Raw genomic sequence first — 144,179 nt, forward strand, 5'->3', positions numbered from 1 at the left:
AAAGGGAAATAATAATACTTCCCTACCTCACTGGGGTGTTGTGAGGATAAATACAGTAAAGATTGTGAGACTCTCAGATATGACAGCAATAGGGTCCATACAAGTGCCTTAGATAGAGATTAACAAATAATAAAACAATGTAAAGAGTAGACTCAGGTAGCTTTCTGTCATCCATATATTTGCATGTAAAAGCTTATCAACAAGGAGCAACTCCATTTAAAACTAAATGACCTAAAATTAAAGATCGCAATCAAAGAACAGTTTTAAAGGTCCAAATCATTGCGTTGATGAAAAGATTAAAATCCTTTGCAACCATGCATAGCTTATTTTAGCCATATGGTGCCCTTACAATGTAGGAGATTGCCTTGTTTTTACAAAAGCCATTTCCTCAAATTAGGACTTCTGTGGTGCCATAATCCAGGCAACGCTGGTATTTCTAATACACACATGCCAGCAGCAGGAATGCACAGGGCTGTTTCTAATTCATCAGGATTTGGCAGCACGAACCTGAAAGAGACTACAGATCTTCTCCTTCTTTGGAAAATTGCTTCACTTGTTACTTATTAATGTGGCATAGAATTAGGCCTTTACTAGTACTAACTAGTTCCAGGAAGAAAGACTTTTCTGCCTCAAATTTACACTCAAAAATACACTCGGGTACAAAAGCAAAGTTTCTCTCTTTCCTTTCCCCGAGGCAGACAAAAGATAAAAATTGCTGGTTCCCTTGATACATGACAGTTCTCACTTTTAGTCAGTAATTAATGTTCTGTTTAGTCCCTGCATATTCATTTCATTAAACTGTGTGATTGTGGTCTAAAAAGTACCACTGTAGAAATGCCAGTTTGTTAATTGTGGTACCATTAAGCCTCCACCTGTTCAGGCCTCAGCTGATTTACAGACTGGGAAGAGCTGGTGTTGTAAATTTGGGTGGAAAAGGGAGGGATATGGATATATTTTTGGAAACCAAAAATAAAAAAAAGAGTTCAGGCATTGTTACTATACTAGCAATAAGTCATCTTTAGAGACCTGAATTTAAATCTGGCCAATCAAATACACTGTTTCTGACTGTATAGAGGTCAATGAATAGAGCCCAAGATGTGGGGGGGACCTGGATTCTAATTCTGTCTCTGACAGCTATTCAAACCAGAATCCACAAGGGGGAGGTCAAGATGAGGGGGTGCTCCTATACTCTTTAGCCCACTGTATTGGGGCATTCACCTAGGATGTGGGAAACCCCAGTTCAATTCCCCTCTCTGCCTGATGAGAAAAGGGGATTTGAAGAGTAGTTTCCTACTTCTCAGGTGAGTACTAAAACCACTGGACTATACAGTCATTATCACTCTTGCCCACTTAATATTTAATTAGCAATACACAGTGGAACATCTTCAACAGGAGAGATTGATGGAGCCATAGTCCAGTGGCTCGGGCACTTATCGGAGAGGTAGGAGACCCCTGTTCAAATCCCTCTGCCTTATGAGACAGAGAAGGAAATTGAACTATGGTCTCCCACATGCAAGGTGAGTACCATAACCACTAGGCTAAAATTTACAAAGGAGGCAATCTCCATCATTTGTATTTGGTAATTTAACTGGTGTTTTAGAGGATTTGGTGTTTGTATTCTCCATCAGTGATTTCTTTAGCAGATATGCTCAGCTTGCATGTTACAATGAGGTGAATGTGTCCTGAATCAGGAATCAATTGAGCTAAATGAGGAAGCACATCAGACAGCCTGTGCATTTACTGCAATATGTCCCACACTGATGATAGATGGAACACAACCAAAGCTGGCAGGTGAAACGGTTAGTATCTAGTGGAATGGCTACTTCCCCATTTTCTGCCAGGGAGAGAAGGTTTAGGATATGCTAGATGAGTAAACTAAAAGTTTCAGAAATTTGTAAATGAGCCATGTAAATGAGTTATGAAAAGATAACTGGTGATAAGTGACACCTAATTATCTTCAGTTGGCAACTTGCCACCAGGTGTTCTGAACCATATATGAGTAGGGAACAGGAAAGCAGTTTAAGGGCATTTTCTTTTAGGAGAGGAAATGTGAGCTAGAAAGAAATCATAAGCTGGCTATTGAAACTCTATGTTATAACTTCCTGTTATGTTTTCATTTGGCTGAGGCAGAGTACAGGTAGGAAACAGCTGGTACCAGTAAAGTAAAAGAAAGATGTATCTGGTAGTTAACAGTGGAGCAGAAATCTGAATTTCTGGGTTCTCTTCCCAACTGTGTCATTGATTTGCTGTGACAATGAGCAAATTACTGAGGTTCTTTATAACTACACTTTAGGCACCTAAGTATCTTTGAAAATCTGTCCTTTAACCTTTCTGTAGCTGTTTCCCCACTGTGATTAGGAACCCCCTTCCCCATTTTAGATTACACTTAAATCCTCAGATAAGGAATAATTGTATGTAACATTGATGGTTGTTGGTGTGCAGTATTACAAAATTAGTTGATGCATTCATCCTATTAGATGGATTTTAGTAAAACAGTTGATTACATATCTCTCAAACTCTCAAGTGGAAAAGTAATCCTAATTGACCTAGTTTAAAATACTATCGTGTGTAGTAAAAATGGCTCAATGACCCTAAATGAAGGGAAATGATAAATGGCAAGGGGCCAATGGGGCACAGGAGCGATCATTGCAGGGACTGCTCTTGTTTAACATTTTAATCAATTATTTGGAAGTGAGAATAAGCACAGTGGTGAAGTTCACAGGTGACATTATATAAGAAGGAGGTGTGACATACCGGAGAGGACAGAAGTATAATAGAAAGGGGGCTCCAGAGAGGAAACAGCTGTAAGAAATAACAAGTTAAGAAAATGTCTGCTAATGCCCTTGAGAAAAACTAATCTAAAACATAGATACTGAATAAGAGGAAGAGACCTGGGCAACAGTGAAACCCAATATTAGAAGTGATCATGAACAACCAATATGACATGAGCTTTCAATGTGATTTGGGGCTGCATGCACAGAGGCATTTAATCACAGAGCAGGAAGGTAATAGTCCTACTCAGCTTTGGTGGGACTCCACCTGGAATGCTGCATTCATTTGTAGGCATCTCATTATGAGAAATGTGTTGACAAACTGGCAGAAGTTCAAAGAAAAGCAACAAAAAATGATCAGGGCACTGGAAGGAGTTGATTGAGGAAAGGTGATTAAATGGCAGAAATACAGATAGTTTGGCTAGAGATATAATAAGTCTACAAGTGTTTGAAGGGTTGAAACAATGAGAACTTAGTGTGAATCATGGGGTTTAACTAGAACTAAAAGAATGAACTGGAAAAGGGAATGTTTTAGCTTAACATAAGGAAAAAGCTTTCTGACAGTCAGCTGTATTAGACAGTGGTATAGTCTTCCTTAGGAAAAAGACAGAAGCTCACTTCCTTGGGACTTTTAGAATGAGACTGGACAAAAACGCCAAGAAATGCATTGTAGGAAACAATCTCTTGCATTGGTAGAGAGATGGACTAGGGCATCTGATAGAAACTCTATTTATAATATCTTTGATTAAAGCAACAGAGGGTCCTGTGGCACCTTTAAGACTAACAGAAATATTGGGAGCATAAGCTTTCGTGGGTAAGAACCTCACTTCTTGCATCTGAAGAAGTGAGGTTCTTACCCACAAAAGCTTATGCTCCCAATACTTCTGTTAGTCTTAAAGGTGCCACAGGACCCTCTGTTGCTTTTTACAGATTCAGACTAACATGGCTACCCCTCTGATACTTGATTAAAGCAGTGGCAGTTAGTATATTTAGAAAAAAAACAATAAAAATACCACCACCACACACCCTGTTTTGGATCTTCTCGAATGAACAGATTCTGATACACTTATGCAGGCTGGGTAGCAAAGTAGTCCCATCTACTTCAATGGGATTATTGAAATAGTTTATAATGATATAGCCCAAAGTGAATACATTTAGTTACACAGCAACTGTTGATATCACTTTTGTTCTCTGTGGCTCACTAACCTAACCATCTTCAGATAAGGTTACATTTAAAGTTGAATTTTTTGTTTGTTTTGTTTGGTCCATTGGTAGTGCTGTGCACAACCTTGTGGAAGATCCAATTTGGAATCAAGCTGTCAAACTCTTATCCATGTGCCAACAGCACTGCTGACACAACATACCCAGGGCAACATTTTAAAACTGAGTTGCCTGAAAGTTATTACTGAAATAAGAACTTATGTGCATAATTTCACCCACCCAAATTTTTAAAATGTTGGTCTCTTCCTCTTTGGAGGAGTAACTTGCATCACACAACAGCAACCCCTTTCAGGGATTTAAGGAGCAAAGCTAATGGCTACTACAGAGAATCCCGTCTAGTCCTCCATAGCAGGATCATGATAGCTTTGAGGTAGGGCTTCAAAGATTGAAATTTAGGGTGAGAGTTTGTTAGGTATCTGCCTCTCCCTGACCCCCAATTGAAAAATAGAACAAAACTATACGTGTCATCTCTTCAAGATCATCATGGTTCCTGACAAGCTGTGTTATTCCTGCTTCACTCGTAATCAGCAATAACTGTTGTGCAGTCTGAGTATAGCTGGCAATACTGTTGATCATGGATAAATAAATCTTGCTTTTTTGGGGTGCTGCCAATACTAAAAACTATTTGATTTTTAGCAAACAAATAAAATATGGCTTGAAAGGAGCAGCTGGGTTCAGAACTTAAGTGCCAGATAGAAACTTTTCTTACTATAAATACTATTGAAAAAATCATCAATCAAAACTAGAAAAGGACTGATCACTCCAATGCAAAGTGAATTCCCATGAACTCATGGGTGGTAAAGGGATCTTAGGAAATGGGGGAGGGGTTATATACCTAGCCTGTATCTCTACTCTGAAATTTTCTTCTGATATTGAATCTTTCACGAATACTTATGTTGTATAGTAGCCCTAAATAAGAAGCTACCATTAAACAAAGACAAATCAACTGACACCTGCAGTATAAAATATCTGCTTTTACATAAATTATGTTAAATGTATGACAAAGACAAGGAAATGTAAAGTTTAACATGAACCACCATCCATCTGTGCCTTCACCTGTTTTGCCTATAGTAGACAGAGTGTGAGTCTTAGATCAGTAAGGCTCAAATCCTCCCAATGAGAGCACAGCTTGAATATGGGGCTGTTTAATGGGGCCATTGGAAGGGAATGGAAACCTCTTCCCCACCAGGCCTCCTGGCATCTTCATAGTCCTCTGTCTCTGCAGGAACAGAATGGGGATGTTCTGCAGATCTTCCGGCTTGCCCCAGTTCCTCTCTCTGCTCTTAGTATTTACCATTATGGTTAGCAAAGTTGTACTTAGCACATACTACACCACCTAGTAGTAGATCTTCTAGCCTCACCCCCATACCTTTACAAACATTGTTTTGCTTCACAACAGTCATGGTAATTATTATGTATTGTCACACTTTTATTGTTTCAGATGCCTTCTCCACCAATAACTGGCACTTCCATTTTTGCTCAGCTTGAGGTTTATGCATCTTGTACCAGGAACTGAATAACCTAGATGAAGAAGTGCAACATTCATAGCATCCGTGCGGCGATATCCCACATAAGCCACCACAAAACTCTGCTTCACTTTATGCAAGGGATGTATGCCCCCTGTGTAGCCCATCTTCACAAAACCTGACTTTGACAAGGAACTAAATTGGTTCTGCTACCAGGCACCCCACACCAGCAAAAGAGGGGTTATGATTTACACTGATTTTCATGCCATCTGTACTGCAATACCCATGCACAACGGAGATGAATGCAGAATGGAGTGTCAGGTTTAACTTGTAATTGCCTTGGCTTTTGTCAGTTTGTCTCACATCTTTAACTTTACTTAATCATCCTGTAGATTATTTTTTCTGCTGTTAATTAGGACTGGAGTTGCAGTGAGCAGCTGGTCTGGTCCCGCTCTGAAGCGATCACAAGTATCTGAGATTTTTTTTTTTAAATATATTTGTATTCTTCTGAATGACTAAGATAAATGATTTAGCATCACTTATTCCACTCCTTTGACATCCATCTAAGTTGAACTAGATAACTGCCAACTGTACAGCACAAGTGAAATAAACAAGTTGAAGAGAAATGTTTAACATTTTAATGAGAAAAAATAAACTCCTTCACAGAACAGGTGATCTATTTGTTAGTTTGGGTAATGATAACATTTTAGTTAATTAGCAGGAAAAGCAGAAAGTAATTAAAAGGTTTTATTTTGCCCAGAGGAAGCAGTTACCCTTTTGGAGAGACTGTGTTATACTTATCAGCAGACGCTATCAGGTGCATAATACCCAAGTGAATGCAATATTTCCACAGTCCTGGGAATTTATTTGCCCCTTAGAAATGTGGCTGTTGAATTTTAACAAGTGTTTATTTCACAAGCAACAAAAAAAGATAGGAGTTAAACATCGCTGTAGACATGGATGTACTCAAAATTATCTTGAGAATAAACCCATTTGTTGTTTTTAGCATCACTGCAGTAAGAGAAGTGACGATAGTTTAAAATTGCCCTTATTTTCTCTTAGCCAATAGTATGAGACCCTCTTGTATTTACTTGCTTGTTGTATCTGAAAGTTTTTGGATTTGGAAGTGGCACTTAATGGTAGTACATTAAAAAGATTGCAGGAAATGTTCTGACTCACAAAAGGGCCTTAAGTGTAAGTGAAACTCAGGTCTTCAAACTTTTGCTTCTGCAAAATCAATCAAACCTCTTAACCTTTTGTGGTGCACCCAACACTGCTATAGATGGAAGAGAAGTTTTACAAAAAGTCAGGAAGGCTTGTAAGCTAAAATATTCAAAAATATTGGATAGCGGTTTGGAGTATCTTTGAGAAATGTATATTTTTTTGTTGAAAATATAGAGAATTATATTAATCATACCACTAAAATTGTGTATACACAATTTACAATATCTTTGCTGTCTAGTGTTTTCAAAATTGTAAGTTCTTTGGGGGAGGGGGATGCTATTTTCTATATGTTTGTACAGTGCCTCTTAAATTGGAACCCTGACTTGGTTGACCTCTAGACTCTACTGCAATTTAAAAGTTAAATAAAATTATTATTATTTTGCTGCTTTTAAGACACACAGTCTTTGACAAGAATACAGATATTCTGAGCAAGTTTTCATTAGAGATTTCACAAATCAAAAAAGAGTCTTACAAAAAGTAGAAACTAGGTTAAATTACAAAGGATGAATATGAACAAATAACACAAGTACGTAGGGACAAAATTAGAAAGGTCGAGGCACAAAACGAGATCAAAGTAGCTAGAGAGACAAAGAGTAACAAGAAAACATTCTACAAATACGTTAGAAGCAAATGAAAGACCAAGGACTGAGTAGGCCCGTTACTCAATGAGGTGGGGGAAAATAATAACAGAATGTGGAAATGGCAGAGGTGCTTAATGACTTATTTGTTTTGGTTTTCACCAAGAAGATTGGTGGTGATTGGATGTCTAACATAGCGAATGCCAGTGAAAATGAGGTAGGATCAGAAGAGGCTAAAATAGGAAAGAACAAGTTAAAAATTACTTCGACAAATTAGATGTCTTCAACTAACCAGGGCCTAATTAAATGCATCCTAGCATACTCAAGAAGCTGACTGAGGAGATATCTGAGCCATTAGCGATTATCTTTGAAAAGTCATGGAAGACAGGAGAGATTCCAGAAGACTGGGAAAGGGCAAATATAGTGCCAATCTATAAAAAGGGAAATAAGGACAACCCAGGGAATTACAGACCAGTCAGCTTAACTTCTGTACGCGGAAAAATAATGGAACAAATAGTTAAGCAATCAATTTGCAAACATCTAGAAGAAAATAAGGTGATAAGTAACAGTCAGCATGGATTTTTCAAAAACAAATCTTGTCAAACCAACCCAATAGCTTTCTTTGACAGGGTAACAGCCTTGTGGATAGGGGGGAAGCAGTAGACGTGGTATATCATGACTTTAATAAAGCTTTTGATACTGTCTCGCATGACCTTCTCATAAACAAACTAGGGAAATGCAACCTAGATGGAGCTACTATAAGGTGGGTGCAAAACTGGTTGGAAAACTGTTCCCAGAGAGTAGTTATCACTGGTTCACAGTCATGCTGGAAGGGCTTAACGAGTGGGGTCCCGCAGGGATCGGTTCTGGGTCCGGCTCTGATCAATATCTTCATCAATGATTTAGATAGTGGCATAGAGAGTACACTTATAAAGTTTGTGAATTATACCAAGCTGGGAGGGGTTGCAAGTGCTTTGGAGGATAGGATTAAAATTCAAAATGATCAGGACAAACTGAAGAAATGGTCTGAAGTAAATAGGATGAAATTAAATAAGGACAAATGCAAAATACTCCATTTAAGAAGGAACAATCAGTTGCACACATACAAAATGGGAAATGACTGCCTAGAAAGGAGTACTACAGAAAGGGATCTGGGGGTCATAGTGGACTACAAGCTAAATATGAGTCAACAATGTAACGCTGTTGCAAAAAAAGCGAACACCATTCTGGGATGTATTAGCAGTAGTGTTGTAAGCAAGACACGAGAAGTAATTCTTTTGCTCTACTCCACACTGATTAGGCTTCAGCTGGAGTACTATGTCCAGTTCTGGGCACCACATTTCAGGAAGGATGTGGACAAATTGGAGAGAGTCCAGAGAAGAGAGACAAAAATGATTAAAGGTCTAGAAAAAATGACTTATGAGGGAAAATTGAAAAAATTGGTTTTGTTTAGTCTGGAAAAGAGAAGACTGAGAGGGGACATAACAGTTTCCAAGTACACCTCTACCCTGATATAATGCGACCCGATATAACATGAATTCGGATATAACGCGGTAAAGCAGCGCTCCGGGGGGGGCGGGGCTGTGCACTCCGGTGGATCAAAGCAAGTTCGATATAACACGGTTTCACCTATAACGTGGTAAGATTTTTTGGCTCCCGAGGACAGCGTTATATCGAGATAGAGGTGTATGTAAAAGGTTGTTACAAGGAGGAGGAAGACAATTTGTTTTTCTTAACCTCTGATGATAGGACAAGAAGCAATGGGCTTAAATTGCAGCAAGAGAAGTTTAGGTTGGACATTAGGAAAAACTTCCTAACTGTCAGAGTGGAATAAATTGCCTAGGGAGGTTGTGGAGTCTCCATCATTGGAGATTTTTAAGAGCAAGTTAGACAAACACCTGTCAGAAATGGTCAAGATAATACTTAGTCCTGCCACAAGTGCAGGGGACTGGACTAGATGACCTCTCGAGGTCCCTTCCAGTTCTATGATTCTATGAAATGGCAACTTTTTAAGGAGGTTCAGGATACATATGTGTCATGAAGATAACATATGGATCATCTATGATCTATTTAGAAAAGGTAGACTGAATGGCTTGATAATTTTAATGTTCACTATTTGCGCTCTTTTCAAGGACTGATCTGAGAAAGGAGCGGGGATAGGATTTTTACACATTGTGTAATATTTAATACATAAATTCACTCAATTTGTCTTATTTACATACAATAGTTTTGAGGTCCCAATCCAACTCCCATTAAAGTCAGTGGGAATCTTGGCTCCTTGACACCTCCATATTTTGACATGATCATATTAATGAACTATAGAAACTTTTCCTCTGCATCTCTTTTGACCTAAAATCCATGTCAATGTTAAATACAGAATCAAATACAGTTCATTAGGGATGGAACATGCCTTTCAAGTTTTAGGCTCTGTTTAGTATGATCCAGAAGGGCATGAATGTCACATGTAGTGCTGAAGTTGCAATTCAATATTATCCGGCAAGCACTGTCCTTCAGTCAAAATGTTAAAGGGAGCAGAAGGAGGTTGTCCATTTCTAGTGGCTGTCCAAGTCAGAACCAAGGATTCATTGCAATGCATGTTTACCTACACAGTCATCTAACAGGTTGTTTTCATAGCAATTTGGCTTACCTAGAGAATTCCAAATTAGAGTATAGAATTCTGAATGAGAATACATGAGGATCCTCCCATTGAATTATAGTATAACCTTCTTAGAGTGAAGACTTTTTTTATAAAACATCTCTATGAACAAATATTTATATATCTGCATAGTGGTATGAACTGAAACAATTTGAGACTTCCATTCCACTCTACCATGAATGGAATTTTTGCTATTTCTCAGTTCATTATAAGGCGTTCCCATTGAATTCCACTAGTTTGGAACGTCACACATTTTAAGCAAACAAAGATAAAGTTCAAAGAGCTGCTTTTCATATGATCAGTGACGGTTGGGAGGGGGCCAGGCTATATTACAACAGTACAAGTGAAGCCTCAACAAGGAGAGACGAAGAAGGATATTCTGCCTCTGACATAGATTTTTAAAATATTCACTGTCATTACATAAACTGAAGATGTTCCCATTTTCCTTAAAAGTTTAGCACTGTGATCCAGCACTGGAAAGTAAAGCCAGCCCTGTTTCTGTATATCCCTGTTTCCTGTCTTCAGAGTTCCTCTCTTCATTCCAGTGTCACTAATGCCACTAGTGCCTTAGCATTGAACCAGTCAGCTCTTAGCTGACTATGTTACCATCTGATCTAGTGCAATCAATACCTCACCATCTTGGATTTTTTTATTCATATGAGGATACATACTGCGACTCATACCATACATTCTTGTGCCATTTTAGTCACTTTGTAATAATGGTTGGTCAGTAGCAAGTATTTTGGAGTCCCATACCCCATTATCAAGCAATCCCATGCATACATAGTAAAATAATGATAAAAAGCATGAGACAATTTTGAAACATTAAAACAGAAGAAGAAGCAAACAAAGAAAATACTCAATAGCCTGGTTTTTAAAAACCAAATATCACCCCTTTCAATTCCAGAATATGTATATTTAGAAAGAAAATGTGTGACACCCAAAATCTTTCTTATGCTAGAGATTTGTGATCCGAAGTTGCCTGGTCTAATTAAGCACTGCTGACTCACAGACCCAGTTACCCAGAAGTACATTGTCTAACAGAGCCAGGGCACTATGTATTTACATTCATTAGATTCAATTTTCACATGGGAAAACTAAAACCATGTTTCAGCAAGTTTACCTCACATGCAATATTTTGCCAAGAGATTCTTGTGAAGAAACTAGGTATCTCAGCAATGCACTGTGTTATAATTCATATTCACATCACTAATTCACATCCAGATCAACTAAAAGGACTATTCCAAGTCCAAAGTCAAGTAAGTTCATGAAAAACAGTAGTCAATTCAAAAGAAAACAGTTAAAGAAAATAGTATTAATGAGAGTGACAGAAGCAGCAAAAAGTATAAAGCTTCCAGTGTTAGAAGGAGTTGACTCACTCACTATCCATTGGTTGGCATGTTTTTATATTGGTAGTGGTTGTGCTGTTGGTATATAGTAAGCAACCATGTATATATTGCATAAGTTAGAAAGTTTTTTTTTAAAAGGGTAGGAAAAAACTGAAAATGGTGACCACTGAGTGGACATACAAAACTGATATACATTACTACCAGTGATAACATTTTACACCCACTTTGCACAAATATAAATGACAACAAAAAGTGCAGGTCACTGGAGACTCATGCCCTGTGTAAATGCTTATTAATCATTATAATGGTTACTAATAATGTTTAATACTGGTATTTTACATACTCCTAAGGTGAAATCCTGGCTCTGTTGACTTCAACATGGAGCCCGTCCTTAGTGTGGACTACTTCAACTTTAAATATTTTAATATGCAGAACAGATACTTTTCACACAACACAAATCATGAATCACTAGCAGTCTATTCACAATTACTAGCAGAGGTGGAGCAGAAGCAAAATCCTGGCTCTGCGTATTCCCGGACGTTGTGGAAATGTGGATCAGAATCTGAACTTTATGGCTTGGACCATCTCTTTCTCCAAAACTGTGCAGAGTTCGCAGATCCAGGGTGATAAGATTGTCCTCTCGTATTATGAAGAAATAATTTCCATTATCATATTGTTTCCAAGGAGTTAAAGACGTGATACTGTGGAAGCCTCTCCTTCACTTATAGTCAATGGTATAAACATTTGTCATTAGTTTTATTCATTTGTTTCATTTTCATACTATTCTTTAGTAAGAGGGTTAAGGTGACAAAAGATTCATCTAGGATCTTGATTTAAGTCCCAGGCAATTCAACATGGGATTGGAAGTGGTCTCTGATTTCTCACTTCTTGGACCTTTGAATCTCCGGAGCATTAGAGAAGTGCATGTCTGGGCTTTGGAAAGGCTTCTCTTTGTTTCCTGCATAGACTTTTCTCAGCACAGCTTTGGCAGCCATCTAGGAGCAAAGGATAAAATTCATGTGTGGGTGGGCACAAATGGTAATCCTAAGAGAAATGAAAGGGAATCTGAGATCCTTTCAATAAAGCCTTCAATTAGGTATAAACATACCAGTGAAGTTATTGTGGTTGGATAGCTGGAAGCTAGGGGCAAAGTGTGCCACTATGCACAAAAATGATGTACAATCAATTGCTTTCCTATTAGAGGATAAAACTCTTCCACTACATACAAGGAGGTTTGTGCCTACACTAGGTTATAATTAAGGCAAAGGCAGACTTGTGCACACACAGAGAGAACAACTTTTCCCACTTTTAAATTGGTACGTTGCTTTCATTTATGACTAATAATAATTTAGGCCCTGCTCGTGCAAATTGTTCTTTGAGGGATGACTCCCACTGAAGTCAACAAGGCCCTATGACAGCATTGAGATCTGCCTGCGTGCTATAACTTGGGATAATTCTGCACAAATTTGAAGACGCAAGATTGAAAACCATGATGGAGTTTGAGCATAGTCTTCTCGTTGGACCATTTAAACCACCATCTACACAGTACATATTGAAACTCAACTTTAAGTATTTTATTTTTATGTACAGTTCATTTTTTTGTCTGGAAATAAAATATCTAAATACAGACAGACCGTAATGTTGTATATGTATAGCTCTCAACAATACTTTAGCTGAATAAATGCTTTGTACATAATTCTGTCTTTTTAATGGAGTTTACAGCTACATTGATAAAATGGATTCCTCATTTCCTTGATTGTTTTTAACCAATAACAAGCAGAGAGACAATTACAAGTTAATATTAATAAGCAGCTCAAATAACACTGGTTAAACTATGTACAATACAAACCATTCATACAAATGAAGACTAGGATATTGAATTTGTTACAATATTTGTAATAAAGATAAGGCAGCCACTTATAACTTACATGTTGTCTATCAGGCATTTTCCTTCTTGCAGAACAGTTGGAGAGTTTTTAAGTAGCTCAGCTGGTCTCAACTCTGCCAATTTAAATGTTCAGTGAAGAAATATGAAACCATAATGTCTGCCCACATGTAAATTCCAAATGTCTGCTCATCTTTACTAGTAATAGGCTCCCTCCACAGAAAAAGAGCCACCTAACGCCACCTTGAATGTGCCTACTGTATGCTGGAAAAAAAGTCACTATGCTTTGCTGTGTTCATATAATAAGGAATACTGAACTCTAGACACACATTTTTTCCCCATTTTAACAAACATTTACTCCTATAGTATTATTTACCAGTACAGCTAGTCTAAGCAGTAGAATGCATGAGTGGGGATTATTGATTGGCATGTATTCAAGACTTTCAAGGAGATTTCCATAACAGTTTGTGTTAGAAACCATTCTCTGTCTAGTTAATCCTTTTGGCTTGATGATAGGTTATCCTGAAACAATATGTATCAGACAAAGACAGCCCTCTTAACAGGAATCTTAATAGGTGTGAGCTGAAAAGAGTGCGTGTCTGTGTGGTTTTATTTCGAATCCATAGTGATTTACAACTAGACTGATACATGGAGCTGACTGGGCGGAAATTACATTAGATTGTTTTCCACTAACATATTTGCAGCCATTTGACAGCAACAGCAGCAGAGTGTAGACACATTCCAGGCAATAGGGGTGGCCTTCTTCTTTGAGGTAACAGCCCTGTCATATGACCTCTTTTATTCCTCAGGCTTCAGTCTCAGACACATGTTGTTCATTCTCAACCTGAAGGGAAGTATGGCGTGTCACTGTGGTAGTTGTAATCAGGACACACCTTCTGTACTAGTTTATAATCTGTACTATAAAAGGAAATGTAAATACAGATTACTTTAAAGGGCTTGGAGCAGAGCCATGACACATGACTTTGGGTCTGCTCCTGATAACATGTTTTTGAAGGGTCATAGTTGCAGAGTGTGTTCTTGGTGGCCTTGTCAACCTTTTCATATTCGATGCGACAGTTAAAGGACTTGGAATCTTTGGCATCAATCACTGTTTGTTGTGCCAAGTCAAATTCCACTATTTTGGTTGGGGGCACCAGGCTCACAGATACATTCCCTTGGCCAGTGGAATTGTGCCTGAAATAAACGCTAAACGTCCCATTGCCATGATCAACAATTTTCCCAGTTATTAAAAGGTTTAACTTCACAGTTTTGATGTTGGAATGAAAGTCGCCCCAGCCAAACATTTTCTTAAATTTCCCAGTCTTGACAATGGGCCGTCTCTTTGCTCTGGGTCGAGGCTCTTGAAGATCTGTGGAGTTCCTCAGCCAATCCCAGAGATCTTGCTCAGAATACGTTTCTGGGGCATCATATCGCAGGTCCAAATCTGTATCATTTTCTTTGCCATGAAAAGTCTGTGATAGCAGTCGGCTGATGGACAAGTCTTTGCTGCTTTCTGTCCATATGTGCTTTAGTGTGGATTTGGAGCTGCCTGATTTTAGAAGTTCTGATTTGTCGCCATTTGTTAAATTTGCACATGTGACCTGGGGGGGAAAAAAAAGATCAGATTGAGATAGGTACCTACAAAACCCATTGTTCCCACCTGAGGCCAAAGAGCTTGGAGTTCAGAATTAAACAGAGTTAAAATTAATTTTAAAAATAAACTGAAGTATATACTCTATACTCAAAGTAAAACAGAACAGAAAGATAATTTGTGTTCTCTTTCCAAGGAGTCATAATCTATTTCTCTTTAACACATACAATGCCCTTCTGAATTAATCCATAAAGCCCCTTCAAATCCCAGCTCAAAACCTACTTCTAATGTGAAGTCAGCAAGCAGTCCAACAACCAATGGTTGTTTTTGTGTGCCAGTTGGGGATAGCTGATTTTTCTGATTAAAAAAAAAAATTAAGATGCTGTTGAACCATCACAACCAAGTTGTGCAATAGCGAGCATGTGCAGTAGCAAGTGTGTGTAAGCGTGTGATCTTATTTTCAATACCCACATGCTCCCTCCCTCCCCCACTTTTCCCTTTGGTTTGTCACATTCACTGGTTGTGCCTTGGCTTGAGCTGAATTTATATACTCTTTAAGGAGGAGACTGTCTCTTACCATGCCATGGCTCTCACTTTACTGGGGTGGTTTTCGCACTGAAGGAGTAATAACAATGTATCTATGCTGCTGCAACCTCCCCCCGTGTCAATGTGCATTAGAAGTCTGCACCTGAATAAATGCAGTTCTTCCACTGCAAATTCCCCTTGTCTGAATAATCCTTACATGTTTATACAGTATCTAGCACATTCGGGGTCTCTGATCCTGATGCTGGTGATGGGCTGGGACCCTGGGGCTCACTTCTGATTTATATCTTATGTTCCTAAAGCTCACACTTCAGGTTTTCAGCCATGTACCTTCAGGGGTTAAGAAAGGATTCCCCCCACACATTTGTTCTGAGCCTTTTTTATCACCTTCCTCTGAAGCATCAGGGATGGCCACGGCTGGAGATGGGACATTGGACAGTGAGGGCCAGTGCTCTGAGGTGGCACTGAGCATTCTCTCTCTCAGGGGCTTGGCTGGCTAGTTCTTGTTCGCATGCACAGGGTCTAACTGATCGCCTATATGGGGTCAGGAAGGAATGTCATATTGGCAATGACTTGGGGGCGGGGGAGTTGCCTTTTCTCCAGTGTGTGGGTGCGGGTCACTTGCCAGGATTATCTGGGTATACCTCACTTAATCATTTCCCTGCCATTGCAGGACCTCAAGCACTGGGGTGCCTTGGTCCCTTCTATTCTCTGCATGTTGCACATAACTGTCTAGTCTCTTATGGGCTGTAACACTTTGGTCTAATTTCGGTTGTTGGGTTTAGTGTGTGGGTGCTGGGTGGTGGTGGTGGCCTGTGATAGACAGAAGGTCAGACTAGATTATCTGGTGGTCCCTTCTGGCCTTAAAACTCTATGACTAATTGGGGCTTCTAGGCTATACTACAATTTAAATAATAGAGAATAATAAAGGGCTTGATCACGGCTTTTCCACGAGCCCTGCATTAATGTCAGGCAGCACATTGCTGTGTTATCCCTGGACTGACTTGAGCAGTCACATTTCCCTCCTGGTCCCCCTGCTTCTACAGAGAAGGAGTATGCTGTGCTGGTTCTATACCCAGCATAAGATATGCTCCCAAAGGCAGTGGTATAGCTGTGCCACCCAACACGCTGAGAAGGAGCGAAGCCAAGGCTCTGCCCAAGACCCCCGCACCTATATGCAAAGTGGATGCAATGGCTCTGCAGAGGGGGTGCCTGATATCCCTGTACCACTGTGCAGCCCAAGCCATAATTCACAAGTGAATTATACAACACAGAAATCCAAGTGAGTGTTTGACTCCTAAAGTGAAGATTACAAAAGTGAGACTATCTAAGTGAACTGAACAGTCCAAAAATACAGAACCAAGTTTTATAAAATCATGAAATCCTTGCCCTGAAATCCTGAGGAATCTAAAAATGTCAGGGCCAATTTTTCACATCTGTCAGCACCAGAGCAAAAAGACCTAAGCTAGCCATGTTCATTTTCCATTGTAGCTTTAAAAATAAAGTACACATTGTCATACTTTCTGAAGGGTAATCTGACCAATCTTGGTTTGTAAGTGGACTGTGACTGCTCTTAACTCCTTTGCCTGGCTACAATGAGCATCACAGCAGCCCTGGCTGGTAATTTCATCATATGGGTGTTTTAGGAGCCATCCCATTATCCTGTTTGCTTTTATAAATGCCTCCTCCCTTTATCAAAATGAATTGGACATATCCCCACTCCCTGAAACTCAGTGGAAACAAGATAACACGTATAGCATGAAGCCTTCTTGCTGGTGCAATCTAGGGATATTTGTAAAGAAAGGCAGCGAATATAACAAAGATATTTCCATATCCTTATGAGCATGGAATTGAACTGTGTTGCTGACCAGATTTCTCTTTCCAGGGTAGTTGCGCCCCCTCCCAGACATGCCACATGGAATACTGAACATCTTGAAGGGATGACAGGTATGATGACAGCCTTTTTTTTTTTTAAATTAAGTCAGTCAGAGTATTAGCAGAATAGCACCAATGCCTTTCAAGCTGGGGTGGGGACAGAGCCCAAGAGAAGAAATAAATAGAATGTGATCTTTATTTAGGATTTATCCCTTGGATGATTTTTCCGTCTTTTGAATGGCAGGAAGGATAAATACCACCTAGCATTTGATAGGTGGTTTGTATCTGTGTCTTAGCATCAACGCAGTGAGCAAGGAGAGAGGCTGTAATGAAATGGTCTGATGGAGCACTGGTTAATGAAGCAGCAATGAAGATATCATGGGAAGAGAGACTTAGAACATAATTTTGCAGAGGCTTATGAGGAGTGAGAGCAAAGTAGGAGAAATGTGGTTAAAAGAAGAAATGTGCCCGTCTGAATCTAAGCAGTTAACTAGCAGATTTAGTGTGCCTGCAATCTGAAGGTAGAAAATAAATTGCTTATTGTCATATTTTCCTCTCCTCACAGCTTGCTTTTTCTTCTCCTTCCTTTTTTTAAAAAACATTTGTGTTCCAGTGAGTTACATTTCAAAGGATTATACAGCAAATTCCCACATAACAGGATGTAACACCATAAAGCTCATTTTGAAGAAAAGCTATTTTTTTAGGTTACATAAAACCAAGCACCCTGGAGAAGAAGTGGATATTTCTGAAATACTTGCTGTCGGCTACAAATCATGAGTGTTTTAAAAGCTAGTATATCTCAAGTTTAAATGGAAGTTTCAGATTCCAAGCAAGACACATTGTTTCATATCTGACCTAACAAACGCAATTGATTGTTACTCTCATTGATTTTGTAATAGTTTAAGAGCTTCTAGTCACGCAGTTGGCCCTGAGACCTCTGTTTGTGATTTTCTATTTGGGTAACTGGCCGCATTCATGATTAAAGACCTGTTCCTGCCCTCCCTTGTCAGGCATCTGAGCAAAGAGTCTGACTAAACAGTACAAGAGCACCCAAAAGGGCTAACAATACAATTCATTGCTCATCAAAGTAGTAGTATTTGCAAAATGATAGTATCTCGTTTGCAACCCTATAGCTTTTTCCCATACTACTACTGTGTTGTGTTGTAACTATACATATATTCCCCCCAGATGCGCACGCCATGTAGTACGTAGTTTGGCTAATACAGCCATGTGGAAAAGCAGGATTTATTTTATGATTTTGTTATATCTGTGTTCACATCTACCCAACCATCTCAAAACCGTCACAAAAACTGTAATATAATTGTAAGAAAACATCCAAACCCATGACATTTTGCATGCTTCCTGAGTGAAAACTATTGCACTTGAAAATGGTCCCATTTTAGCATAAAAATATCATGAAAACAGGACCAATTTCCAATACTCAATGAAATGCAAAAAATATTAAGTATTTCAATTTGTTGTGAATATGTCTTCATCCCTAGAGCATGTACACACAGTTCAAAAATACATGTACTATAACATCCATTTCGCTTTCTCTTCCCCCCATCTCACTGAATATATATCAGGTGCCATTTAATTCTTGATATGTTCTGCACTGTATTGTTTACCATAGTAGAGTTCAATGGGACTCCTCGCACATGGAAAGTTATTTGGGTAAGTTTTTGCTGTATGGGGGATTTGTCGTATTCCCTATAATTAGCATTGGGCCTACATAAACATCACAGTAAATTTAACTACCACGGACAATAAGTGTCAAGATTTATTTGGGTTGTACTATACACGACATTTCCAAAATCTGTACTATGAGTTTCTATCAACAGAAACTCTTTGGACTGTCTCTTACTATAGATTTATGTAGTGCCTAGCACAAAGGAGCTCTGATTTTCATTGGGAGCTTTAGGCACAACCATAATAGAAATAGTAATAGATAAAGTATGAAATGCTGACAGGTATACCTACTACAATGCATGTCATTAATGAAGTAAAGATCTGATTTTTTCTTCAACAAAGAAATGCTTCCTGAAATTTTTAAATGATTACAATGGTGGGAGGTTTCAGGTGTTCAGAAGGGAACTACAACAAAGAGTAGAAGACATTTGGGGGCCTGATCCAAAGCCCACTGAGGTCACTGAAAGACTCACAATGAGTATAATGGGCCTTGGTTCAGGCCTTTTAGGTGGAGAATGCATATTTCCTCTAGATAGAGTCACTAGACCCTCGTGGTATCAGAAATCACACTATCATCTGGTCACCCTTTTCCCATGAATAATGACAAATTGCTGTTCAATATATTTTTTGTAATTTTGGACAGTGCTCTCAGTGAAAATAATATACAAAGTTTATATTATGGAGACAAAGTATATTTTCATGACTATGGAATTGATTTGTATGTCCAGTTTCACTGAGTTTCAACAAAACACTCCAGCTTTGTCTGATCCTTTTAGAGACTGAAGACATTTTCACAGTGACATTAGATGTCACTGATTAGACATTAACTTCATTAGATGTGTTTTCATGAGCATTATTGTCTCACTTAAGACTCCTTAAGAGAGGGTAACTCATTTATCTCAAAGCCTTTGGGGTTCAATTTAAAGACATCCCTCATGCACATGAACCTATTACCTATGGTAGGCCAAACCTGGATGCTTGAGATCAGATAAGTTTTTTAAAAAATCCAAGTGGTACAAAATGACTCTTGATTTCTTAGTCTTTCATTATACTGTAGATCTATTACAGTTCATTATGTATAATTACAATATTGGTTTAGAAATTATGTATTTATTCCTCTAAGTGTATGAATACTTGAGGGCAAATGGAAATGTAAACAAACAATCTAATACTCAAGGTAGGAAATTTCTCTCTTCAGGTAAATAACTAATCAAAAAAAACCAAGTTAATTTTGGCTGGCATACCGTAGTAGGAATTTGTCAGCTCAGTGTTTGCATATTCACTGTGCAGCGCAACACAGAATTCCAACTCCTTGGCCAGATGCCTCAGGTACTTTGCTAGTACAGGAATGTGAACACAACATAGGTCTAAATGGCACTCTAATGACGAGACACAAGCACTCAGAATTTTCACCTAGATCCAATGTCCACCCATAAACATTATTATTTGGTTTATTGGTTGATGGGAAGATCTGAAGATTTAGGACCCTGTTGTACTTTGATCAGCTTTGTAGTAGTGGCTCAGCCTAGAGCCATATGAGTAGTATAGGGCAATACTACTGGGTAAGAGAAAGTGCTAGATACTATTGTTACTATGAATATATATTACACAGTGAGTAGTTGGCACACAAACTAATGCCAATGGCATTCCAAATTATAATTTAAACAAAGAAATTGACATTAGAATTTGATGGAGAGATGATTATAATAGATGGAGTGAAATGCAGAAGAGGCCTTGTGATGCATTACACATTAATATTTTGAAAGCAGAGGAAAAACACATTTAAACAAAAGGCCCTGCTGATTAATATTTCACATACAAAGTCCTATCTTTTTATTTATAAGCCTTTCTTGCTACATGACCAGATGGGTGGAGGTGCATGTGTTGACTGTACATTATCAAAATATGCAGCCTCAGAGTGTATTCTCAGCTGAATTTTTCTAATGCCATAAGTGAGCAGGGACATCCATTAAGTATCCCATTCCCCATCTTCTGATGATATTCAGTCAAGTAGCTGCATGAGACTATGCACATTACTTATCCATAAACAAGGAAGATGATTCCGCCAAAAACAGTTTCAATTTAATGGCACACTGCAGGAGAAACTACCTCAGTTAGTTACACCATGCTGAGGTTCCAGTTCTCAATGCACATGATCAACTGAATCCACTAGAACATCCTCTGCTGTTGATGTCACTGCACATTCCCGGGAAACAAAACAAAGGGCACATTTCTTGTTCTTCTCATATCAACACTGATCAATATGATCCCTAAGAAACAATGATGCAGAAGGTGTCTAAACTCTAAGACCCAGATCCTCATTTGGATTAATTAATGGCATAGCTCCATTTATACCATCTGAGGATCTGGCTTTAGAAATTGTTTCATAGTTCTTAAGTAAATAATCAAGAGGTTAGAAAAGAAAAGGGTCTGGAAGAGAACCTGGGCTTTTTTCTCTGCCTTGATGTACCATGAGAAGAAAACACAGGAATGAGGGGAAATGGATATTACAGCATAAAAAATTATACTTAGGTAATAAAAGATAATAAGAAAATGAAAATACTCTGAGACCTAAGGCTGGGGAATGCCCTCCGCCAACTACTGCACACTGGAAATGTGCAGTCATCCATACTAGAGAAAATATTGTCTGAGCATTGCTGACAGGGTCAGAGATATCTTGGGCAGGACCGGTCAAAATTGTTTCCATTAAAATTGTTTTCCTATGGAAAATTGGATTTTTGATGGAACAAATTTTTTTGCAGACCATGTCTGCTTTGTGCAGAAAATTTTTGGTTTTCATCAAAAAATTTGACATACAGTATTAATGCAGATGGTCATGTAAAGAAGTTATTTCTATCCTTAATATCCAGATGCCTAAAGATCTTTTAAAATATGTCCCCAAGTGACTATTACAGGTATTATGTCATATAATATAATAAAAAATTCACTGATTAAGTAAAAATACGTTTACAATTGTTTTTATGGAACAATTTTACAGAGAGCATTAATAACTTTTCAATTTAAGGGACAAATCGTCCCCACTAAATTCAATGGCAAAATTCCCACAGCAGCAGAAGAGCTAGAAAAGTGTCTGATGTTGTGTAGTTTGTTTTCATTTTCTTGCATGATAAAATAATTATGTCAGAATGTATGCTGTTTGGCTTGTAAACCATGTCATTTCTCTTTCAGTTTAGAAGACATTATGCCATCATGTGCAATATAATAGTCTGTAAACTGAAAGAAAACTGAGTTACAATACACAGAGTACTTCCTCACATTATGATTTTATAGCTCTTCATTTTTGCCTTAGAAGTGTGAGAAATTCAGCCAGAATGGTTCTAATGGTTGAGGTGCAAGTGAATTTATACAGATTTGGAGGAGGATTGAAATGTAACTGTATGAAATATCCTATTAACTCTTGCCCTCTGTTTTACATTTTTAGAAAGAATTTAAACTAAACCCTTGAAGCCTGGTGCCTATGTCATCATTAAAGATTTTTCACTTCAGTGGATTATGACTTTTGAAAATTCACACCAGCTCCATTCAGCAGGGGATTAAATTTTCATGGAATAAATTAAAGTGGGTTAAAATGTCTAACAGAGTTTTAAGACCACTGCTTTATACAAGCATCACAGAGTTCTGTTAACTTTCAAATGAAACTCTAGCTAGGTAAATAACTTTTGTCAAGGATCTATTGCTCTCATTCCACACTCCTGTAAGCCCTCTTTTATTAATATTGGCTTGCCATTTTCTGCATACATGTAGAAAGAAATATTAAATAAAATTAGAATATAGCTGAAAGGCCTCAGAGCAATATTTTAATAAAAATCTGCACTGTAGTAAAAGATCATCATATATATATACCGTGTTCAAGAAGATGCCCTTTTTCAAATAAGTGAATAACCACATAGGTAGGCTGAACAAGGTGAAAAAGACTCTAAGGCTGTCAAGAAAATAGTAGTTCTGTGCTGTTTAAGCTGAGCAGGTGACAGTATTCTAATGTGCAAAACATTGTCCTCTAGTAACATATTACTAATTACCCACATCCAGCTGAAAATTCTTCATTGTTAAGCTCTTCCATAAATCAATAAAATTAAAAAGCTCCCATATTCATATCAATGTGAGTAGTCCATTACTGCTGTTTGTGAGTCAATGTGAGTAGTCTATTACTGCACCATATTTTTTGTAGAGACGTATTAGAATATTCATATAACTAATCTGCTTGATAAGTGGATTATTCATAGTTGCATGAAGTAGCACAAAGCTGCTATTTGATAAGGTTACAGTAGCCACTAATGCTGATAGAATGTGTCATTTTCATGTCAAGGATATTGAGAGCCAAATTTTAAAAAATAGTCACCTAAATTGTGCAACCATCATAGGCACGCATAAATGAAAACAGGCACATACACAAGAGGTAGCTCTATGGCCAGCGCATGTATTCCTGTTATAAACAATCATCTGTTTTCATCTGCAGTTACCTATTGTATACAAATAGATGTATTTGTATACAATAGATGTATAGATGTCTACAATTTCAAAGGCACAAAGGGCAGTTGTATGCCCAACTTCCAATGAAGTTCAATTCTATGTGCTTTCCAAAATGTATCCCTTTGGGCATGGGCGGTGAGTTCTATGGGCCCGTGGTGCTCGGGCACTGGGAATATTCCTGGCCTGGGGGCCCAGCTCCAGCAAAGTTTCCCGCCTTCCTCCCCCCCCCATCCCTGCCTGCCACCCCCAGGCGATTTAAAACAGCCTGGGGGCTCCCGCCACCACCCAGCAGCTCAGGTGGGCTGAGCGGCTTCCAGCACGCTCATTCCAAGTGGCTGCCAGCACATCCTTGCAGCCTGTGGGAGGCTGTGCCGCTGAACACTGCTCCCGCCCCGAATGCCCCTGCAGCCAATGGGAAGCTGCGGGGGCGGTGCCTGGAGACAGCAGCACGTGCAGACCCCCAGCCTGCCCCGCCTAGGAGCCGCTGCTGGAAGAGGTACCCCAGGTAAGCACCGAACCCCTCATCCACTTCCAGAGTCTCCACCCATACCCCCTCCCCACACACACCCTCTGGCCCACAAATTTCCTCCTGCACCTCCACACCCCACACCCCTTCTCACCCCCAAACTCCCTCCCAGAGCTTGCACCCCTCACCTCCACCCCCTGCCCCAGCCCAGAGCCTGCACACAGCACCCAAACTCCCTCCCAGAGCCTGCACTCCACACCTCCTCCCCCACCCAAACTCCCTCCCAGAACCTGCACCCTGCACCCCTCCTATATCCTATTCCCCTGCCCCAGCCCAGGACCTGCACCCCAGACCTCCTCCCCCCACCCAAACTCCCTCACAGAGCCTTAGGCAGGTGGAGGCAGAGTTTGGGGGTCAGAGTTTGGGGGGGCAGGCTCTGGGCGTTCTGGGCATCACCAAAATTTCTACAAACCTGCCACCCCTGCCTTTGGGTGAACACAATACTCCTGCGACATTGTCTTGTGAACACTATCAGCACAGTCTTCCAATCCTTGAGGATGTAATGAAGAGGGTCAATTTTTTTCTTTGCTAAGTATGTTTGCTTTCTACTTGCTCGGTTGCTGTGTAGATGTCAAAATCTAGCAAAACCCCACCGAAAGAACGTGAGTGCTGTTTCTTTAATGCCATAACAAGAAGCCAAGTAGCAGAGGGGCAAAGAAGAGTTCTCAACAGAACCTCTACTGTGAAGCAGAGACATGAGTAGCTTCAGGGATAATACCACCTCTTGTGTTAGAATGTTGGTCTTTCTGTGATTCTTCACTATTGTCACATGACACTCATCCAGTAAATGTATCAAAGAGATAAAGGACAGTACCCAATGTCATTAAACATGTACATGCATCATGTAATCTAATAACATTTGTCTGGCAAAGTACTTATTCACATTAGATTATCCTTAAACTTTAACAGGTAAATGTTTAGGCTAGTGGTATTCTTCTCATTATCAGTCTAAGTGGATGTTGTGGAAGAATGTTCAATAGCAGCCCAACTAAATAAAACAGGTCAGGGGTCATACAGTAGAATGCTGCTGTAGATGCATGCTATTTGTTTTATGCACTGCAGTATTTTCTTCCTACAATAGTGTCATACCTAATTAAAAGTGAAAATTAGTAGCCAGCAGTATTAATCAAATTCAATATGCGGTTCTTGGCTCTTGAGAGCGATGGTTCAATTGCTGGTGCCATCAGTGAGGTCATTAATTTAAATCTAGATGAGTAAAAAGGCCTTAGGGCATTGACACATAAGTTGAAGGAGGTTGTTCTATGAAAAATTGTTCCCAATGAAAGGAAAAACTGAAGGAGAAATATATGAACATTGTCTCAGCACATCCAGCTACTAGACAGTAAGCATAATAGTCAGGGTTGGCGTGTGGAGGTCAGTGGTTATGTCACTGCAACATAACAGATTTGATACAGGGCTTTTCATTCTCAAGTTATCCCAAAGTGGTTGACAATGGGTTAAATACTGTTTATTTAATGTCTGTGTTGGCAAATACCACAGTCATTTTATACTTGTAAACTTGTGCCAAGCACAGCTCATGTGTCCAGAGAATCTGGGAATGTGATTCTATCAAAGCCTGAGCACAAGTTTCATAAGTATTTTCTCTTTTAAATTCTACAGAAAAGGTTTCCAAATGTCTGATCTGCAGTTACTTCAGTTGTACTCAGCTGCTGTGCAGAACAACAGGGGGAGACTTCTTGAGCCCTCCTCTTACACATGAAGCAGCTGGACACAATGTGGCCCAAGGAAACTTGGTCCAGAGGAGTAAATTAAAGAGGAGTGCCCCAGTCCTAAGTGCTTCCTCCAAATGACTGGTGGCTGAAAGATTATATTTTTTTCAACAAATGCTGTTTCTGTCCTAATAAAGTTGTGGTGTCTTCACTCTTCACTTTTTCTATTAGAAAGAAGGGAAAATAGAGTGGGAAAGGGGATGGTAATCTGGTATTCAAACCTGACTTCACAGGGGCTACTCACATGGGTAAAACAAATTAGGACTTGTTTGGCCTTTTCATGCAGGCCAATATTTGGTTTATTGGGAAACCCACAAAATGTGTGGGATTTAGAGGCTTATCTGAACCTTAGAAAACCACAGGCATCCATAAAATTAAGCTGGAATTCTCACAAGACAAGGCTTTGAGATTAGAGCATGTTGGGAAGAACTGAAAATACTTTCCTGTGGAATAGCAGTTCTACCTGGAACCAGGAAGTGCAGAGGTCCTCAAATGAAAAAGGAGAAAATAGAATTTTTGGAACAATAAAAACAAAAAAATAACAACTTCATGTTTGAGTTCCGAGCAATGGTTTAAGTTGATTTTTATTTGACCACAAATCATTTTGACCATCTCCAGTTTGGTCGCATTGAAGTCATTTGGGCAAATTCTGTCTAAGCTTACAGCTGTGCAGCCACTTGTACCCAGGGGATTCCACAGCAGTGAATCACACCAGATTTTGGCTGATTGCCTTTAAGAGAATAAACATTCAAGTTACCTTGTCAAAAATGGATGAAGACCATAATCTAGCAATATATTCCTATATCTGTCCAAAAGCAAGAAGTATCTTTTCATGGTCTCATCTGTTATCGTTCTGTGGCTGAGCAGCAATGGAAAACAAAATAACTTTAGCAAGAAAATTTCATTTGCTACGTGCCAACCACTGATACAAAACATAGCTTTGAAAAAATACTAAAAACCTCACTCTAAGGCTTATAGTTTCATTACAATATATTTTCTAAACAACATTCAATGAGCTGATAAAAGCATTTCATTTAAATATCCATGCTTAGCAGTTCCATTTTGCCTGGTGTGAAGAAGAGCTGCTATTGTTTCTTTCATTATCCATAGTTAATGGTATATATTATTATTTATATTATGTGAGAGCTTAGAGGCACCAACTGAGATCAGGATCCACTTAAGTCAAGGGAAAGACTCCAGTTGAATTCACTGGGCATTGAAGGGAACTCTATTTCTAAAGAGAATATTTGTCTCAAACTTCTAGAATCAAGCATTTCAAAAAACTTTTCCGATCATGTGTCTTTCCCTTGTGAAATTTAAAATGTGGGCTGCAACCTCCCATTGTCAACAGACACAAGAGATTCAGAATCCTGGAATAATACTGTTTAACAAAGCTATTTGGTTTCTTGTAAATTAATCTTTTTCACAGTATTCAACTTCCTAAGCAAAGTGGCTCAAAACTGAAACCAAATTCATTATCTTAGATAAACTTGGTCAGTGGCAATATGGATAGAAACTGGATCTTAAAAAATAGTATCTGATATCTGCAAACCATCTATTATAAGAAATAAAGCAAAGCTGTGGCTTTTTGATACAGTAAATGAACAAGTTAAGTATACATGTATCTAAGCATCATTAACTAGTTAACAGTTTCTTATGGATATAACAGTTGAGTGGATAGGTTCATATCCCCAAGGGGTGTGTATGTGAATGTATATACACACACATACACCTTGGGGATATGAACCTACCCACTCAACTGTCATATCCATAAGAAACTGTTTTCTCCAGGTTAATACCAATTTAACTATGATTACACACAACAATACGCTACCTGGTGGCTGGTAATGTTAAATACAGTCCGAGAAAACACATATTTACCAAGTGTGAGTTTTGTAAGAATGTTGTTGCATAGTTTTAGTAGTAAAATCCTGATTGTTTGCCTGTTGAGCTCAAGGTAGACTGATATTTGCAATTATAAGACACCCATCACAATGGTATATATGATTAAATGAAAGCCTGAAAGCTGCCAGTATTTATCTAAGAACAATATGAGTCAGGGAGGGAAACTGTGAGCCCAGAATAATACAATCATATTCAGGAATGACTAAAAGAAAATTGCTTCTCTGTGCTTCACACGGAAACCTGAAACTTCACACGGAGGCAAAAGCATTTTGTTGTTAATGATATGTACAACTTTTGTAATAAAACCCAACACAAGGCAAATCTTGAGTTGTTTGGGATTTTCCTGGCACTTAGGAGGTGGGAACTTTATACAAACTGAAACCAACAAATGTTCACTGAGCCTCCTAAGAACTGTAACTGCCAAGATTCACAAGCTCTGTTTCTGATGAGAGAACTGTCAGTAAAACAGCCTAATCCCATAATCCCTTGATGACTGGAACTGCCATTGGCTTCAAGTCAGAATTCTCATCTGGAGGTCTTGGAAGACTAGGCCCAGTTTTTCAGACTTGGACACCTGTAGTAAGACAGCTGTATCCACATCTAGTCTGAAAATATCAACCAAAGATTTTAATTAACACTGGCATTTCTGAGCCTATTCCTGTTGACAGTGTATGGTTAAAAACAACACTGCATAGCAGGGGATCTGGCATGGATGTTTGATAATGATTTAGAGACCCTTAGCTCTAGGTTACCAGTTCAAATCCAGCAAAGGTCAATAGTGATCAACAGTCTATTGGTTGATGGGTAGTACTATATGTGAACTCAATTAGTGATCATAGTCCATTTCCTAATAGACACTTTCTGTATCACAAACACCAAATTGCCAGTGGATGCTCTTCCTGGTAATCTGTTTAGAGAGGCAAAGAACAGAACTGGCACTGAGATTGCCACCCATTCAAGAGTAGATTAAGAATTATCATTTCATGGTTGAAGCACATGTCGGAAATTTGCCCTGCTACTGCCTGAGCTTTTCCTGTTTGTGAACTGACCTGAAGATGAGGGATGTCAAATCATCACCTTAGACCTGTAATAATTTCATTTAAAGATTATTTTAAGTGACCTGCAATTCAGGTGAGCCCAACCTAAATCTGTAAATGGGCATTTTTTATAATTAAATAGGTGAGACCAAATCCTCAGCTAGTGTAAACTGTAATATTTGTGGGTTCTTATGAAGGAAACTTAGACAAAGCTGAGGGAGATGCTTATTATTAGATGCAAGACCTAGACCATCCGCAAAGTCTGACTGCTCTCTGTGAGACTCTCTGTATCACGGCATTGCCTTGTGCTCTGTCAGACTAGGTGGAGCCCACTCCCAAGAATAGCTCTCTTTAAAAGATTTCCTCATATCTCTCCTTTCCAAAAAAACATGAAGAAACATAATACACAACAGTATATATACAGGTAAAGAAACCTAATAATGCACTAACAATTTTCTATTAGTCTTTGAGGTGCCTGATCAGTCTCATGGATCTTCGTGTCATTGCTTCAGTCTCTACATTGTGATTCTAAGTACCTCGCGTGCTCTTCCATCTTTGAAGACTTGAACTCCTCCTCTCTTCCTATCTCATGTCTTGTCTCCTTGTCTTCCCTTCAGCCTGGGATTTGTTGAAGGTGTCTCCTATTCCATCTGTACATCAGTCCCTCAGCAGTGACAATCTCATAGGACCTAGAAGCCAATTCATGAGAGACCTCTGCCTTTTTTGACCAAGTTTTTCCATCATAGATACGGGCATGATCATGTTGCTGCAAACACTCAAGTTCTCATGACCCCCTGTCATATTAAACCTTTTGTTTAACAGTTTTGTTTGTCAGGTTTTTTTATACATAGTCAAGTCATTTTTATCGGTTACATCAATTTCTACAAAATTAGGCATTTTTGTTTTTAGTTTTCTATTGAACAGAACCTCGTGGGTTCTGTTGGTGGCAACCCATCAGCTGATCATGGGATGCATAACCAGGGGCGTCTTGAGTAATGGTAAAGAGGTTATTTTACCTGGCACTGATGCAACTGTTGCTGGACTACTGTATCAAGTTCTCATGCCCACAATTCAAGAAGGATATTGATAAACTTGAGATGGTTCAGAGAAGAGCCACAAAAATGATTAAAGGATAAGAAAGATGCTTTACATTGATAGGTGCAAGGAGCCCAATATATTTAGCATAATAAAGAGAATGTTAAGATGTTACTTGATTACAGTCTATAAAGTACCTACACAGGGAACAAATATTTAATAGTGGGCTCCTCAGTCTAGCAGAGAAAGGTATATCACGATCCAATGGCTGGAAGTTGAAGCTAGACTAATTCAGAATGCAAATAAGTCATAAATTTTTAATGGTGCAAGTAATTAACCACTGGAACACTTTACTAAGGATCAGGGAGGATTCTCCATCACTGACAATTTTAAAATCACGATTGGATGTTTTTCTAAAAGAGAGTCTCTAGGAATTTTTCCAGGGAAGTTGTATGGCCTATGTTATATAGGAGGTCAGACCAGATGATTACAATGGTTCCTTCTGGCCTTGGAATCTATGATGCTTGTTTCTTCTAGCCTATGTATATCCTGAGATCCAGTGGAAAAATTCTGTAGATATTCCACTGCAGATAATCTACTAGTGGTCAAAAGTCCACTTTGCCTGTAGTTGCCAATATTCCTTGATCTAAAAATAGACTTTAAAGGGCAAATAAATGGAATCAAGATTATTTTGATTCTCTTTGATTTATCTTGGACATTACTAGATTGTACCAATTTAAAATGCTTTATCTTTCCCATTCTAGCAGAAGATAGAAGGTTAAAGGAATAAAATACATGCACCAGGTTAAAGTCCTCGCATTCAAATGAATATCCTTATTTTATAACACAGTGATTGCGACAAGACCTTCATAATTATTCTTCCCCTGCCTCCTTGACTGCATCATTTCTAGAAAGAAATCCAGGCATGTTAGTAAAAGCAACTAATTTTAAGTCTATAATACGCCTTACTTCAGTTTTTCTGAACAATGGTTTCCCCTGATCTGATCCAATTACTCCTTCATGTTGCAAAGATATTGTAAAACAGCCACTGTTTCTCAAAGACGTCTCTGGCTCTAATTACATGACCTCAGAAGTTAATTCAGATTCCCTCTGCTTTGACTGCTTAGCCTTACAGAGCAAATAGTCTACCCTTATCTCAAATGTAAATAATAATAAGAGATCAGCCAGAATTTAGGAACTAGGAAATTGATGTCATCTCACAAATGGCCAGCAGAAGCTGGTATATAGTTCAGGTTTTAGTATTTTCATATATGTTAGTAGTTAGTAAATAATGTTCCATTACTTACATGTATGTTTGAGATATCTAACCCCAGCATAGGCATCAGAAGGTTAAAGGGAGCCTGAGAATGCCAGTAACCTCACTGATTGCACCTAGGGAGGGTATGCTCAGGTGAAGGGGAGGGGATGGACTTAAAAAGGAGAGAGAAGGTCAGTTGGGAGAGGAGATCCAGGGGAGCGGATGTAGTGAGCTCCTTCTCTCTGAGGAGGGGCCTGTTAGAAGGCCAATAAGTCTGGAAGGGCAGGAAGCAGACAGTTTGTTCCTGAAGCCTGACGGAAATCAGGAGCTGCTGAGGGATGAAGGCCTGCCTGAAACCATGGGAAAGTGGAGAACTGGGCCAGCCTTAGACTATGGGGTGGGGTGAGGCACAGGAACCTGAGGACAGACAGGAGGTTCTTGCCTTATAATTGAGGCTCACCTATGAGGAAGAGGAGCGGCCAGCTGAGATTCAGTTGTCTTTATATTTCTATCGGGCGTGTTAAAGAACTCTGTGGCCCTGTGGAGAAAGGGTCAGACTCTTTAAGATGTCTTGGCCAGAGGATCAGGCCACCCCATACCCAGAATAGGCCAAAGAACCCAAGAGGGAAACTGAGACACAACTGCTGCAATGCCACATCCAGTCATGAGAGGGCATGTTGCAGCAACACCCTCTGTATGCAGTGTGTATACATAATATACATATATATATATACATAAACCAACAAAAATTTCTAAAGGATCCTGTGACAGATTACTTACTATTGTCCCACAATTTACAGCATGATACTATGCTTCTAAAAGTCTATGGATTCCTCATGGGATAGATGTTAGTTGCCCACATAGAAGGGTAAAATGGGAGTTACTTCTCTGCTTGGTCATGTAAAGACTGCTTAGATTGCAGCTCCAGCCACAAGGAAGATAGCATTGCTTTTCTACTGTTTAATTAAAAATAATTTACTGGTGTGGCCGAGACCTAAATCTGCCTGATGGTTTTTGAATCTCCCAGTCAATATCAATTTATGTTGAAATGTACATTATTACCTTCTCCATTCTCATCAGTATTGGGATCTTTCCTCCCCTGCTTCCTTGTTATACTGGGACTTTTCTCCATTAGTAACAAAAATTACTTAAGAAGAAGGTGTTTTTTACCAGTTGTTGCTGGGGGACAGAGGAAAGCCCTGACATTATTTGAGAGAATGCAGTGAAACTATTGTGGTTGCACTCTTGCAGGTTGATGAGTTGGTGAAGTTCATCGGGGAAACCCCAGTACCACTGTTTCCCATCTCAGAATGGAGACACACTTATCCCAGAAATAAGGTGGATGAAATTGGGGATTTTTTTTCGATCAGAGTTTGCACAGAATTTTTCATCAGTTAATTTTGTGGGATTTTACACCTTGAAAATTTCAGAAGACTGAAATGTCTCACAGCACAGCCTAAAACACCTCCACAGCTACTCTTAGGAGAACAGTCTTTCCAACATCTACCCCCAGACTATTTGCATTATTAGGCCTTAGTTATTTGCAGGAACTTGAGATAAACCCACCTGCAACCCCTCCTCTTTATAGAATAAATACCAATATATTCAAGAGGCAATGGTCTAAATAACAAGCTACAAGCCAATGAGACCACAGAACAACCCAAATAAAAATGTCCTCATTTCCTTTACTGTGCAAAACAAAAAGAAAAGGATGGATGTTCTCATTATATTGAAGAAATACAAATATTTTAAATTGTATTAAATTGCATGTTAAATTTAAAAATAGCATGAAAAATTATTAGAGAAGATGGAATTTCTCATACTGAGGGATGAGAAAACTTTACTACTTTGCTCATGTAGAGCAAATTTTCCTGAGATTCTCAAAGCATTTTATAAACATAAACCAAACTCACAACATCACTATTAGATGGGTAACAATTCTTATTCCCATTTCATAGATGGGCAAACCGTAGCACTGAAGGTTTGTATGACTTGACCCAGGTCAACTAGTCAGTCACAGATGGAATCCAAAAGCAAACCTCATTGCTCTAACTGCTACTCTGTCTGCCCGATAGGCAAAACTGTAGCATCATCAAGAAATCAGTCCAAAAGACGTGACTAAGGCAGTTATATTAGAAGCAATTAATAAAAGTTCTAATGTAAAAGTGGTCCTACCAACACAGATGGATAGTATAAAACAAAAGTCTGTTTATCTGGGATCAGTTTTAGGCATTGACTCCATACATAGACTCCACAATACAAAGGATATTTAAAATACTAAGAAAAAGTCTGCTTTGATTAGTAATGCAGGGAACAAATCTAGCATTAAAAATAGAAAGTACAAATATCTAAAATTGGGTCTTGAAAATGAATGTGTATGTTGAAATTCAAAAGATGCAAAGTCATTTTTCCAATAAACTCCCCGAATTACTTATAATGAAAAATGAGACAAGACAGACAAGGGTATAAAGCTTCTCAATACTGGTCTAACATTGGCAAAGTCAGCTTGAGAAAGAAAGGTTTACCATTTTTGTGGACCTATGTGACACTTTCTGGAGAAGGAAGCCTTTTATTCAGGAAAGGAACAGATGTTTTGGCAGATAGCATAGAAAGAATCCTGTCAGAGACTATAAACTAGGCTTGAAGGGAAGAAAAAAGAATGTGGAAAAAATGTGAAGTATAAAACAAAAGAACCAAAATGACATGGATAAAATAGAAATGCACAAAACGACAAGAGCTTTGTTTAAAATAAATAAATAAATGCACTCAACTCTTTGTAACTTTGTGAAAAAGTTTTTTATGCCAAAAGAGAAACTGAACTCTCACTGATACAGCTCATTGCAGCCGGGGGTTGGGAGATTAATTTTATAACTGCAGATGGAAATCAAATAAAGGGAAGAGCAAATGCCCTTTTTAAAGATCAGTTGAGAATGATCAAGTTTGCAGCCAATATGAAAATTCAGCCAGGCTTTATTGCCAACACATTGGTGTATTTGTGCTGTAAGAACAAGAAAATAGCCAACTGTATAAATGGAAAATAGTGTACAATCATCAGCTGTTCCTTGCACTGATCGTTTCCCATTTAAGTGATTCCTCCATCATGAAAGCATCTTCTGCATCCCAACAGGTTTCCAGCTTTTAATGGGAAACCAATCAAGTCAGACAACCAGTGAGATCAATCTTTAAAAGAATTCCTTCTGTTAACTGAAATTTAAGAAGCTGAGCACAACAGAGGCAATAGTGATTAATGTGTTTAAACTGGGCTGCTTCAGAGGCTTGATCCAAAGCCCATTGAAGACAATGAAAGCTTTTCCATGACCTTCAGTGGACTCTGGATCTGGCCCTTACAGCAGCATGCTATACAGGCACTTTGCTGCCACATACTGATTCCCTTTTCCCATTCTCCCTTGAGCTGCTGCTTTATGAAGGAAGAATAGCTTCCTGCTAAAGGCTTCTCCAAGCCTTACTTGCCCTGATCCCAGAGGTCTCTGATCTCACAACCCTTCAGTCATGCTAAGGCAACCAGCTACCTCTCTGAACTCCTTCCCCTGCCTCATCTCACTTAGCCCCACAGGGGGCCAGTTTGCAAGCTGGTTGGATGTTCCAGCAACATCCTGGGACCCTGCTGGAGTGCCCATCTATAGCTTTGAAGAATTAAAGGAGAAGAAGAAGATGGCTGAAAAGAAAAAGCTCCCTCAACCTCCCTCTCAGATCACTCAACTCAAAATCATTCCCTTCTTCCCAATCACCTTAGTTCATAGTTTTCCACTCCCACTCTGAGCTGGAGGAAGTGCTGGGAAGGAGGGAAGAAGGGGATAGTGCTGGGGGTGGTGAGAAGGAGGATGGGGTCGGGGATTGCTTTACTGTTTTACAACTCAGAGATGCACACAAAGATGTTCATGGTTGGTACAGAAGTAAGGGCCAATTTGGGAGCCAAATGTGAGCCCTTCTCTGGTCTTTTGGCTGGCTCCTTGCCTTCCTAGACATGCCCATTCACCCAGAAATCTAGAGACAGGAGGCTAGATTCAGAAGTGACACTTTTGGTGCTGTAATTTCAACCCCAGCCCACTCTGTTAGACTCCTTTATATACTTCCAGCTCCTTGGCGTGTAAGTGACACCAAAGAGACTACCTTGCATACACCAAGGTGGGGAGGGATAGCTCAGTGGTTTGAGCATTGGCCTGCTAAACCCAGGGTTGTGAGTTCAATCCTTGAGGGGGCCACCTAGGGATCTGGGGCAAAATTCTGTCTGGGGATTGGCCCTGCTTTGAGCAGGGGGTTGGACTAGATGACCTCCTGAGGTCCCTTCCAACCCTGATATTCTATGATTCTACGAACCAGTAGATGTAAGCAGTGTCCAAGGGAGTCTGAGTGTCAGAGGTCCTAATCTTACACATGCCTCCCAGATGCCTCTAAATCAGGCTGCGGTGCTTCCTTTGGTCAACAGAAACTAGTGGGAGGTCAGAATGATCAGAGGTGCCTCTCAGCAAAAACAAGTTAGAGCTGCTCACATTCTGGGGAGCCTGCACATGCCTCAAGCACCTATCATCCTTACTCACACATGGAGAGTCTTTCTTGGTGTGACGTTTCAAGAACTAATATCACAATAGCAAACATATATTTATTCAGGACCCTGTCTTGCAAGTCCTCCTTGCCCAGAACACCCAATGAACACAATATGAGTTCCACCTGCAAAGGGCTTCCAGGATTGGGCCCTTATTTATTTATCTATATTACCATGCACAGTGGCTTCATTAAAGGAAAACTCCCAGCTGCAAACAAACTCTGAGATACTTACCCCACTAGGCCACCAACGATACAAGGGTTCCCCTCCCTAAGGTATCATAAAATCACACCATTTTATACTAGCTTGGACCTGTAAGAGCTAAAAGGCTCAGGCCTGTTAGTTGATCTAATGGAGAGAAAATTCAGCAAGTCACTTTGTGCTTGACTAGGGATCCATAGAATTTCCTAGGCAAAAAAAACCCCTAATAATGACAGAGTGTATTGCTCTTTCACAGAGTTTCTGCTGTAAACAGCTATACATAGTGAAATGCAATATTATTACAGCTTCATTTTTAACTCTATTTGCCAGTCTAAAGTTAAAGAAATAACCAGGACAAACCTGCTCTTTGAAATTTGTTCCCTTGCTTTGAAATTCTCTCTCTCTTTGTTTTTACAGCACCTTTCTCTATGGTATATAAGCACCTGACAACCGAATACTCAAAATGAGCAAAAATGTTAGGGCTATTTTTATTCTTTTGCCTTTTCAAAAAATGTGGGGCAAAAAAGTCTATCTTTCAGGTTTTCATACACACAGCAAAACAACACCATTTTTGATTCCTTGACTGTTCATCATTTAGGCCCCAATTCAGACAACTTTTATGTACTAAACAGAGGTAAGGCACATTTTTAAGTGCTGTCCTGAATAGTGATGCTTTACTGAATTGAGACCTTAAAAATTAACGTTGGCTCACAGTTAACACTCTGTGACATTCTATATGGGAGTCAGAAATAGAAATGTGATGCTTCAAATACCACTGCGTGGTGCCCGTTGGGAAATGTTGACTTTTTAATGGTGACCATTGTGTGAAATCATTGAAATGTGACATTTTTCACACAGCTGTATTAAATAACAAGAAATAAAATACATCTGTATGAAAGGAGACAGTGAAAAATTACAACTACAGGAATGTGCGGGGGAAACAAGCAGTACTGAAATAAGTACAGAAACATGGTAAGGCTAACAAGGAGAAAACAGGAATGTTGTTCTTGATAGAAAATTGATGGTATCAATGGTATTTTGGCATTCCATATTTATTTTTCATTAGTGTGTTTCATGTAAAATATTCACAGTTTATAAGTCTAAACAAGCTTTTCCTGTCTGCTATCCTTGCTAGCTCAAATTCAGATCTGCAAATTAAGATGTGTTCTTTCTGCTTCATACATCAACTATCACCTATACTGTTATTCCTGAATCATACTTTCACTAGCAATTTGATGATGACAGAATAGAATGCAGTTTGCTCTACAATAGATATATATGTATTGGCTCAGCAATGTTGAGTTGGGAAAACTTTTTTTTTTTTTTGGTCAGCAAACTAAGCAGATCTGACTCGAAAGATTTATAAGGTGCAGGTCTAGTATCTGGAGTATCAAACTACTCATGATATTTGGGCTGACACGTGGAATGGAAAAAAGGAATATGTTTAAAGGAGTAGGGAACTGTAACAGCCGTTTACCAGCAACAACACTAATAGTGGTGGCACTAAAAATGATGCAATTTGTGGATTTTATCAACTTGAGTGTTAGTGGCAGAGTCCTTCTTTTGAAGAGGAAGTCACTTCTTCCCATTCTAGACTGTCCTAACCAGCACCCCTATCCACACCAGGGCCATTCCAACTTCCAGGGGATAAGCAGGCAGTCTGCTACCCATCTTAATGAAGCAGTATCAAATAATCACTCTAGTGGGCACTGATGGTCACTTTCAGATACTGTAATATATGCTCAGTCCTTCCTGGAAAATACTGAGGCTTTTCTTTTGGCTCTTTTAAAATGCCAAAGCAATGAAACAGAAAATTACATGACATTTTTTCAGCTCTCTCTCACATTCCCTCTTGAATGTCATGAGCACTTTCTTTCCAGATTCCTCAAAATCTTTGACTCAGCAAACAGGATCCATATCTTGTGAGAAAATAATTTCACCCTGATGAAATCCGATTAAGTGTAATCTGCCTTGCCCTCTGCAGAGGAAACAATTGAAATCATTTCCAGTGAATGTGGAAAAAGCTGGAGGTCCAAAATGCCCGAGAACATATGGGCTGATCAAAAGCCCACTGAAATTTTTTTATTAACTTTGATGGACTTTGGCTCACTGACTTCAATGGACTTTGATCTCAAGTCATTAATCTATGCTGTTAAAAACTGTGGAACTTGAAAGAAGGGTCCACATTAGAGAACTAGAAATGGGGCAAACACTACATTTGTGGCATTACAGGTAGGTCTAAAAAGGTTTTAATCTATTGGAATGTACCTGCAGACACACCACAGATGCTAGACTTCAACCACAAAGAAGACCCCATTTTTATGAAACACACAAATGACAAATTGTTATGTCTGGGGCAGGATGGTTATTGTACCTGTACCATGATTCTGTGTTCTTTTTATTATCAATGGAGGGGAAGGGAGAAGGGAGAAATAAAACTTGGTAACTCCCAGGAGAAAACAGGACATTGTCTATAAAGGCACAGATTTATTTTTAACAGATGTCAGCACTGTACTACAGAGCAAAAGACAGAAGCTTGTAACTCCAAAGTAATAATTTAATGTGGTTTGTGTTGAGGCTTGCAGTTCTCTGGGCCCCTTTAAAGTTGCCTTGTCTTGAGTTGTTTTCTTAATTCTTTAAATTATAAAAAAATATTCATATGCATACAGAATGTTAATACTGGGTCCTTTCCCCTTATTCATTAATGATTCTTATACATTTCATAGATTCCAAGGCCAGAAAGGACCATTGTGATCATCTAGTCTGACCTCCTGTATAACACAGGCCATAGAACTTCCTCAAAATAGAGCATATCTTTTAGAAAAACATCCAATCTTGATTTAAAAATTTCCACTATGAATGTTGGTAAATTGTTCCAACGGTTAATTACCCTCACTGTTAAAAATGCATGCCTTATTTCCAGTCTGAATTTGTCTGGCTTCAACTTCCAGTCACAGGGTCATGTTATACTGTCTCTGCTACACTGAGCAAATCTTTAAATATTTGTTCTCCATCTAGGTATGTATAGACTGTACTCAAGTCACCCCTTCACCTTCTCTTTGTTAAACTAAATAGATGGATATCTTTGAGTCTATCGCTATATGGCATGTTTTCTAATCCTTTAATCATTCTCATGGCTCTTCTCTGAACTGTCTCCAGTTTCTCAACATCCTCCCTGAATTGTGGACACAATATTCCAGCAGTGGCCACACCAGTGCCAAATACAGAAGTAAAAGAACCTCTCTACTCCTACTCAAGAGTGCCCTGATTACGCATCCAAGGATCACATTAGCTGTTTTGGCTACAGAGTTGCACTGGGCGCTCATGTTCAGCTGAGTGTATACCACCACCCCCAGAATCTTTTTCAGAGTCACTGTTTCCCAGGATGGACTTCCCCATCTTACATTCTTTAGTCCTAGATGTGTATATTTAATTCAATTGTGTTTAAACACATATTATTTGCTTGCACCTAGCTTACCTAGTGATCCACATCACTCTTTAACAGTGACCTGCCCTCTTCATTATCTACTAATGTTAAATAGTGTAGGGCCCAAGAACCAGTCCCTGCAGGACCCCTCTGCAAACACACCCATTCGATGACGATTCCCCATGTACCCAATGCTTCCCCATTTTGAGACCTATCAGCCAACTTTTAATCCATTTAATGTGTGCCATGTTAATTTTATATCAGTCTAGTCTTTTTAATCAAAATGTCATGCAGTACTAGGAAAGTGGTTAGTTACAAAACATTTAGCAAAACTGTCTTACTGGTTGATGACAGACCAGGATCTTCCTTTTTGTTCTAGGAATCAATTTTGTTCCCATAATACATGCAGACCCATATGCTTTGTTTTGTAGAATTATTGGGCTATATATTTGTATAAAGATGTTCTCTTCGGTATTGAAATACCAATAAAATATGAGTTTAAAAGTGACAAAGACAATGCACAGTTTCCCAGAGTGGATTTACTGGTTCTTTATAGGATGCTAGAGTAATTTCCTCTGACTTATATTCAATACTGCTGTTTATACATCCTGATTTTGTTTGCGGTGTTCATTATTGTTAAACATTATGTTGAGAAGTGAGTTATATACCCAGGTCTACTTCTTCTAGATTCTTCTCCTGATTAGTGTTTTGTTGCATGTGGCTTTTGAAGGATTAGCCATTTTCTCAGGACTGTGAGGTGTTTGGGTTTTTGTTTTGTTTTTTCCCCTTCTGGTATCATTTTCTTACATTTCTCTAAATTAATTGTAAAAGCAATTTGCCAGTCGATGTTCCTGAGCTCTCCAAAGCAACTGTGAATTGTATTGCCCACCTCTTTTATATTGACTACTTCCTCACCACTTTGAATCATTATCACTTTGCACCACCTCATTGCCTGTGTTCCTGCTTCCAAACATTGCTAAAATAAACAAAAATGGTCATTATACTGATACTGGCAGAATAACCTTAATCATTTTCCTTCATGTAGGACTCCCGGTACCCAGTAGCTCCAGTATCCAAGCCTTTTCAGTGTTTAATAGAATCAAAGGACTGGAAGAGACCTCAAGAGGTCTTCTAGTCAGTCTCCTGCACTCAGGATAGGACTAAGTATTATCTTTATTGACATTCATCATCTCCTCCCCACATCCAACTAAACCAGCATCATTGAATTGGTCATTTATTGCCACAGTGATCAGAATATATTATTAATTTCAGGATTGGGACCCCATTGTGCCAGAGGCCTGATTTTGAAAAGTGCACAGCTCCCATAGCCCTGCTGAAGCTCAGTGGGTGTTGCAGAGAGTCAGAAATTCTGAAAATCAGGTCCTTATATAAAGAAATACAAAAACATTATCCCTGTCCCAAGAAGTTTAACAAACTAAGATCTGCTTTTTATGTAGCCAAAGTTTTCTTAGAGTCCATGGCAATTATGTCTACAGCTTCCCCACAATCAACTTTTAATTTGGTTGTCTCAACCAATTATAATATTAAAAGTCTTCCCTTTCTGAATCCATGCTGACCTTAATTAAATCATAACATTTTAGAGAGTGCCTGATTAGCTGTCACTGTCCCTTATTGCAGAAATTAGGCTTATAAATCAGTAATTTCCCATCTTCTACCTAGTTTCCTTAAATACTGTATAAGGTTTGTTTCATGTCCATCATCACCTCCCCTCTTTCCAGGATGGTTTTGAATACACCTATGAAGGTTCTCCTATTTCTTTTGCCACTTCAGAATTCTGGGATGGATTCCATCTGGCCCTGGAGCTTTGTTAGTCTTCAGACATTCTAATATCCTGATCATCTGTCCTGGCATGGTCCTAATTTCCCTCAGTATTTCTTCTCCCTCTCCTGGGAAATTTATATCTGTTTCCAGCATCTGTCCCCCATCCTCCTTTGTGAACATTGAGGCAAATCATTAATTTAATGTCTACTGCTTCCATCAATAAATTACACTAATCTCTTTCTATTGCTTTTTTTATGGACCTCTTGTTTCTCATGTGAAGTGCTTAAAAATGCCTTCCCAACACTGTTATATCTGTCCTCTACATTACTATTGGGGTGACCCTTCTGGTAAGGCACAGGCTTCCCAAATGAAGCATATATTTGCCCCCTCTTCTGTAATAGCCCTGACACCAAAGAAATATAAATCCTATCATGTGCACTAGCTTATCAGCCATTTCCAATCTTCCATTATCGACTGAGTCCCAATTGTGACAGGTAGCACTTATGAAAACTGCCCTCAAGGGCTAATAATTTGTCTTATTTCTTAGAGTCTTACACCTAGTTTGCAAGACCTCTGAAGTATACATTATACTTCTATACTATCATATTCTAATATGGACCTAAACTATTGGCTTCCTCTTAGTTCCTAACACATATATGTCAAGAGGCTGTATAAAAGTTTGTCTTCACTCAGTACTATATTGAAACAATAGAAATGGAGTTAGCATTCACTAGAGAACACACAAATTAAGGGCCAACTCACCCTTTCCTCAGAGAAACCTATGGGAAGGGAACATGGAGGAGAAAAACAATGGGAGAAGAGCATTTGATTTTTCATCAGATTTTTCCATAAAGGGTGCAGTGTTTGATCTCACTTCCCCTCCAAGTGTCTCCTTCCCAATCTCCTGGGAAAGAACGATCAGGAATTTCAACCCCCAGAATCCGTATCTTTCAGGGAATCTCCTCATAGTCAGAGTGAGGCATCCCCCTGAAGGCATTATTATATGTCCATATTGGATCTGGATGTCCTCTGCTCCCCTCTCTGACTACCAGGTGGTGCAAACCAATGGTTCCATGCTATCAGAGAGTACACATACCACTGCTCCTGGGACTTCCCTCAAGCTATAATAAGTTCTGAGCATTTTCCTTGTGGAGAAGAAAGTATTTTTTCTTGCCATGGCGGGGCGGGGGGGAGGGTGAGGTTGGTGGGAGAATAAAGTTCATAGCATACTTGTTCTCATACACTACTCACCCTGCCTCTGGCTCACCTTCGTCTCTGTGCACAGATCCCCAAGCAAGCCCAAAGAGTGTTCTTCACTCAACATTAAACAGGGACGGGGGGATGATGTTGTGGAGATAGTACTTCATTGATTTGAGTAGAAAGCGGAACATTCCTTCTGTGTGCAGATCTCAAAGTATGCGTGGTGGAGGGGGAGAGAATACTCCATCCTTCAGTTATTAAATTCCTTCCACAGACAATACTTCCTAAACTTTTAATTTTTCTCCTTGTTTTTCGTATTCTGACCAGGTGAACTATCTTTTGATAGTTTAAAACTCATGCATTACTCAAGACATTACCTCACCAGTTCTGCACAGGAGGGGAATAGTTATTTTATGGTCTGGCATTTAAATTTTCTGTTTTAATTAAAATCTCTGTTTTAATGTACACCAATATAGCAATTACTTTAGATCAGTATTGCAATGCGTAGTCATATTCAGTTGATTTCACCCTTTGTCATCTAGAGAAGAATTTTAGCACCTTTCTAATAAAGGCTACATATTTTTTAAAGGAGGATACCTTTTCCAGCTGCAAAGTAATGCATGTGTATGTACCTTAGATCTACCCAAATTCACACATATGAAATCCACAGTAGAAAATCAAGTAATTCCACAGGAAGTTTCTCATTTTCTGCACATGTGTACCCAATTTGTATTTGCAGTAGTGGGTTTTTCTACTGCAAATGCAGGCACAAACATTCACATGCTTTTTTAGAGTTAGACTTTTTGAAGAGTGGCCTTGAACTGTAGCTTCTGCACTCAGCAAACCTCATGGGCTATTACTGTGTTTCTCCATCCACTGGAACAACTCATGAGAAAAAAGGGACAGAGACAAGCCAGACATAGGCAAAGCTATATGCAGTTATTCTGTGGAGGAATAAACTGCACCTCTGAAAGAAGAGTAGCACTCCCCCAACACAGAGAGGCAGAATGCCTCCTCAGTATTGACAACAGCAATAGACCAAAAATCCTGAGATTGTCCCTCAAAATCATGAGATTTTTTAAAAAAAATCAAGTAATATTTTTAGTCTCCGTTTACTTTTTTGACTCCCCTACTCCTCTGCCAGCATTTTGTATGAGAATTTCAGATTGAAAAGTCAACCTTATTACAAAAAAGTATGCCTATCCCTGGCTGCTCAGATCGAGCCTTGACTTAACCTCTCCATTCCCTATTTCTGTCTTGACTCTTTCCCTTCCTAGGTTATTTTCTTTGATAAAAAGAAGGAAGCAACACTTCCCAGACTCTTCCCTCCCCAACCTCTGTGTGCCTCCACTTTTCTGCCTAAGACTGGGCAGCACGCCTTCTGCCCTGCCTCCCACTGCTCCAGGTCATCCTCACCCCACTTCCCTCCCCTCTACTGCCCTGTCCTACAAGCCCTCCTCCTGATTGTCTTTCCACTTCTCATCCCTCCCTCCTGCCCCCCATCTCACTGCACCTCATTCCCATGCTCCTGCTCCCCTCACTCTTCTCATCCACCTTTCACAGTGTCTCTTCTGCTTCTCACAGTCCCTGTGTCCCTGACTAGCTCCCTGGCCCTGAACCACAGAGTGACAGCCATATTACCTCTGGGTCTGGCTTCATTCTCATTGAAAATAGTGGGAAGATAGCCTGTAGGGAAATGGTGGCCACCTAGCAGGCTTCAGCCCCATTGGACCTCTCGAGGTCCCTTCCAGTCCTAGAATCTATGAATCTATGAATCTATGATAGCCGATGATGGCCATTTTGAATATGGGAAAATTCATGAATTGGCACCCTTTCATCATGTTTGCATGAGACAGGTAAAAATACACCCTCAAATTATTAGAGTCACGAGACAATCGCAAGAGTTGGCAAGCCTACCTCCCTGTGCTCCCACTGGACTCTGTGCTGTTAGCATGGTTTAGCTCGGCAGTGAAGCCACATGCACATTGACTGTCCCTCTTTGACTTCTTCCAGGCAGTATCACATCTTGGTCTAATCACAAGATTCCCTTTAAGATTATTCTTCTGACATAAGCTCAATCCTTTATTATTTTTACACTAGAGTATTTAGAAAAATAATCAAAAGGGAAGAACAATGTGAATGCAGCCTATGAGAAACTCCACTTCTCCTCACTGTTAGCATCTAATTTTGCCCCATTAAACTCAATATCGTATGCTAAACAGGTCACGGAAATCCACAGGAGAATTTGCACATACACACCATTCTATCAAAAATATTCCCTTCATTAAAAATGTATGAATCTTCTTTTTCTTTTCCATTTTTTTGGAGGGGGGGGCCAGGGGAAGTGAGGGGGAAGAGTGCTCTTCTATTTCCATCTGTCACTTGCAAACATTCCCTCTGAGTTCATTCAGTTTATAAACAATCCTATCAAAAGCGAACAGATCCATCTTAAAAAGGTTAAGCCACGTTCAGAAGAAACCCGCATACTTTTCAAGAGAATCTTAATCTCTCAGAACATCCTCTTTAACTTTTCCTGACTTTCCGCAATAGGCTTTGATCCCATCTAAAATCAGTTTCAATGTGTCTCATATCAATATCAATTTCAATCTCTATCCTAACACAATCACACTCCTTCACCTGCAGCAGCATTCTGAATCAGCAAGAAATGACCTCTCAAGTCAGCATGAAGGATTATTTAAATGAGAGGAGGAAATCTGAGATAACAGTTTAAGATATTAGGCACTACTTTCTAATATTTGCTCATTACTGCAAATATAAAAAGTTAATAAAAAAGACAAAGCAATATTGTTATTAAGTGATAAATGAAGTTAAAGAGGAGAATCAAATATCTGATGTTCAGTCCATGGACCCAATTTAAAGTTACGCACCATTTACACAGGACTTTTGAATAATTCACTCAGGGGAAAAAAGTCCAAAATGTGCTGTCCAATAAAGCACAAAGTTTTACAGTTCATTTAACCTATGCTTCTTTATGCACAAGTGGCCATATCTCCATTATGCATCCAAAGGAGCACAATCACAAAACAAGGTGGACTGTGACAGAAAGGGACATGACCTGTTCCAGTACACAAAATATATGCATTACCAGAACTCATTTTAGCAGAGGGAGAAGTAAAATAGAAGGTGTAAAATGTCAAGCTGCCTGAATATAGCCTTAATTTACAATAAATGCTCATAACCTGCATACATTTTATTCTGAGCTTTATTATGACATTGAAAAAGTAAGTAAGAAAAGAATGTAATCTGGTATAGTAATTGCCACAGGACAGGATGCTTATGCTAACTCTGAGAGAAGATGTACACTATTACTCTGTTTCATTCAAAAACTTACACTCCTGACAATTGGTTACCTGGCATCATACTTGTCTCAGCTGTACCAGTGTTATGTATTTCCAAAGTGGATTAAGCTAACTCAGAAAAGGTACTCTTATTCTGGAATAAGAGTGTCCACAAGGGAATAGCTACTGCAGAATAGCTTGTTCTAAAAAAGCTATTCTCGTCAATTTCCCCATATGGAGAAACCTTTACTCTGGTATAACTCCATTGACTTGAATGACTCACATTTCTAATGTGAATCAGAGAAGAATCGAGCCCTGCGTGTGGTACCGATGTTCAGATTCAACTCTGCACAATGCCAAAGTCATATTTCAGGGTTTAGATTTTTATTGAAAACCACAGGCAAGGTAGACTCTATAAGCCAAAACAAAATGGTAGAAATCTAAAGATAATAGTAATTAACAATTTCACTTTGGGTCACTGAATTGATATTTTGGGCACTACTGAAACTTGGCTGAGCTAATCATGCTTTTATGTCCCTCGCTGCAGCCTGAGCATTAGATTTATCGCTACCCACAGCTAAATGTGATGGCACTCCTGTTTTATTGATAAACATGTACAAGAGTTATTTAAATTTTGGGAGTTCTTTGAATAATTTGAGCCTGATTCACCAGCGTGTTATTCCAGTTTTATACTGGTGAACCAGCACTGAAATCAGTGGAGTTACATAAGCATAAATTCAGTGGTCAGTCAGGCCCATGCTATTTATTTGTTGCGTTAGTCCTTCTTTTGTTACTATTATTTATGCCCTGTCCCCAAGGCCATACCTTGTTTGAAGTACTTTTCTGAATTTCTGTCAGATTTGACTTGGTATTGTACTTCATTACATCAGAATTTTGCTGATGGGTGATTTTAATATTCATGTGGATGCAACTATACTTTGTCTTTATTCAGTTTTGATTTAATTAAAGTTACCTATTTGGATCATTTTTGCTTTCAATGACTATTTCATGTCCCTCCTCTTCATCTAATAATTATCGCCCTAGGCAGTTGCTATATTCAGTTAGATTGAGTTCTTCTGTTACCAGTTTTGATTTGATGAGTCATGTTGTTATTTCAAAATCCAGTAGATGAGGCAGATGATATTCTCAGTAGATATTTGAAAACCTTGGTGTAGACAGTTTCCTCTTATTCCACCTTTTGAATATCCAAATTTTAAGGGATGCGAAAGCTGCAAATTGTCTTCTTCAATCCAAATGGAGGATGAGTAGGTCACAGACCTTGGAGAAGCTTGGGGTTTAGAGATTCTTGTTTAGTATGTCAGCATTTCATTATTCTGAGATTTTTCCAGGAGGGAAAATTTGCCCTGCTGTCCTTTTGTATACCTTAGGTAGGTTTCTTAATCAAGAGATTTGCCGAAGATAGGGCATTCTATCTAAGACTGTGTAATGATCTTTAAAATTTTTCCTTGAATAAGATTTCACCATTAAGAGATCTGTGTGTTGGTTATTTTATTTATTTTGCAATTTGTTAAAAACATGCCCATCACAGCATCTGTGCCCAATGTGAATCAGTTCAAACAAATTATAAATTAAATAACTAAACTGTCAAGTCAGTGAGTGCTCTCTCAAAATACCGAAATTAAACTCAACCACTTCAGGCCACCTCCCTCAAACAAAGGTAAATACAAGCAAATAAAGCTTGCCGAATGCCTTGAAAACAAAAAAAATTGGGCTTTGTTGGACCAACAGGAAAAGTAAATTCCAGGATTCAAGTGCCCTCCCCAATGACAACTCCTTAATTCTAATCCCTTAACTTTCAAATTGGGGGACCACTGACTAGAGCATCACATTAGATCTCATCTGTCAGGCTGGTACAAAAGGAAAGGTGGTTTCTAAGCTATTCAGAATATAAACTGTAATGGGGCTTTAATGATGAAAATTAACACCTTGAACTGCATCCAGAAACAGACGGAATGCCGTTTATAGTACACAGTTATAATATACTTCATAAGAGAAGCACCTCTATGGAAACTGGCAGCTGTAATCTGCACTAGCTGAAGTTCCTGAATAGCAGTCAAGAGCGTACATATATAGGACACTATTCATTCCCAGGCAAACAACCACATTAACCAAGTTTTAAGGTGGAATCTATTACTTAAACCAAAGAAAACCTTGAATGGACATTGTAATTTTGTAAAAATTACCAATGTTAGAAAGAGAGCCTAGAAATTCAAAGTTAAGGTTTACAGACAAACCGAGTGTAAAATAAAGTAACTCAAACAACCGTAACTCTGCTCCAAACCATCATTAACATCCTGTTCCTGTCTAATCTTACATTTGAAAAAGACCCTCCTTTTACAGTCTCTGGGTGTAACATTAAAAATTGTAACCACAATTTATAGGTTACATATAGGTTCTATATCTGCTTCCTTCCCTACATTAGAGAGAGAAGGTGGGTGAGGTAATATCTTTTATTGGACCAACTTCTATTGGTGAGAGAGACAAGCTTTTGAGCTTCCACAGAGCTCTTCTTCAGGTCTGAGAAACTTACTCAGTGTGTCACAGCTAAATACAAGGTGGAACTGATAGTTTAGCATAAATAGTTAACACATATTTCAAGGCACCCTTCAAGATGAAGTGGCCCATTAACATCCTTCCAGTCATAGGGAGGAAAGGAAGGGGAGGGGAAAGCAGCTGAGGAGAGGGGTTTGTTAGTGGGTTATAGATTGTTGTAATAAGCCATAAATCCAGTGTCCAGTGAATTTAAGATCCCCGGCTCATCTTTTGAAAATATTGTGCAGATTTCCTTTGAGGATGAGAACGGAGAGGTCAGATAGAGAGTGATTGTGTTGGAAAAGTGTTCACTCACAGGTGATGTGATGTTTTTGTCTTTTATCATTTTCCTGTGTGAGTTTATTCAAGAGCACAGTGATTGTCTAGTTTCATCCACATAGTTGCTATTGGGGCATTTAATGCACTGGATGAGGTACAGCACATGTTGTGATAGGCATGTGTAGGACCCATACATCTTGAAAGGTGTGTTGTGGGCAGTGTTGATCATTGTAGCAGTGTGGATATGTCTGCAGGTTTTGCATCTGTTGTTCTGGCAGGGTCTGGTGCCACATGGAGTTGGTGTGTCCTGGTCTGTGGGGAACTTGCTTCTGATGATGAGCTTGGAGAGGTTGGGGTGGGGTTGTTTGAAGGCCAGAAGCAGGGGTTCAGGAAAGTTTTCTTTCAGGATGGGGTCCCCATTGAGTATGGGTTGTAGTGTGACACTACCCTGTATGCATTCCAGTCTGGGGTGATGGGTGACAACTAGGCATGTGCATTTGAAGGGAGGTTTATTTCTGTATTTAAGCAGGTTTTCTTGGGGTAGTTGGATGGCCTGTTCCATAACATGATCTACTTCTATGGTGGCGTGTCCTTGTTTGGTGAAGGCAGTTTTGAGTGTGTTATATTGTATATGCCCGACTTTCTTTTCGAAGCACATTCTATGGTAACTGATTGGCTGGCTGTAGATAACCGATTCCTTGGTGTGTTTGGTGTGGTTACTGGATCTCTGAAGGTAGGAGTGGTGATGCGAGGGTTTCTTGTATATAATTGTCTGTAGGGTTCCATTGTTGCAGCTGATCGTGGTGTCCAGGAAGCTGATGCTAGTGTGGGAGTGTTTCAGAGAGAGCTTATTGAATGCAGGGTAATGGTTGAAGTTGTGGTAGAAATCTATGAAGGATTTTAAGTCATCTATCCAGAGGATGGAAATATCATCGATGTATCTTAGTATATCATTAGTTTCGTAGTGCAATTATCCAGAAATTCTTCTTCAAGGAGGCCCATGAAGAGGCTGGCATATTGAGGAGCCATCCTAGTACCTGTGGCTGTTCCCATCGTTTGGAGAAAGTGTTTGTTGTTGAATGTAAAATTGTTATGAGTAAGAGTGAAATGGAGAAGTTTAGGATGGATATATGAGGGTTGTCCATTGTCTTGTAAGTATTTGAGGCAGGCAGCAATGTTGCATTGTGAGTCATGTTGGTGTATAGGGTGGTGACATCCATCATGGCAAGGATGGTGTTCTGAGGGAGAATGTTAATGTTTCAGAGGGTACGTCCAGACTACGCGCCGTATCGGCGGGTAGTGATCCATTTATTGGGGATCGATATATCCCGTCTCGTTAAGACACGATATATCAATCCCCAAACACGCTCCCCGTCGACTCCGGAACTCCACCAAAGTGAGCGGCGGTAGCGGAGTTGATGGGGGAGCTGCGGCCGTCGATCCCGCACCGTGAGGGCCCAAGATAAATCGATCTAAGATACTTCGACTTCAGCTACGCTATTCACGTAGCTGAAGTTGCGTATCTTAGATCAATCCCTTCCCCTCCCCCCCCCCCAGTGTAGACAGGCCCAGAGTTTGTAGAGGAAGTCAGTTGTGTCCTGGAGGAAGCTGGCCTTTTGTGTGGTGAGGGTTTGAGGATGGTTTCTATGAGTCTTGTTATTCCTTCAGTAATAGTACCATGAGCCAGATATGATGAGTCTGTCTGGGTTCCCTTGTTTGTGTATCTTGGGAAGCATCTAGAACAGGGGTCAGCAACGTTTGGCACGCGGCTCGCCAGGGTAAGCACCCTGGCGGGCCGGGCCAGTTTTATTTACCTGCTGATGTGGCAGGTTCGGCCGATCGCGGCCCCCACTGGCCGCGGTTCACCATCCCAGGCCAATGGGGGCAGCGGGAAGCCGCGGCCAGCACATCGCTTGCCCGCGCCGCTTCCCGCCGCCCCCATTGGCCCGGGACGGCGAACTGCGGAGAGTGGGGGCCGCAATCGGCCGAACCTGGGCGTCAGCAGGTAAATAAAACTGGCCCGGCCCGCCAGGGTGCTTACCCTGGTGAGCCGCGTGCCAAACGTTGCCGACCCCTGATCTAGAAGGTCTCTGGGGTGGGTTCATGGGGGATGAGTTTGTAGCGTTTCTCTTGGAGTTATTTGAGGAAGGATTTGATGATATCCTTACATTCCTGGGTAAACTGTGATGTGGGTCTTCTATGATTTCTTTATTGTAGGTGGTGTCAGAGTTGTCAGCTGGTCTTGTTAATGGTCTCATCACAGTTAAGGACTACGATGGTGCCCTATTTGTGTGCTGGTTTTATCACTATCTGGTGGTTAGATTTCAGGGACTGTATAGCTTCTCTCAGTGGTGGGGATATTCTGGTGGATATGATGTTAAGGATTTTATGGTCAATTTTTTTACTAAATCAATCAATGTAATGATCAAGAATGAGATTTCATCCTCACTTGGTGTCCAGTCAGATGATTCTTTTTCCTTATGATTGTCAGTGGAGATGTGGTAATTGTGAGTGGTGTTGTCATTGTTGTGAAAGAATTCTTCCGACGACTCCACCTCAAATAATTCTAACATCCGCACTTAGTTGCTCTTCCCCTCCCCCTGGCTTTTCCTCTTTGTGACGGGTGTTAACAGGCCACTTTACCTTGAATGGTCCCTTGAAATATGTGTTAATTACTTATGCTAAACAATCTGTTCCACCTTGTATTTAGCAGTGACACTCTGAGGCTTGATCTACATGACATACTTACTTCGGTATAAAGGCGGTGCTCAGGGATGTGAAAAATCCACACCGTTGAGCAACGTAGATATACCGAGTGTAACAGGGTATCGCTGTGCCCTCCTCGCTTCTGCCCCTGCGGTGCCCACAAACCAGCCAGAGATGTCTGCATTGGTGCAATCACCCATGCTCTTTATTTACAGTATACTCTCCCAGCACCGTCTAGCTACAAACAGCTTCAGTATTGCAGCCTCGGGGACTGCTAGCTCCTGCAGCCAGCAGAGAAAAGTTCCCACTCACTCTAATTCTCTGGCTCCTCCCTTTCCTTCTCCCTCCTGGCTTCTTTCCTGCCAGCCTTTATGTAGTCCCTGGCTAATGAGGCCGGCAACAGTTCCCCGATTGCCAATCAGGCCTGGGCTTAGTCAGCCAGCTACAATTCTTCTTTCTTGATTGGAGCTGGTGTGACAGAGGACTGGCTCAGATTTCCTTAGCCAGCACCCTGTCACACCAACCTTATCCCCGTATGTAGAAAGCACTAGACAGTGAGCTTCTCCCGCTGACATAGCTATCACCTCTCACTGACAGACACACTACAATTGCGCAGCTGTGCTGATGCAAATTTGTATGTTTCCCAGACATGAAGAGTTCTTTGTAAGTTCAAAAGCTTCTCTCTCTTCCCACCTTGTTGTTCTAATATCCTGCTACAACTCAGCAAACACACATCCCTACATATTTCCCATGCCCACTATGATGCTTTGTCATCACGCTGCCTTCTATAGTTTCTTTGTCAGTGCTATATCATTTCATTAAACTGTCTTGTGTGTGTTGACACACTAGATGTGTGTCTAATGACAATTAGATACCTAGCAGTATGTGGAATCTTTGTAAACAGTGAGAAATGACTGCCTACTATAGGCTGCTTGTCAGTGCAGAATTGTTAAATTAAGACTTTTTAAATAGAATGTAAATGGGTGTGGTCTGTGCAACCACTGTACAATATAATTAAGAGCAAGGTTTCTAAATATCCATTTGTAGTATATGCATATAATATATTGTGTATTCATATTGTTTTTCTAGATTGTGGGTATATCTATATGCACACACAAAATAATTATAAGATTGATTTATCAGGAACAGTATTGAACCTTTGGTTGAACTAGGAGGAAACAGCACCCTGAGGCTGCTACTTAAATATATCCCACTGCCAGTCCCTTTTTTCCAGCCAACATGAAAATTTTCTACTCTAAACCTCAAATATATTGTGGTCAATATATAATCATATGTGGATAACAGAGAAATCTCTGCCTATAATTTGTACGAGTAAATTGTTGCAATTTCAAATTAAGTTCAGTTGAATGATTCACGTCTCTAAGCCCCTTGGAAGTAATGGATGGAAATAATATTTAAAAGGAAAAAGCCAGCACATGTTTTATAGCAAGATGTTGATTGAAATTGTTATGTACATTTCCTTTTGTTCTCTATAATTAAAACTTTAAATCACCAAAAAAAAAACAATCTGTGGAACACAATTTTGAAGAGATATATGCTGAGGAAAGTGTGCTCTGCTGCTTAGACAAAAGGATGGGAGTCAGGATTCATGGGTTCTCTTCCAGCTTTTCAAATGAGTCACTGTGTAATCTTGAGCAACTTCATTAAGTGCCTCAGTTTATCAATCTGTAAACTGAACATCCAGTGATAGTACAATGGGGGCCAGGCACAATGTAGTCCCTATTCTTAGGGGAACGCAGGACCTGCTCCTTCCTTAATATCAAACATTGGGGTGTAAATCACCCCAAATGGAATGGGAAGAGAAGGGGATGAGTTAGAGCCATAGCTCATTTCTCCCTCGTCACTAGCCAGCTAAGTTGGCCAGGTGCAAAGGGAAGATTGTGTTGACCAGGCATGCGAGGAAGTGGTGCAGTGGGCAGAGAGCACTGGGAGATACAGTGCCCTTTGAGGATTCTTCCTTGGGTGATGAAACGATACAATCTGACATGAAATCAGCCCACTCAAAAGTGGGCCTCGGTTCACTTGAAACTGGGCCCAGCTTGGCACCCAAGGTTCACGATCTTAAAGTGAACCTTGCAACACACTCTGAGTTGTGACTGAACCATGTACATTTCTCAGTTCTTATTAGGATGGTACAACAGGCTCCCCACCATCTGCTCAGCCAGCTTCATGGACCAGTACAGAAGGTGGTGAGGCCTTGGCCCCCACCTCCTCCTTGCCCTACCCAACCTTTTTGGGGTGATTTATCCTCAGGCCACCTGAGGAAATAGGCCCTGCACAATTCTGAGTACAGAGACTGCTGTTTGGCTGGTCCTGACATAGCAGGTTCAAGCTGGAAAAGAAGTCTCCATCCACACTCTCTGACAAGCATCATCTACAGTATGGCCCTAAAGGTTTACATTAAAATAATGGAAAATTCACAGATTGGTATGATTTCTGTTCTAACCCAGCGAAAATGTGCCAGTTTCAACAGAGTTGTGGTTTGAGATTTGGAGCAGAAACGCAAAAGGTCACTTGTGGTTAACTCATTTGGAATGAACAGAAATGTCTGCATGAAATCCTGGGACATGAAACTACCATGTTGTGTGTTGCTTTAATGACTCTAAAGCACTTTTAGATTCTGAACTGAAAGGCACTCTATACAGCAGTAGATGACTATCTATAAGAAACATTTGCCAATAGTTACCACACAATATTATCTCAGGACACAGCTATTTCCTATTCCTATAGTCCCTAGGCAGAGGAGGAAATCTGGGGTATCTCAGACACCATTGTGTGATAAATAAATTTAAAATCGGTGCCTAGTGGAATTTTCAAATCAATAGGATTTAGGCACTACGCACTTTCGAAAATCCCCCTAGGCATCTATCTGCATCTTTAGGTACCTAAATACCTGGCCCTAAGTGACATGACCAAGGCTACACACAGGAAGTATGTGGCAGAATAGAGAATTGATCATAGGCCTCTTGTGTCCCAGGCTAGTGCTGTAACCACTGATCCAGCCTTTCTCTTGTCATAGCCATAGTTCTGTTTGATTATTATCTCTTCATCTTAACCCTAGACCCTGATCCTGCAATTAACTTAGCATAGATATACCTTTGTGCCTATGGAGAACTTGTCTGACTTCAAGGGACTCCGCATTAGTACAGAGATGCAGCCACAAAGCATCAACTGCAGGACTAGTGCTTTACATAGTAAGCTTTTTGGAGCAGGGACATCGTCTTCATCTGGTTTTAAAAAATGATGTTTGTGACACTTTAGATTTAATATACAATCAGCACATTTTCTTTTGAGTTTTTGTTTTTCTTACCAAAAAAAAGATGCAATGTTGTTTTTTGGGGATCCAATCTCTGAAGAGAGAAGTTCATCTTTGATATTAATTCAATGCCAGATTGTGTCTTTATTTTAACTGAAGAAATTCATTTCACGATCTTATAGATGGTGCCTCAACTGTAAATAGGTTTCTATCACTTTCTGGCAGATGACAACAGTGTATAGTTTGACTTGTCAGTGTGCAGTTTATATGGCAGAAACAGTGTCACACACTTAATGCAAAAAAGGCATGAGCTGCTTACAAAATGGCAAGAGTCTATACAAATATCTGCAAAAGCATCTACTACTCTATGAGCTCTAATAAGCTGTCTCTCCAGATGACTTCAAGATCAAACTCTAGAATAGCACATACTACGGTTAAAGGTGAACTGCAATGCTAAAATGAAACTGGAATTAAGCCTAGAAATATATGTTGAATACCTCCGCTAGTCAGACTGTAGGGAACATTCAGCACAGAATCTACTTTGAATTATGTCATCCATCTGTAAAATCCTCTAGCATTTATGGTTTCCCATAGAGAGAGTGCTTCACTCTCTGACATCAGCAAAACCCTTAGGCACTGGGTTTAATTCCATTGTCATTTTAATTTTACAGCTCAGCCTGAAGAAGACACACCCGAAGACTAGTCTGAAAATTCCAGCTAATTAATCAGTGCATCACTTCTCACTATACGGTAAATCCCAAAAGATCCCAGCACGCATTACAATTATATAAATGAAGTATCTGTAAAATGGGGATGAAGAGCAGTAACTAACCCACACATTGAGCAATGCACAACCGTAAGAGGAGGGGAACGTTTTGGCCAAAGACACCTCGCAAGCGGCTACTCTCATGAAAAGGGCAACAAGATCTTTTCATGTCCATGCAAAGTACAGCAGTCATCAGTCAATAATGTCTCATCTGGAAGAATCCCACATGGTACTGCACTAAAACTATCTACCTTGGATGGCTGAAGATCTCTGTCAAACCAAGCCAGAACCTGAACTGGGGAATTTAGAGATGTTTCAGAACTACTGAAGTAGAAAACAGGCAGCACAACTGCACAGTAATATTACTATGTTGTAATAACTGAGGTCAGGTTAAACTTCAGGTTATATATAGCCTAGAAAAAGAGATGGATGGAATCCATCCCATGCATCTGTAGATCCACTGACCCTGTCCCCACACCTCTGCATCCTGCCTTTGCTGCCCCCAGTGTAGCACAGTTCAGTGTTGTGTAAGTGATATTGGACTCTGTAGTGGGGTGGTTACCCCACTCCGGCCCTGAAGGGCTTAAAACAGCCCTGGGAGAGGGCTGTGGCAGGGGAAAAGCTGGGCTGACTGGGGGAAGCAGCCACAGGTGGGACCACGCCCCAATCAGACCATACCTGGCCCTATAAGAGGGCTGAGGGCCAGAGACTGAGAGACACACTCTCTCTAGCTTTCTAGAGAGAGAAGGACCAGGCTGCCTGGGAAGCTGAGGAGGGTACCTAGGGTGGAGCAGTGCTGGGGAAAGGCAGAGGGAGCTGGGGAGCTCCAGCCTAGCTAAGCCCCAGGCTGCAGGCTGAGTTAAGGGCCCACAAAAGGGTACTAGGGCTGCAGAGGGGCAGCCCAGGAATAGGCAGAGGCAGCTGGTCCAACCCCCCTTGCTGATGATGAGTGGCTTACAGACTGCAGTCTGCCCCAGTGAGGGGTGACCAGATGGAAACTGGTAGTAGCCAGTGAGGCAAGGTGGGCATAGGGGGGAGGGAGTTCCCCTGGGAGGCGCCACCCAGAGTGAGGGGATACTGCGGTGGGCAGAACCCCTGGGCAAAGGGCACCGGAGTCTGGGAAGGACACGGGGCCAGCGGCAGGTGAGACACCGGCCTGCAGAGGGCGCTCTGGGCTGGAAAGAGCTAATTCCCTGGACAAACAGCAGGACACGCCACGCCGGTGAGTCGTCACCCCACCACAGACTGCCTTTCCAGGCTTTCAGCATCCATCCCCTTCTCCTCACTCTGCACAGAAGGACTTCGCCAGTTCAGCTGCATTCACCAGGGATATATGCTCTTTTTTACTTGTTAAACTCCTTTTAAATAAAGGGCAGATATCAGAAGCTGAATGCTTAGTGCATTCTGTGTTATCATTGCTTTGCTGGTTTTGCCTCATTGCTGTATGTGTTCATTCGCTGTCCATTCCATCACTTTTTCAATGAGGCTGTGAGCAAGAAGGAAGGAGGCGAGGATGATCAGCTATCTGAAAATACAATATAAAAAGGACAACGCAGTGCTGGCTACTTCTCTAATATGCAGACTGCAGTGCTAAAGACTTCAGTTCCTGACTGGAAAATTGCAGCAAAGCATAGACTCCCATCTGACTCAGAGACTGGTACCCAACTGTAAAGGACTGATTGAGGATGCCAGGGAGGAAAGAGAGTAGTAATGGGGGCAGGAGGGCTTACAGGACACTTAACAGAGAGGGGAAAGGAGATGAAGAGACTGAATGAAAGCGCTTGGCAGCCGAGAGATACCGTGGAATGTAAGAAGACCTACTGGTTGAAATGCTTAGGCACGGTGCCCAGACAGAATATGGCTGAATGAACCAGTTCAAAGGAAATTAAGAATATGTCCCCTAATCTGCAGAGAAGATGCAGGAAAAGACAACGTTGAAGATGTATATAGGGGAGGAGTTGTGTAAGGCTGTGAAGACAAGGAAGAGAAATTTAAGCTTGATGTAATGGGGAACTAGTAATAGATGCTCAAATTAGAGGTGCTAATTCAGGCTTGAAGTGTTTTCTATCATATACAGGGTTTCCAGTTTGGTAAATGTCTCTCAGTATCCCGACTATACAAATTGTTCCAGCACCCCTGGAGCTAGTGGAGGAGTTCAAAGAGTCTGCAAGAAACAATGAAAGATATTTCTAACATCTGTTTTGAATTTTTTTTTAAAACATATAGATAGGTTATACTGAGAAGGAACATGGTCCAGCAGAGAGGGCACTAGCCAGATACTCAAGAAACCTGGGTTCTATTCCTGGTTCTGCCACTAACTTGTTCTGTGACCTTGGGCAAGTCACTTTGGTTCTGTGCTTTCCTTTCTTTGTGTTGCCTATATTAGACTGTAAGGTCTTTGAGGCAGGGACTGTCTTATCTTAGATATTTATTATTTATTCATTGTATTATCAATATGCCTGGGAGCCCTAGTTATGTACCAAGATTCCATTGTTCCCAGTGCCTAATACGGCGAGGCCCTGATCTCAGCTGGGGCCTCTAGGCACTACTGTAATACAAATAATAAATAATCCTGAAACAGTAAATAGTTATTGAGTTCTATCAGGTATTATAACTAATTACTGCTATTTTCTTTTAAAGAGCTAATCCACCACTCCACGGATGATAAAAGAGGCTTTCAAATAATGGACTTAAAATCTATCTTTTCAGAACAATAATTCATTGTGTGCTCTTTTCTATGCTTTATGCAAATTGTTTGTATCCTTTTGGGATCAACTCTACATGCTTTAAAACAGTGTGTGTTAAATAAGCATAGGAAAGGTTCAGTGGCTGTACAATATAAAGAAGCATGGGGGTATTTTCTATTTCTGAAGGTCTTGTTATGTGTATGCAAACTCCCTCCACAAGTCAGTAATTAGAATATTGAACTAGGTGGGACACCATCATCCAAAACGCCTCCTAGTTTGAAATTGACACATTGATCATTACACTCACTGATTTCTGAGCTATGTAACTACCTTCCAGTAACTCCATAGCATACATTTATCTCTAATTTTCCTATAAGAATGCACCAAATAATTTACTAAACTTGTGAGAAAGAGTGGGTGAGGTAATATCTTTTATTGGACCAGCTTCTGTTGCGTGAGAGAGAAGCTTTCGAGCCACACGAAAGAAAGAAAGAAGAGCTCTGTGTGGCTCGAAAGCTTGTCTCTCTCCCACCAACAGAAGTTGGTCCAAAAAAGATATTACCTCATCCACCTTGTCTCTCTAATATCCTAGGACCAACAGGGCTACAACTACGCTGCATTACTAAACTTGTGATATAGTGGGACACATTTTTAGGAATGGCTTCTTGTTTCAGGGTTTCAGTTTTCTGGTCCCCAGCTTTAGACACATTTAGGGGTGTATAGTTCAGAGGTTAATGAGCACTCACTACTCCCTCTGAAAATCAGGTCCTAGGTGCCTAGTGTTTCACACCCAAAATTAGAAAGCACTCTTTAAAATTTGGGCCACTGTATTCCCTGTGTTTCTTCTAGCCACAAAGAGTTTCAAGTTTTTCCACTGGGGCAGACCTAAAATACTTATCCTACTGAAAAATAAATGAAGTTAGTTTGGAATTATTTGTTTTTGATTAATCCATGTTGCCTACTAATCATACTATTGTCTTCCAGGCAGAGGTGAAAGTAAGCCGGTATGCCCCGGTACGGCGTACCAACAAGAGCCGGTGTGCCATACTGGGACAGCCCGGCTTCCGCAGGCAGCAATTTAAAGGGCCTGGGGCTCCCAGCAGCTGCTGGAGCCCCAGGCCCTTTAAATTGCCGCCAGAGCCCTGCTGCCGGAACCCTGAGGTAGCGGCGGCAGGGCTCCAGGAGTTATTTAAAGGGCCGGGGCTCCCGCTGCCTCTACTGCCCTGGGCCCTTTAAATAGCCCCTGGAGCCCCGCCGCTGCTACCCCAGGGCTCCAGGGGCTATTTAAAGGGCCAGGGCAGTAGAAGCAGGGGGGCCCTGGGACCTTTAAATAGCCCCCAGAGCCACAGAGTAGCGGCGGGGCTCCGGGGGCTATTTAAAGGGCCCAGGGTTCCCGCTGCCTCTACAGCCCCGGCCCTTTAAATAACCCCCAGAGCCCTGGGGTAGCAGCCGGGGGCTCTGGCAGCAGTTTAAAGGGCCCGGGGTGGTAGCAGCGGCCGAGCCCTGGCCCTTTAAACTGCTGCCGGAGCCCCCGGCTGCCGCTGCTACCCCAGCCAGGGAGTGGGAGGGCACTTACGGGTACAGGGCGGCCGGGGCTGGCTCTGACCCCCCCCATCCCTGCCTCTTCCGCCCGAGGCCCTGCCCCTTCCAGGGGCCAGAGCCAGCCCCAATCCAGCCCCATACTGGTAAGTCCCTATTTCTACTTTCACCCCTGCTTTCAGGTGCTCACAAAGAGCCTGATCCAATGCCCATTGAAGTCAACGGAAACACTCCCATTGACTTCAACAGAATTTCGATCAAGCCCAAATTGGTTGGGAGTGGAAATTCCCCCTTAGAGTAGAAAGAACAAACTTGGTTAATAGGGACAAAAGCTTTATCTTACAGCTAAATAGCTTTAGCCTAGGTCAACCGTAGAAAGTGTCAATAGAATGCTATTGAAATTAATCTTGATTATCGGTTCTGCAATATAAGTAATGCCATACAGTGTGTGACTCAAAAGGAAATGCTATAAATAAACTGTTTTGCTGCTGATTTATTTCAATGAGTTTTGAACTCCAGTTCCCTCTATATGCAGCACTTTGGAATTGATGAGAATTTTGACATTAAACTGTTTGTACACCTGCTGTAGCTGGAATGAAAACATTAATTGATTTTCATAATTAAAAATTGCTTTCAGGGTTGTTGCCCAAACACTGATGTAAGCAGAGTCAGGATGAGCTCTACCCTGACATCTGGTGGTGAATTATGGCGAGTGTGGAAAAGAACTCCAGGGGCTGATCTTGTTTGCATAGGCACACCCACTCGCCTGGCAGGAAACACAGCAACTGAAAGTGGTTACTTTGGCTGGTGTGGGATCCCCAGTTTCTCTATTATTGGGGCAGGAAGAATAAAGTTTTGTTACCCTGATTCTGTGAATCAAGGCCAGTGGAACTGTTGTATGACAGAAGGACTGACTGAGTCCTTCACCATTACCTAAGTAGCACTTGCTTGACAAGGGGCATGGGTTACAAAACCCAGTGAATGGAGAGAGGATGGGGACAGGCATTTGTACCTGATGGTATGGGCCCCCTCTGAGGGTCCAAAACACCAATTGCACCACCTCCTCTCTCCACTGTGGAATGTCAGAGCTAACTTTGATTCCCTTAGGAGTCTAGTTACAGGCTGCTGAGCTGAATTCACTTTGGGCCAATGGTGCACCAGCACTGGGGCTCCCCTACTATACTATGAGCTGAAATCGCTAAGAGCTGAAATCACAAAAGACCTGATGTTATTAAGAGCTGAGATCACTGAGGCTATGTTAACTAGTGGGGGAGCCTGAAGCTATATTGCTCAGCAGCTGGCGGAGCAATTTGTGGGGACGACTGGAGGAGCAGCGAGCGGCGTGGAGCCTTGCGGGGCCGGTTGGAGTGGCCCAAGGAACGGCGAGCGGAGCTGTTTGCGGGGACGGCTGGAACGGCTCACAGGTCGGTGAGTGGAGCAGAGCGGAGCGGAGCGGAGCAGCTTGTAGAGCGGAGCAGTTCGTGGGATGGCAGGAAAGTGGACTGGCTCGTGGTAAAGGCTGCGGCGGAACCCCCACGGAGAAACAGACGGCTGGCCAGCCTCGGATCACGTAAGGTGCCCCTTAACACCCTGCATGCCCCCCCCTTTACTCTGGGGCTGCACTGACCAGGGGCAGAGACTTTGGGGGTTGTTGGACTTTTGGGACTTTGGGTGGTTGCTGGACCCCAGAGACTTTGAGGATGTTGGACTTTGGGGACTCTGGGTGATTTTTGGGTTGCTGGATTCAAGAACCAAAGGGAAAGGACACAGCCCAATTTGCTGGGGTGGGTTTTGCTCATGGTTTGTGTTATGAATCCTGTTTGTGGTGTTTTTCCAATTTTATGCTGATGTCGTTTACCTCATGTTATTAAACATTTTCTGCTACACTCAGACTCCGTGCTTGCGAGAGGGGAAGTATTGCCTCTTAGAGGTACCCAGGGGGGTGGTATGTAATTGTCCCAGGTCACTGGGTGGGGGCTCGAGCCGGTTTTGCATTGTGTTATTGAAACGGAACCCCTAGATACAGAACCCGGCCCTTGTTGCTGCCAACTTAGATGGGCAGAAGGGTTACACTGACTTGAAGCAAAGACAGATATTTAAGAAAAAAAAGGCACTTGGTGTCATCATTTCTGTTGACACTTCTACTTAAAGTTAAAAATGTTATCTGTTCTTTAAAGATAGCTTTGTGGTAGTCTCTGATGGGGCACCAGATCATCTTAGAGGAGAGGAGAAGTGGGGTTAGAGAAATCTGCTTCAACCTGTGCCTACTCCATCCCCATTTTAAAAGTATGTATACAGCTACAGGTAGGAAGACAGTGTTTTCCAGTGCATCAGGCAGTGGACTGGAACTCAGGAAACCTTGATTCTAATCCTAACTCTGCTACTGACCAGCTGTGGACCTTGATCATGCCACCTCCCCTCTCTGTTATGGGGTAGGGCACTTATCCACCATTCCACTGCAAGAAGAATCATCTACAACAACAACAGCAAAAAGCTTAAGAACCATAGTACTATCTGCTGTAACACTTGGTTTGTCTTCAGACTTGTTGAAGGACTGTGGGGTTTAAAATATAGTACTATGATCCCTGGAAAGATTCCTGTCTTGTTCCTGAGTGAGACCTGAGCACTAGGTTACTCAATATTGATTAACTTTTAGAAAAAAGCCACAACACATCATTGTAATATCTAAGCACCTCTGGACAGCTGAACAAAACTAGCACTACATTGCCTCAATTTCTACCTCACTCAGACTTCTGTTTTATTCAGTATTTTGTATATTAAAAATTAAAAGTATCGAGACAGAGATCTGCATTTTCAAAAATGACCTCCACCATGGGGGTCACAATTCATTTTCCCTGTACGTTCACACCCACATTTAACCAGCAGTGCAAAATTGTACCTGCAATATTGGAAGTTCCAATAAAACTCAGGACCAAAAGGTCAGCATTCTTTCCATAATAGTCATTATTATTAATAATAAATATTTATATAGTGCCATGACTTAGCATGGCCCCTTACAGAGACCAGAAGAGATTTCAATTAACAAAAAGATCAGCTCATAAAGCTAAGTATCGGTGCCTTAATGGCTACTTTTACTTGACAATGTTCCTGAATGGTTTAAATTTGTATTGATGGAGACATGCTACATTGGTCAAGTAGGAACTCTAACCAGAACATTTCTGAGATTCAAATAAGTTCAAATAACATTTTCACTGTTATTTTTTCAAAATTTTTGCTGCTGTACTACTTTGTTTCAGCTTGTCTATCTAGGTATCTAGCTACTTAATATGCCCCTCAGTATCATAGTATTCAAGCCCTTCATAATCATTCATTTATCTTCACTACACCTCTTTAAAATAAGAGTACATGATCATCCCCAGTTTTCAGATGAAACATGGAGTCACAGAGGGCTTGACTTGGCCATCCTTAATTGTGTTGAATAGTGACTTATTACTCAGTTCGTGCCATTGAGTTCAGTGGGTCTATATGCAGAGTAAGATGCTACTCAGTTTGAGTAAAGATGGCAAAACCAAGCCCAGAGATATTAAATCTAGATTATAAATTGGACTATGCACCTACAAAATGGATTAAGGGGAGTAGACCCCTTATAGTGCTGCATGGATTACCAGGACCTTGAGGGTCTGTGTACATAGGGGTAAGGAGGCAAAGTGTGTCTACTTATTTCTTCTGCAGAGCAAGTGGGCAGAGAGTGGCCAGAGAGGGGTGAGAATTGGGTGGAGCTTTGGCTTCATCCCCCTACTTGCTGCCCTGTAGAAGGGTGTTGTAATTTGGAAAATAATACCTCTCCCAGCTCCAGATCAAGGAGGAAGCAGGGGATGGACAGTAAAAACTGTCTGTCTCTGAGGCACTATGTCTCGACTACTCCTGGGATAGTGCAGCTGCAGCTGGTTAGGGCTCTGCCTAAAATCACAATCTAGAGCTAAATGACCTTCCCAAGTTCACACAGGACATTTGGGACAGAGGTAGGAACTGAACAAAAATTCATAAGTCCCAGTCTAGCCCACGTTTCATGCTTGGTCCCAAATCAGCCTGAAAGGCTATTGTCACAAAGACAGGTTTCAGAGTAGCAGCCATGTTAGTCTGTATCCACAAAAAGAACAGGAGTACTTGTGGCACCTTAGAGACTAACAAATTAATTGTTAGTCTCTAAGGTGCCACAAGTACTCCTGTTCTTATTGTCACAAAGTGTCCAGCTTAATCGTGCATGAGGCTTGAATAAATTAAATATGCTTTATGGGCCTGATCCAAAACCCACTGAAATCATTGGAAAGACTCCCATAGACCCCAATGGGCTTTGAATGCAATGCAAATGGCACACTTTGAAATTGCAGCACAAATATACACAGAGTACATTTGCAAAATAAGAAAATCCTTTCAAGAAGCTTGTGCTCTTTTTAGCTGTCACTGCTGCAGCATAAGCAAATATCTGTCTCATCTTATTAGCAGATTTGTAAGTGTCTTGTTATAATTTCAATTTCTCATTCATGTCGAATTATGATTTCCCCTTGTTTATGGGGGGTTTTAGTGCTCTGTTTTATACAGGTCATGAAATGTATCAGGATTTGCACCAAAGACCCCAGATAAGTAGCTCGACATCAGCTCACAAAAGAGCGAGCCAGTTTAACTAGCCTTTTTCTGCGGGTTTTCTCAATCTGCTTTGCACCGGTTACAAAAAAGTAGGGTCAGAACGATGACTTAACCTAGAATTTCTTGCAGGGATTTTAGCAGTGCCATGTTCGGAACTGTTTTCTTGATCCCTATTATGTTGTTAGCCCAGCAGAGGGAAGAGACCGTTTAAAATATGTCACAGCAGGAGCAGTCTTAATATTAAGAGTATTAAATCACCAACGGCAGATGTGAAATGTCCCAGCTTTGTTGTACAGCTTGTGATCCTGGTATAGAATTGTTAAATTAAGCAACATGATTTTTTTTATTTTAAAAAAATATTATAAACATGAAAGGATCACCCTAGTGCCTTGTAACACAAGCTGAGCTAAAACCTGAGAACATATAATAATGGTAGATTCTATAATGAACAGCTCAGAAAAAGAGAGTGCTTTGTTGTACATTTTTTTTAATTGGGTCATGGTAGGTCATTCCTAAATCCCCAGGCAATCAACAAGAACTATTTTTACAGAGTTAGATGCAAAGCAGCAATATGAATATTCAAATATGATCTAATTAATTTTATAGAAAGCCAATGTCTCTGTCAGAGCAGAGATTATCATAATTTTATCCTTCAGATTTGAGAAAAATCAGAAAAACTAAAAATATCAAACAGTTCATAGTCTTCATGAACTGTAAGGGGAGAAAAAATCTCTCTAACTTTGTGAAACTCTGAGATACAGTCTTCTGATGACTTTTCTCCCTATTTTAATCAGTACTATTCAGAGAGGCTTAGGGTCTATTCTGAGAAGTGTTTAGGTTTCCGCAACAAATCCTTTTTGTCAAAAATGGGTATTTTGATCACTCATGCTGAACATCTGCAAACTAAATTTATATATGTGATGATACACAGACTCAAACTCCGTAGAATAATGTGTATATATTACAACAGATGCCAATTTTTCCCTTTGTTATTACAGAAAGGGGAAATGCCAGTGCTGTCTATGACAACAAGCAATGTGGCTTCTAATCCTTAGCAATAAATGTACCTAGCATATGAGCAGAAGTGGCACTCAGCCTGAACATCCATCACCATTTTGATAGTTTGAAGTGCATCTGGTCCCTTTGAGTATATTTACTGTGATTACCCAGTTCAAGTCTTTTCCCACTATTGTATGTGTCATCAAATGACAGTAATGAAAATAACTGCAGCCATTATTATGGGTTTTAGGACTTTGCCATCTGTTGAGTATTAGCCTTTGCCATCCCCCAACTGGCATTCTGTTGTGCCAAAACAGACACATAAGCACCACCATACTACACTTTTATCAATTTGTATGGCCCTTTTGTTCCCATGTATCTTAAGGAATTCCAACAATTAGTATGACTAAAGCTCAGGCACTGTAGTTAATAATGAACCAGATTAGACAAAATAGATGTACATTTACATTTGAAAGCAGAAATCATTCCAAGCACTGAGAACGAACACAAAGTGGTCTGAAGGGATTGGGGATGGGGGAGGGATAATATGATATTCACAATCATATTCCATGCGCTTATGGGTCACAGGTTCAAATGTAGCCCAAAAGGGAGCAAATGTGTTAGAACTGAAAGGAAATTTGATGGCATGTGAAAGGATTTAGTATCCTCAATCCCAATTCCTAGTAGACAGGTGTTTATATCACAAGAAACGTCACGTGACACTAATTTGCACCCTTGTTAGGAGTCTCAAGGACAAGGTCATGGATTGTATTGGCACGGTGTCCTCTGGGAGAAAGAAACAACCTTAATGTGTTCATACAGTGATCTCTATTTAAAAAAATCAACATTTGCCCACATGTACAGCCAGATAGTTTCTTGTTCTAGCACAGGTGCTCCGGAGAAGGATGCAGGGGCTAGCTATAATAGATGTCCCTGCACTTACAGTAACACAGGGACTGGTCCCTCCAAGCACTTTTTTGGGCATAAATCATCTCAAAAAGGGGTGGGAAGATGATGGTCCCAGACCTTATGCCTACCCTGCACTACCCTACAGAGTGCACTGGGAATGCCAGGATGGGACAGCAGGCTACATCATCCAAAGTGGTGGTACAGCATGTACCACTGCATATTCCCTCCAGGAGTCCAGCCTAGGGGAGGGCAGCTCTTCACCAACCCCAACGCAGTTAGACCTGTGCCAAATTAATACCATCTAACCCTTACCCATATCATGGCATCTGATACACCACAGATATTGACTTTTCCAAGTAGAAGAAAAACTGTAGTAACTGTTGGTAAATGTTGACTTCTAATGGTGACCACTAAGTATGATATGCTACACAAATAAAAGTTAGAAAAATGTAAAGGAAAAGCACTGAACTGGATAATTCCATAAGGAAATCCAGTCAATGAAAGAAGTGTCAAATACAATTAATAAATGAAACACTAAAGCCCAGGTAACAAAAAGGCTCCCAAATCCATTGCGAACAAGAAGATCTTTGTAGACCTTCAAAAGAGTCATTTCAGTGCCACAGCCAGGTCCCGTTTCTGACTGAAATGTATCATATAGATCGTGTTTACTTTCAAAGGTTATTATTTGGAAAATGATATGACAGTGCAGTTTCAGTCTCATGTCTATAAAGGCAAATTGGAAAGGTGACAATAATTCAATATATTGTCCTCAGCCAAGGAAGCTATCTTAAGCAAAGGGGTTATGGCAGTGAATTTGTTTGAAGAATGAACACAGCCAGGTGTGAAGGAGATTCTTATGATATTTATAATGGCAAAAGATATCCTTTCTTATGTACTCCTGAACAGTCATGTGGGTCACGAATATAAGCAACAAGAAAGTAACCACTCTGAATACAGACAATATTAACAACAGAAAATAAACACAATTCCTGAATCTCCACACAAGTGGAGGCTTGATACACACTACCTTTCCTGGCAAACTGGCCCCAGTAGCTTTGGTTCTTTGAATAAATTAATTAGGGCCGTTAGCACTAAATTAGAATAAAAACCTGATCGTTTAGAATTCATAATCCTATCAAAAGCCTGAAAAAGACTCAGCTTATTATCACTAGAATAAAAAAGTGAATAATGTGGTGGTAGCACATTGGTGGTAAGCTCAATAAGTATTTATTCAATAAGTAATTGTAATAATATCCAACACTACCAAATAAATCAAACCAGAGATCTACACCAAAGGCTATCTTTTGAGTATGTGAAAGTTGACATACCAAGTAACATTGAGAAATTAATCAGGTAAGAGTTTAAAAATTAAGAAACAGAATGAACTAAAGGAAAACATCCAAGTAGGGGTGGCTGGCCATTCAGGCTATTCAGCAGTTCTCAACCAGAGGTCCGAGGCCCCCTGGGGGGGCCGTGAGCAGGTTTCGGGGGGCTGCCACACAGGGCCGACATTGGACTCATTGGGCCCCAGGGCAGAAAGCCGAAGCCACGCTTCCCTGAGCCCCGCCACTCGGGGCTGAAGCTGAAGCCTGAGCAGCTCAGCTTCGCAGGAGGCCCTGTGGCATGGGACCCCATGCAATTGCCCTGCTTGCTACCCCCTAATGCAAGCTCTGGCTTTTATATGTAAAAAAAACCAGTTGTGGCACAGGTGGGCCGTGGAATTTTTATAGCATGTTGGGGGAGAGGCTAAGAAATAAAAAGGTTGAGAAGCGCTGAGCTATATTACATATGCCATGTGGTATGACTGACATCCTGCAGGGTGCAGTACTATCTGCTGCCCCCGGACAATCCCCATGGACTAGAGGGCTAGAGCTGCTTCATCTCTTGGAGGCTGCAGTACTCCTTGCCCTGCAGCATGGAGACTGCTGGGAGCAGAGGGAGGAGGCATAGAACAAGGGAATTCAAGGCTCTGTGAATCTAATTCAGGTTAGCCCACAGAGTCAGACTATAAAGCTCTATCCACATGCTCTCTGCAGCCTCTAGCCTCTGGAGTCCCTAAAGTATGTAAGTTGCAGGCAGCAGAAGGAGGATTCATTGAACAGGGAATACAGGCTTCTGTGAGGCCAATTCAGGATTTTCTTTTTCATTTTTCTTTACAATTCCCCAGCCTGGCATCCCTGCTAAAACACTTCCCTGGGACACTCTTCACTTCTGTGGTCCCAGCTTGTCACTTTGAAAATATGAGTAACCTTTAGGAAGGGTAGGAGATGCGAGTTTACTACCTCCAGCCCAGCACTTATATTGACAACCAGAGTCTTGTCTGTTTACATTTTACTACTAGCACAATGGGGCTCCATTCTTGGTTGGTCCTTAGGCACTACTATAATAAACATAATTAATTTTTTAAAAAAATTAAAAAGAGGGAAGAACCTAATGAAATCACCAAATCCAATGTACTGTATGATCTTCAGTAACAGTCAGATGAAAAGCATGCAGAGAGAAACTCAGAAACACTGTTATGGAGATAGAGACGCACACAACACACACTTCACCAAAGCTCTGTGGGAAAGAGATTAAAACTGCAATCAGGCGAAGTGCTATATAATGTAGCTGCAATTATTTTCACATGAAAAATTGTTCCTACAGTTATTTCTAGATTCTAAATTGTGGACACAGAATTGGAGGGCACTTTTCAAATTAAGAACATTTAAATGTTTTGCATTTAAAAAAAAAAAGACAGGGAAAAAGCCAAGCCATAAGATTCTGCACAAAACTTCTTTATATCCAAAAGCAAAGATGTAGACCGGCGGTTCTCAACCTGCGGCCCATGGGCCACTTGCGGCCCAATAAGCACAAAGCTGCCGCCCGTGTGACATCCTCAGGGCCATACAGGTAGAATTGGATGAGGCCCACAATGGTAAATAGGTTAAGAATCACTGATGTAGACAATAGGTAATGCTTCCAAAGCAAAAGCATGCTCCAGGCCATCCTCACTTACAGCAGCACCGCTGGAATGAGAACCTTATTAGAGCTCCCTAGTGGAGGATATGAACACAAAGATTGAAGAACTGGCCACAAAAATAGACAATGTGCAATCTGCTATGCTACCTAAGGATAGAAAATTACATCAAACAAAAGTTAGGATACTGAATTGGGACAAAGAAAAAGCATTAGCAATATAAGCTGTTCAGCGATCCACAAACTGGAAAAGTAAAATACAGGTTTTGGATAGAGCAGAAAAAATAATTACTTGTCATTCAATTAAAGACTTTGGCCCTGATTCTGGGTTCTAATACACTAGGCTCTGAACCACTCCTATTACTACTCCTGTACATTAGGCCCTGGAACACTTAGAAACAGCCACCTGAGAATAACTTTGGCATAAGAGCTTTCCCAGCCTCTGGAAGAGCCCTACACCACCCTGCTCACAGCCCCTAGCATAGGAATGTGTTGAGGGGGAAATGTGGTGGAAGCTTGCAAGGGATAACTGGGGTTAAGCCAAAAGCAAGTCTGCCTCGGGGGGTGCAAAATGAGAATGAAGAGCTACATAAGCCAATAGGCAGAAGCAGCCTCTGCTAAGTGACTCCATAGCCACACACACATACAAAAAAATCTGCTTAGTGTTTGATCCAGCTACTCCAGCTGGTCACTGGCATCAAGATTGGCCCTTAGGCACTGATCCAAAACCCCTTGAAGTCCATGGAGAGATTCCTATTGATTTCAATGGCCTTTGGATCAGGTCCTTAATGTTTAATTGACATTGTAATATATGTTACCTTAATAAATGTTAAAATCTTGTTTTAAAAACAAATTAAGAAAGAGAAACACTGAAGCAGGTATAAATTCTTGGCTAAAGAATCAGATTCAATTTTTATATCAATGGAATTATTGTATTCTCCATCTCTTAGAAAGGTTACAAAAAATCCAGAACAAGCTGCACCACTATGGCACCCTATTGATATCTGTGATAGATACATTTACTTTCAATAAAGAAAATTAAATGACAGGTAAAATCTGAAGACCAAATAATTATTAAAGCCAACTGGTCTTGGATCCTGACTAGAGCTTTGCAAATAATTGATTTTTCAGTTTGTTTGCAATTCCAAAAAAAAAAAAATTAATGTGCGGTCAACTCAAAAAAAATATTTTTTTAATTTGGTGAAAAAATTATTTTGGGTTGAGCTACACCTTTTGTTTGACCCAAAATGAAACATTTGTTTTCAGGTTTGAGCTCTTTATTTTATTTTACTATTTTTATTATTAAATTGAAGGAAATTTCAAAATGAAAAGTTATCCTGAACTGAAAAATTGAACATTTTGTTTTGAAAATCTCTAAATGAAACCATTCAATTTTTTTAAATTTTTGTTTGCTTGTTCTGTTTTGGCATAGAACAATTAGGGGAAATCAACAGTGAATGTTTCAGTTGACCCAAATCTGCATTTTTTCACCAAAAAAATGTTTTGATCAAAAAATTTCACCCAGCATCAAGCCTAACATAAAACCAGAAAGTGCTCCTCTCACAATGCACAAAAAGGATCCTGAATGCACATTGCAAAATAAATATATAGCTGCATATCCACATCCTCCCCAACAAAATGGCTGATTAGGTAAAGAAAAGCCAGGTAGGCATACTGCTTCTGAACTCTGAATGATCTGGATGTCCGAACCAGCTCTCTAAAATAATCAATGAATCTATGCAATCATCAAGAGGCATGGTATTTATTATTTATTTCATACATGATGTAGCATTCTGTAAAGCCAAATTAAGAGAATAAAGGTAAGATACTGAGAAAGGGCACACATGTCATCATACTATATTAGATCGACACCTTCTAAATCTAATCTCCTTTGAGGATAAATACTTAGGTGCTCAGAGGAACAAATTGGTAAATTAAACAGAACACATTTTGGAACAAATTGATAAATTAACCAGTAATAAGTCGCCACAACCAGATGGTAGTCATTCAGGAGTTCTGAAGGAACTCAAATATAAAATTGCAGAACTACTAACTGTAGTATGTAACCTATAATTTAAATCAAGCTCTGTACCAGATGGCTGGTGGATAGCTAATGTAGCACCGATTTTTTTTAAAAGGCTCCCAAGACGATCCTGGCAATTACAGGCGAGTAAGCCTAACCTCAGAATCAGGCAAATTGGTTGGAAAATATAGTAAAGAACAGAATTATCAGACACATAGAATAACACAATATGTTGGGGAAGAGTCGATAGGGCTTTTGTAAAGAGAAATTATGTTTCATCATGCTATGATGTGATTGAAATAACAGAGACTTGGTGGAGTAACTCACATTACTGGAGCACTGTCATGGATGGGTATAAACTGTTCAGGAAGGACAGGCGGGGGGGAAAAGGTGGAGGAGTTGCACTGTATGTAAGAGAGCAGTATGATTGCTCAGAGATCCAGTATGAAACTAGAGAAAAGCCTGTTGAGAGTCTTTGGGTTAAGTTTAGAGGTGAGATCAACAAGGATGATGTCGTGGTGGGCATCTGCTATAGACCAGGAGGATGAGGTAGATGAGGCTTTCTTCAGACAACTAATAGAAGTTTCCAAATCACAGGCCCTGGTTCTCATGGGGGACTTCAATCACCCTGACATCTGCTGGGAGAGCAATACAGCAGTTTTTGGAGAGTGTTGGGGACAACTTCTTGGTGCAAGTGCTGGAGGAACCAACTAGGGGCCATGCTCCTCTTGACCTGCTGCTCACAAACAGGGAAGAATTGGTAGGGGAAGTAGAAGTGGGTGGAAACCTGGGCAGCAGTGCTTTTTTTCAATGCTTTTTTTGCCTCGGTCTTCAAGGTCAGCTCCCAGACTGCTGTACTGGGCACCACAGTATGGGGAGGAGGTGAGCAGCCCTCAGTGGTGAAAGACCAGGTTAAAGACTATTTAGAAAAGCTGGACATGCACAAGTCCATGGGGCTGGATCTAATCTATCTGAGGTTGCTGAGGGAGTTGGTTGATGCGATTGCAGAGCCATTGGACATTATCTTTGAAAACTTGTGGCGATCAGGGGAGGTCTGGATGATTGGAAAAAGGCAAATATAGTACCCATCTTTAAAAGAGGGAAGAAGGAGAATCTGGGGAACTACAGACTAGTCAGCCTCACCTCAGTCCCTGGAAAAATCATGGAGCAGGTCCTCAAGAAATCCATTTTGAAGCACTTGGAAGAGAGGAAAGTGATCAGGAACAGTCAACATGGATTCACCCAGGACAAGACATGCCTGACCAACCTGATTGCCTTCTATGATGAGATAACTGGCTTTGTGGCTACGGGGAAAGCGGTTGATTTGATATACCTTGATTTTAGCAAAGCTTTTGATATGGTCTCCCATAGTATTCTTGCCAGCAAGTTAAAAAAATATGGATTGGATGAATGCACTATAAGGTGGATAGAAAGCTGGCTAAATCGTTGGGCTCAATGGGTAGCAATCAATGGCTCGATGTCTACTTAGCAGCCGGTATCAAGCGGAGCGCCCCCAGGGTCTGTCCTGGGGCTGGTTTTGTTCAACATCTTCATTAATGATCTGGATGATGGGATGGTTTGCACCCTCAGGAAGTTCACGAATTACACTAAGCTGGTGGGGGAGAGGTAGTTATGCTGGAGGGTAGGGATAGGGTTCAGAGTGACCTAGACAAATTTGAGGATTGGGCTAAAAGAAATCTGATGAGGTTCGACAAGTGCAGAGTCCTGTACTTAGGACAGAAGAATCTCATGCACTGCTACAGGCTGGGGACGACTGGCTAAGCAGCAGTTCTGCAGAAAAGGACCTTGGGATTACAGTGGACAAGAAGCTGGATATGACTCAACAGCGTGCCCTTGTTGCCAAGAAGGATAACGGCATATTGGGCTGCATTAGTAGGAACATTGCCAGAAGATCGAGGGAAGTGATTATTCCCCTCTATTCGGCACTGGTGAGGCCACATCTGGAGTATTGTGGCCAATTTTGGGCCCCCCACTACAGAAAGTATGTGGACAAATTGGAGAGAGTCCAGCAGAGGGCAATGAAAATGATTAGGGGTCTGGGGCACATGACTTATGAGGAGAGGCTGAGGGAAGTGGGCTTATATAGTCTACAGAAGAGACAAGTGAGGGGAGATTTGATAGCAGCCTTCAACTACCTGAAGGGGGGTTCCAAAGAGGATGGAGCTAGGCTGTTCTCAGTGGTGGCAGATAACAGAACAAGGAGCAATGGTCTCAAGTTGCAGTGGGGGAGGTCTAGGTTGGATAATAGGAAACACTATTTCACTAGGAGGGTGGTGGAGCACTGGAATGGATTACCTAGGGAGGTGGTGGAATCTCCATCCTTAGAGATTCTTAAGGCACAGCTTGAAAAAGCCCTGGCTGGGATGATTTAGTTGGGGTTGGTCCTGCTTTGAGCAGGGGGTTGGACTAGATGACCTCCTGATGTCTCTTCCAACCCTAATATTCTATGATTCTATGATTCACCAATCTATTTGAATTCTTTGAGGGCATCAAGAAACATGTGGACAAGGGTGATCCAGTGGATATAGTGTATTTGGACTTTCAGAAAGCCTTTGACAAGGGCCCTCACCAGAGGCTCATAAGTAAAGTAAGCAGTCATGGGATAAGAGGAAAGGTCTTCTCATGGATCAGTAACTGGTTAAAAGATAGGAAATAAAGGGTAGGAATAAATGGTCAGTTTTCATGGTGGAGAGAGGTAAATAGTGGGGTCCCCCAAGGATCTGTACTGGGATCTGTGCTGTTCAACATATTCAGAAATGATCTGGAAAGGGGACGGGGTAAGCAGTGAGGTGGCAAAGTTTGCAGACAATACAAAATTACTCAAGACAGGTAGGTCCAGAGTAGATTCTGAAGAGTTACAAAGGGATCTCACAAAACTGGGTGACTGGGCAACAAAATGTCCTATGTAATTCCACGTTGATAAAAGCAAAGTAATGCACATTGGAAAACATAATCCCAACTATACATGCAAAATGATGGGGTCTATGTTAGCTGTTATCACTCAAAGAAAGAGATCTTGGAGTCATTGTGAATAGTTCTCTGAAAACATCTGCTCAATGTGCAGCAGCAAGCAAAAAACCTAACAGAATGGTAGAAACCATTAGCAAAGGGATATATAGTAAGACAGAAAATATATAAATCCATGGTACACACATACCTTGAATACTGTATGCAGTTCTGGTTGCCCCATCCCAAAAACGATATATTAACATTGGAAAAAATACAGAGAAAGGCAACAAAATTGAGTAAGGGTATGGAAATAAACAGTAGGGTAATATGGGTGGCTACACTGCTCTTTTTAGCACTTTAGCTTGAGGAGAATTGGTATGGGTATGTCTATGCAAGTTGGGAATCTAGGGTGACCAGATAGCAAGTGTGAAATATCAGGATTGGGGGTGAGGGATAATAGTCGCCTACATAAGACAAAGCCCCAAATATCGGGACTGTTCCTATAAAAATGGGACATCTGGTCACCCTCTGGGAATCACATGCCCAGCTCCCAATGTAGACATAACCAAAATTTACCTGGCAAAAACACTACTGGAGCCAAGTCATTGGATAAACTAAAAAACTGATCAAAAATCAACCAAAAGTCAAACCAAATAAATAGGCATTGTGCTGCATCCTTAAGGCTGCCAAACTTGGGGTGAAATCACCGCTCCATTGAAGCCAATGGCAAAGCTCCCATTGACTTTGATGGAATGCCAGGATTTCACCCATCAACTCTAAACAAGTATCAAAGGGGTAGCCGTGTTAGTCTGAATCTGTAAAAGCAGCAAAGAGTCCTGTGGCACCTTATAGACTAACAGACGTATTGGAGCATGAGCTTTCGTGGGTGAATACCCACTTCTTCGGATGCAACAAACTCTTACCTATATTTGAAATAGGCAAAATTTCATAATCTTCATAAACAGCCTTTTCATGTTTCTTCTTGCAATAAACATCAACATATTTCTTTTAACCTCAACTATCCTGGAAAGTGAAAGAACTAATACCAACATTAGCTAGAGAACACTCTCTCTCTTCCCCCCCCCTCTCAAAGATCTCCTTCCTTGTCACTCAGATACATATTGGCCTTATTTTCCATTAAAAACACACGCTAACTCCTTCAATGGTGCTATATCAGCAAGAACCCTTTAAAGTGCCAGTGTATTTCACAGTCTAGTTTTCCAGGAACTGTACAGACGTGCCTTACAATATCTGAGACGATAACTTCAAATGAGAGTTTGGGCGGTACATGTGTGCCTGATTATATTTAAATGTGGGACAATACATGTAAGTTGTTGGTTTTAACTTCTAAAGGTCTCACTAAATAACCTTGGACTACGCTTCTTAAAAGTTACCTCTCTTTACTCATGCCAGACACCAGAGATACTCAAGCTGGAACCCTCAGTTTTAAAGAGAGGAGATTGGTGGTACAGCTTTCTCTACTGCGGCCCTTAGCTCCGGAACAAGTTCCTTTCTCACGAGTTTGTGAACTTCAGGTCACAATGCAATTCACACCTCTTTGTGCCGGCTGCTGAGGAAGGTTTTCATGGGAGTTATGTAATCTGCTAAGCAGTATTGGGTCATGTTTCAGCAGATTTGGTGAAGAGGAACCAAGGGCTCAGGAATGCAAGCTGAGGCAGCATGAAACATTGGCCTCTCAGAATATTTTTAAGAAATGCTGTTTCCTACAATTCTGCCACATCACTAATTGCTGATGAAACATAATGACAGCAGTACGGGGTAGATCTGGGAATGGGAAGGGAGTTTTGTGTTCTGCTGGCTCTTTGATTTGATTTAGTAATTTATGGCAGGGGCACCTATAGCCTTTAATAGGTGACAATTTTACTTTTGTACAGGGTGAATAAATAATATCGCATAAAGAGTTATTAGTGAAATGACCAAAATGGGTAGGAAGTGTAATAACTAGTGCAAAACCAGCATTATCGGAAAGATTGGAGGTGACCACCAAAAAAAATTGCACACAAATTTTCAATGAAAATGCAGCAAAGAGTCCTGTGGCAATGAAAATGGTCATTTTTCATTTTGTCCACTTTTCTCTGAAAATTTTTAGATTTTTGTCAATAAACCAAAAAACACAAAACACAAAAACTCTGATGAAAATCAAAATGTTCTACAAAAATTACCAATTACACTTCTACCTCGATATAACGCTGTCCTCGGGAGCCAAAAAATCTTACCGCGTTACAGATGAAACCGCGTTATATCGAACTTGCTTTGATCCACCGGAGTGCGCAGCCCCGCCCCCCCCACCCCCGGAGCACTGCTTTACCGCGTCATATCAGAATTCATGTTATATTGGGCCGCGTTATATCGGGGTAGAGGTGTAATTGAAAAGCCATTTTTGCCAGAAATATTTTTGGGGGGAGCGAACCCCTCTAGGAAAGATATTTTCAGGGTAGACTGTGACCATCCTGCCCAAAATATTCAACAACCCAATCCCTGTGTGATCACTTAAAACAGGAGAGTGTATTCTGAGAAACTTCTCAGTTACCACACTACGTCCTCCACTAAAGCACAGAACCTTTTTACTTACTGCAAGACTTTCCTAAAGAAACTGCTCGTATCATCCTAATTTTGCAAATGTGATACAAAAGGCACACAACGCATATTAATCAACCCTTAATTCTGTCTTTAGGGCCACACAGTATATTTGTGAAGCTGATATTACTAATAAATTATACAATTCCAGTAGCAACTTCTGCATCTTAAGAGCAGTTTTCAAAAATGGCAAATAATACCACTTCCGAAAGCAATGCTGCAAGCACCGATAGGAAACATTTTTGCAAACTACAAACATTTCCTTTTTTAAATAGAAATAATTTACCCGTGTTTTAATTTCCAGGGGGAAAAACACAATAATTATGTCAATTTCTGACTAGATTGTCACCAGTGGTGCTCTAAAATTAGGTCATCTAGCAATCAATGACATCTGAGAGAGTGCAAAATATTACAGGCATAAAAGAGGTCTTTGCTCTTCACTCCAGCATAGAGTGTGACAACTGCAGCCTGACTGCTATGTGTGTGTCACTTCATTGTATTAATAGAATTTTATTACAATTCATCAATGTTTCATTGTTTCTCTTGTTTTAGTTTTGCCATGGGAATAAGGCTGCATATTTTTCTCCTGGTTTTGTGGTATAGTAGGTGTACTGTACTTTTTATTTTGCATCATTTGTATAGCATTGTTAGACATCCCTTGACTACCTGTGGGGAAAAGAAGAGCCAGCTCATTAAAGTGCAATATCTGGGTGATCCTATTGCCTTGTGCCAGTGCAAATCCCTAACATACAGGAGTGAGTATCTTATTCTGATTGATACCTGGACAGCAAGAGCTGGGAGCAACACTGCTTAATCCATTAAGGGAATGATGCATTGCTATCTCTCTAACTCTGGCTGGCAGACTCATGGTGCCATGTTGCCTTGCACCAGACAAAATCATGTCACGTCCAAAACAGTCTTCTGTAAAGGGAAGGTTGCCATGATCCAAGGAGCCAGAACAGAAAAGCCTTCTTCCAGTGTGAAAAATTGTTATAGATTTCTGTTACTGCAACTGAGAAGCTACAGTACAGATGGAGAGGCACTTTTGCTCTAAAGTCTATTTACAGGTGCTTATAATATTCTGAAAGATTTTCTCATTTGGACTGAAATTTTTCATGTATGTTTTTAGCCCAAAGTTTACTATTTTTTGGTGAAGAGTTTACAATAAATTTTAACTTGATCAGCTTTTCCTTTCAAAAAGGTGTCTTTTGAATTTTAAAGAAAACGTTCTGTATTTTTGTGCATTGCTGACTCCAAAAAGATTTCATATGCAAACTTCAAATTTTACATGTGTATAGTCATCAGAAAGGAATGAATAGCTTGCCAAATTTAGGTCTTGCCTACCTGGGGACAGTCAGAAAAGTTAATCCAAATTAACTAAAGGTGTGAATTCAAAGTAGATTAATTAAACTGTTAAAATGCTGTGTGGATGTTCTTATTCAGAATTAAAGTAGCCTTATTCAGTTTAGCTTAATTCATTAATTTTGTATTCACAAAGTAAATTAAGTTAAATGGAATTAAGGCCACTTTAATTCTAAATAAGAGCATCCACACAGGTTTAATGCAGTTTAACTAATCCACTTTGAAAGTTCATTTGGATTAACTTTCCTCATTGTCCCCAGGTAGACAAGTCCTTAGAAGCACTGGATGAGAAACATAGGCATTACTGTGTGAAAACAACATATAGAGCCTAATTCCACAAGATATTACATTCAGTGGTAACTGAGGGTGCTTGGCACACTGCAGGATCTGGTCCACAATGCATTTTATTTAATTATTTATTTATTATTGGTGTTACCATAATGCCTGGGTCCCCTAGTCATGGTCCAGGACCCCATTGTGCTAGGTGCTGTACAAACACAGAACAAAAAGATGGTCTGTCCCACAAAGAGTTTCATTTTTCTGGCTGATTTAAGGCCCCAAGCCAGCAAAACACTTAAGCATATACATAACTTTGAAGTCAGTGGGTCTACTCATGTTTAAATACTTTCCTGGGTCAAGCTTAAGGTTCTGATCCAGCTCTTTGAAGTTAATTGAAAGATTCACTGGGCATTGGATTGGACCCTAAATGCATAACAAGGCCTGATCTTGAGAGGTACAGAGTTCCTTATAACATCAGGAGGTAGTGGAGCTATCTCTTTCTACTAGTGGTTGTAATTGCATGTGGATGTTATTGGTCTCATTCTCATGAGGATTGTTAAGGAGTGTGAGCTCAGTCTGACTAATACATGCTCAGACTTTAAGTGGGCCACATGCTAAATGTCCCTGTAGCCACTGGAAGACAGGTTATAGGAATTATTGTCACCCAGTTGCCTCACTTGCGGACTCATGGGCTGTAAATTGTCTATTTGCCCCTCAGTGACTAGGTAGCTGGAAGAATATGTTAAAGAGGATAAACAGGTACTGAGCATCTACAGCTCACACTGAAGAAAATGGGATTTGTGGGCCTTCAGCCCCTCTCAGGATTGGGCCCTGCCCATATATACACACAATATAATAAACACAGATGTATTTAAAATCCTGATTAGATAGTGAATTTGCAAATCTGCACGAACACATGCAACTAATTAGTGTTTTTCATTTTAAATAGCTTTTAAATAGCATCAGGGACTATTTTCACTTTTTTTTCCTTTTTATTTATGTTTTTAAACCAATGAAATTATACTGAAAAGAATATAAATGTTAATACAGCATTATGGTTGACAATTTACATGTCCCAAAGTCAGGACATTCAAAGTTATGGTTCCCACAGTACTCAAAACATCCTCATTGCATATTGGCTTAAAGTAATCACCAAACACTGTACTAAAAATTTCTCTGTACGTGAAAGAGGCCAAGTTAACATTGCTGTGGGAATCATAACTTTTAATTTCCTGACTCTCCCGAGCATGTAAATTCTCTCTTATGACATTGCATTGACAGTTTTGCATGTAATACTATACTATATGTAATACTTCCACTACATTTTGTAATACTATGGAATATGTCATTGAGTATGATAAGCACTAGGATTCTAATACCATATCATTATGGAAAGACTATAACCAAAGCAGAAACTGAGCTCTTATTAATCTATTGTCATGATAAAAAGGGTAGTGAGAATTAGAAGTGACAGTAACCCTCTCTATTCTCTTTGTAACGTTTCACTAGAAAACGTATGGTCTCTTTGGATGTCATATCCATAAGAGCCATCAACAATATTTGGAGCAATTTACTAAGGCTGAGAAAACAATTCTGATAACAATGTGAGGCTGCCAGAACTTGGCATATTAGAGTATCTCAAAAGAGTCCCAAGGCTGGCATTTTGCCTGCACTGCCCAAGGCTCTGGAAGACTGACACAAACTAAAAATAGTTGCAAAAGCTTAAATGTGTTTGTTTTTGAGACACACTTCTCTATTTCATTAAAATACCACTTGCCTCTCCCACAACAAGGGACTGATGCCACAAAGTGATAATCATCACCTCTGAAGAGGTGCTGAGCAGTGCATGAACTTCATGGGGTCGAATGGTCCCCAGCATCTTCCAGATTAAGACCTTACACACATTCCATTGCCATGTAGGAGATCACATTTAAGATGTATATGGTAGAATTTTCAAAAGAATTGTCTAAGTGAGTTAGGAACACAAATCCCATGGAAAATCCCTTCCTGTGATCTAACAGCTGAGAGAGGCTAGGTAAACAGAGTGGATCAAGTTTTCAAAAAAGTGGAGTCCTTCTTGCACCTACAAAAATGCACTCATATGCTTGCACTTCCATTTGCTTAAGCAAAACAACTGGAACACATCCGTGCTGGGTAATTCTGCATGCTGCACAATCTGCCATCTTGAATGGGCAACTATCCAATCTACATGTGCAAATGTATTATAATTGCAGAGTTTGTGGGTCTTCAGGTTTATGAAAATTTGAAAATTTAAAATTTGCCCTGTTTATAGCAGAATCAATTGTGCCCATGATAGAGGTCACTGGATACTACACAAAATGCTAGAATATTCTTTTAAATTTTAAAAAAAAAATTCTGCCCTATTTGTGCCCCTTTTGTGTTTGCTTTCTGTAAACTTCGTGAAATTGGCAAGAATGTCTGCTGAAAGTGAATTTCAAAGTTAAATGTGCATTTGGGGAAACAAAATTGTTCACACATGCTCATACTCACATCCTCATCCTAACATGTAATAGAAACGATACCATGTGACGTATCTGGCCAATCACAACTAACCAGCACAAATCCAGACTCTAATTCCTTCAGAGAACTGTTCACAGTTCAAAGACCTTTTTTTTTTTTTTTTTCAAAAAGGTGACCAAAATATAATTTAATACTTTGGAATATCAAAGAGATTTAAGGATTTTTCAACATGCTAGTGGACATTCTGCAAGCAGAAAGAGAGGTTAAATCTAAATTAGTTGGCTAAATTATTCACTGTAAATTATCCACAATGGTCTACAGCTGAATACAAAGACTTGGAGAATGAGGGCATTGGCTTCAGTGCCCATGAAGGAAACCATTGGCTGATCCTCCAATGTAAATATTCATTAGATCGGAAAGGTGCCACTCCCTCCCTTTGCTTTTTAAATAAAGAACAAAATATATGTGCCCTGCAATGAGGGAGAAAAAAGAAGGAAGGGAGAATGATGTGCTACTTTGCTCCCTTTGGGTTCTCTTAGAAACTTCAAATTCCCACACGCACGTGGATTTTTAGAAAATTCCTTTTGGGTGAGACTGAATCATATTTCTACAATCCTATCAGTGTTAGAAAGTATGTAACTGCCTTGGGCCAAAATCTGTAGTCCTCTAACACACAATGGGTCTGGTTTTGCTTCCTGAAGTTAATAGTAAAACTCCTATTGACTTCAGAGGTGCAAGATGAAGCCCAAAGCTCCCGTAAACTCCAGTGGAAGTTCATATGGAATTATTTCAGTGCAGAAGCCATTTTGGGGATGGGGGGTTGTATGTCTGAGACACAGGCAAACTATATTGCGGTGTCAGTTTCTACAGTCCCAACTGTAACAGGATAAGTACTGTATTTGATAAATATTAGTATTTCAATGGCCTATAACTCCCAGCATCAGAAAAAAAGGTTTTAAATATTTTCTTTTGCGCTAAGCCACAAACAAAGCACAGATTTCTCCCCTCCACCCAGCAACCGCAGAAGAAAAATAGCAAAGTAAACTATTTTTGAAAAGCAGATGCAACTTCATTCTTCACAAACTTTTCTCAAATGCTGATCTGCACATTTCTAGTTGCTCTTTGTTGGGCAGCTGCCGAGTCATCACAGTGACTGACATCTTTTTTCCCCAAATACTTTTAGCTTTAAAAAAATGCTTATTTGGTGCATCACTAGCAGCTTTTCAATTTCCTGGAGACCATGCCCTGCAGACCTCTGAAGTGGAATTAGAACTTCTCCTTGCCAACACAAGCAGGGCCTCCATTTATTATTTCTACTGTGTCTGTTTTCCCTGTCTCTTCCAGAACAACATAGGAGTATATGTCAGTTACAAAGCCAGCCACAGCTGAACCTTCTCTCTTTCTGTTTCTTTTCCCTGCTATCTGCAGCCATAGCATTGTATATAGCAGCAATAGCAGCAGTTAATGCTGTATTAGTAGAAACATGTAAATATATCTCCCCTGCACTCCTCATTCAGCTAGTAGAATCTTTTACTCTTTCTTTTCCCTCTAGGATTCTGTCTGATATGACCATGGAGCTGTTGCGCCTTATAATACCAGGAAGTAGCGGAGCTGTTCCTCTCTACTAGTGGTTGTAATTGCATGTGGATGTTATTGGTCGCATTCTCATGAGGATTGTTAAGGAATGTGATCTCAGTCTGACTTATAGACGCTCATACTGTAAGTGGGCCACATGCTAAATGTCCCTGTCCACAGCTACTGGAAGACTGGTTATAGGAATTAATGTCACCCAGTTGCCTCACTTGCAGACTCATGGGCTGTAAATTGTCTATTTTCTCCTCAGTGACTAGGTAGCTAGAAATATATGTTAAACAGGATAAATGTTATGGCTGTTACCAGCCCTATGCAGCAAAAGATATTCTGATCAATTGGATTTTTCACAGAATGGATGCATGCCTTACAGTATAATTCTGTCTGAATTCAATGAACATAAGAACATAACTATGGCCCTCCTGGGTCAGACCAAAGGTCCATCTAGTCAAGTATCCTGTCTTCCGACAGTGGCCAATGCCAGGTGCCCCAGAGGGTATGAACAGAACAGGTAATCATCAAGTGATCCATCCCGTCGCTCATTCCCAGCTTCTGGCAAACAGAGGCTAGTGACACCATTCCTGTCCATCCTGGCTAATAGCCATTGATGGACCTATCCTCCATGAATTTATCTAGTTCTTTTTTGAACCCTGTTATGGTCTTGGCCTTCATAACATCCTCTGGCAAGGAGTTCCACAGGTTGACTGTGCACTGTATGAAGAAATACTTTCTTTTATTTGTTTTAAATCTGCTGCCTATTAATTTCATTTGGTGACCCCTAGTTCTTGTGTTATGAGAAGTAGTAAACAACACTTCCTTATCTACTTTCTCTACACCAGTCCTGATTTTATAGACCTCAATCATATCTCCCCTTAGCTGTCTCTTTTCCAAGCTGAAAATCCCAGTCTTATTAATCTCTCCTCATATGGAAGCCGTTCTTCATATACAACAGGATTTATATGCCACCCCTTACTCAGTGCTGTAGCTAAATGCCACAATCTAGCCCTAGGTTAGCATGGATCCAATCCAATACCCATTAAAGTCACATAGAATCTTTCAGTGGTACAGGATCAGACACCTAGGGGCTAATCCAATGCCTATTGGTACCAATGAGAGCTTTGCCATTAACTTTGATACGTCTAACTGAGATCTAAATGAACAAACATAATATTAAGCAAAATTAACACATCACAGAGTGTTCTTGTTCACTTGCTTTTCAATTGAAACTCAGTTTTAATTTTTTATAATACTAGTATGTTTGTAAATGTAATGTATATGTTTTTAAAAAATACTGGAAACTTAGTAATGGAGAGACTTCGCTATGGGGCTGTGCTAATAATTCTTTGCCGAGAAGTGAGGAGAGAACATTAATTTTCTATGTTCAGTGTAAAGTGTGTCATTTAATCAAGTTCAGGTTAGCAAATTATGGTCTACTTTAAAACTTGAAGTGTAATTCTACTCTGAAAAGTAACAGTAAAGATGGTTTTGTTTCTCGACCCACCTTATTTCAAGATCAAACCTGCTGAGTTTACTAATACAAAAGAAAGGGTGGCTTTTTCCCCCTATCAGCCCTGCAACCTCAGCTTTGGATACTGATTGGCTCGTGAATTGTCACTAATAAAAAAATGAGCAATCAGAATGTGATCAAACGGGTCTCCTGGTGTTGCCTGTGGCAGAATAGAATTCAGCTCACTCTCCAATAGCTGGAGGAGTCAAAGGTAGTAACAACTTAGGCTAGTGAAGCAAGCATGTGTGATTATTAACAGACACTTTTCTCGACATTGGCATGTATAAGCGATCACTTGATCTCTTGAACGTGATCACTTGAGCTCTCAAGTGAGAAGGAGCCATTTCATATGGTCAATTTTCATTCAATCCACATGTTAAGCAGTGCAATACAGTATACTCCCAATTAGCCAAACAGCATGGGGGACACGGATTTTATTTGGGCAATTGGAAGTTTGGATAACCGAGATGATAGGAGCCATGCAACAGTAGGGTGGTTTCCTCATGGCTGGGGGCTCGTCGTCCTCCTCCTCCTTGCAGACCTGGCTGGGGGATATCGGTTCTCCCCTGCCAGGACCGCAGCCTCCTCCACCATCAATACCACCACCCCACCGCTTGCACCTGCAGGGACCGGTGTCATGGGAATGAGCAGTCCCATGACAGCTGGGCTGCAGTAGGCTCCCTGCACTGCCACGGGAGCCATTCAGTAGCTGGGTGGCTTCCCCCATAGCCAAAGGCTCCTACTCCTCACAGTCATGGTGGGGACATGTATCTCATGCTGAGGAACAAGGAGGGGATTCACATAATGTGGATGTTTGGTTTTCGGTTTAGGGTTTTGGATAGGGTTTCGGATAAACAGGAGCATAATGAGGATATAAGTAAATGCTCTCTTCAGTAATGATTTTTTGTTGTGGCTAGGCTTTAGGTACTTGGTTTTGTAAACAATGAACACATTCATGTACTGAGAACTACACTTAACCAGACTGCCTGTTAATCCTTGGTTATGATTATGAAAAGGAAGAGAATACTAATGTTCTTCATGTTGGATCACCTGTATCCTTTAAAAGTGAGCTCAGTGCTAGTGCAATAATAGAGCTATAGTTGTTTGGCATAGTATGGATTCATCAGAAAAAGAAATTCCTTTAAAAGGCATTAACCTTTGTAGAAAATTGCAGATGGCTGTAATGACAATTTGCATGCCTTATGTATTAGACAATGTATTAAGTGCCTGATCAGCATGAAATATCCATGGCCTTCTGAACCATACAAGCCCTGGATGCTGGTTCCACAGCAGGCAAGCTGACACATTCAGACAAAAGGTCAAACTGCAGCAGAAAGCAAATACCAAAAATATCTCAAGTGAGAGTTACAAACGGGCTCCCTGCCTCCATTTTCTACCTCCTCTGATCTTTAGACAGTCTCTCCACTAAGGGTCATATGAATTATAACAGGCGTCTGATTTTTCTGCTTCCCTCCTCCTTGCTCCCACTCGCTCTTTGTTTTCTACCTCAGTTCTGTTGATACCACGCTGCTTCTTCACAGTTCTACCCTTGCTGTTCTCTTCTTCCTCTCTCATCCTTCAAATATGTATAGACTATCACAAATGCATCCAATCAACCACTAGGGAATTGGGTGGCCAGTATCAACACTGCATGTTAACGTGGCATAATTGACAGATAGCCCACAGTCTCCCATTTGTTCACAGGTTATAATTATTGAATTAGTCAATCCACTGGTTTGAATTTGTTTTGTAAAACCACAAAAGTCCAAATTTGCCTAGCTTTATATTTTGGCAAATACGATTCAACCACCTTCTCCTAAACTTAAGGCTGACACAACATTTATTCTAGCTGTATAAAGAGCACACTCACTGTATAATATCAATAGCAGCACCACATTCAGATTTATTGGTACAGCATTATGGATGGGTGAACTTTAAAAGGCTTGGAGGAGGTTCACTTCCATTCAGATAAGCACCCCTATGTCCAGATGCGTATCTGAAAATTGTATGAATGATCCAGACCTCTTGGATCTGTAGAAGTGGAGTGGAAGATGAGATCCCTGGCATTTCCTGCATTGAGCTGGGTTAGAAATACTGTGAGAACAGCCTTTTTCATGGTATTTCAGCATTTCTGCTTCTGGTCCTGGTTGGAACAAGGATAATGGTCATAAAGCAAACAAATACAAACCCTGCAAAAGGGTTTTGTTTGGGGTCATTTTAAGTTTTCGGCAGAAGCTGAGCTCAGTTTTTTGTTTAATCAGTTTACCAATCCCCAATTCTCATGGGATGGACTCAGGAGCAACGCCAGCTTTTCTGCCGCCCTAGGCAGCGGAAGGTCCCACCCCGAAATGCCGCCCCCCACAGAGGCAGCGGAAGGTCCCGCCACCGAAATACCGCCGCGGTCGCCACCCCCCAAATTGTAGTGCCCTAGGCGACCGCCTAGGTCGCCTAATGGGTTGCGCCGGCCCTGGGTGGACTCCACTTGAGTAGGGAGGGAAATAGACTTCTGGGATGGAGGTCGGCACAACTGATTCAAAGAGCTTTAGATGAGGAATTTGTGGGAGGTGGTTGGGAGATGCTCATGTAATCTCCACACCTGATTCTAATATTGAAGGGGAGGAGAATCAAGTAAATAAGGATAGAGCAATGGAGAAAGGAACAACAAAGGATAGGAGAAAGGACAACAACAGGAAAGATAGTGCTAGAACCACTGACAGTAAAAGTCAGGAAGGCAGTAAAATGACTGTACCTAATCAGGCGAGGAATCTGGGTGAAGCCAAGCAGAAACAGGATGTCTGTACACCAATGCAAAGAGCCCGGGCAACAAAAAGGAGGAATTAGAACTACTAGTGCAGAAAGTGAAACCAGGTATCATAGGGATAATGGAAACATGGTGGAATAGTAGTCATGACTGGAATACAGTTATTGAAGGGTATGTGCTGCTCAGAAAAGACAGAAATAAAGGTAAAGCTGGTGGAGTAGCATTGTATATTAATTACGAGGTAGAGTGTAAAGTAATTAGAAGTCATGGAATAGATAAAACAGAGTCTGTTTGGGTCAAAAACACTTTGGGAAAGAAAGATAACAGAGGCTCCTCTGGGATAATGCTTGGGGTATGCTACAGACCCCCGGGATCTAATCTGGATAGCAACCTCTCTAATATTTTAATGATGCAAATGCTACTAGGAATTGTGTGATTATGGGAGATTTTAATTTCCCAGATATACACTGGAGGACAAAGGCTACTAATAATGGGAGGGCCCAGATATTCCTGGATGTGATAGCCAACAGATTTGTTCACCAAACCAACAAGAGGTGATGCCATTTTAGATTTAATACTGGTAAGTAGAAGAACTAGCTGTAGAGGGCAAACTTGGTTCAAGTGATCATGAGTTAATTCAGTTTAAACTAAATAGAAAAATAAATAAAAATAGGTCTGCAACTAGGGTCTTTGATTTCAAAGGCCAAACTTTAAAAATTAAGGGAATTAAGACTAATTCCCTGGTTTTTTTAGGGAAGTTGACTCGACTGAAGAACTCAAGTATCTGAATGTGGAAGAGGCTTGGAATTACTTTAAGTCAAAGTTACAGAAACTATCTGAAGCCTGCATCCCAAGCAAGTGGGGAAAATATCATAGGAAAGGGTTGCAGACCAAACTGGATGAACAAGCATCTCAAAAAGGTTATTAAGAGAAACAGAAAGCCTACAAGGAATGGAAGAAGGGATGAATCAGAAAGGAAAGCTACCTCTTAGAGGTCAGAAAATATAAGAGAAAAAGTTAGAACTGCCAAAAACCAAGCAGAGCTGGAACTAGCAAAGGAAATTAAAACCAATAGCAAAAGTTTATTTAGCCATGTAAATAAAAAGAAAGCAAGGAAAGAAGAATTTGGACCACTAAGCACTGAGAATGGGGTGGACATCAAAGATTATCTAGGTATGGCCTAACATCTACATGAATACTTTGCCTCAATTTTTAATAAGGATAATGAGGAGCTTGGGGGCAGTGACAGGGTGGCTAATGGGAAAAAGGATATAGAGTAGAAATTATCACATCCAACGTGGAAGCCAAACTCAGGCAGTTCACTGGGACTAAATTGGGAGTCCTGGATAATCTGCATCCAAGGATATTAAAGGAATTGGCACATGAAATTGCAAGCCCAATAGCAAGGACTTTTAATAAATTAATAAACTTGGGGGGTCATAACTTGTGCCTGGAAAACTGCAAATACAGTACCTATATTTAAAAAGGTGGGGAAGTGATCTGGGAAACTAAAAGCCCATTAATTTAACTTCAATTTTATGCAAGGTCTTAGAACAAATTTTGAAAGAGGAAGTAGTTAAAGTAAGGACATAGAGGTAAATGGTAACTGAGATAAAGTACAACATGATTTTTTAAAAGGTAGATCCTACCAGACCAACCTAATCTTTTTCTTTGAGAAGATAACAGATTTTCTAGATAAAGGAAATACAGTAGATCTAATCTACTTGGATTTCAGTAAGGCATTTGATACAGTTCAACATGGGAAATTATTAGTTAAATTGGAGAGGATGGGGATTAATAATTAAGAATCTAAAGGTGGGTAAGGAACTGGTTAAAGGGGAGATTATGCTGAAAAGTTGAACTGTCAGGCTGGAGGGAGGTTACTAATGGAGCTCCTCAAGGACTGATCTTGGGACTTGTCTTATTTACCATTTGCATTAGTGACCTTGGGATGTGCTTGGGATGTGACCTTGGAATGTGCTGGCCGCCGCTTCCCGCAGCCCCCATTGGCCTGGAACAGCGAACCGTGGCCAGTGGGAGCTGCGATCGGCCGAACCTGTGGACACTGCAGGTAAACAAACCATCCCGGCCCGCCAGCAGATTTCCCTGAGGGGCCACATGCCAAAGGTTGCCGATCCCTGGTCTAACTAATTGCCATATTCTGAGTTACTACAGAAATATCCTTCCAGGTCAGATTGGCAGAGAACTTGGGGCTTTTTCAGCTTCCTCTGCAGCATGGGTCACAGGTCACTTCCTGGTTTGATCTAGAGTAAATGGTGAATTCTCTGTAACTTGAAGTCTTTAAATCAAGATTTGAGGACTTCAGTAACTCAGCCAGGGGCTATGAGCCTACTACAGGAATGGGTCGGTAAGATTCTGTGGTCTGCAATGTGCAGGAGATCAGACTTGATTATCTTGATGGTCCCTTATGGCCTTAAAGTCTGAGTCTTCTTAGTGGAGGTATCAAAGATAGATATCTAAAACTGATTGCATATAGCTACTATATAGGCATGCAAATTCTGAATGTGCAAGTTAGCTGTAGTGTATGCACATGTCTGGTTAATGTGCTAGCACAATTTTTTGTGTCTGCGTCACACTGAAAATTCACTGGCTATGTGCGTGTGATGCTTTAAATCATAAGATGAATTATTTTTAAAAGAAGTGTCCTTTGCTTAAATGAAAGGCAATGTTTATGGTTGTGATATCTTAGTCCTTTTTCTAAATATACAGAGCTTTGGGGAAAGATTTGGTTTCTTCAGTCAGACCCACAATACATTCTGCCCAACTTTTCCACTTTGCCCTTTCCAAAAAGAACACGTTTGTTTAATATTAAAGTTCCCTTTCAAAACAAAGTCTCTAAACCTACCCTCCCATTTATGCATCTGCAGTTTGTTTGATAACTTACAGCATAATTACAGGCTGTCCTCCCACTAAACGCTGTATTGAGACTTATGAAACAAGGTGGTGAAATATGTGCTGGCGTCTGAGTAGTAAGCCAGTAATTTACCACAAGCACTTGGAAGAAAAGGAATGAAGGAGAAGCCTGCTATTTAAACTGTTCTGTTAGCATGTTTTTTTCCCTCCCACAATAGCATATATCCCATTCATATTTCAATTTAACAACATTTTCAAAGCTGTCATCTGCTCTTGCTTCAAGTTAATTTTAAATGTAATCTGTTTATCAGCAACAGCAAGTGCTTTGGCAGATCCAAATGGAGAACTCCATCCACACTTACAAATTTGTGTGCTGGGCTTGTGGAAAGTGAGCCTAAAAGAACCAGGCCATTTAGGCTGAGACTTGACTTAGGGGCAGTGCAGCAGCCTAGGTGCTGGAACTAAGGGTGCAGGTGGTGCTGCAGCGCCCCCTGGCTTGAAGTGGTTTCCATCATATACAGGGTTTATGGTTTGGTTCAATGGCTCTCAGCACCCCCACTATACAAATTGTCCCAGCACCCCTGGGCAGCAGCCTGTGCCAGGCATATGTTGTGCATCTGAGCAGCCCTGAGCCTGCAGGGGACCTCCAAGTTCAGGGGTCCCTGAACAGCTGCACCAGCTATTCCTCTGCCACTGCCATCTGCCTCCCCCCATTCGATTCTGTGGCCCCACCCCCACAAGTAACTGAGTCGGTCACCCCTCACTGGGTGGGGCTGGGGCCCCCTCGCTGCCTCAGGGCTGATGTAATTGCATGAGTTGCATGTGTCTAACACACTCCCAGCCATCAGCCCCCATTTTATAGAGGTCCCAGGAAACCCACACCCACCTGTCCTGCAATGCCTTTGCAAAATCCCATAGCATTTGAGCGTGCCCAATACACAGTGGCGGAGAGTAACAGATGTTTCCTATCCCATCCGGCAGGGGTCACAGCCATTGGGTATGCTCCAGTGCTGAAGAGGCTGCTGTTGGGAAATGTAGTTTGTTTCCATAGCCTCCATATCCTCCTCTTGCCGTGGAACACCGAGAGGTATGTAGCTACCTGCTCTAGCCTCTCCCCAGCCCCACAGCACTCTCCCCAGCCAGCCCCACTCTAGTTCTGCATATCTCTGCTAGATTCTGCACAGAAAATCAACATTTTGTTAGTATTACCCCTACAACTGAAGGATAAATAAAGCAGTACAAAAATACTTTATTTCAGCCTATACTTCCAACTTTCTTAGTCTCATACTGGAAGGTATCTGAAAATGAAAACCATAAATACAAATACAAGTCTAGTTTTAAAAAACAAAAAGAAAGAGAGATTTTGTTATTACAAATTGCCTCCAAAGATCCTGAGCAGCACGTTTGTAAACGTTCTGATCAGCGCCTGCAGTCTGAAGTAGAAAGTCAAGAACTGCATCTCAATTCAGCAAGCATGAATTTGTCATTGTGTCAAGATTTAAGTCAGGGAAACCATTTGTGCAATACCTCTGAAGTTGCACCTGTAGCAGTTGCTGATGATATTTCTAGAGAAACTTTGCTTTAAACCAGCACAACTGAAGACCCTGTAAGCTGAGCTACATACCAACAAAGCCAAAGATCCCATAGATGATCTTAAAACTGAAAAACCCAAAGACCTGTAGATGAACTTGAATTGAGCAAAACCAAAGGTCCAGTAGATGAGCAGTTCGACAATGTAGCATATCAAATCCATCTTCCTGCTGAAGTTCCCATCTGATAAAAATCACTTTCAAGATTTAATTGCATATGCTTGAACAAATTGGTCCTTGCCAGCCCATTGAAAGTGATATTCCACATAGACAGTTTCTTTTTTTCCCCTACAAACCACCATTTTTTATCTTCATTTTATGGAATAAAACAATGCACCACATGAAGATTTGCATGTCCTGGGGCTAGTATACTCACATCTTTCAGCTTATGCCTATTGTCACATTGGTTGGTTGTTCACGGATACAGGAACTTGAAAATTAACTTGAGCAACAGATTTCAATGATTGGAAGAATATGCTAAAGTCAATGTCTGTTCATGGGAGGAGCAAAGAACATGTGCAGTCACATGAGATAGCTCTACACTTCGCAAAGTCATACTGTCAATGCATGTTTTGAAAAGCATCTGAAAATATTAGGAAATGGCAAGAAGTATTACAAATAGTGCTTGACATAGTCTAAATTTTAAATAGTTTAGGCCTCCTCTTCCACAGCCACCATAAAGTGTTGGAGAGCAACAATTGTGGTATTTACTTGAGCATCATTAAGCTACTTGCCAGACATAATACAACTGTTGCCCGATATATCAGTGACACCAAGAGAATCAAATACTTGACAATTACCGATGAACTTACAAGTCTTTTAGCATCAGAAACCAGGAAGTGCATACTTAATAGCTTCAAAGAAGCTACGTTTTTTACTATCATTGCAGATGCAACCATGGATATTAGCCAATTTGATCAAATGGCCATTTTGCATCGCTTTGTTAATATTGATCAAATTGAAGGAAAAGTAGATATTAAAAAAAGCATTTTGTAAGCTTTGTGGCAATAAGTGAGGTAAATGTTGCATTCTTGTATGACCTGTTAACCAATGTTTTATTCTTCAAGTATGAATTAGACCCCAAATACATCTCTGGATAGTGATATGATGGGGCCAGTGGTATGGCCAGAGCTTGTGGAGGACTGCAAGCAAAAATGAGAGACTATCTTTCAGGCAAGGCAGACAAAGTGTATGGACCATACATCTACATCAAATTAACCTAGTTTTGGTTCATACTGCTGAAGATAAGACCGTCCAGACCTGAAGGTTTTCTTCACAACTTTTCAGGAAATATATAAATATTTCACAGACTCTAGCCATCAATGGGAAACACTAATGATTAAGTCTAAAAATAATCTTTATCTTCAAACTCTTGCTTGAGAGAGTACAGTTATGCAAAGGGAAAAGGAACTTGATGATGCACTTTAGGCCCCTGAAGAAGTTGACAGGATAGATGCAGCAGATGAAATTGAACAGGCTTCTGAAGAATGAAGGAGACCTTTACAACTAAAGGCAGTCTGCAAAACTAGATGGGCAGCTCAAATGAAAGTCACTGAGGCAATGATAGTAAATTTTCAGAGTATAATTGAATGCCTAGAAGATTAAACTGTTGCCGAACACAGGAGTAGCAAGGACATACATTGAGCAAAAAGCAACCTGTCTTTGATGGATCGGATGTTCTACCTCAATCTGTTATGGTGGAATAGGATCTTGGTTATCATGACTGCAGCCTCTGGAATCCTTCAGTTAAAGAAAATTGACCTGTTTCAAGTCACTGGACATTTGAGAGCACAGTGAATGAGCTCAGCAAACTCAGATCTGAAGAAAAGATTGAGGAAATTGTAAAAGAATCTCAGAACAGGTGGGAAGCAATGGGTTTTGAAAAAGCAAGCTACCCGAACCACAGGAAGAAACATGTATCCTGCATGGATGATGAATTTGCACACAATTTTGTGTTAGAAAAAAGGACAACCATCGAAGGAAATATTTTGAGGTCTTAGACAATATGATCAGGAAACTAAAATCGCAATGTGAGGGATTTCAAAGGGTAGCTATTCTGTTCAGTTTCCTCCATCCCAGGTGACTTCAAAATATAACTTTAGAAAAGTCAAAGGAGGAAGTTCTTAAACTCATGGGAAAACACTCATGTTTTTTTCTGTAGACTTGGTTCACAAGATTATACCAATAACACAGAGGTATTCAGTTTGTCACTGGAAGTCCAGAGCTACTTGAATTTCATAGTGTCACGTTCTCTTGATGATGTTTTACCAGAAATGGAAATGTTGTGGAGACACTTTCTCACCAGACCAAGTGGAGTAGCTAGTGCTGAATGAGTACATTAAAGCATGTCAACAATTACATGCATTCAACACTATCACGGACACAGCTGAGTGACCTTGTTCTCCCTGCAATTGAAACAGATGAGACAGGTAGGTTGGAGCTGGACAGCATCATAGGACAATTTGCCAAGAAAAAAGTGCTGATGAGGTGCAAGATTCCAATAACTGAAAATACACAAGCCAACACAATTTGGGTGAGATTCCACTTTTGTTTAGGCCTGTGATTTTTATTTTATGGGTTTTTTAACTTTTTATATTTAAAAAAGCCTAAGGTGACATGACCATTGGCCCGCATGCTGTATGTTTGCTGACCATGCTCTGACCCTTAAATTTATCCCTGAGTCAGATGGACCCAAAACTGAAGAAGAAACTCATTAAACAAACATAACAGTGAAGTTTCTCAGAAGTAGAGTTGGTTGAAAAAAATGATATTCCCCCACAGAAAAAAAAAGTCAAAATTTTCTATGGAAATTTTCAGCAAAAAAATCAAAACCTGAAAAATTTCAGCCAAAAACTTTCAGCTGAATAAAACAACAATTGTGATTTAGAAATCCCACTGTGGAGCCTCATTCTCCTCTGAGGGCCAGGTTCCCAGGCTATATTACATCTCCCATAATGCATTGTGTCCTCCCTTCTTATGGAGCCACTGCGGTAAATCCTGAGAGTCTCTGGTGGCAGTGCATCATTGGAGGTGTTGTTTTGCTCAGGAACCTGGCCCACAGAGGAGAATACGGGCATGAAACTTCCATCAGCTATAACTTCCATAAAACACCAGAGGGCTTTTCCAAACGGAAATATTTGGGCTTTCGATGTTCCCTTTTTGATAAAAAATTTGCCACTGAAAGCAGATAATTTTCATAACAAATTTTGTTTAATCAAAAGTGGCAGTGTTTTTGTCAAATGCAGTTTCATTAGAAAATTATCGACCAGGCCTACGCAAGCAAGCTAAAACTGGCAGAATTTCCATACCCTGGCTACTTTCAGCCTTCGTTTTGCACCGTTAAATACGCAGTACCACCTCATACTTACCCAGCAATTGCACAGTCTCATTTGTACATTTCTGGGGAACATTAAACTAGCCTTGCAGCAGAGTGTTAATATGTTTTCATAACTGATACATATCATAAGTATTCCAGATCATTTGGTGTCATTCCAAACAACATTTGTCTCAGCTACTGTATTTGCAGTGACTTAGCCATTTTTCTCAACTTTGTATTTAACAAAACTGAAACACACTTCTTTACCTTTGCTACTGACAACAAACATCTAGGATTATTAAAACAGAGTGAATTTTTAAAGATGTGGTTACTTAGCACTATTTCTTCTTTTTGCTTATTTTTTGTGCTCCTCTGAGCTTGCACAATGAAGATCAATTAAATACATTCACTTTTGTAAATGATCAGTTTCAGTCCTCAATGTTACCTTGCAAATATGGAAGGGAAGCATTTATTTATTACAAGACAACTTTTACTGATGGAATTATATTTTACTTTCATGATTTTGGGGTTTAGGCTATACTCCTTTTAAGAGGTCTCGGATTTTGTATGTATTTTTTGCAGATTTATTAAGCATAACTATGTTCCCATGAAAGTAAAATCATGTAACCGTGTTAGACAGGCCCAAAATAAAGGCAGTGCACAGCCCTTCCCCCAGGGGACATACCTAGAGACATTCTGTGTCAGGCTCAGAATGGCAGAATGCATCCCTGAATGCCCCAGCTTGCAGGAGGGGTGTTCCTGTAATTTTGCTCCTCCTAATGTCCCAGTACAGCTCCAAAAGCTGATGCCTTGAAGGGTAGGCCATGGCCCCGTCCCTCCCTGCTCATTTTTGAGCATCATGAACAACTGGGAGAATAGGAATAGAACACTCCTTCCCTGCACTCTCATGAACACAGAGACTGCTATTCCACCTCATCTTTTTGCTCTTCATATCCTCCCCTTCACTGCCCAATCGCCTAGAGCCCAAGCAGAGTCTGACCCTTAGAGAACAACATGGTAAGGATGTTTTACCCCCACTGAAATCAAAGAGAGGAGGCTATAAATTGTACATTCTGGGAAGGCTGGTAGAGGAGCAGAAAGCCAGAGGTATATTCACAGAAGCATACATTTACCATGGGATGGAGAAGCTGTTGACATTTTTTGCCCAATAATTTGCAACCTTTGTCAGAGGCCACGCTATGTCAGCAAAAGTCAAGCTGGAATCTGTCAAATAATACCCACACTCAGCTGACTTCTGAGAAGTACTGATATCGTTAAGGCACTATTTTGAAAAGGACAGTAGCGGCCCATCCACTTTGACCTAGATGGATATTTCAAATAATAAATGTGACCAGGACATAAGAATTTCCAACAGAAGGTCTCCCTATTTCATCTCAGTTGCCTTAGTTGATCCACAGTTTAAGATCAACATTCAAGTCCCACTTCCTACTCTAAGTAAAAGATTAAAAGATGCTGATGGAAGAGGCAGATAGAAGCACAGTCTATTGAAAAAGGGAGAGATGGATGAAGCTGTGTTACCTGCTTCTTCCAATACTTCCAGCAGGTTCTTCTTTACATTGTGGCTAAGCGCAGGGAAGCACAATTAATCTGTAGTAACATCAGCACAAAAAACTTCACTATTGTAACATGAGAATGTGGGAAAATCTGCGTGGGTTTGAGGGGTTTTTTAAATTAAACACCAGCGGTTTGTTTTTTTAATGCTTGAGGTTCAGATCTATAAAAATATATGCTTTTGCAGATGTGCATTTACATACACAGTTACTGCAATTGTGTGAGCAAATTGGGATTGGCACATGCAAATGCATACGTTGCATGTACGATTATCATAATTGCAGGTGCAATTTATGTTGCCTCTTTCGTTTAAAAAATCTATCACTAACAGAATGAGAGAAACAAAGTGGGTGAGGTAATATTCTTTATTGGACCAACTTCTGTTCATAGACTCATTGACTTTAAGGCCAGAAGAGCGCTGCAGCTTGAAAGCTTGTCTCTTTCTCTAAGGGAAGTTTGTCTATTACAAGATATTACCTCACCTACCTTCTCTGTCATATCCGAGGACCTACACCGCTAAAACTACACTGCAATTCACTAACAGAATGTCCTCCTTGACGATAGGTGTTGTCAAGCATTCAGGCTGTTCGCCTTCCCCTTCTAGCAGTTATTCAGAACGTGTTTTCAGTGCAGCTGGGAAATGTAGGCTGCAATTTTCAAAGGCACCTTGGGGAGTTAAGCATCCATATATCATTGTTTTTCATTTGGGTTCCTAACTTCTTCAGGCTGCTATGGAAATCCCAGCCATAGTTACTAATGAAGAATAAGCCTGGATCTCAAGAAAATGGAATAACTAAACTCCTTACAGCTAAAGTCAATATGGAGATTGTTTTTGTAATTCTGTAAACTTCTTGGGGCAGAGACTTGACTTTTGAAAAAATCTCCGTAAAGCCCCCTACACAACTATGGTGCTTATTACTAAGGGTGACTGCTCATCCAGAAGATCATTTTGGTGCCACAAGTGTAGGAAGCCATAAGAACTGAGCAGGGTCAACAACAGAGAGAATGATTATTTTATCCATTTATGTAATTATGTGAAAGCCAAGCTGCAAAAATATGAAGCAAATATAGGTCCACATACCTGCTGACTCAGATATGAATGCTGATAATGAGAAGCTGGTCTCAGATGTTGGGTAAAGATGAGAGAAAACACAATCAAACAGGAATCTTCAGAACAAGAATCTCATGTTAGTGATCTGCCTTGAAATTTCTTACATGGAAATAATTGGTAGATGGTCCAGGTAGCACTTTAATTTATTGCTACACAAATTATCCAACTGTATTATTTCTCCCATTTAATTAGGTTTATTTGGGTAGAGGAAATTATGGTTATAGCTGGGCTCAGATGAAGATCATTCAGAGAGGTACCACAATAACTGGCAATATTTTTAGAATTCCTGCCAATAATAAGAATCAGGTACTGACAAACGTATTATGCTCTAGGTTTAAGACAATGGGTGGATGAGTCCCCACAGCTCCACATGTTGCTTCTTTAAAGTTCTGTCACACCAGCTACATATCCCATGCTTTGCAGTTGTCATCTTTGGCCCTCTGGCTTCCACAGATAATGTGTTGATTTTATTATTGTTTGAAAAAAAAATTTAGTTGACTTTTTATAAATATTGCCCTAGAACCTAGAGTCCAGCCACGCTGAGCCCAGTGCAGCGAGGGCAGGAAAAGCGGTGTTTAACTACCTTTATGCTTCCCTAATCCTGGGACCACTGGGGACTGAACTTGTTCCCTGTTAAGTTTGTGTAGCCTCAAAGCTCTTTGAGCTTACGCCTGACTGGTCACAGCCCCAAGAGGCCATTGTTGCACCCTGGCATCTGCCAAGCACAAGGGCATCTCCACCGTATACCCTGGCTACCAGATTTCTGCCAGGGGGTTGCATCGGGACTGCTAGAGCAGGGCTATGCTCCATCGGATTTCCCAGAACAGGGGATAAGCCCCCCAACAAGTTGGATGAGCAGTCAGAGCAGGAGCCAGGATCTTCTTATGCTTTGTAAATGATCCTTTTATTTTAATTAAGCTCTTTCTGTGCTTACACAATTTTGAGAAGCGAGTCCACCAAGCTAGTAGTGATGTTATGTGTTATGAGGGCAAGTAAGGAATTAATGCACCATGACTTACAAAGTAGGGCATACAGAGAATGAACATCCAAGAGTGCTGAAGCCCTAGAAAAGTCTGGTTACTTCCCAAACATTGAGTGTAGCAGGAAGCGCACTTGGTGAAAAGTTGTGGGTCTTTTCGTTTTTTAATTAAGTTTACTTGCAACCTTATCCCAAGAAAAGGATGATAAAGTATGGTTACATACAAGTGATTCTGTGTGGTTCGATATTTATTCACTTTCATTGACTTCTATATCAAATTTGCTCAGTTTATAAATCAAGAGATTATTTTCTTCCAGCTGCCAACCCTGCAAACTTAGCCTGAGATCTGAAAACAAAGCTCTGTTCTTTCTGATTTTTATGTTGTAAAGATAATAAATAAAGTGATGAAGATTTTATCAATCCAACTTGAATGCCAGGTTTCTGGAGGATGCTAGAACCAGAATACAATCAGTCTTGCTCTTCCATAGCTATATGGACATCACAAAAAAACATCCGTCCAAGTGGGTAGTGCACACCTGAGCTGGGGTGGCTGGGGGGAGTAAAGCCAGAGGTTAAAGTAGAGGGTAGCAGAGGGAAGCACAGCTCCCCCTCCTCTCCCTGGCTTGGGTAAGGATGAGGAAGGATAGTCCAGTGGTTAGGGCCCTTTTCAAGGACTTGGACACCCATGCTCAAGTCCCTGCTCTGCCTCAGACTTCCTGTGTGGCCTTGGGCAAGTCATTCTCTGTGTCTCACTTCCCCATCTACAAAATGGTGAATATTAGCACTTTCCTACCTCATGGGGGTGTTATGAGGTGAAATACATTAAAGGTTGTGAAGTGCTCTGATACTATGGTGATTGGGACTATATAAATACCTAAGATAGCTAGATAAGCAGCACTTCCCCGCAGATTCCCATTCCTCCTTGGCTGGTGAAGTCAGGCCTCCTGTTTCAGTGGACAGTGGTTTTGCAGAAGGATCTCCTTCAAGTAAAGACAACAATCCCTCCCTCCCATCTTATTCAATCTCTTCCCCTCCAACAGGCCCTCATCTTTAGAGTCTTGGCAAGGAGTCTGCCCTTTAAGGGCAAAATTAGAGGAAGAATATCTCCTAGTCCCACTGCTGCTGGCAGATGAATTAAATGGACCAGGATATCCTGAAGATAGTACAAATAACCTCGTATTTCCTGGGCTATCCCTATAAGGAACCTGGGATAGCTCTCAGAGTCCAGACTCATCCAACTAGTGGAGGCAGTGAGAGAAGGATGTATGTTTGCCCTAGTGTGGCAGGATGGGGGAGGGGAAATTGTCTCTCAATCCTTATCCAAAGAAGAGCAGGATTGGAGACAGAACAAGGCCGAAAAGCTCCCCTGAAAGTACAAGGAGGCAGGAACAGAGCAGTCCCACAGCGGTCCTGAAGAGCCTGGAAGCAGGTGTAGAGGTGCAAGTTACCAGGCCATCTCCCCAGAAGACTTTAACGGTAAAGAGGGGCAACTGGAGTGTAAGGAGAGAAGGGAGAGTTCAAACCCCAGAAACTCAGTCTTGATTCATAAACCTCTTGGCAAACCTGAACCAAGGTTTAAAAGCAGAACCCCCAATGTAGGTGAGTTTAAATTGTTTTCAGATTTCAACCCTACAGTGATAACAAGAAGAATAATTATTTTTGAGCAGTAAAATGAGTAAATAATAGTCAGGGAGCAGATGTATGAAAGTGACATTTTGAGATAGGCACTTATCAGAGTATAACCACGCTAAGCCTGCATTTATGCATTCAGACTAATAAAATCCAAACTTTTCAATGCAACCTACCGATTTGCCCATTTCTGGGGTGCAGTCCATAAAACTAACCTGGGCTAAGTACATTTTAATGTTCACGTGTGTGTTTTTAATCATTTTGTCATATTCAAATTGCCCAGTACACTGGTGGCCTTATAAAAACACATTATATTCACATAAGCTCAGGCTACATCCATCACTACCAATGCTTTCTAGTTGATACCAGATAAGCTCTTGATGATAATGGTATATGCTAAAGAGATGTTAGGGAAGCAATCATTGCCACAAAGCCTTCAGAGCAGATGTCAAAATGGATTGCTACAGCTGTGAGAAATATTAGAAAGTACCAATCAACAAGCCAAGGATGAAGACAGTAATATATACCATGGAAGTGCCTTAAAAAAACAAGACTAATCAGAGAATTGTCAATACTTAACAGCAAAGCTATTTCAGCCACTGTCTGATTCCCACACTTACTCATGCTAAGTAACAGGTAAAGTTACTGAGGAAATGTCAAAGCATGGTCCAGTTCCTGAGGTCCTTACTAATAAATGTAACTAAGTCGTTATTCAGGAAAAATCACATTGAAGTCAATCCATTTTGACACCCTGCTCTGAAAGGTTGGCAGCAATAATTCCTTCTGCTTCCTTTCATATGTTATCTCTTCTGCCTTGATTCCTTCATTTTAGTGTCCCCAATAGGAATAGTATGTGATTCCTACTCCATCTCCAATGTCATCTTGGGATGACAGTTACGTGCCATGAAAACTAAGTAAGAAAGGAGCTCAGGATTTGATCCAAACGTTGTGGTAGAGACACATGTTTCCAGAGTGAATATATCACCTAATAGTCCAATAATTTTTATTAGCTGAAAGCTTTTTAGTAGAGCTGGTCAGATTTTTGTTTTGTTTTGTTATTTCCTGAAGAAAATTTTGACTTTTCATAAAAAAATGAAAACCAACATTCAACAAAAACTCAATATATTCTATAGAAAAAAGACACTTTTCATGAAAAAATTAATGTAATTGAAAACGCAGTTTTCCATGCAAAAACAGTTTCAACAGAGTATTTTCAACCAGCCCAAATTATTATTCAAGTGAAGAATAGGGGAGGACCAAATTCTTGTCTGATGTCAATGGGCAAAGCTCCATTGAAATCAATAGAGTTGTACTCTTTTACCCCAACAGAGAATTTGACCTTTTGTTTTAATATGCTATAAAGAGAGCCCAGGGCTGTGTTGTTAAAAGTAAGCAAGACAAAAAGGAAAATGTTAGATGGCTTTAAAGCTCAGGATGAAAGAGGACTGAACACAAGGATTTTTGGTACCCTACATCTTTTGTAATGTTGAATGATGGAATTCCATACAGATGCAAGTACATTTATGTTCTGTGTAAGAGTGGGGAGGATCCAGTAGTTATTGTCAGGTCTCCAAGCTAGATGCTAAATCAGCACATGAGCTACATGGATTTCCACCATCTGAGGATCAGTGTTTATTGTGTTAGGTAACATTGTACTCACCTTTTCTCCAGTCCACCTGGTTTCACTCTGTCACTCTGAATATCATAATCATGGTGCTCTGTCCTGCAGCTACACATCTACATGACCTAATCTATACACAGGGATGCAAGATTCCATGTCTACCCCAGTATGCCCTGACTAAATCATGAGCAATTATCTTTCAGTGTTTGAAAAAGGTTCCACAGAGAAGGGAGAAAAGTCTGTTTTATAAGCACTTGTCAGGCAGTGCAACCAGTTCACATCTTTCTGTCCTGCAAATCTTAATCTCCTCACAACCTGTCTAGTTGCATTTTAGTCTGTTCTCAACATAATCTCTGTTCTGAGGGATCTGGATTGCTCATGATCTAATCATATCTCCTGTCATCTGAGTACAGGCTATTTTCCTTTCACGTCTATCAAAGATACAGACTTCAAAATGTCTGCTAAAAACAATGTGACAACATTGGCAAAAGATTTTACTCTGCTGAATACAAACATGCAAGTCTATTGGGTGTTTTAACAAAAATGCCCCTGTCTTCTTCTTTTATATTTAATTCTAATGTTTGCTTTTCCAGCTTGGTTAGTTTCCTCCTCCTTGCTAATCTTCAGAATCTGATAGCTGCACTATGTATGCTAAAGTGCATTTTCATAACCTACATAAACTGCAAAGCTTCAGTTCTGTGTCAAGTTCTTTTCTGTCATTGAGTACTATAAATAAAACCCTCTTGTTCTTCCTCCACTGATACCATGGACCATGTATAGCAATGCATAGAAAGCAAGTGTGCACTCTTGCACATAAATGTTACAGACCTTTCAATTATATTACAGCCCCATACAGCACATCCTGGTCCTCTCTGTGTGATTCTTTCTGTGTTCTTCATGTTGTTTTTATTTGAATGTTTTATTTCTTTTTTTCTTGATACACTACAGACCACAAAAGCACAGGGGAGAAAAGACTATACCAACTAGGGATAGCAAATGAATGTATAGAAGGGAAAGGGAAGGAAATAACACATAACAGTAAAGAAGTGAGAGAGGGAGAGAAAGAGAGAGAGAGAGTCCAAATGAGGCAAATAGCAGAACACAATATTGTGTAGTGCTTATGAATGGTTGAATTGTTACAGCCCTTTTTCAGTCATATTGGGGAGTAAGGAGGAGTAAGTACTCTGCTGCTTGACTCTGCTCAGATTTTAACTCCATTTGTGGGAGGAAAGCAGAGGCTACTTGCCTTGTATTCCCTACTCAACAGGGGGAGAAAGGGAGGCATAGAGAAGGGGGAGGTGGGAGAAGTTGCCCCATCCCACTCAAACACACACACACTCATGGGCCAGACCAGGCACTTACCCAGGAGCAAGCTGTTCCATGAAAAAGGGTGAAGTAACTCACTCTTTCCCCAGAGCAATGAGAAAGCAGGGCGGAATTGTTCTGTGGTCTGCTCCAAGAATAGTGCAGCTGTGAGCCATTCCTTACTCAGAACAGTTTGTAAGGATACAGTCTAGCCTTAAAGGATACATTATTGAGGTTGCATTGTAGCACAGACGTGAGTGAAGGTCTGATTGGCCACATACATTCAAAACTCTGTGGACTAAGTGTTTCGTACATCATCCTTTACAGGGTTGCTCTCCCCTAGTCTATTATGCCAGACTTCTAGGCACTTTGTTTCTTAGTCTAACTGGATGTACCCTTATCAATAATAGCAGCAGCTGCTGTTATATTTTGTCTTCACTGGAATCATTTTAAAAATTCACCTGTAATAAAACAGCAATAAATCAACCCGGCTTTCTCAAATACGGGCAGCCATCAGAGGCAAGATATTGGATTAGTGGAGCCAGTAATCCGATCCGATATGGCAATTTCTGTATTTCTAACAAATTTCAAAGGACTCTGTTTTTATTGTTTAAATGAATCTAAGACCATTGATTTTTCTTGTAGTAATAATTAAAGGCCAAATCCCAAGGTCCTTACTCAGTTTTTACTCAGTCAAATTCCCACTGAAATCAAGAGGAGATTTTCCAAGGAAGGGTTGAGGAAATCTGTAGGAACCACAAGATCTGACCCTATTTGCATTATTTTTAATCATTTTCTTTTTAAAATTGACAATTAAAGACATTTTACATGTAAAGGGTTGTATATATGGTTTGACCTGATATGGGAAGACAAAAGTCGCAAATCAGAAGCCATGATCTCATATCAATGTCTGTGCTCTACCTTGACAAAAAGGAAACCATTCTTTCTTCTACAAATCTAGACTAATGAAATCTACAACACAGCATTCAAAATCCAAATGTTACAGAAACGCAGGGTGTGATGTGACCGCACTCAACCATCTTATTCAGATCTTCACATCTTCCTTCTTTGTTACCCATCTTTCTCCTACTGGCACATCTGTGGAAGCCCGTCACTTCTCCCTCCTCCCTGCCAACCTCCACCGACTACTCTCCCCTCCAGCAGACGCTTCCTTCACTGCTGAGAATTGGATTGTTGCCCATATTTACTTGGTTTCCTTTTTCTAAGCATTGGAGATGACCACCTGGGGTTGTCTTTATCCCACTGTTATTGCTGTCTTTTATAATTACAGGACTTCTCTGTGCTATTTCCAAATGTAGTTTAAGCATTAATGATACTGTACTAAATTTCCCTTTTTCCTGACAGAGTTGGGCTATTTTCTCTGAAATGTTACATATTTACAATGATCCCTGAAATTTAATCTGTGGAAGGTAATCAGAAACGATTATCAAGTAGTAATATTATATGATGACATAGAAATAATATGATGAAATCTTCGGGCTTACACCTAAAACAAAATTTGGGTTTTTTTCCAAATGTTCAATGAGAACAAGTAGCAGGTTTTTAAATAATGGAATAGGTCACTGAGGGGGAAAACAGTTTGAGAAGTTATAAGCCTGTACAGCAAAATGTTAATGCCCTTTGAAATACAAAGGCTAGAGAGCTGTTCTCTTTATTGTCAGTGTTTTGTGCATTTTCAGACTCAGGTCCAGAAGTGTTTATCTTTCACCTCAACAACTGATTGCTGTGCTAATGCTATTTAAAACTAGATGGGAGAAAATTATATTCTCCACAAGGATTTGACGGATTCTTTTCTTTTGGTAGAAAAAAATTATAGTCATTTTTATTCACACAAAGTCCTGCATAGAAACCTCTGTGTGTAAATCACATTGGGCCTCTATAATTTGTTACTAGCTATTGGTTATTGCTGGGATAAGTGCATGGGAACACTATTTATGTAATTGTAAGCAATGTCGCATTTGGACTTAGGACTTGGACCTCCTGCAGATTTCTACAAATCATTATTTTTTCTACAATTTGCTGTTTTTCCTGCAAATCATTTAGTTTAAGTTAAATAGGAGTGATGTTCTCAGACATGAGTAGATTCAAATTAATTCTTGTACATAAAAAACCTCATCATGCAGCTGTATCAACCTTGTGACAGATCTTAAAGGGAAACTTGGGGATTAAATGTGCTGAAATATTCAAGGACTATTTAAGTATCCCGTGACTCGCAGTATGCTTTGGTCAATATGAACATACTTAACAGGAGGATCTACTGTGGTTTTTTTAGCTCTCTTCAAGTATTAGTCCAAAAGGAAATAATATCTCTTTGCAATAGTTAACCTTTCTCCATTCTAGTGCTTATTTATTTCCTGCCCGTTCTTTTGTGCTGTTCCCCATCATATGCTGACAAGATGCATGACATAACTTAACATGAGACTGCTAGTTTCTTCCTCTCCCCCTCTCCAATGTCCAACACTGTTATCCCCAAGCAGGCAAATATAAAACATTCTTGGGGGCCACTGTATTGTTTTCTGCCTCCTAAGCATGGCTGCAACTTCTCTATCTCTGGCTGCCAGGGTACATGTATCATGCTGTAGTTCACAGAGCAGTCACTAGCAGGGACAAATAATTTACTTAGCAAAGCACAGGCACTGGTAGTTGTGCCTGGACAACATATAGTGGGGCATAACAGTGGAGAAATGGTCCTTCCTGTGCATTTGTTCACAGACCAGGCAGAATCTGACCCTAAGTGATTTTCTCAAAGCCACACAAGAAAGTAGTGACTGAGTCAGGATTATACCTCAAAGGCTCCTCTTTAATTCTCCTATGCTTAGTCTGCTAGAAGACCCTGCCTCTCTGGGCCCAATAGCCTGCATACACATTCACAGCTGGGTCTTAGAAGAATACCAAATTGTTTTACACATTTTCCTGTCTGTGATGTTCTCTGTAGTCTAGTAGGAACGACTCTGAAATAATTATATTTTATTTCACCTTATGTCAGACAACAAGTTAGTTTAGCACATTTTAATGGTGTGATGCTCAATGCCTCTTGCATTTAATGAGTCCACATTCTGATAAGAGACTCTACTGGGATAAGGAATCATAACAGTAATGAAATCCAAGATTTGGGTTCTTGCTTCATTAGGTAACAAGGATAGCTCTTCAGAATACTTGTTCCTAAAAAGGAGTACAGCTGTCAAGATTTTATTTCCCCCTAGGGAGTTTTTCTGTGAACTGTCATTACTGAAGAAATCTGTCTTGGAAGAGTGGGGTGGACCCTGAAGAAACTCAACAGTGCACACCACACTTTTTCAGTAAGACATTTTTAAAGTTAGCTTGTTAGTCCTGGGGGGGAAATACAGCAGCTCACATTTCTCAGTCACAGTTTTCAAGATGGGCCAAAGCTTCTATTGGATAAACAGTATTTTCTTGAAAGAATTTCTAGGGTTCCAGGCACCTTTCATCTAAAGTAAACAGAGAACTCACTAGAAAGCTCTGTGAAATTTCATGTACCACCAAACACAGGATTTACCTACCAGCTGACATCACTGTGGTTACCTATGCCTTTACCCACAAGGCACTATCAGCATGCTATCCAGAGTCAGTCTCCAAAGAAGTATTTTCCAGGAGGTGTGAGGATAACACCTGTACTGTGACTACATGGGAACAAAAAAGGCCAATTCACTAACATTGTAATGTCATTTCTTGACCTACAGAAGCTGTATTTCCAGCTCAGAATGAAGTCATGTTAACAGAGGGGAAGAAAGTGTTTGTGGGAAAGTCAGTGGTGTATTAATATGAACACATTTCTCACCACCACAGCTTGTACTCACAGGCAAACATTTGGGCTGTCTAAGAAGAGCAGCTGAAGAGTGAATGGATATGGAGTACTACTTCTAGAGGAGGTCCTCCTATAGGTTAAGGCCTATGCATATAAGAATTTTGGGGATGCTTGTGCTGCCCTGTGACAGAGTGCTAGCAGCAGCACCCTGATCACTGATGTTGCTGCAGCACAGAAAAGGCTGCAGGCTCAGCTGCACTTTCTATTGAGGGGATTAGGAACACCTAGGTGGTAATGACTAGTCTATTGATGCAACTGGCAGCAATTGGGAGGATATAAGTGGGAGGAACAGGAAGCAAGGGGCAGAGCTCAGGCATCTAGTTGTGTAGAAGTCTCTGCCTGCAGTATACCTGTGTCACATTCTGTTTGCTAGAGAACTGAGAAATAAAGGTATATGTGGTGAAAGAGAAGTAGTCTGGGCATGTTGGTGACTGAGGGACCACAGAAACAGGCTAAGCAAGGAGATTTGTTGGGTAGGACCTTGTAACATTCCCCCATTACATTAAAAGAAGAAGTCAGTCTCCAGGGCTGTCAATTCAGTACTTTTCCCATGAGCTTAAATTCATGCTCATGCAGTTTAAAAAGCACCTACTCATCTGACTAAATAGACAACTGAAAATAAAAGAAATGCAGCAGCATGATTATGGTATTCACAATTATTCTGTCAATAATGGGTGCTACAATGAAATCAGAAAAAGCCTCAGTGAGCAAGGTAAGGAAAAGAACAGTGAGGGCAACCCAGGAAATGTTTATTTTTTAATTAGCATTTGTTTACTTTTTTTAAAGTTTGCACCCTGGGTCTTCGCAATAATCTCAGTGAGCTGCTTTCCCCATCCAGTTTATATGTCACCAATAGAACAAAATCTCAGAGAAAAGAATATGCCAATGTGTTCAATTTGTGAAGAAATTAAAACAAGTACAATGACTGTAGCCATAGCGTTCATTTCAAGGGTTAACAGGTGGACCTTACTAGCACTTCCATACTTCATCGTTGAGCTGAAATGGTGATTAAGAGTCATAATACATTTTTTCAAACCCCATACTTTGTACTTTGATCAGAATATTAGATTACAAGGCATGCATAATCAACAATATTGTAATTAAATTGCATCAAGGATTGCTGACCTTTCAGTGCAATCTTTAGGGTGAAATTCAAAACACACAAACATGCTTTTATCTACATGAAGCATTTATCATTCACAGAGAAAGGTAACTTTTTCTACATCAACATAATTAGCCCTGGCGTATTGACTCTACATGTCAGCCCTTGGCTGCGAGCTAACTTGTGTGAGATCTTGACATAATCATGTTAAGTGCTGCCAGTTTGCTTAGCTGCCATGGATTAAACAAGAAAAATGGTATCAACAATGTAGGCGTATGTTCTCTGCTGCATGCTAATGACGCAATTTGATCTAAAACAGTTGATATTTAGAATTTGCTGTCTTTTAATTATGAAAATAATCAATAGTATAGAACATATGTATTTTGTAAACAGACCATTAATTAACCTATTGATTAGTGTGGCAAGCCAGGGAAATATATTCCACTTGAACATTAAGTTGCTTGTAAAATGTTTTACCTATAAATTCTAAAAATATTATTGTTTATATTAATCTGAACAATGCTATAGTTGATAATATGAATAAATAGCTACAACACAAAGTCTTGCATATCTGCCCATCAGAGTCTAGTCCTGAGTGGTACTGAGTACTCTTGTTGAAGATACTTGCCACCCTCACAGAATCTGGCTCTAAGAGTTCCTAGACTCTCTGATAAAACAAATAATAAAAATCTGAAGAAAACATCACTTGTTCATTTCTCTCAGATTCCTGAATTTGTCTGCTGCTTAATGAAAGCACAGCCCTCTGAAGAGTTTTCATCCTGGCCCCTTCACATTTTTTTAGATACCTCAGGCACCAGTAGATGTGGATACAATTCTGGATTCTACTCTGCTCCCTGCTTATCTCTGCTGGAGCAGCTACTATGGTCTACTACAGGCAGCCTATAAACTCACAGAATACTGCCATGTGACCACGACATTTGCAAACCTGGTATCATAGGATCATTCGCTGAGAAGATAGAAGAGTGCCATTTTCACTAGCAAAGGAAAACAGATTTAAAAATACACACAGCTAGATTGGAATATGTTAATTATATTTTGAGAGTTTAAATAATTTTCCATAGTGTGAGTAAAATCTTCATTGCAAATTAGGTATTACACTTTTAAATGTACGTGGGTTTCTAGCAACATGATTCTCACTGATTTCAATGGATGTTGCCCTGCTAAACTCACTCAGCACTTTGCTTATAGCTTCCTTAGGTGATCATGTATGGGCATATTTTAACCTGTGTACAAAATAATCAGTAGAGCATACTTTCAGGTATTGAGTGTGCCCATCTAAGTCATCTCTACCTTCCATATTTACTTATACCTCAAGGTTCATTACAAGCACCTTAACATCTTACAGTTTAAAAACAGGCAACAGTAATGAAAGCAACCATAAGAAACAATGCAGGTACCAACAATATCAATAAAAATCAAACACCATCCCATTACACAATAAAATAGAGCACGAGACACAATGATCTTTGATAGGGTCACATGAAACTAGAGCTGGGCCAAAATCAGAATGTCAAATCTGACCCTTTTCAAATTTCATTGTAGGGGTGACTGGATTTGAATTCCCAGATCTCAAACCACCTCTAGATTTTGGCTCTAGGTTGCTCCAAAGCCAGACGTGGCCTGTTCTTCAGTTCACAAAACAAAAATAGTGGACATTTTTTGGATGATTTAGGCCCCAAATGAAGGAAAATCCCATAAGAACAGATTTCCACCATTGGAGCTTTAAACTTGTAGGTTTTTGAATCCAAATCCAAGCTGTAGCCCTGATTCTGCCTTTAACCCACATTCTAAACTCCATACTAAACCTAATCTAGATCTGAATCCAGATCTGAACATTGCCTTCTCAGTCTTTGTATTAAACTCATCATATCTTTACATAATATGTCTATTGAGATATTAATCTCTGCTTTTCATGGGATATGAAAAGTGTAGATAGATTCATGATAAAATGACTTCTTGAAAAGTAGCAGCAAAAGCACATAATTAATCTAGATCTGCTCTGGAGAGGGTTAATGGAGAATAGTATTCTCCCCAAGAAATGTCACACGTTTAGCCCACTGACATGGAACCCTTCTGGGGCCACCTGGGAGCCCCTTGTTCAAATCTTGGCAGCAAAGCACTGGGCCTGTCACACACTATTTTAATTTCAAGATCCTCCACTTGTACAGTTCTGGGGCCTGATTCTCCTCTTATTTACACCAGTGTAAATCAGAAGTAACTCAATTGAAGTAAATGGAGTTACACTTGTATAAAAACTGGTTTGTTGAGAGAAGAATCAGGTCCTTTGACTGATCTGGAGTGCTCCCCTCTCCCCCTCCCCCCTTGTAAAATTGTTTCTACTCTTCTAGCAGGACAACCAGGAACATTTACACTTCTTTGCTACACCATAATAAGGTTGAGCCAAATTTCCGTGTTAAGACCTGGATGTTAGAGGCCTTTCCTTTGTATATTTCTTCCCTAAATGATCAACTACATTTAACTTATTTTCATCTATCTCAGACATTTAATGCATCCATTTAGCATTCCCCTTTCTCATCGTGAGCACTAGACACACATTTGTACTTACAGGATTCAGGCTGCACCACCGCTTCCACCTTTCACACACAGGGCTGCTATCTTTTTTGCTGTGCAAATGTACAGCACGATTCCAGCGCTGCCGCAAATTCCACAGTCACACAAAGTTTTCTCGTGTTCCGTTCATAGATTTTAATTTGCAAATCCAAGTCCAGTTGGACATAAATAAATATGTTCATTGCTAACTTATACTGGGTGCCTATGTTGGTATTTAGAAATGCTGGATATACCAATATCCTCAGGTCCTGTGACAGATCAGGTGTAATCTTTTATCTCTTCCTTCTTCTGGACTTAGATGAGCTCTGGCTCCAAATGACATATACGGGGCTTGTAACCAAGGCTGGATAACAACTCACTTTTTCTGAGGATAAATTCTGCAGCAGCAACAAAGCTGGCACACTTAAGTTAGATGCTAAAATCATTGTTCTTCTCACCAACAATTCATTTGAGATATGATAGACAAGTGGACCACATAAACCTTCCATAATATATTCCCACCATTTCTCAAGCAGGGATAGATTAATCTCTTTTCTCTGGGCCTCTGTGAGTTGCAATAGGATTAGAAAAGTCTTTCAAAAGGTTTGTCTTACCAATGCCTCTTTCTTTTCTGCTTCTTCATCTGGCATGTAAACTTCTAGAATATTCTGCAGACCTATGCATTTTTTTCCCCAATACTTTCCCTGGTACTTAAGTCCTCTCTGTTAAGTTCCAAAGCAGGCAAAGATTTTAGCTCTTAATCATGTCCTGGAAAGCTTTGTCTGTCAGTCAAATTGTTGCTTACCTCTTTGATTTATATACCAGACCAGTCTGGATGTTTGTAACTGTAATTCCATATCCTTCTGCACAGTTTGCATCTGGTGTTCCAGAGCAGTTTTCATTTCTGCTGACTAGATTAGATCTCTGATTTGAGATCATTCATCATCAGTAGCTGATTCCTCACTAGCATTGCTAAAGCTGCTTTGATCTTCTTTTGTGATATTACCGTGCCATCTCTTAATTCTTTTTTACTTGTTTTTGTTGCCACCTGGTCATCTTTAAACTGCCAGCATTGCAGCTATATTTCCCACCCCTGTTCATCAACTCAAAATTTCAGAAATCAACAACTCAAAATTTTAGCCCCAGGAAATCTTATCTGTGCTCCAGACACTGATTATTCTGGCTTCTGAGTGACCAAGAGGAGGTTTGGACTTCTGGAGTTAGTTAATTTTTTACTTGGAGAGGAACAAGTGAACACAAACTTGTTGACTTTTATTTATAACATACATACAAGTCAAAATTTTCAAAAGTTGGTGTCATAACTATAAAGGGAAGGGTAACAGCCCTCCTGTGTACAATGCTATAAAATCCCTCCTAGCCAGAGACTCCAAAATCCTTTTACCTGTAAAGGGTTAAGAAGCTCAGGTAACCTGGCTGACACCTGACCCAAAGGACCAATAAGGGGACAAGATACTTTCAAATCTTGGTGGGGGGAAGGCTTTTGTTTGTGCTCTTTGTTTTTGGGGGGAGTTCGCTCTTGGGACTAAGAGGGACCAGACATCAATCCAGGCTCTCCAAATCTTTCTAAACAAGTCTCTCATATTTCAAACTTGTAAGTAAACAGCCAGGCAAGGCGTGTTAGTTTTATCTTTGTTTTCTCAACTTGTAAATGTACCTTTTACTAGGGTGTTTACCTCTGTTTGCTGTAACTTTGAACCTAAGGCTAGAGGGGGGTCCTCTGGGCTCTTTAAGTTTGATTACCCTGTAAAGTTATTTTCCATCCTGATTTTACAGAGATGATTTTTACCTTTTTCTTTAATTAAAAGCCTTCCTTTTAAGAACCTGATTGATTTTCCTTGTTTTTAGATCCAAGGGGGTTGGATCTTGATCCACCAGGAGTTGGTGGGAGAAAGGAGGAGGGATGGTTAATTTCTCCTTGTTTTAAGATCCAAGGGGTTTGGATCTGTATTCACCAGGGAATTGGTGAAGAGTCTCTCAAAGCTACCCAGGGAAGGGAATTAGCACATTGGGAGTGGTGGCAGCGGACCAGATCTAAGCTGGTAGTTAAGCTTAGAAGTTTTCATGCAGGCCCCCACATCTGTACCCTAAAATTCAGAGTGGGGAAGGAGCCTTGACAGTTGGTGACTAAAGTTAAGTACATAGGACCAAATTCTGATCCCATTAAAATCAATGGCAAATTTTCCATTAACCAAGATTTGGCCCCAAAATCCATAATTAGGGATATAAATATATTTAATACTTGGCATTCCCATTGAAACCAAGCTCAGCACCTCTTAAAATCAGGCCACTTTTATTTAGTGCCTAACTCTAAATGTAGGTGCCTAAACATATGCATGCCAGTTTGAAAATATTGACCCCTTTTTTCCTCTAATCAGCATTGTATATTTTGGTTCCTTAATGTTTATTTCTTTTGCAATTGTTGTTCTGCATTTACTGATCCTAGAGAGTTGGTTATCAAGATATGTAACCACCTTTAAAGTTAAATCCTTCCTCAAGGTCAGTTTATGTATATACATTATGTCATCACCATCTATCATTATATACAAAATAAACTGAAGTGGTTCTAATTCTAAGACTTGTTCTGTCCTCCTACCTGCTATAGCTTCCCATCCCTGACCAGTCCTCTTTTCCTCATTCTAACACACATTTGAATCCATTATAATAGATCATTCCCATGCTATGTTTTCCAATGTTATAAATCAATATCTGAGTGATCCAGTATAAAATGCTTACCAGTCATCCAGTCTAATTACTAATGAATTCACGCAGACTTGTCAGGCATTGTCTTTCTTTAACCACCCTTATGAGATTGTAAAAATATGCCTAAGGCTCTGACCCTGCACTGAAATCCAATAACATGGACTTCTACACAATGAGTTTAGTTGGTGGATCTGCATCCACTAGTCACACTTCTCCACAGCCCCTAAGCACCCTCCCATGTTACAATAGATGGAGACCATGAAGATCAGAGCTCCAAGCATACAGATCTCCACCGAATTTCTACAGGAGCTCTGTGTTGGCTATCTATCCCATAACCTCTACTTGCAGCAAAACCAAGAGTTCTGTCATTCACCCCCTCTGTGCCTTCCAAAGAGAGGGGAGAAATTAGGCCTTTGTTATAATATTTATTGTCAAGAAAATGTCTACTGGACAAAGCACAATAGCTTAACCTCAGAAAGAGTAACCACTGCTATTGATGCAAAGGAAGGATGTGCAGGTGAACCCCAAATGTCCATCTGATCCAAAATTCATATCCATCCCACCATCCAAAATGTGTATCAAATCTGAAATTTCTTTTAACTAATTCCTGATTTTTATGAAGGTGTTAGTTGTCCCTCAAGACCTTCATAAAATCTGGGTTTACCTGTAGTTATTTTTAGAAATCAAGGAAAAGAGAACTTAATTTTAAAAAGCTTTAAAGAAAGACTCTTGAAGCCCAAAATAGAATTCCAGAAATAATACACTAATGTTCAAAACATTCTATGCTACAACCTTGAAAGTACAGGATTTTAAGTAGTTTTACTATTTCAAGTATATACAAAATCTATATTTGTGTGTGAGAGCCTCCATCTCTGTAAAAAAATGCTGTACAAAAGCTAATTTCTTTCCTATCATCCAATCTCACAATGGGAATATTATTAAGGTTTGCTTATTAACAAAGCCATAAGCCACTATTTCTAGTGGAAATACTGACTTGCAATACTGTTGCCTATCACAAGATCTCCTGACGGATGTTATTTTTTTCATTGTCCTAGTATACTGTTTTTATATATTTATAAAGACTCTTTCCCCTGTATGTTCCAATATGAGTTGGAGTCGGCACAAATTTATACTGTTGTGATGAGTGTGGTATAAGCACCTACATAGACTAGAATAGAGACCAGAATTGAGGTTAAAGATAGTTGGATTCAGGAATTTTCAGGAAAGATAGTTAGATTTCAAGAGTCTGGGTAACAGATGGCAGGATTCAGGATGCCTTGCTTAACATTGACATAAGACGGAATCAAGCTAAAACATTTTAGATCCAACTTCTACAGCAGGGGTTCACAAACTTTTTTCCCTGAGGCCCACCTCTGCAAGCTGCAATAGGCACTGCAGCCCACTATCAATACTTCTTGAGGAAAATTATTAGTTTTAATTATTACATACATATTGTGCCAGCAGACCACCTGGGGCTGTGTCACAGCCCACCTTTGGGCCACAGCCCACAAATTTGGAACCCCTGTCTAAAGCATCTATCACATGGACCCCAGTTCAGGTGGGGGCTGTTCAGGGCTATCCCAAAACAAATAATAATAAATAAATAATAGCACTTAAATGTTCTACAGGCATAATTTCTTTTTTTTAATGCAAAAAGCTAGTCTTAATGTGATATTAAGGATAAGAAATCAAATAGTCAGAAGTCAGGAATTGTAGATTTAAGATTGAAAGCTAAAGCTTCACTCTGTCCTCTTGAGTCTTAACATATGGTCTCTCTTTATATTGTGTTATTATTTGTCAAATAATGCAATGTGTAACATAACACAAATTGTAATTTGTTTTACATCCTCATATACAAGTAAATTAACATATATGCAGAATACTGTTCCATAGGTGTGAAATTTTGGACTTCAAATACTCAAAGCTTTGCAATTACTCAATTATTTTTCTTCAGACTTGTCTTATTCCATAGATCTCAATAAGATCTTAAAAAGCAAGTCAAGTTTGCTCTTTCTACCTTTAGCATAACATTTTTGTACTGGGATATATCGGTGAAGAGTGAAGAAAATAATTTCAGTAGTTTAAAGTTATAAGTGTTTTATATTGTATATCACAGATTTTTATATGGTCCCCAGACTTATAAACATCATTGGTAACAGTTGCAATTACTCCTGAATGTCTAGAATTTGGGGGAAGGAAAAGCATCTTAAAGTCTGGATTATTCCATTTTAAACATTAAAACTACTGACATGATTTTCATCAAACATGTTTTGTAGATCTCTATAAAATTTATAAAGAAGTCAAATCTGAAGACTATATAGGACATCTCCATTTGTGTTATACTGTAGTTTATTGAAACATAATAGAAAACATTTTAAGGTATATGCACAATGTGATATTTCCTGACATTCTGAGTTCTTGATTTTTCAACCTTAATAAACCTAAGAATGCATCATTTTCCAAAACTGTTATAAAATGAATTTCCTATATGCACTCTTTATTATCACCCATAGAAAGCTTTATATCCATTCTACATAAGCAATATCTTGACTTGCATTCATAAAACAATGTTTGCCTTCTAAATAATACATGATTGGTATATATTATGTCAAAAACAAATTTACTGAATGATGTTATTAGAAATGTATATATTTCAATCCATAGACAGTACTGTACCAGAATTTCTAGTAGTAATCAATAATAGTCTTCGGACTACCAGTTAGTAAGAAAAAATAGTGAAATAAGGCTGGAAGTACTCCTTACTCGCAGTGAATTGTGTTTCACCACCATAGATTGTTTGCACAATAGGTTACATTGCAAACCCACTCCTAGAATCTAAGACGCATTTTTGTAATATCTGCAGAAATATTTATGGTAAATCTAGAACATTAGGTATCAAATTGGTGTGGAACCTTGACAAATTTGTTCAAACTGTCATAGAGGACACTTCCCTTCCCATCAATAACACTGACGTATTGCAGAACTCTGCCATTCCACAGAGTTATTCCAACAAATAAATTCTTAGGGATCATCCTACCTGCAGCTCATAGAACAGATCTTGAATGTAAATGTGTTACACAAGTGACAACAGCAAAGTCATGTCCTCTGTATGAACATTACACATTCTTGCCCAAAGTAAATATAATGCCCCCAACTATTGCAGAAAAGGTTTTGCTACAGAACAGATTAGAAAAATATTTGTAGCTGTGTATGCACCTCAGAAGAGAAACATTGCATATCGCATCTATTCACATCATAGCTAACTCACTGTGCCTGGCCCCCTTAAGGAATGGAAATTAAACATCCCATGATGGAAATCGCAGTTCAAGGTTTCAGCTGGTTCCAGATGGTAATTACATTATATAAAGCAGCAATGGGTTTGTGACAAAGGTACTTTGTTAGTCCCCAGTGTATTAAGGATTATCTTCACCTCATCTTCTCCTGGCTCAGAAGTCCTTCAAGAGTGGCTGCTTTGCAGGGAGAGGAAGGAGAACACCTTTGAGAAGAGAGGACCCCACACTCAGGAATCACAGCATTAGGTTGAACCTCAAGTTGGGAGTTTTCTGTGTTATGTATTTTTGACTTGTTTGTTATACACACTCTCCCTGAGAGGGGGAAACCTTATTGCTGCAACAGTCATTCCACCAGTCTACTTGGTCTTGTTAGGCTATTGGCTACTGGTCCTCCTGAGAAACCACTGGAGATAAATTGAAGGATTCTGATGGAGTCAACTGCGATTTTCACTAGAGTTAGAAATTCTACTGCACTGTAAAATAAATATTTAAAAGTAGAAGTTGACAAGGAAGATCCCCAGCATTAAGTAACTACATCTGGAAAAACTGCTATTCCAAAAAGGATGAGCTCTCACTAGTTATTGCTCTTCCCAGTGGGGCTATCCACAATTGAAGACAAGACAAAGTATCACATGTAAAAGGACTTTCCTCATGATTATGGCCCAGATGCATCAGGGAAACCAGTCACATCCTCAACACTGGGGGGGGAAAACAGGAAAAACTACTAACATTGCTGTTACCAAGCACGTGCAGCTCTGGTGTACATGAAAAAACTATATGTACACTTGTAACTTCTGTATGCTAGAATCTGACCCCGAGGAGACTGCTACCATCCCAAACTAGGTAGACAAAACAGACACAGAAATGTATACTCAAAGCCAGTTCATAATCAGCTGCAGGTGAAAGACCCCACAGGTCTAGCAGGAAAGTAAGCAAAACCTAACCGGCCTATGGAAAGGCATGTCCACTGATACACACTCCCTTTCAAAGTCAGGAAATAAATGAATAAACAATCATTGCTGATCAGTGAACACGTTTCCTGTTCCTAGTAATGCCTTATTATGGGTTTAGTCCCAAAAAAATCAACATGATTCATTCTCTAAAAGGCATCAATCAAGCTGTTAAGCCTGGACATAAACATTGATCCCTAGCTACTTTGAGTAGCCATGTTCAGACCTGCAATGCTGATTCAAATGCTTAGGTGGAAAATGTTTAGTTCTTATTTCTTTAACCATTTGATGCATGATATTAACCCCTGCAAACATTTTGAAAGATCTTTAAGTTTGTTTTACCTTTCTGCATAAAGTTTTATGTAAATGGATTGGACTGAGTTTTTTAGTGGAGATTCTGAGCAGTGTGATTGAGATATACCTGTATAGGGTGATTTTCATCAGCCAAAACATTGTAATAACCAGCTTTTGGGTCAATTAACAAGCTCCAGTAAATGTGATTGTGACACTATACCCCATATTCTTCACAGTGATATTATTATAATATGATTATGTCATAATTCTGATGATGCATTTTATGCAAGATAGGTCATGTGAGATATCATTGGAAAGGTTATGATTTGCTGAATATGATTATCCTATTTGTATGTATGTATCATTTTTGTATCTGAACTTAGGAATATTAACTATATATCTGTATTACAAATGTGTTTACACCTGGGGAACCACTAGGCAAAAGACTCTCAGTCTAGATGGCTGGCTGGGAAGGGCCCATTAGGGTTAATGAGCCATTAGGAAAACAATAGGCCTTAGAAGAAGACTTATCTTCCTGAGCCAGGGGAGTCTTCCTGAGGACACTACAAACAGCCTCCGACTCATGGTTGCTGTAACACTACAGGGACATGTGATCAGGTCACCTGGTGCCAGACTCCATCTTGGGATACCAGTGTTTTTCCACTGACTGGGAAGCAAGCTTTGAAACAAAGGGTTTCCGCCATATGCAAAAGCTATATAAGGCAGGGGAGTGACATCATCGTGGTTCTTCCCTAGTGTGTGTGGAAATCATAACTCAGGGCAGAAAGCTGTTGTATATTTCCTCTCCATATTGAGGGAGGGGGTGAATTTCATGAGCTTACCTATACAGTTCCCTGTGCAGCACAAGACAGTATAATTTTGGGTTAACACTCCAGAGGGGGTTACATGCCTGAGTAGCTGGGAAGTTCCTTGGCTGAAACCTCCCCATGCAGACCTGATCACAATGTCTGTATGTAGCTACAGCTGGGTGTGTCCCTACCTGTATGTGTGCTTGTAAAAGTGCAGGCTGAAGCCTGGGAGAGGGCTTGGCAGACTGGTCACAGCAGTACAGTGTAAAGGGAGCCCAGGCTGTTAGGTCGGGGGGACCAGTGGTACCCCAGTTCCAGGTGGCACCCCGGGGGGTACCCATCACAGTGGTCACTGTGTCATATATAACCCCTGCAAAGCCATGTCTGTGGGAGCACATAGCCAGAGCAGCTCACCTCTCCCCATGTGGAGCCTTCCACAGAATTTCCCAGGAGGAGTGGCCTTTGAGAAGAACCCAGCATCCTCCAGGTAGGATTGAGCAGTTATCTCCAGCAACACCAGAGGGCAGGAGGAGGGGTGTATTGGAGCTAGGACTTTGCGGGAACGTGGTCCCAGTAACAACAAAGGGTAGCTCCCTTCAGCAACAGGAACCACAGTGTTGAGAGCAGTTCCGAGCACTGTGAGATGTTTAATGGGTCTGATGGTTGACTGTGGGCAGGGGAGGTGTGAGGAAAGGAGGTAGGAGGAGTAGAAGGTCACCATGCATGTCTGCTTCTCCTCTGCAATGTTGAAATGTATTGCATGCATGAGTATATTTATTGTGCATTTAATTCCATATTTGTTTGCACTTCACAGATACTGTCTATCAGCACAGATGTCCTGTGTTGAAAAACATGTCAGTTTTGAAATGCAATATCCATGTCAACATATGCTTTGGAAATATGTCCAAGTCCACACCCAGAATGCTTCTACTTCAGTCTATGGCAACAGAAACTGGAGATAGTATTTCTGATGATTTGGGATGCTTTCACAATCTGCCTGTGTTGCAGGGCAGGTGGGGGCGGGTTGCTACAAATAGCACTGTCTACGAATGACAACAGTAGAATAAAATACCTTCAGAGACAGTTCCCATTAGCAACATGTAATTCCCTCACAAAATTAGTTCTCCAGGCCAATATCCTCCTATCATTCAACCCCACTTTAAGGCCAACTTCCTTTATGATATCCACAACAAGTGAGTCAACCAAGACATATTTATTCACTAAGTCATTTGGGCCTCACTGTAATTTGAAAGGCCTCTCTACACCACTCTAGCAGTGTGAAGCACACTTAAAGTGGATGTAAATGCAAAACAAAGGTGTTCAAACTTGCTGTGTCCATGCCTTTGCTGAGAAACCACATTCCCTTATTGCTGTGACCTTCCCCAACCCACTGTTTTGTTATCCCACATGTAGTGCCATGTGTGAAAAGAAATTGTAGCTCCTTGGGACAGAAACTGTGTGTGATTATCTGTACTGGGAAGCACCTAGGAAGTTTCTGGGCACTGGAAAATAATAATAACACCTCAGTTAAGGGCTAGATTGAGAATTTCTTCTTAGCTTCAGGTAAAGGGCAGAACCCAGCTGCCCCACCCCAGCAGGAGCCCTCTCTGAATCACATTTCCGTCCTTGCTTCCCCGCTTTCTCCAAGGTACTGCAGCCCTTGACAGTATACAGCTTACTTCCCTCCCCCACCTCGCTCTCACACACACCTTTCATCAGCTCAGCTCTGCTGGCTGGGTGATTGACGGGAAATAGCCAAAGCTCGCCCTACCTCACCCACTTGCTCACATGGCTGTGTAGCAGCCCTATTAAACCTCTCATAACCAGATTCAGGAACTGGCCATAAGGGAGAGTGGGGGGTTACACCCTTTTGCTCCTCTGCGCAGCCATGCAGGTCCAATCTAACCCTAGAGTGCTATGTGATTCAAAGGGTGTGTACATATTCTAGTCACTGAAGTAGGTTCTTAAAATAAAACAGGAAGAGCAGTTTTTAAAAATATACATTCTTCACACTTGAAAATGGTCATTTGGTTTTGGCCATGAAAAATTAACAGCATTAAAACACCAAACCAAACCTCACGCAGAATATCTTCCTATCTACAAATATCATAAAAACATACACAATAAGCCATAAGAACATAAGAACGGCCATACTGAATTAGACCAATGGCCCATCTAGCCCAGTAGCCTGTCTTCCAACAGTGGCCAATGTGAGGTGCTTCAGAGGGAATCTACAGAACAGGGCAAACATCAAATGATCCATCCCCCGTCATCCACTCCCTGCTTCTGGCAAACAGAGGCTAGGACAGGGGAACGACAAATTGCGGCCACTGGGAGCTGCGGGGGGCCGTGCCTGCGGACAGTCAATGTAAGGAAAATGTCTCGCAGCCCGCCAGCAGATTACTCTGATAAGCCGCGTGCTGAAGGTTGCCGACCCCTGGGCTAGGGACACTCAGCGCTTGATGTTGCATCCTTGTCCATCCTGGCTAATATCCACTGATGGACCTACCCTTCAGGAATTTATCTAGTTCTTTTTTGAACCCCATTATAGTTTTGGCCTTCACAACATCCTCTATCAATGAGTTCCACGGGTTGACTGTGTGTTGTGCGAAGAAGTACTTCCTTTTGTTTGTTTTAAACCTGCTGCCTATTAATTTCATTGAGTGACTCCTACTTCTTGTGTTATGTGAAGGAGTAAATAACATTTCCTTATTCACTTTTTCTATACCAGTCAAGATTTTATAGACCTCCATCATATTCCCTCTTAGTCGTCTCTTTTCCAATCTGAAAAGTCCCAGTCTTTTTAATCTCTCCTCGTACAGAAGCTGTTCCACACTCCTAATCATTTTTGTTGCCCTTCTCTGTACCCAGGCTGCACATGTTACAACTGTGCACAAAAAGACATGTTCACTGGTGCCACATTAGTTGTAAATCTTTGCAAAGAACAACTGGAATCCTCAAAACCCAGTACGTTTGTCAAAGTCTGGGATGCCTTAAAGAGCTGCCATAATCTCCATCACTTGTTTTCTTTTTGGTATTGGAAAATTGCAGTTTTTCCAGCAGATGTTGGAAAATATATCTTACTCACCCACCACTCAAGAGTCAATCTAGCCAGATACAAAACAACCAGTTTCTGTCCTACTGGTCTCAGCACTTGCTTTATGATTGGAAAACTCTACTTTCATAAGTAGATCTGGTGTGTGATGAGAAAGTATTTGGCATCTTCCCCTGTGAATTTCTGTTAGCTTTGAGAACTGGAATTCAAGATTTCAAAGATCAAAAGGAGATTGCACAGTATACGGTACTTCCTGCAGTTTCTGCTGATATGTAAGAACATAAAAATTGCCATATTGGATTAAACCAGTGGCCCAGGTAGTCCAGGATCCCATCTCTGACAGGGGACAAGTCCAGATGCTTATGAAGAAGGAAAAAAGAGAGCCATAGCTGGCAATTATGAAATAACCTGCCCATAGGGGAAGTTTTTTCCAATCCCAGGCAATGGTTGGATTATACATAGAGTTTATATCCCTGATATTTTGTTTGTTTTATCCGACCTAATGTACTGTGGATGTTCTCATTATCCATATAAATGTCTGATCTTTTATTTGAATGATGATAAGGTCTTGGCCTCAGTAATATCCTGTGGCAATTAGTTACACAGGTTAATTAAATATTGTGTTGTATTTCCTTTTATCAGTTTTAAATTTGCTCTCTTTCAGTTTCAATTAATGTCCCTTTCTTGTTAAATTCTGAGAGAAAGCAAATAGAAGCATCCGATTCACTTTCTTTATACCATTGCTCCTTCATGTTTCCTCTTTTCTCTAAACTAAACAGTCTCAGTCTTTTCAATCTCTTTCCATATGGAAATTTTTTAATGCTTCTGATCATTTTCATAGCCCTCCCATGAACCCCTTCTGCTATATCTTGTATGAGACTCAGTGACAAGAACTGAACACGGTTTTGGATGATGATACGCCATTTATTTAAATAATGGCATTATAATATCTACAGCATTATTTATTCAAACTAAAATTTTAGTAACACCCGGGTCTCCTTCCTGAGTAGTTATCGTTAATTTAGAACCCAGCACTGTGTACGCGTAGTTCAAAGTATTCCTTCTAATTAGCATTATCTTGCTTTTTTTTCCAACACTGAATTCCATCTGCCATTGTGTTGTCCATTAACCTATTATAATTAGGTCTGCTCTAATCTCTCAACTAAATAATTTTTTCTCATCTCCAGATTTTTCCAGTTCCCTCTTCAACCCCTTTTCCAAATCATTAATAAATATATTAAGCAACACCAATCTTAATACAACCTTGGGGTATCCCACTGTTAACCTTTCTCAATATTGAAAATTGTTCATTCATTCCAACCTTTATTTTTCCTCTTAGCCAGTTTCTAATCCATGACAATAATCAGCTTCTTACCCCACACCTGCTTAGTGAGTCAAACTTAATTATATTATGGTCTCTAGTATTTAGTGGCTTACCATAGTTACTTTTTTACCAACTTCTGTGTCATACATAGCATTAAATTAAGAATATTCTCTCTTCTTTTGAGCTATAGAACTAGATATTCCAAGAAGGAATCATGTAAACCATTGAGAAATTGCATCTCTAAGCCTTGTGCCATTGGAACATTTGAACAGTTTATATGTGGGTATTTGCTGTCACCCATTATTGTTTTAGCTGCCTCTTAATACTACGCATTTAATATATGCTTCCTGATCAAGAGGCCTGGTAGTATAATCCCTACAGTATGTTTGCATTTTATGATTTCGGGTTTGTATTCAGACAGATTCTACTGTATACTTGTCTCCACTCAGAAAATGTATATCACTTGATTCTATGGCATAGTGCCATTCTACCATCTACCCTTTATCTATAGCTTATAACCAAGTATTACAGTATCTTGTTGCCTGCTGTCATTCCCCTTGTTTTAGAAATCCCCATTATGTCAATGCCATCTCTCATTGCTAAGCATTTTGGTTCACCTAGTTTTGCTTTTAAGCTTTACTCATCAGTATATCGATATTTACAGATTTTATTGTAGGCTTTGTGGTTCTTTTTATTTAGAGTCATGGAGTTTAAGGCCAGAAGGGACCACTAGATCATCTAATCTGACTTTCAGCGTATCACAGGCAACCAGCACCCACACACTAAATCCAACATGCGAAATTAGATCAAATTAAATGAGACCCAAAGAAGACTAGCTTATAATGTGCCACAGGCAGAGAACAGAAGGGACCAAGGTGCACAAGTGCTCGAGGCCCCAGCAATGGCAAGGAAATAACTAAATAAGAAATACCCAGACAATCCTGGCAAGTGACCCACACCCACACACTGCAGAGGAAGGCAAAAAAAAAAAACACCCAAGGTCATTGACAATCTGACTGGGGGCGAAATTTCTTCCTGACACCACATATGGTGATCAGTTACATCCTGAGCATGTGAGTAAGAACCAGACAGCCAAGAACCTGACAGAGTATGCTTGGTGCTACCTCAGAGACCTGATCCACCCTGCCCAGTGTCTAATCTCCAGATGTGCCCATCCTGATGCTTTAGAAGGAGATTTAAAATAAAAACCTCCTAGAATGCACTGGGGTAGGAGGAAAATCCTTTCCTGACCCCTCCTTTGACATCCTGTTACTTTTCTGGAATGTACCTCTGTGATCGCAACCTCTCCCTCCTTCACTTCGACTACAATTTCTTTTATCTTACCGTACCAACATCCCTGGCAGATGCCTTTGGCTAAACTGAGTGCTCCTTAGCACCTGTCAGCTTTCCCCCAGCTCTTACTTTATGTAATCCCCCAAACCTTTCCAAGTTTCTGTGCCAGCAGTCTCGTTCCACTGTGGCAATAATAAAGTGTCAACCCTTCTGCAGAGGCTTTCCCTTCTCTACAACCTTCTCCAGCCCTTAATACATTTAAACCCCTTTTATTTACACCATCTTTTCATCAATGCATGAGACCTCTAGGGCCCCTCCTGTCTAGCTAATCCTGCATACAGAACTAGAGGCATTTTAGAGAAAGTTCCCCTAAATGTAATTTTTCTTGGTTATTTAAATTTCACTTCCAGGACATTTGTTACTCTTCCCTCTCTCTATGCCATTGGTACCAGTAGGCACTAAGGCCATGGGATCCTCCCCAGCTCTCACGAGACATTTAGTTACAAGTCTCATGAGACCTGCCACCTTTGCATCTATGAGGCACAGTCACCACACACCCAGCTGTCAACATTCCTAATGACTGAATTTGCTAACACCATAGCCTGCATCTTTGGTATGGAAGAAATGACAGCCTTCCCTCTACCTCTATTAGCAAGTAGTTAGTCTCAGAGGTGCTATGACCTTCAGAAAATTCCACAAAACCCAGTAATAATTCAGCAAGCCAATGTGCACTAAATCTTTTACAATTCCTTCCTTGTGGTTTTTCAGGAACTTCAAATACAGACAGGTGATTGAGATGAGCTGTGTTTTTTCAATCCCACCGATAGTACTTTTGTTATCTTCTAGACCTAACAATTAGTCATGAACAGAAACAGTATTTTCATTGTCAGCAGCACAAGGCTCCGCCTGTTTCCATTATGCCTACCACGTGTTCCCAGTAGCAGTTAACGAGTCTTGTATTCCAACAGAATATCCTTGAGCAAATACTAGGCTTCGCAGTAAAAGTTTTCTATGTCCCTCTTGCTGGTTCCAATGTTGTGTCCTGAATATTTTCTCTTTGGTAGAGATAAAATCCTCTTTATTAGCCAAATCCTGAAATCTTTACTCAGTTCCCTACTCGGGCAATATGGTCACTGATGCCAGTTGGAGTTTTCTTGGAGCGTGTTTCTGCAATAATCTTTTTCATGTAGAAGGTTCAGAGAGGTAAGTCTTCAATTTCTGAGGGCCAGATTGTGATTCCAGTTACCGCAGTAGTCTGGAAGCAAACTAGCTGAGATCATGCCTCATCAACATCTCATGCACATCCCCAGTGTTTCTTTATTTACTACCTTTGAACAAACAGTAATATGGCCAAGAAAAGTTATTTAAGACCTGCTGACACGATTTGAAAAAATGGGACAAGTAAGCACATTCTCCATGCTCCTTGTTTCAGCATATCAGACCGATGCTGGAAAATGTAAATAGATTTCCCATTTACCTGGGATTTTATTACTTGTAGGAAATTGCTGGAGCCAGGAGGAAACTATCTCTAGTGCTCCTACTGCAGAGAAAACACAGCAGCTGCTCTGATGATGATGTCTGAGGACCCAACAGAAACCTCTTTCAAGCATAGTTGATGGTCCTGGCTGGGGAGTGTGTCTTTTTAGCTTTTAATTTCTGTTTAATTTTATCAGCAATATGTACTCAAATGATAAACAGATATCAGCCAGATCAAGAGCTGCTGTAAATGTCATGAGCTGCATCTGACCCATACAAAGAAAGGACCATGAATACAAACATGTTAATATCTAGTTAAAGGGAGAAAACCCTCAAACATTACAACAGAGATTTGTCTTTAGCTGCTCTGTTTTTAATATTGCAGTGATTAAATTAATTTGCCTCAGCGTAATAGCCACTATGCTATGGAAAATTTACTCCACTGTTGCAATATTAGGATCTTATTTTTGCAAAGAATTGAGTGCTCTCAGCTCCAACGGAAACCAGGGAGAGTTGAAGAAGACTCTTATCGCATAATAGGATTGGATCTTTTAATTACCAAAGTTAGAGTCCTCATGCAACACCATTCCCTTTGCTTAGAGCAACTGCTTCCACCGATTCTTCTGGTGATGAAAAAAGAGAGTCTTCTCCACAGTGGGAATTCTCAAAGTGGTTTCATTGTAACTGCAGTTATTTCCTCCAAGTAAAAAAACACCAGTAAATGGGAAAAAATGTTTCAAACATTTGTCTGACAAACTGAGACAGCCAGGCTAACGTGTCCCAGATATGTCAGTTCTTTTAATAAAACAGAAAAGTAGCAGCAAAAAGGAGATATTTGAGTGTTATAAATGGTAAAGGTTTCTCCCATTAAGCACGTCCCATTTTAGTGCTCACTGAACTAGTCAACTGCTAACAGGGTTAAGGCTGAATTGTGATTCTTCAGCCACTGGGTGCTTTGGAGGTGGCATGGAAGTGCACTGCACCAGCAGGATCTCCTGAAGGCCTTGTGCCTCAGGTAGGACAGCATCTCAGGAGTGGAGGAGGAACACTCCTCAAGCTGCAAGATGCATTCCTATGCAGGGCCAGCTTTGGTACAGGGGCAAAACCCCAAGCACTTTATGGAGGCTAGCCCAGCAGGAGCCATCTCTCCCTCCAACACCTCCCCTACCCCATCTCCCACCAATGCATCCAGAACTGTGCTGAGGAGACCCCGTCTGTCCTGGGGAAACTAGAACCCAAGTGGGTGCATCCTCTCCCTCTTTCCCCATCATGTGGCCTTAGGGGAAAAACTACAGGGAGAAAATAGCCAGAGACTCCAGAGCTGGTAGGAGCAGCTGCAGAAGCAGCCAAAGCAGGGACATCTGGACATTCAGAGAACTTTCTACAGTTCTGACAGGACTCTCTCTGCCCTGTGCTGATTGGCTGTTTGTCAGGAAGGGGGAGGAGCAGGTTAGAGCAGTCACTTCACCACAGCTTCACTGCACACTTGCCCCTCCCACCCTCTTCTCCCTTCCTGTCCCCCTCATCCTCCTTCCGTTCAGACTCCCCTCTTCATATATCTTTCTTTCCCTATCCCTTATCCCTTTCCTAAGTAAACCAACCACCCCCCCAAAAAACCTATTGTACTGACATGACATTTGCCACCATCACATTGTTCACTCTGCTTGTGTTAGACCCATTCCCCACCCTCTATCAGTCTTGTCTATTTAGATTGTCAACTCTCCAGGGCAGGGATTGACTACTACTTTGTGTTTATACAGTGTCTACCACAATGGGACCCATTCTTGGTTGGTCCTTAGGCACGATGGTAACAAATATGTTCATTATTAATAATAATAGCACTGGCCACTGTGCTAGCACAAAGCAGTTGGTTCATATTATTGTAACGACTTGCATTGTGTCCAGTCACTCTATGGGAGTATAATTTGGAGAAGGTTTCTATTTCCTTTCTACCTTTTATGCAACTGTATTGGACCAGGCACAGTCAAGATCTTAGGTAGGAAACCTCATTTTTCATTCTTGTAATAACAATAATAGTAATACCTTTCTCTTCTATAATGCCAGCCCCTTCTATGTAAAATCATAGGGGAAGGGGAAAACCTAGGCCCCAATCCCACAAGTACTTACACCTGATTAATTTATGCATGTAAGTAATCCCATTGGATATGAAAAGTCCAGCCACTATCTGGGCCACAAAAATGCCGAATTAGGCATCACTGTTAGGCAGGGATGACAGTGTTATGGAAGGTGTAGGGCTTGTAGAGCCTATATACATGTGGTGCCCGAATTTCAAGATACCCACAAGGCTATAACTTTCCCTCTGGGTGTGTGCTATATGTCCATATATGAAAGAGAGACGAGGTGATGTTGTGGTGTGTATAAAGCTTTTATTAGCATGAGTTTGGGATGGGTGCATTACTTATGAATGGCATAGCCATGAATGAGTTATGCAGATCCTCAAACAAGATTGTAGACAATTTTTTTTAAATAAATTATTGGGACTATTTTTTGCCTATGAAGCCAAGTACCTTCATTAACATAAGGCCAACTCTGCCGGGCTCAATAGGAGCCATAATATCATTAGAAATAACCTAAAATAGCCTTTTTAGAAATAAAAATATAACAGATGTAGAGCCTGATATCCTACAGGGCTATAATGCTCAGCCAAGTTGGGAAGCCTGTACTGACATCAGTGGGTTCCTAATATGAAGGCTGGGTTTTTATAATCCTGCTCCTGTTGCCCTGGACCCTTGTGGAGTTGGGTATAAGTGGGGGTAGGCAAAAGTGTTTCATATTATTCCTACATTCACTCTAAAACCCTTCAAGTTACACAGATTCAGCTGCAGCCAGTACACAGATTAGGATTCTGCTGACAGGAGAACCTCTCTTTCTGAACTCCTCAATACAACCACGGTATTCACTTGGCTTTGTTATAGTCCTACAATTGGAGGGCTGCCATACTGGTCCCCTTGGCCACTTCCTGTCATCTCCTTCAAAAGAGCCAACCGGTTGGCCACTCTGGGGGCTAGTCTGGCAGCTGTCAAGATCTGGATTACACTTCTTAAACACAGGCAACTGCATCTGCGACTGGCCTCCTTTATAGCCTTTGCCCTGGCTTTGCTCCAGGCGTCAGAACAGCCTCTGGGCTGGAGTAGGGACCGTCTGCTGCTGGGCTCCCTTACTGTTTTCCTTTGAGTCAACCTGATAAAAGAAAATATGCTTCCTAGTTGTATATGCATTTGTGAACAAATCAAATGTACTGCATTCCTCTACTTGTGGCAGACATGTGCTAGGAGTTCTTATGGGCACAGCAAGTGGGATTGTTTATGTTAGACAAAATTTTGCTGCATAAGCGATGATTTCTCGAGAAACAAGGCCTTTCATAGCTGCATGGCTTTCTGGCCCAGTTTTCACAAAAGATTGTCATATAGAAAGCACCTGCAATGGTATGCTATCAAAAGAGCCATCCCGCCAGCCGATTTCATGTACATGTGGATTCAGAAGTTAGTCAAGGTCTCCTATTGTCACTGATCATTAGAAAACCTACTTCATATCAATGTAGTTCTTGCTCCTCAACTAGGGGATAGAAACTGACTGGACATAGGTCCTTTTGAACAAGAATGCAGGAGCCAAAGGCCATAAGGAAGCCAAATAGCATCACCCACCTTAATAGAGTGACACTGACAAATACTGTAAGGGGTTGAACTTTATGTGATGCAAGGACAGGAAAAGTACATGGTTGACAGCATCACAAAATTACGGGAGCTTGTCAGGTGCCTTTGCAGAGAAAAAGAAAATGTCAGAGACTTGCCCTCAGGGTCACCAAAACAAGTCCTTCCTGAGACACTTGTGATTTCAGGACGCTTTCTAATGATTTAGCCTATGATATGTTTTCATCTTCAAAGGCTAGTGATATATTTTTTATCCCTAAGGTAATCTGTAGCAAATGTCAGAGACATTTAAGTTAATATATGTAAAGCAGTGTATATTTCACACTATAGGTGATGCATTATAGAATATATAGTTATAGGGCTGGATTTTCCAGTCTGCAAAGCTCACATGAATGGAGCAAAGTGAACTTAAAGCAGCCAAAGAGTGACCCTAGAAAATTTCCCCTGTGTAGGGGGATTCTCCTCTGGCATAAATCTGGCAGAGGCAGCTCCACTGCCTGCTGAGCTAGATCCACCATCTGAATCTGCCACTTCCTTTGCCAGAACCCAGCATAAGGGGAAGGAAGGGCCCATGTTGGGATGTGGGGCTGATTTTATCAGAGGAAGGGAGGGGAGGAACTGTGGCAGAATGAGATTCCGTTACACCTAATTCTCTGTTCCTATAAGGTCCTATGGTTGTGGATTTAATGTACATCAAGGCTGACTAGGAAACTGCAATTGGCTGCCTGACAGCCCTGACTCTCTCTACACTCAGACTGGGTGCAGTGGAGAATCAAGCCCATATTATAATTCAAATTTTCAGTGTCAATCAAGGGCTGTTGTGACAATGAAAAGGCACAGGCATAGGGATTGTTTGCCAAACTGAGAATAAACACCATTATTTTCATTGATCCCTCTTGGGTCACCCAAGCTAGATCGAGCTACTGTGACTAGTCCACGTCTTGGCTTTAGTTCCTAAAGATCCCTTTTTTTAAATTAATACAACTCCCAATTGTCAGATCAGGTGAGTCAAAGGTGTTTAACATTCATTGTGTAACAATAGTATCTTATAAATGTGCCAAACATAAATTTGTGTATTACTCTACAAAGAAACAGAGCTCCTTAGAGTAAGGCGGATTAGACAGACCCCATTCCAGCAGCTCAAAAAGGGCAGAAAACTGTCCTAATCAGCTATCTGAGGATTCATCCAGGTGGGGCAATCCCCAGACAGCATAGAGCTTGCATAGCCTCTAAGATACCCACTCCTGAGGTCTTAGCATAAGGTGCATACTGAGACAAGCAAGCGTAGCCACAGCATTGCTTTGCTCTGTCAATTGCTGGCTGGTGTAGTGTCCCCTTCAGGGTTGTTACCCTCAGACTACTCTAATGTGTGCCTCAGGCTGACTTGGCCCCCATCAGAATTGAAGAGGGCTCAGAGAAGAGCCTGGAGAATAATTAAAGGATTAGAAAACATGTCTTATAGTGAAAGACACAGGGAGCTCAATTTATTTAGCTTAACAAAGAGAAGGTTAAGGGATGACTCCGTCATAATCTATAAAGCACCTGCAGGGGGAACAAATATTTAATAATGGGCTCTTCAATCTAGCAGAGAAAGATATAACATGATGCAACAGCTGGAAATTGAAGGTAGACAAATTTAGACTGGAAATGAGGCATAAATATTTAAGGGTGAGAGTAATTAACTATTGGAACAATTTACAGTCACGGTGGATTCTACATCACTGACAATTTTTCAATCAAGATTGGATGTTTTTCTAAAAGAGACGCTTTAGGAATTATTTTGGTGGTGCTCCATGTCCTGTGTTACCCAGGAAGTCAGACGACTAGATGATCACAGTGGTTCCTTCTGGCCTTGGAATATCAAAGCTGAAATGCAGACACTTTCTCCCTATCCTTCCCCGGTCCTGCACCAAGCAGAGCTCAGCTGGACCCCCAGGCTGATCCTGATACTTTTAATACAATCAAACATTCATTGAATTTTCCAGCTTTAGGGAATCTTTCAGTTCTTTACCTAGGGCCAAATTCTGGCCTTTTTTATATTCCCATACAACCCCACTGAAGTCAGTATGGTTGCACAAGTGTAAAGTGTAAAGAAGGATAGATTTAGGCCATTTGAGTTTAAAAACGCAGTTACTACAGCATGGGGAAGGAGAGTGCTTTAAATCATACTCTGCTTTATGAAGAGTTTATAATATTCAGCTCTCAGGTGAACTTTTTGTCCATAAACTCCACATGTTAGACAATCTATTTACAATTAGAGTGGACAAAACACTATAAAATATACTGTAGGAAACAGTCCTGCATTAATAAGGGTGTGAAACTGGCTGACTTAGGTCTTTTCCATCTCTACTGTCCAAGATTTTATGGTCTCTTACTAAATTTACAATCAAGTTTCTCGGTTTCAACAGATTACTCCAAGGATTGCTGTAACAATGCAAATCATGAGTCAAATTCACCCCCATTATATTATGCTGATTTCAGCGAGTTCTACAGGGGTTAATTGGCCATATCTGTTTAGTAGTAATAATAATAATACTTAACTTTTCATATGAAGATCTGAAAGCACTTAAAATAATACAACCACTGGGGAAACTGAGGCACGGCAGTAATGTGACTTTGCCCAAGCAGGTCATTGCCAATGCTGGGAATAGAATCAGGGTGAAATCCTTGCCCCATTGAATTCAATAGCAAAACTCCCATTGACTTCAGTGGGCCCTGGATTTCACCCCAGGGTGCTGACTCCCCGTCCGATGCAATTCTCTTACTATAATACCTTAGATTATTAAAATGAAAACTACTTTGAAAACTAATTGGATTTTGCCTTTTACTCTGTTTATCTGTTTCTTACCTTTTCTACCTATACTTTGGTTTTGCTAAATTTCTAGTAAGCTTCACAGTCTGATTCTGATGCTCTAACAAAATACTGTTGTGCTTCGTTCACAGCCTTGCAAAGGAATATTTTAAATGACCAAAACATTTTTTTTTCATTGAAAGTCATAGAAACCATTAAAATGATCCTATCATTAATTAGCTTTGGACAATTTTGGACCTAAATGATACTGACGATGTCCTTTGAACAAACCATCATTCTCATTTCCAGTACATATTATTGTATTATGCTGTTGGCCACACTATAGCATTTGTTGCCTACAAGGTGATCAAAATAAGCAATTAACTTCTGTCTAATCCCAAAAGAGGGCATTTATATCAGAACAAGGTTGAACTATTTACTGTAATCATATAATGGCAAAGCTTACATTGCCACACAGGGCCATGCCCAAAGGGAATTAAATTCTCCTGGATCCTTGCTCTTTCAACACATAATGTTTTTTCACACAATACAGCAAATTACTAACAGTCCTGCAGAGTCCCAAGGAATGCGAACTTAGAAATGGAAACTGTCAGTTTAGTGACTCTGCTAGACGCTCTTTTATTTGAGGAATTTACCTAAGACAAGGTACTGAGAGATCAGGTAATAGAGGTCTGGTCTTTGCAGACAAAGTGTTTTACTGTTCAGTAATTCTGCCACCAGAATTGTAAAGGGTTATAAATAAAATATCCCCCCCTTTATGCTCAGTTGATGGGCTCTCCCTTTTGTTTTGGGGCCCAATACCGGCCCTGAAATACAGGAGCTAAATCAAGTCAAGGGGAGCCTCAGCTTATGTGTCAAAGGGCAGAATTGGGCCCTTTATTTGAAATTGTTTTGTATTCCTTTGGGTGGCAGAAAATTGCTTAAAAGGAATGGATCAAGTCACATGCAAGGTTGTAGGCTACTGTACAACCCCTTGTTTTCAGGATTAACAAAGACTTCCTAGATTCCATCTCTGTTAAAAATGAATCCTGCCGTGTCATTGCAGCCTCCTGCTGTGGTGCCATTGGTGTGAACTATGGAGAGCACCATGATGATGGAGCCTAGAGACAGCAAGACTAAGTATTCATCTGAAGGAGTTCAGTGGGGGGAAAAATCAAAGATATGAGGCCAGATCACACAAAGCAGTGTGAAAAGGAGCAGAGTTCAAGAAATAGGTCATTATTAATCAAATTATAGATCAAGCCCAATAACCACATATTTCCTTGAGCTTGCACTCAGGGCCCCTTTTGTAAGACATTCACAGAGGAAGATCAATAACTCTCTGGAGGTAAGTGGCATAAATTGTCTCAACATATACACCACAGGAGCTTTACTGTGTGTTGTATACAGTAATTGCGTTTTATAGATGGCTGTGGAAAGCTTCAGTCCTCATTGATTTTGATCATAAACTAAAAGGAGGCAAGAAGAAAAGAACAGCACTTTATATGAAGAAGTCAGTCAGCTGAAGCTGCAAAAGAAAATGGAAATTTGGCGTAGTGAAGGTGATCAATTCATGTTTCTTGGAAAATGAATGCAGATATTTGAGTGCCTTCATTAGGAACTGGTAGCAAAACATGAAAGGTACCATGAAAATCTCTGTTCACCTAATAGTCAGCGGTGGTACATATCAGTAGGATTTAAGACTATAGAAAGTCTCCTAAATTATTGCACTTTTAAGACTTCTCATATGATCTGAATGGCTTATGAACCAAGATTACTGAATGTTTGTGTTTTTATTATTGAATTTAATGTGTCCACTTTCACATTTCAATTGAGATTTTTAATATAACCTAAATCATCAATATGGCTAACATTTGGAACTGTCAACTGCATAGTTTTCAAACAGTACTCTTTTGATTCTTTCTTTTTTTCATGCCCTTCACAGCAAGCAATTCAAAAGGGATGTTAATGCAGCATAACAACTCTTTACCCTTTTTCAAGGCCAATTTTGCAATATGGGCAAAATGATTGGAAATGTAGTCCTGAAAAAGCTTAAACCATCTGTCAGGGACTCAGTTAAGAAGATACACACTGTCTCCCAGCCAAAGATGTGGATAAATTATGCCTGGCTGGAAATGTCCAAGGCATGTGGGTTACCCTTCAAGCTTATTAGGATGAATTACAAAAATTTTTATTGTTCATTACCCTAGTAAAATAATCTTTTCAAATTATAATAAGCAGTAAGCCATGCAGACTGGAAACAAAGCAAGTGGTAAACACTGGTAAAAATGTTTTTAAAAGTGCTGTATCCTGTCACATCAAAAAAAGATTATGCAAACTTGTGTGTGTGCACACAGATATTTGTATGGAAAAGAACAATACACAATAGTACATCTATATATTCACTTTATAAAGAATAATATTGTGGATGTGTAATTATCAGCTGTGAATATAATCAACCAATATTTTTTCATTAAATATATTCACTTAAAAGTTAAAGAACAAGAGGGTGGGGTAGTTTTGATTAAATTACTGGGGTTGTCAAGCTACATGCTTTTTACTTCTTACATCCTTAAATCTTTTTCTTATTATAAAACTATTGACATTTTTGTTGAGAACTCTGGATTTTTACAGTTCTTAACCAGGGATTTTCAAAGTGCTCTGTAACCACTGCCCAGCTAAATACTCCCCAAACGCCCAAACATTCTAGGAGATTTGTATCATAAATACAATGGTTTTTTTTTTTCTGAGCAAGGTAGAAAACAGTTAGACCAGGCTTCTTACTTTTCCATTCTAACAGTTATGAGCCTGATTTTTTTAAACCCTGTGAATGTGATTGCACATTCTGTACATAATTTACATTATCATGTTATCATGATTATGTGCCCAGTCATGATAATTTTGTGCATAAATGGCTATAACTGGTGTTCAACAGTTAAACCCATAACTGGTTGTTTGCACCTGCAGTTATTCAATAATCATGATAATAGCTCAGGGACAGTTTTTAAAATCAGCCCATAGCTGCTTTGAGGAGAGTGTGTTATTGCTAATTGGACTGGGGAGGCAAACAGTGTCCCACCACTAGGGGTGTGCATCCTAGATCAGCAGGAACCTAAATACCTTGGTATTTGTATTTATGTTTATGATTTTCATAGACTTTTGTCCCATTGATCCATTTGTGGACCCAAAATAATCTGATATGTGATCTCTCAGTATTTTACCATCCAAGAATGAAAGATTATGATAAGACCAGCTCTTGGCACCAGGATTCATCAAATAGCCACTGAAAACACACAAGCAAAGAGAAATACATGAAACACTAATACAAATACTAGAACTTACACACACCTTCCTCCTCCTCATCCTTAATCTTCTTACTACCAATTTTGGAATAACTGAAGGCAAGGGGGAAACATGGCTCTTCCATGGGGCAAGAAATGGAGCATGAAGGTTGTGTGTGATCTCTACTATTCCTTGTAATGGTAATGGCAGCTTTAGAGACTAAATGCAAGATGTAAAAGGAGCATGCATACAAATTCTACAGTGGATTCTTCACACTCACCCAATACAATTATGGGGTTGTATAGGTTCATTTAAATAAAAATGCAAAGATTGCCTCTTCCCACAAGCTCTCACCCAGCCAAATTCCCCCATCCCACCCCACTACTTCTGCATAGACACATCCTCCTAAATGTTCTTTTTCCTATTTTTCACTGGATAATGAAAGTGATGTCCAATCCATTAATACAGCAAGAAACAAACAAACAAAAAACAAAGCAGCAGCTGGCACATTAGGTGCTGTTTAGGTGCCAGCACTGAGGTCTGCACCAAACAAGATTATTTTTTTGTTTGTTTGGCTGGTTATATTCAATGGAAAATGAACAGCACACAAGAATCTAACAGTTATCAGAGGAGTTTTCTATAGATTCCATATGATTTTTCTGCAAAATCTAACCTCAGCTGCTCTTTCCTCATTTAGGTCAAAAATTGTAATATCTGCCTCCACTTTTGTGCTTGCAAAGCGCAGATGCAGTTTTGCACACACCGTTACTGGTTTGATTGCTCACACAAAGCAACCACTTGCTATTTAGAGAGCATCGGGCCCACTGGCAACTTGGATTTGAACCTCTGACCTAAATATTGGAAAAGAACATAACTTTACCCTTGTACAGTGTGAGAGAGGGATTGCAAACAGAACAACACAGAAATCCAAGTGAAATGTAGCTACTTGAGCTGATTTTGTCTGAGCAATTTTGTTTATTTCAGAAGGTTACCATGCTATATCTGCAAACTCCTTCCCCCTCCATAAGTTCATCATCATATGGCTGAGCCATCACTAATCACAAAGGACTCATTTGTCACCGCCATTACTCAACTGGGCAGGGAAGTAAGACCCCACAACCACCTTTAGTCCCTTGCTCAGATTGTGATTCTAGCCATGGTAGGGAGAGCAGGGGCTACTTGCCCAAGGAATTGGGCAGCAGGAGGTGGAGAGTGGGAGATGCCCTGACTCCATCCCCACCCTATTCACTGGCCAGAGTAATTGGCCAAGTGCATGGGGACAGTAAGCTGTCCCACATAAAGGAATAAAGTAACTTCATCCCTTCCCAGAGCAAGTGGGGAATTGGGGTGGGGGGAGGGGATTGTGACTCTGAGTCACAATTTGTTCTCTGGTCTGCTCCTGGGGCACTGCTTCTTCATGCCCTCCCTTATTCCAGGCAAACACTAAAGCCACAAACTAGCCCAGAGTTGGGCTGCTTCTTTCCAGTCTCCACTGAGAATCAGAATAGCTTGTTCTCTATGTGACCATCAGTAAAAGTTGGGAAGGATGATAAAATACCCACTAAGGAGTGGCTGTGCAGATTGGACAGGAGATTTTTGCTCACAATCAGTCACCTCACTTCTATCGTCTATTGGGCAGCACAGGCCTCATTTACACCAAGCAAAGGTTTGAATTGCACCAATAGAAATACAAAGTGTTTTTAAGCAAATACAGCTACTACATCAACAGTTTTGCTTTATGTACAAAATCTCTCTCACAGTTCCAGTGTGCTCTATTAAGTATTGTATACAGTAAAGTATTCAAGCATCTAGCAATAAACTATACATATATCACACTATATAAACTATATATATATCACAAAGGAAAAGCAGTCTAAAACTCAGAACTTCACCTCCAGTAGTGACAAAGTGAAAGATCAGCTGAAACAGCAGTAACATGGATCCATCTAGAGACTAATTGTTAGAGGATGAAAAAGAAGCCCATTTTGATTTAGTCTTTAATTTAGATTGTAGCATTTAAATGTTGACTTCTCTGCGAGCTGATGTTTTAAAGTTCAGAACAAACCCTGAATGCAATGTAAATGAGCTCATTATCTCACCTCTGATCTTTATGTGTTTAATTTCTTGATGACCTCTTTTATTTTTTTTCCTCCCCCATAAGAGCAAGAAATAGTTCAGAGGCAGATGAATATTTTTACATTTGTTTTATCTCTACTACACAGATCAAATCACTACTCAAACTGAATAAATGCTACCTAAATGAATTCCAGAGAGATACAAAAGGTTTGCTACTCAGTACAGCTCAAGGAAATCAGGTGTTAATAAATACTTCATGGCTTGTAAAAATAAAACAACCCTTTGATAATGTATTAGGTTGATGTTAATAAGGATAAACATCTGTATAATTTAAATGATGATATTTTCTCAATTCATGTATGTTAACAATGACAAAAATAAAAAGTTAAAATGAAATAACCTTTTGGTTTAATCTGTATAGCTTTTTGAGTAATATTCTGCTCATTTTAGACATTGACTGACGAGAACACTAGTTAGTCTGGAACTTCAGAAATCTCCATCAATGTCAATGAATCAGCCTACCGTATCTCATTAAGTTTTGGTCACAGTACACATGTCTGCCTCATCGTTGTATGGTGATTTACAAATGGAACTTTACTACCCAAAGCATTTATGTGCAGGTTTTGTCAGTAATTGAACTGCAAAGAAGATAAAAGAAGCTGACCATGAAACATCAAAAATACTGAAGTGGCAACCATGCTGGCAACACCTAATGTGAGGATACAAATTGCAAACGCTACACAAATCACCACCAAAAAGAGGCTTTAATTTCCAGGACTGATTGGAAAAAACTTGCTCTCTAAAGTGTACAAATCCTAGTGAATCATTTTTCCAGATACAATATGTAGGTTGCAAGTTCACACAATAGATGGGTAGATTAAATAAAGATCTACAATAGCTTCTGGGAGCTGTAGTTTGCAGCAATTGTTAGCTACTATTCACTGAAATCTAAAGAGTGTACAAACCACTTAGATTTAGTCCACTCAGATTCATTGCCCAACTCCTTGACACTCAAGTGTCAGAAACATTCTCTGAGTCCAATAGGCAGGCATTAAATACTATCAATTATAAGTGCCTTTGGAGAAAGGAAATTAGATATATAAAGGGAAGCACAGAAAATACATATTCATATACAATGTTTTAGATCATTAGGAACAAAGAAGACTCCTGTAAGCAGTAGTCCATCCGTTATTTCTTTGGAGACACTTGGAGCTGTTTAGCCCACAATTTGCCAATCTAGATCAGGTTAAGGCGAGCCCTAATGAAGCCATATATTAAGGAGGAAAGGACTCCCTGCAGTTGCACAGCCATTTTAAGGCAACCCAGATCTTAGCTCCAGGGATTTGGAGAGAGTTCGGGGCTGTGTGCCAGATGGTACCTAGAAGCAAGTAACTAGTCAGGGAGTAGGCAGAATCATGCCTTTGCCCCACCAGCACCAGCTAACTGGCCATCTGAGTATGTTGGACCCCTAAGATGAAGCAAATTCCTTCCCCCTTCCCTCCCCCTGCTGTGTTGGACTCAGTAAAGAGGTGGATTGCCAGGGAGCCGGTTACAGCTTCTTGTGCCCTGGTGCCATTAGAGCAGCCTAGTCATGATGGTATTACTAAACCAGCTTTGGTGGAGTTACGCATGGGATTAATTTCTCTCTCTCTATTTTGGGTTCCTGGCATGTATTTGTTTTATAATGTTTTATAATATGTATCTGCCTATGTAATACATATATTTATAACTAGAAAATGTGATCAAACACATACTCTAGAGACTCAAACTAGTGTTCATGTGGATCATTTGAAATTCTAGCATTTCATGCCTGGCTGACCAAAACGCTGATGATAGTGAATGAGGTATCCCATTAAAAAGCTGATGTTGGAGCTAAAATGTGATGCTTTTGAAATCTGTTATCTGGCATTTCTGATCGTCCGTGTTATACATCATTTGTGATTCATTGTATCTTAATGGACATAAATTTTACCCCAGGAAACTCAGATAGATCAATGGCTTACATCGTAAGTGATGAGTTTTGGAGTCCCAGCATAGTTCCACATTAACACTTCTTCTCATCCCAATACAACCGTGCAATATGGCACAATTAACAACCTTGCACAAGGAGGCTCAGCCTTGCAATAGCAGGGGGTATTGCAAAATTGTGGTGAAAAGCAGGGCAATGTGGAGAAGTTTACCCAGCACTTTCCTTTAAGGATGGCTCCAAACAGCCGTGTTAGTTTCTCACAATCATGAGTACATAATTAAAATGAGAAAAAGGAAATGAAAGAAAAGAAAAATCTGAGCCCCATGACAACGCCATAGCTAAAATGTATGAGAATGCATTTACTTTTTAATTGGATCTCTGCCGTCAATCTGAATTGTGGATATGTGATCCAGAATAGGCACCGCATGCCTACATGAATTGGCTAATGAGATGTCCGTTAACTGCTGGGTCCCTCAATTAATCACGTAGCTGAATACTAAGGTAGCTAAAGATAGTTCTATTTGCTAAAATGTTCAAATCCAAATAGACACTTTCACTGGAGACTGAAACCAGAGTTCATGGTGGGGTAGCCTTCAAACAAAGCTCCCTTGGACCTCCAAACATCTGCTTAATTATTTTTATTAGCCTGCTACATCTTAGGAGTAACACACCACGACTTTTGACTTTCAAAGTAAATCACACCTACGGCAAAGAAAGGAAAATTAGTCTTGTGGCTCCGGTGCAGGACGGAGAGCTGAGTCCTAGTCCCGGGTCTGTCACTGATTTCCTGTTTGACTTTGGCCATGACATTGAGCCTCTCTGCCTCAGTTTCCACATCTGCAAAACAGAGATCATCTCTATTTCACAGGAGTGAACTGCGTCCTTCTGCAGAGGACTTAAATGGGTTGTAATGGGCCTTGTGCTTCTCTACAGGCATATCGTTCACCCTGATGCTTTCACAGTGCGTTGGGATCCTTGGAAGGAAGGTGCCATAGCTGTGTAAATTAGAGCATGTTGTGCCAAATGAGTGGAATTTTGCCTTACACTTTGGAAAAGCACAAGCTGTTATTTTGAATCCAACGTCGTTTAAGACTGACTTTCAAGCCTCTTAAGTGAGTGTCTAAGAAATGTCTTCATTTACAAGTTAAACCATGAGAGAGAAATGGAGGGGAAAGGGAGAGGGATATGCGGGCAGGAAGAGAAAGTAGAGAGCAATTTTTTTTTAAAAGTCAGAGCACTCCTGTCGACATGCCATTTACAACCTGCAGGGGGGGCAAGGGCATAACCCATGCTTACCAATGTCAGATCCACGTCATTCTGTCAACAGTGTGTAGACAAACAGTCACCATGCAAAATCAGTAGGCACTGAAAACAAGGCTTCCTTCGAAATTTATGATGGCTAACAATGTCTCAGTGCAATGCACTCAACAATCTAGGCTTTGAATGCATATCCCTGCCTGTGCACGTGTTTTAAAAGTCCAGGGGCTGAATTCTGATCTCAGTTTCACCAGAGTAAACCTAGAGTCACTCCACTAGAATCAAAAGACTGAGATCAAAATCTTTACTCTTGGTGGAGAGTAACTCTGTTGCTAGAATGTTTGGCAAACAGCAATTTCCCTGCACTTGTGTTTGCATACAGAGGAATTGTTTCAGGAGCTTTCCTGTCCCTCCACCATAAAAGATACATGCCTGCTGCTTCACTAATCCTAATTGTTACACCTTGTGCTCCCCCGGCTATTGTATTTACATGTTGTCTCTAACCACGCACTTATATTTTAAGCACTTTGAGGCTGGGGACTGTCTTTTCATATATGTGCCCAAGGTGCCTCATATTCTACGGTCCCAATCCCTCTAGGCAAATAATAATACTACTAATAATTAATAAATGAATGAAAGCAATCTGTAAAAATTCTGACCATCAGAATGGTAAGGAAAAGAGCAAAATAAATATTTAAATTATACAGAATACAATTAGCTAAAAGCAACAATCTGTTTGCTTCATATGCATTTGCAGCTTCTCCCCATCAGATTGCCAGCGTTTTGCTGCATCCAGTTGCCTGGCTCATGCAGCGTTTCGGTTTTGTTGCCCGCCTCCATTAGACAAATGAGAATCTGTTGTGACTAATGACCCTTACTCACACAGCATTTTGCTCTCACTGCCACTCACATCAGTAGGCTAGTGAGGATTAGTTGCGGCTAAGGACGTGATGTGCTGGAGGGTGTTTGAGAGGGGTGCCCCTGGCTAAAATACCACCTGCAAGGAAGCAGGGTTGCTGCCCCTGCTTCTGATGCCATTCCCACATATCCCTGGAGGATATCAATAAACTGTCTCTACCAGAGGTGACTTATCCTCTAGGCTCTCTGGAAGAGCAACTCTGTTGTCTTTCTAATGCACCAGATCATAGAATCATAGAATGTCAGGGTTGTAAGGGACCTCAGGAGGTCATCTAGTCCAACCCCCTGCTCAAAGCAGGACCAATTCCCAACTAAATCATCCCAGCCAGGGCTTTGTCAAGCCTGACCTTAAAAACCTCTAAGGAAGGAGATTCCACCACCTCCCTAGGTAACCCTTGATTCCATCAAGCATCAGGATTTACATATTTTTAAATGTCCTGGATGATGATAACCCTGTTCCCTTATACAAGGTCTTTGCCCTGCCCCTGTTCCCAATCACACAAGTAAAATGCTCTGTTGTGCTCTCAATATCCTCTATATTTTCCAGGGACAAAGCAAGTTCCTGAACAGCTTCATAGTAGTAGTTTGTTTGTCAAGTGATGTTATTGCCTTGGTGTTATGAGAAAGTGTTTTTGTTTAAATAGGAAAATGAATAAATTCCCCCTAGCCCATCATCCCTCCTTCTCTGCAAAGACATGGCCCCCAGGACAGGGCTTATGCCAGGCTAAGGGAGAAAATTTCTGTTGTTAAAATACTGGGCCCACAACATTGGGCTAGTGACTTAGTAATGCAGTCACTCCTCTTGCTTTCACATTAGGGCCAGATCATCAGCTGGTGTAAATTGACAGAGCTGCATTCACGTCAATGGAACTATGCTGACTTACACCAGTGGAAGATCTGGCCCAGTTGTTTTGGTCCAGTTAATTAGCAAGGTAGCAGGCAAAGATAGTGCTAGCTGCACAACTGGCCAGAAAAAGACCCATTCCCGCCATTTCATCATTAGAAAGACCACAATGCTTCAGCATCATGTAACAGATCCTAAATATTGGGACGCTAATGCAATGGTGAGTGTTGCATACTGGTTGGATTCAGGAGGGGAGGTCGGGAGGGTGTTCATTTGGAATGTTGGAAGGAGAGTTTTTATTCTGCTTTTCGCCTGCACACGTTCTATATACTGTTTTACACTTCTCTAGAATCTTCTATCAGAGGATGTCCAAGCACTATACAACTGTTCATGCAAATTAGCCACACAATGTCCCTGTGAGGCAGGGAGCTATTACTATCCCTATCCTCAGAGGAACCTGAACTACAGTTAGAAATGCAGGCCTAAGTCCATAGAAATTGCCATCCCAGAACAGATGGATGGTCCATCAAGACTCTTTAGCAGCCCTCCAACAGTGGCCTATATATCATGTCAAATACAAAATGAAAGTTGAAAATCTGGCCCTGGTAAATTACACCACTGGGGTTAGGAACAATGTTTTTCTGAGGTGATTAGCTTACATCATAAAACATGTCATAGTCACAGTAGATGTTACTCAACCAAGTGCAACTGCTGATACTTAGATCCTATGGGGATGAGTGTCCTCTAAGAACCTAGACAGAGAGATGCTTGTTCATATACACACAAAACGTATGTTACCATAACTGTTTAAAATGTGTCGCCTTTTCATTTCAAGTGCAAATTGAGCATTAAGCTATATGTTAAGCCTCGGTGGTCCTACCAGTGATTTCTGGATCACCTCTTTACTACACACTACACACTGAGGACAAGTCATTTATTCCTACTTTGTTTTCCATCTTAAACCCAGTTTTTAATCCATGACAATACTTTACCTCTCACCCCAGGGTTACCAAGTTTCATCAAGAGCCTTTTGTGAAAGTATTTATCAAAGATCTATTGAAAGCCTAAATTATGTCAGCCAGTTCTACTTTCCCCAGCATTTTAGAACTCTTTCAAAGAATTCTAACAGCTTAGAGCTATCATTTATTCTTACAAAACCAATACCAGTTTTATACTCATCTACAGTAGTAACTCTGTCTATTATTTTTGCCAGGTACTGAAGCAATGTTTCCTGGTCTATGTTAAAGTGTACAGCACTGGACGAACTACATGCCTCCATGATTGCAGCTGTTTTTAATGATGTTACATCTTTCCATTGTTCACGTTACCATTGTGATCATTAGTTCTATAGAATGCCATCTGGTCCCATTGACTTATTGACTTCGATTGGAGGCATTATCATTACCTGTAACAGTGCTTTGCTTTCATTTCATGTAAAGACCAAGCCTAGGGCAGGTATTTATCCATTATCCTTGTGCTATAGATCAATTAAAAATCATTTAGCTTCTATGCAATCTCTTGCAGTCTCCACAATGCACAGTCAACCTGTGGAACTCATTGCCAGTGGATGTTGTGAAGGCCAAAAGTACAACTGGGTTCAAAAGAGAATTAGATAAGTCCATGGAGGATAAGTCTCATAGACTCATAGACTTTAAGGTCAGAAGGGACCAATATGGTCATCTAGTCTGACCCCCCGCATGATACAGGCCACAAAAGCTGACCCCCCCACTTTCCCTTAACTCTGCTGTTGAAGTCTCCAGATCGTGATCTAAAGACTTCAAGTCGCAGAGAATCTTCCAGCTTGCGACCCCTGCCCTATGCTGCGGAACCCCTGCCCTATGCTGCGGTCCACCAATGGCTTTTAGCCAAGATGGTCAAGGATGCAACCCCATGCTCTGGGTGTCCCTAAACATCTGTCTGCCAGAAGCTGGGACTCAATGACATGGGATGGATCACTCAATATTTATTGCCCTGTTCTGTTCATTCCCTCTGAAGCATCTGGCACCAGCCACTGTTGGAAGACCTAGTATCATAGGCATAGTTTGACTTCTATATTTGTGGGGGGGCAGCTTCAGCCAGGCCAATAGGGCCACGTGTATGGGGGGGCAAATTCCGTGTCTCTGTACCCCCGCTGCTTCCCTGGGTTTCCCACCGACTCACCCAATCACCTCTGGCCCCCCCACCTCTCCATCCATCCCCCCCATCACCCCTGGCCCCTCACTGCTTCACCCCCACCCCCCATTGCCCCTGGCACCCACTGCCTCCCCAGGCTCCCCACCCGCCCCACAGCCCCCTGGAACCTGCTGCCTTCCCATTCCCATTGCCCTGAGCTCCTTTCCACAGCCTCACACTCCAAGACTGCCCCACTCCTTCCCTTTGTACCACAGTGCCCCGCCCCCAAACCACAGCACCTTGGGTGGCACCCATCCATAAGGCCAGCCCCTTCTCCTGGCTCTCTGCCCATTGCCTGGTGGTTCTGTTTTGC

General features: G+C 40.4%; 1 protein-coding gene across 1 annotated transcript; it reads right to left on the bottom strand.

The window, feature by feature from the left end:
* Positions 1-13,989: 13,989 nt before the first annotated feature.
* Positions 13,990-106,987, bottom strand: NXPH1 (neurexophilin 1). Its single transcript, XM_024205645.1, has 3 exons — positions 106,969-106,987; positions 96,588-96,673; positions 13,990-14,751 (listed from the first exon to the last, which is right to left on the bottom strand). The coding sequence occupies exons 1-3, from the start codon at positions 106,985-106,987 to the stop codon at positions 13,990-13,992; spliced, it is 867 nt and encodes a 288-aa protein (XP_024061413.1).
* Between the last annotated feature and the right edge of the window lie 37,192 nt (positions 106,988-144,179).

The sequence above is a fragment of the Terrapene carolina genome, unplaced genomic scaffold (assembly GCF_002925995.2).
Source record: "Terrapene carolina triunguis isolate 2854851 unplaced genomic scaffold, T_m_triunguis-2.0 Scaffold84, whole genome shotgun sequence".
Lineage (NCBI taxonomy): Eukaryota > Metazoa > Chordata > Testudines > Emydidae > Terrapene > Terrapene triunguis.

Bases quoted from the DNA above. Each gene is read 5' to 3' on its own strand.
- NXPH1 (XM_024205645.1), bottom strand. The intron at 14,752-96,587 runs GTATGTGGACCT...TTTCCCCCCCAG, and splicing joins ATTCATATCTGAGTCAGCAG to GTCACATGTGCAAATTTAAC.